The 144,179-nt window shown below is 39.7% G+C and overlaps 1 protein-coding gene across 4 annotated transcripts; it reads right to left on the minus strand.

Annotated features, from left to right (window-relative positions):
* Positions 1–51,488: 51,488 nt before the first annotated feature.
* Hgsnat (heparan-alpha-glucosaminide N-acetyltransferase) lies at positions 51,489–117,862 on the minus strand. 4 transcript variants are annotated; one of them, XM_074054571.1, is made up of 18 exons: positions 117,414–117,862; positions 105,898–106,013; positions 94,194–94,330; positions 93,860–93,981; positions 91,534–91,603; positions 87,774–87,843; positions 86,908–87,017; positions 85,490–85,566; positions 82,997–83,027; positions 62,095–62,255; positions 60,760–60,875; positions 60,206–60,327; positions 59,725–59,851; positions 58,209–58,295; positions 55,865–55,942; positions 55,058–55,128; positions 54,856–54,968; positions 51,489–53,987 (listed from the first exon to the last, which is right to left on the minus strand). In XM_074054571.1, exons 1-18 carry the CDS (start codon positions 117,646–117,648, stop codon positions 53,806–53,808), a joined length of 2,025 nt encoding a protein of 674 aa, XP_073910672.1. In that variant the 5' UTR covers positions 117,649–117,862; the 3' UTR covers positions 51,489–53,805. The 4 variants fall into 4 exon arrangements, with proteins under 4 accessions (XP_073910672.1, XP_073910671.1, XP_073910673.1 ...); XM_074054570.1 differs by lacking the exons at positions 105,898–106,013; positions 117,414–117,862 and adding an exon at positions 99,257–99,275; XM_074054572.1 differs by lacking the exons at positions 87,774–87,843; positions 91,534–91,603; positions 93,860–93,981; ... (1 more) ...; positions 105,898–106,013; positions 117,414–117,862 and having other exon boundaries at positions 86,883–87,017.
* Between the last annotated feature and the right edge of the window lie 26,317 nt (positions 117,863–144,179).

Consider the following 144,179-nt stretch of genomic DNA (forward strand, 5'->3'; position numbering starts at 1 on the left):
CAGCCTATTTGTTTGCAGTGTTTGCAAGACAGTGACTGGTGAACTCTATAGCTGGAATGGCCTCCAAATGTGACCCATTTGATCTCTGTCTTATGAGTAGCCATGTGTTATGAGGCTCCATTGCCCTGCTTCTTGTGTTTTTGAGACAGCACATTGCTATATAGTCCAGGCTGTCATTGAACACACCATGTGGTTCAGTCACCTGAAACTAGTGATCCTCCTACCTCAGCTTCTTGGGTGTTATGAGGACAGGCTTCTGCCTCCATACAAATTTTGGTAAATCTTCAATTCAATTTGTGTGAGACACTCAGTTCTACATAGCTTTTGATGTCTTTGGGTGGGACTTGGCATTGAACTTGAGTTCACACTTGCTAGGCAATACTGTACCATGTGAATCAGATCCCCATCCTTCCACACAGGTATCCACTGATTTTTCCAATTTGATCTCTTTCCATAACTCACTAGCATGATTCCATGGCATGCCTGCAAATGTTCCCAGACAGTCATGGAGCACATTGTTCTTCTGTTGCAGGATATTTGTCATTGTGGATATGTCCAGTAGTGGTGTACATTTATGGAAGGTATAGAATTTCTCTTAGTAATAAGAAATAGCCACTAACTTGCCCAGTCAAAACACTCCTATGGGTGAGATTCCTAGACCTAGCCTCAATGTTCACTAACTCTAGGATACCATGCATAAAGTTTAGAGATGCAAGGGTGACAGCAGAGGATAGCTTATACAATTCATTTGAAATTCCCATGATTCTGGTCTCCATTCCATTCATGCCTTGGTCATCAGGCTCTTTCTCTCTACATTCATGCATATCAGCATGGAGACATTTGAAAACCCAGTCTTCTTGACCAGTTGTGGGTGCAGAACCAAGGATCTGTGCCTCTGTGGGTGAGAGTGAATGCAGAAGGGTCTCCATAGGTCTCCATTAGCATCAAGTTGAGACCCAGATTCAAATATGGAGTGTACTCTTCCCTGCCCTTGGGCTTGACCACATGAATTACCCAAAGTCCAAGTTCCAACAAAATCTGCCTTCCTTTACAACTCGCTGGAACTTGCATGAATGAAAAATCAGAAATCTCACCTTTAGTTTCATTTTCCTCTAGTTCAAAAGAATCTACATGTTGCTACTGCTGTTATTGTTTTATTCACCTGTCCCTAGTACCCAAGGTTTAAGTCAGGTGCAAGAACCTATCCAAGACTTACAAGTCTACAATCTGAACAAAGGGATTTTTATCACAAGGAGGAGCCATGGTTACACAAAGAATGACATGAAACTATTTCACACATTTACTGACAGGGTGTCATCTCACAGAATACATCACTCTAGCCCCCTCAGCATATGTGGTCTCAGTCTTGTTCACAGTAAAAGAGAGAAGCAATATTAAAGTTGGAAATATCATTTCTTTTACCAGAGTAGGTTTCACTGCTAGAAAATTTTGATGTCATTCATCTATATTCTTGTACCTACCATGCTACAGAGAAAATCCTTTGTGACCTAGAGTGAGGTCATATTAGACTTCCACCTATATATTACAACCTGTAGCAGGTTCACAACAGACATCTTGGGGCAGTTCATGCAGCTGGGCAGCAAGAAGTGTGGTTTTTGCTCCTTTTGGAGTCACTTGTGTGAGTTCTGCACCATTAGTCGAACATTCAGTCTTTTACATGCAGCCAACAAAAGAAAAGGACAAATTCAAGGTGCATTAATCCAGTAATATTGCTCCTTTGACCCTTGTTTCTATTAGTCACTAACTCTGTGCTAAAAAATCAATGTGATTTTTTGGGGGGAATGCACAATTCACCTCATAACATACACTAGCCTCCCTGTATAATTAGTTCATCATCCAGTATCATTTTCATTGTTCTATGAAAGTTGTGTGTATTGAGATTCCTTGGTGTTCATTATATCAATATTATAACTCAGTAATGTACATTAGTGTCAGATGATAGGGACACTGCTCTTCTTACAATGAAGGAGTTTCTAGGGTGATTTCATACACACACACATACATTGAGATGAGTTTTTCAAGTTGATTATAGTTCCTTGATGAAAAATTAAATATGTTGACTTTTAGATTGATTTTGGGCAAAACATAAACTTATGATGAGTTTTACGTATACACAAGAGATATATAACCAGTTTTTTATGTGCCTGTGTCCATGTTTATTTTATCCTAAGTTGACAATGTTTACTTTTCAAAACATACCCACAAGTGAAACAACACAGGCATGTGACAATATGTGAAAATTAGGTGCTGCTAATTCTGTATCTTTTACTGTACATATAAGACATATTGTGAGGCTTGGCTTTATAACTTGCCCCACACTTACATGTTTACCTCTTACTTAATTCTCTTTTATTTTGGTGGTACTGGGTTTGAATTCACAGCCTCATTCTTGCTAGGCAGGTGGTCTAACTCTTAAGCCACACCTCCAGCCCTGTTATGAGTTAAGAATTTCCAAGGTGGGGTTTCATCAACTCTTTGCCCGGACATGTTTGGAGATTTTCTGACCCAGGGCTTCACAACTAACTGTCATCGGGTGCCCACAGCTATCCTGTGTCTGGAACTCTTGGTATATCTAATGAATAGCAGCCCCTAGAACCTCTCCTGTGGAGTTGTCTGAAGTGTAGGTTTGCAGCCTCTAAGAGCAGATGGAGGAATCTCAGGCTATCCACTCATGTCAAAAGAACTGTTGTTTCTGCTTCTTACCTGCCATGAGTACTGCTAAACTTAACATCAGAGTGCAGCCGTCTTCCTCATCCTGAAATTTTTTCTTTGGATGCATACCTATAATTGTGGTTTGGGGATCATCTTGAAGTTCAAAGTTTAGCTTTTTAAATGATCTTCCATTTGTTTTCCAAAATGGAGCTGTATTACAATTTATTTTCCCCAGTACTATACCGGGGCTCCATTATTGCTAAACCCATGTCTTCTCAAACACATTATCCTTGAATTTCTTATTTTGGATGAAAAGCAGAAGTTAGCAGGAACTCTGGTTTGAAAGCATGGCTTCATTCTTGCAAAGCAGTCACTCTACTCCTTGAGGCACATCACCAGATCACGATGCTGTGGTCATTTTGGAGGTGGGGTCTCCCAGACTCTCTGGTATTGCTGGTCTGGAAGCAAGATGGTGACAGGAAGGCCTCTGGATGCTTAACTTATGCCATAAAGTTGGTGATGGTAACAATTGTGACACATAGACTGGTAGCATAGAGATGGTGTCCTGTAGCAGGTCAGCACAGGGAAGGTTGGGCCAGTCAGTGCAGTCCGACAGCAGAGTGGTTGCATTGCTTCTGAGCTGCATCTGGAATTTTGGGCATGGCAATGACTGGGCATTAGCCCAAGAACAAGAAAAAAAATAGTAATTAGTGTCCCTTAATCCAGAAATATTGCCCTGGGAAGACACTTTCACTTAGCCACTAACATTATGTGTTAGAAAATCAACATGATTTTTATTCTGAGGGACACAATTCAGCTCATAGTAATTCATAACCTGCTATAATCAATACCAGGTCAGTACACCTGTTCTGTTATGAAGGCAGGTCCTCCCTCAGGAAAGCTGCAGCACAGAATTTGACATTCTGACATCTTTCAGCTAGTGGTTGGTGTGATCTAATGACACTCAGGACTTCAATGACTGTGCCATATACCTCTTAAGGGATGTATTAGTCCTAAATGTATATCAATTCTGCTTGGACAATATTAAGGTCCAGTGTGTTTTCTGCGATTGCAAGAAGAATTGATTGTTATTTTTCACATGGTTAAAAATAGGAAACATACATCCACATGGGTTCTTTCATGACTATTGTGTATATTGAGATTCCTTGGTGTTTATTATTTCAGTATTATATCTTAATAAAACACATTAGTGTCAGGCAATGATGGCGACTACTGCTCATACAAATTTGAAATTTCCAGGCTAATTTCACACACACACACACACACACACACACACACACATATGCTTTTAGGTTGTTGATTAAAAATTATATGTGTTGACATTTGGATTGATTTTGGTGTAAAAGTTAAACTTGTGCTGAGTTTTATCTACACACCTGTGGTATGTAACCCAGTTTTACATGTTCCTTTCTACACTTTCATCCTAAATTCACAATTTTTCCTTTTCAAAACATGTCCACATGTAAAACAACACATGCATGTGACAATATATGAAGTTTAGGTGGAGCTAATACTATTTGTTTTAGTGGATATTTAAACATAAGCATGAGGCTTGACTCCAGAACAAGCCAACAACTTTATTATTTACCTCTTCTTTATTTATTTATTTACTTCATTTGTTTTTTTATGGGTTTGACCTCATGGAATCATGCTGCCTAGGCAGATGCTGTACCTCTTGAGACATGCCTGCAGCCCTGCTTTCAGTTGGGAATTGTCAAGATGGAATTTTGTGAACTATTCACCTGGACTTCCCTCCAACCATGATCATCCTCCACTCTGCCTCCTGAGTAGCTAAAATATTATTCCTAACCCTCCATTGTCATACTACTTCAGTTTTAGTACGGGATCTTTCTATGTAGCCCATGGTATCCCAAAACACAACAGGTATATGAGGTACCTGAAACTACTGATCCCCCTTCCTCTAGTTCCTGAGAATGGTGATGACAGGTCTTTGGCTCTATATCAAATTTGATCAAAGTGTTGACTTGTTTGGTCACTCACAATCAGCTCTACATTTTTTATGCCAAAACCTTGAACTTGAGCTCCTACTTGCTAGGAAAGTTCTCTTCCACTTGATCAGGGCACTGTGCCCTCTACTCCAACTTGCAGTTATTTTTCAGTTGAGCTCTATTTGATATACTAATATTCCATGTGAAGCCAGGAAATGTTCACACGAAGCTATACATCACATTGTGCTTTCCATGGAGTTTATTTGTTATTGTAGATATGTCTCTTGGTTGCACATTTATATCTTCAGGTGTGTGTTGTCTGAGTTTTCCAGGACAAAAGGTTTCAAACAAATAATACAGCCTGAGGGACTACTAACTACTCCATTTCAAGGGCCAAGGATGGGGGGCATTTATGCAAAGTATTGAGTTTCTATTAGTATTTAAGAAATATCCAAAAGTCATCCTCTAAAGACACCAGTGGGTGAGGTTCAAAGTCATGTCATTAATGGTCACTGACTCCTAAAACTCCAGGCATAATGTATAGAGCAGGAATGGGGAGACAGCAGAGGATATCTTATTCAATTCATGAGAAGATCCCATGATTCTGGTCTCCAAACATGTATTCCCTGACTTGATCAGCAGGCTCTTTCTTTCTAAATTGAAGTCTTTCCCTACAGTCACTTAGATGAAGAAATGAATTACTGATAAGGGCAATAGGAGAATAGGAGCACCACTAAGGATTGTGGGTCATGCCAAGTCACCAGCAATATCTCTTTCTAATACTTGCTTTAAAACTGTACTCATAAAATAGTAAACATTAATGAGGCCCTGCTGGCTCACACCTGAAATCTTGCTACTCAGGATGCAGAGATCTGGAAGATAGTGGTTCAAAGCTATCCCAGATAAGTAGGTTGCAAGTCTCTATCTTGAAAAATCTGTCACAGTAATAAGAGCTACTGGAGTGGCAAAAATTTTAGAATCTGAGATCAAGCCAAGTTCTGGGGGAAAAAAACTACAGTAAACATTAAAGTACCGATACTGTTCTTTCTTTGAAATGCCTTCTTATAACCCTTGACCTTGCTCCTATCAGTTATTTGAAGGGGCAGGGCACTGGTGCCCACACCTATAATCCTAGATACTCAGGAAGTAGAGATCAGAAGAATCAGAGTTACAAGCCATCTGGGGCAAATAATTGGTAGGCCCCTATCGTGAAAATACCTAACCCCAAAAAGGACTGGTGATGGGGTCAAGTGGTAGAGCACTTGGTGAGCATGCAAGAAGCCCTGAGTCCAAGCCCCAAAATCCCATAAAAAATTTTCATAGGATCCCAGCACACAACAGGTGGCCAGTAATACCATATTCCAGTTTTAGAGTTTATACAAAAATATAATATGTATTAACTCCTGCTATTTTTCAAAGTTTTAATGTAACATCTTAGATAAAGGGTGCCCACATCATTCCCCAAAATCATAGGGAATTACCAATCGGTGAGTCTCTAATAAGCTAAATTGTGGAAAATATTTTATATGATTATACTGAGAAAACATGAAAATGGTGACTGGTTGCTGGAGAAATAGCCATGTCTTTTGGGCACAACCAGGCAGGGTACTGATGCCTCCTGACTCACTGATGAGCATTCTGTTGTAGAGCTCCATGCAGATCAGCATGGGACTGTTTGATTTCCCAGTCTGTCTGGACCAATAGCAGGTGCACCACATCACCAACCAGGGCCTGTGCCTCTGTTTGAGTGAGGGTGGATGCAGAACATCTCCACAGGTAGCAATTAAAGAGTACCAGGGTGGGACCAACAGCCACATGTACAAGAATGCATGCGTGTGATACTATCTGAAACTTAGGTTGTGGTAATACCATTTGATGTGCAGGATGTGTAAGAGCTTCATGATATTCCATAGTTTCTAGTGGTTCCTGAAAGCTGCTATTCACTGGTGAGATGGCAACAATTTCACTGACTAGAGAACACAAGCATTCCTTGACTACACCCTGTGTGTGCCAGTGTATTTCTCGGATCAAAGTGAATTAATTTCTTTGTAGACATGAAGTGAATTCAAGTGGTCACTTTGAGGCTCTTGCCAGGCAGAGTGTGCATTTGCATGTTTTGATTAAGTTAGGAACACAGAAGCCTAAAAACACAACCCCCTTTTTCCATGTGTGCTATATTTTGCATCACCTAAGGGAATATCCTCCCACATGATGGGAGATGTAGTTCTGGAAGGGAAATTGCCTCATCCAATGTACAGGGAGTTTTCCTGGGTGACAGAATGGCCAAGACCTTAAGGTGTTTTTGTTCTCACGACCAGAAACACTTCCTGTTCTCCAAAATGTGGGTTCCAGATGGGAGTTCTTTGGAACAGGACAGAAATGTCATCCCACTTGAACTTTAAACAAGCAGACAGGGAACATGGAGGAGAAAAGTGATCCTCAAATCAGATCTTGCCAGGAAACTGCCACACAAGTGGCTGGAATCTGGAGGGGGTGGCACCTTGAGGGAGTACTTATGCAGTCCAACCAATCAGGAAAGACTCTGTTGTGAAGTCACAGTGGGCTCACCACCCCTGGAACCTGGAGAGTCCTGAGGCAGCTCCTACCTGGCCTGTTGCTATGGTAGCCCAGGGAGCCAAGCAGGAAAAGCTGGAGGAAGGTGCCCCTGTCTTGTGTGGAAGACTTCTCAGTTAAGTGGAGCTTATGGAAACAGGGCAGACATTGCAGGAGCACATGGGTGACCTCAGCACATCAGGCTTAGGTGATTCCATTCTTCACCTGCTAGCCTAAGCTACCATGCCCCACTGTTTGGAGTGTCCACAGGCCTTTGTGCCCTTTGGGGCTGAATCTCATAGAGCAGAACAGGCCGCCCTGGATCTCACTGTGGTACACAGGTGGACTTGGTATCAGGGGCTTACCCAGAACACCAGATCTCACAGTGTGCTACTAGTGGACCTGCAAGAGAGGAAGGAGGTTACACGGAGGCCCAGGCACCTGTTGATCTGAAATCACTTCTTTTCTGGCCTGCAGGGTACATTACAACGTGGTGACAAATGTTTGAAGAAATTTCCCTGATTCACCAGTGTTTCCTGGTATTCATGAAGTTTGGGTGCTGGTGAAAGATATTTTAGTTAGATGAAAGCACAGAAATTCACTTACAGCAGAATAATTAATATGCATGGGACACAACCACTCTGTGCGTGTGTTTGTGTGTATGTGGGCATGTGGGTGGTTGTAAACTATTTCCTGTATCAGTGTCTGTTAAGTATTCTGCTCCAAATAATGCAATTCACCACCTTTTCCTGGAAGTCACTAATTTCAGGTTTGGCTCAACGTTGCTGTTCCAAAAATCAACAATAATCTATTGTTGGAGGAGGAACTATTCAGCATTCATTGAATATGCCCAATGTATGTCCGGGTATCATGATACATATGTCCATGTGCATCTTTGGCTTGCTAGAAATTATTTGAATTCCAGTGATCGCTTCAGGCATAGACTCTGGTGGATTAGGATTTTCTTCCTCATTGGCATAAAGGAGGTTGTATGTCTTCTTTCCAAGAACTTTGGTGGAAATGATGTCACTTTACGTATTTTTCTAAGTTTGATGCTTTTTGAAGTCATGAAAGTGTTCCCACAGTAGGATATCACTGGTATTTCAGCTATTTTGGTTAACTTTCCACATGCATTGAATATAGGCAGGTTTTGTGTTTGTGCGTGTGTGTAATACTCATAGTGCCATAGTGTATTAATTTCTTTGCTCTTTCTAATAAATTCTCATATTTTGAGGACTGTTTTTACTGTTGTTGCTGATTTCTGGTTTTAATGCATTGTGAGCAGATAGAATGCATGGGATCATTTCCATTTTGTTGTTTCTGCTGAAGCTTGCTTTTTGGGATCCATGGGCTGCTGAGAAGAATAAATATTGTGCAAAAGTTGGTTAAAATATTCTGTAGACATTAGCTAGGTCCATTTGATGTATGGTGTGAATTAGGTGTAGAATTTCTTTATTCATTTCTTGTTTGGATGACCTATCTAGTGGTGATGGGGGAGTGTTAAAGTCTCCCAGTACCACCGTATTGGAGTGTATATACGTTTTTAGGTCCCTCTGCGCATATTTGATGAAATTGGGTGCGTTCACGTTGGGTGCATATAGGTTGACAATTTTTGTTTTCTTTTGGTGTATTTCCCCTTTTATTGGTGTGGAGTGTCCTTCTTTATCTACTTTGATCAATGTAAGTTTGAGGTCTTTTGTTTGAGATGTATTGCTATCCCTGCCTGTTTTCAGGGGCCATTGCCTTGATAAATTTTCCAGTATTTAACCCTCAGCCAGTGCTTCTTTCCATCAATGCAATGGGTCTTCTGTAGGCAGCAGATCGTTGGATCTTCCTCTTTGATCCAGTTTGCAAACAGTGTCTTTTGATGGGGGAATTAATTCCATTAATATTCAGTGTTTGTTTTCATATGTATTTGGTGATTCCTGTCATTTAGTTGTCTTTCTTTTTTAATGATTTGATTGTATGCAGCTGATTCAATGTTACTCTACTTTCTTGCCATTTCCTCTCCTGTGGTTTGATATTGTGTGCCGTTTCATGATTTTGTTTGCTTTCATTTCTGTGTGCAGAATTCCTTGAAGAATCTTTTGTAGTTGTGACTTTTTGGTCATATATTGTGTTAGTTTCTGGTTATCATGGAAGATTTTATTATTCCATCTGTTTTGAATGATAGTGTTGCTGGGTAGAGTATCCTAGTGTTGCAGTTATTTTCATTCAGTGCCTGGAAGACCTCATTCCCTGCTCTTCTTGCTTTTAAGGTTTCCATTGAGAAATCTGCTGTGATTTTGATGGTTTTACCTTTGTTCATTATTTGTTTTTTCTCTCTTACAACCTTCAGTATTCTTTCTCTATTCTCTGTGCTTGTTGTTTGAATGATAATATGTTGTGGGGTAATTCTATTTTAGTCAAGTCTACTTGGTGTCCTGGAGGTTTCCTGTATCTGAATGGGCACAATTTTCTCTAGATTTGAGAAATTTTCTGTTATTATTTTGTTGAATATATTGCTAATTCCTTTGCTTGTACCTCTTCTCCTTCTTCAATGCCCATGATTCTCAGGTTTGGTCTTTTGATGGAGCCTGTGTTTTCTTGTATATCCCTTTCAAAGGAGTTGAGCTGTCTGACTAATAATTCTTGCTTTTTCTTTATTTACCATTTCATCTTCAAGTTCTGAGATGCTGTCTTCTGCTTATTCTGGTCTGCTGGAGTGGTCTTCCATTTTATTTTGTTTTTCTGTTTCATTCTTTTTTCTGAGGTTTTCCATATCATGTGTCACTTCCTCTTTATTGTCAAATTTCACTCTTAATTCATTTATCTTTCTATTTATGGTGTTCTCTGTTTCACTTTGATGTTTATTCAGGGATCCTACAATTGCATTTATTTGTTTTTGTGTTTTCTCATATTCATTATTTTTGTTCTCTTGGAATTTCTTGAGTGCCTCCTCCACGTTTTGGTTGACCATGTCTAGTAACATCTCTATGAAATTCTCATTAATTACTTGCAGAATTTCTTCTTTCAGGTTGCTCTTGTGGGCCTCATTGGGTTCCTTGGTATAGTTTTTCTTTGTTGGAGTCTGGATCTGGCTCTCTGCTTTCTTCATTTCCCTCTGAATCCTGTGCTTATTCATTTTGGGAGGAGAATAGTTTCCATCCCCTTTTCATATTCCCATCAGTCCACTTGGTACTGTTTCTCTCTCTGTTCTAAGTGTAATTCAGTATTAGCTAACTTACAACAGTAAAATTAACAAAATCAATAGGGAGAGATGGTGGATAATTAAACAGTGAGCAAGATAAACACTTAAAGAAAAGAAAAAAGAAAAAGAAGAAAAAAATCCCCAGTTCAGGAAATGTAGTATTTCAGTCTTAGTAGTTCTGGTGTTATTCCATTAGCATCCTGTCCTGTTTGTCTGCGTCTCCTAGGCAGGATTGGATCTGGAGTGTGGTGGTGCTAGAGCCCTCCAGCAGGGTGGTGGCCAAGTGGCTGGTGGGGCATCATTCTGGTGGGCTGGCAGGTGGTGGCCTGGCATGTGGTGGCCTGGATGGTCTGTGGGTGGGGCCCTGGTAGGCCAACAGGCACTGATTTGGCAGGACTGGGGAGGCCTGGAGAGCTGGCAGGTGGGTGGCAGCCCACCTGTTCTTTCAGTGTATTGTGATGTGGAGAAACCTTCCACAAGCTAGGGGTTCAGGGTGCCGAAGTTTCAGCTCTCCTTTGTGCTTTACCTCAGCCAAGTGTGTCTCCTGCATCTCGGCAAGGTCCCTGATTCCTGAAACTCATGCAGTCTGTGTCTGTGTCTCAGTTGCCCTTTTGGATCCTCCAAAGGGTACTTTCTGTCAGCATTTTCAAGTGGGAGATTCATTCACTTTAGAGCAAAATGGCCTCTACTTCATGTCCAGCTTTCTTTGCATTCTGGTGTCCACCAATGGCTCCTGCAGTCACAGTAAGTAACAATGTGTGGACACTGCACCACTCAGTTTCTTTAGCATTGGAGGTGGTGACCAAACATCATCATTTAATTTTTGAAATCCATTACCAATACTTTAGCCCATGCAGGCATAGAATTGTGATTTTCCTGACTGGCTCCTGAGCACCTGGAATTATAAGAGTGTGTCACCATGCTGAGTCAAACACAGTATTTTAACCAGTCTGTATGGTCCCATCATATGTGTGCCTTTAGTCACAGGATTTCTCAGAACAATATTGAGCCCTTTACCTCATGTAAGAGGAGTGATAGTGATGATCCAACAACCTCCCAAGGCACCTGTGACTCAATAACTTTAGAAGAACATAGAGACAAAAATGAGTTTTGATAGAATCAGATGGGGGATGAGAAGCAGAGCCTGAATAGACAGGGAAGTTGGGTTAGACAATAAGGGTGAAGGGGCTTTGAGGATAGCAGTTCTGTCCTAGAAAGGTGGTATCATCATGTTCCAGCTTCCATCATCACTCTAAAACCAGATACCCTCCTATCACAAATTTAAACACCACTTGACTTTGGGACAGAGACCCCCTTACTGGGAACAGCAGAACCAGATGCTGATTGACTTCAGTCTTGCTACATGTATAAGAAGAGGACTCCCCACATGCAAATTATTACTCAGTCTCTAGATTAAATCACACTTTCAGGCTGTGGGAGCTCACAGTACTCTTCTCACAAAGGGCTGAGGTTTCTGGGAAGAGCAGGGCTAGTCTAGAAGATGAGAATTTTGGGGGTCTTTTCCTGTGCCTGGTGACAGCTCCCCAATATGAGTGTCTGCAATATCAAATGTGGGGCTATGGGGAAGTTGAGATTACAGATGAATAACAGATGATTCCTCTTATCACCAGGTGTCATCTGTCAGATACAGCTGGTGAGCCAGGACCTGGCCTGCTGAAGCTCTCAGAGACCCTGTTCCTTACCTGTGCTCTCTGGATTGTCTATCACAACCAGTGTTTACTGCTGGGGGTGGATCTGGCAACCCCAAGGGAAAGGCCTAGTGTGGATGGGGAGATATGTTATGATGGAAGCACTTAGCACAGCCTGTCCCTCAAGAGCCACAGGTTGAACTCCAGAGACATATCCAAAAACCAGTACTTTCTGCTGCTGAACTCGGTGTCTACAGAGGACACAGCTGTGTATTACTGTGCAAAAAACACAGTGACAGGACTTCAGTTTATTTCCTGACACAAACCTCCATGCAGGGGCACTCAGCACCAGCATGGGGCACTTAACTCACAGCTAGCAAAGCATCAGTCCCAACGGCAGGTACAGACTTAGAGATGAACTTTTCTTCTTGAAGCACTGGCTCCTACTCAGTTATCTACCAGAGAATATCATGCAGATCTCTCCTGTCTCAGAAAACATTAATCTGTCTCTTCTTTTATTTTCTGGTGGTAGTGTTTTTTGAACTCAGAGCCATTTGTCCTGCTCCTTCATCCACACATCCAGATCCCCTTTCTTTAGGTATGTTTTTTCAGATACAGTCTCATCTTACTGCTATCTGTGAGTCTTTCACTGTGATCCTCCTTCTCACCCCTCTAGTGGAGGTTACAAAACTGGAGCATGCCACCATTCCTGCCTTGTTTGTTGAAATGTGATATCATCATTATAAGGGGTAACAGTTTACTTTTATGTTTATCCTCTTTGTCCTCCTACTAAATACCAACGTTTTGCCCCTTGTTTTATCTGCCTGGTTTTCAAATAATTATTAATAACTGTAGGTCCTGTAATACTTCATTATTGGTAAATAGTGATAAAACAAACAAACATTGAGGGTAATCTGTCTTTTTTGTGTGTTTCTGGTGCTTGATATCAGTGCGTACATCTTGAGCCAGTCCAACAGCTTTTATCGTGTGAAGGGATTTTTCAAGATATGGTCTCCTAAATTATTTGCCCAGGCTGGCATCCAACTGCAATCCTCCTGTGTAGCTAGGATTATAGGCATGAGCCACAGATGCCAGGTTGAAGGCTTTCTTTCTAGACTATTTTTTCCTTTGCCTAATTGAAAATCTTTTCAGAATTTGTGCCAGCAGATGTTACTCTCATTAATGATGATCAATGGTTGCCTGAATCACTTGTCATGAGTGTGACAGAATTCATTTGAAAATAGTTTTATTTTAATACTTGAGGAGTCTTCTTTGATTATAATAAACTTCTTTTCTTAATGAAATAAGACTTTTCAGGTTTGAACACTGAATACATTTTACATTGCCTGAATTAAGAGTACTCAGTTATATTTTAAACATAATTGTGATAACATTAACACATTACTTAAAACGTGGAATATCTAGTAGTTGCACAAGTCTGCAATTTAAGTAAATTCATTCATTTACATTATTTAAAAATTTATTAGTACTATGGTCTCACTTATGTAAGGCAAGCACTATGTCACAAGACTATTCATTTTTTTCATGGTCTGTGCCAGTGAGCTAAACCCTCAGCCTCATTATTTAAATTTTCAAATTGACAGAAAATATTTAACAGATAGTGTACATTATTTTATGCATGCACACAATGTGTAACATTAAAATTAGAGATGTAGCCATCCATGTCTTCAAACATTTATCAATTGTTTATTCTGGAAACCTACATACAGTTCTTCCCCTATTGTGAAATATGAAACCTATTGTAATCATAGTGAGCCCACCATGAATACTAGAATTATTTCCTCCTCGTGGTGTGTGGAAAGTATTTTTCTTCACTCCTCTCTTCTGGGGTTTGGGTTTTGAATTGTGATCCTCCTACCCACAACTCCAATGGAGCTGAGAACACTGGCACATAACACCATGCCCAGCTTTGAGATTGGGTCTCACTAATAATAAGTGATGTTATAATAATAAATGGTATCATCTTTCTTTTAACTTCAATTTCTGTCTGTACTCCTGCTATATATAACAACACTTTGTCCTTTCCTTTATGTATCTAAGTTTTAAAAACCTTATTAAAATTTTTAGATCTTATAATGAATTATTATTGGTAAAGAGTGACAATATTGATTATTGGGTGTTTCCTTGCAAGATCATTTTTTATTTCCCCTCTACCACTGAAAATTGCTTCAGAATTTCTGCTGGCAGACCTGTTATTCTCATTCCTGATCATCAATGGATGCTTTGAATTGTTTGCCATCATATGCATCATTACTCATTTGCAGATAGATTTATTTGCTTTCTTAAGGACTTTTAGTGATTATAATACAATCACATTCTCATATAAATTAGACTTTTAAAATTTGAATTTTGAATGTTTTACGTTATCTGAATAAGTAGCATTCTGTAGTATTAGGCCACATTTTAGAAGTAACTGGACTTAGATTACAAACATTCCTTAGAATGTGGGAATATCTCTAACAGAAACACAAGTTTGCAAATTAATTAATTAAAATGAATTTACTTTTATATTTTTTGTAGTGCTAAATGTGGAACACAAACCCTCATTTTACTAGACAAATGCTATTCCACAATGCTATTTATTTTATTTTTGTTGTAGATTTTGAACACAAATCCCATAAATGCTCATTACATCTTTGTATCTACATTTTCATTTGGTATTTTAAACATTAACACATAATATCCAAAACATAAAGTATAATATTTGACACACAGAAAGTATAAAGATAAAATGTGAAAAATAACATCAATCAATTAAGTATCTATCATTTATTTTCAATTGGAGGGCTTACACTCCTCTCCTGTTATTTTGAAGTATGCAAAATAATGTTTTTAACTATGTTTCCCCACTGTGCTATAGATCACTAGAACTGTTTCCTCCTAACTGTATTTAGTAAACATTCCTCCTCACTCCACCCCCTCCTCCAACTATTCCAGCCTCTAGTGACCACTGTCCCTCTCTCTCTTTCAATGAGGTCCAATAGTATCTTCTGTGCACCAGTGAAATCATGTGTTATTTTTCTTTGTCAACATGTCTTGTTTCAGCTGTGATCTGTTCGTTTAATTTTATAATCATTACAAAAGTGCCATTCTTTTTTGACTAAATAGCGTTTCATTGTCTACACATTACACAATTTTGGTCTATCTACCCACTGGTAGTACCTGGTGGATTATGAATAATACTTGAATAAGCAAGTGATTTTAGGTGTTTCTTTCACACACAGACTACACATCTTTTGTATTTTTACTTACAAATGGCAATGCTGGATCATATGATTGATCTGTTTTTAATTTTGAAGGAAACTTCAATACAGTTTTCGAAAACAGCTACACTAGATGTGGGGAAAGATAGCAGACTTGAAATTCTCTGTTTGACTGTGAGAAGATTCATGATAACAAAGAAGAAAGAGTGGAAGAACATTAGGAAACTTGAAAGGTGGACCGAACAGCAGGAAAAATGAGGAAACATAAATGCCACATCAATTAGGAAATTGACATAAGGTACAGGCACAGTTCAGTCCATAAGAAGGGGAGAGAAACAAAGCCACCTTCCCAAGGATCACTAAGTGACTTTGGTGAAATTATGGCAGATCTGGCTGTGGAAGAGCTCTCATTTCCCTCAACATTAAGTCAAGTGTTGGAATTTAGTGTGATAAAGACTTCTCCTTGATGACAGGCTAGTCTTTAAAATCTCTTAACTGACACACAGCTGAATGTTCTAGACTGAGCTACACTGGGAACTTGAGAACTAGAAAAACATATCCCTGCTCAGGGAATCTTAGAACCCCGTTTCAGTGACTGCATGTGAGATGGCCATGAGAGGTGCTAATAGAGAGTGAAAAATTCTGGCATTAGCCAAGTGAGATCTTTAAATAGCAAGGAGTTCCAGCAGTGAAGGGTGAGGTAGTTGGTGACCACACCAGCCTTGGCAAGTAGCAAGTACCATCATGTAGAGATCACTGTGAAATACAGCACTCAACTGTGTCCTGCAGTGAGAATGGCTTCCAGGAGCTGTCTGACAACTGCAGGTGTTTGCTGTCAGGTGCACCAACAGCACTGAAAACAGACCCTTAGAACTACAAGATATCCTCCACCCTGTCTCACACAATTATTGGAAAATTGTTGAGTGGGGTCTGAAGGCCCTGAGATGTCGGCAAGTGTGGGTGCTTACAGCTAGGCTGACCAAAGCTCCAAGTGTAAGTTCTCTGAACCACATGTTTCCATTCTTCCTCCCACCCAAATGCAATGGACTGCTCTATGGAATCTGAAAGCTCTTAGACCAGCAGGTCTAAGAGTCCTTCAGTTCCGTTGCAGATGTGCAGAACTCAGGCTGTTTTGCAACTCAACTACCCAAACCTTTCTGTGAACATCTCTAGGCTTGGAATCTATAGGGCCCATAGATCAATGAGATCTTGCCAGGTCCACAGGCTGCATACCTCCTTGCACATAGGGTTGGTCTGGGTTCAAAAAGAAAAGAAGCTTTTAGAGTGTCAGCAGCACAGAAGTGGACAACTGACCTTGACCTGCCCTGGCCTAACCAAACGTGCAACATCAACCTGAACACTAAAAACTACAGCTAATTTTCTTGCATTCTATGATGCTGGGCATATGCTCTTAGACACTGAGCAAGTGGGTATATATTTGCTACTGAGCTACAAATCCAGGCTAGTGTTGAGGAACATGACATCTACTCTCCATTACAAACTCCTGCCAGATCATGAAGAACACTTGACTTGAAAGACTAAATGGGACTAAAACTCTCAACCAAAACCTTGCTTTCAGATGTGCAAAATTCAACAGAGAGACACAAAATATGAAAAAAACAAGTCAACATACCTCCCCTCAAAAGTAACAAACCCTAAGTATATTCTCAAATGAAGATGAAGTGCATTAAATCCCAGAGAAAATTCAAAATATATATGAGAATGACCAATGAAATTAAAAATGACCTCAATGAATTCTAAGAGAAAACAAATAAAAAGGCTCAAGTTGAAAGCCCAGTCCTGACTGAGAAGCCCATGTCTTCTCCTCACAGGAGTCCTGAGGATTCTCCTCTCCATGGTGGCAGCTAAATACTGTGAGTGTCTCAGGGTTCCCAGGAGACAGACCTAGACATGGGGTTTCTGGTGTATGACTGATCATGATGCTTTTTTTGTCCAGGACTTCTGTCATAATTGCAGCTGCAGAAGTCAGCACCAAACCTGGTGAAGCATTCAGAGACCCTGTCCCTAACCTGTGTTGTCTATATGACAAGTGACTACTGTTGGACCCAGATCTGCCAGCACTTAGCAAAGGGGCTAGAGTGGATGGGCACATATGTTCTTCTGGAAGCACTGACTACAGCACATCCCTCAAGAGCTTCATCCCCATGTTCAGAGACATGTATAAGAACCAGTTCTCCCTGTAGTTGAGCTCTGTGACCATGGATGTAAAAGCCGTGCATTACTGTGTGAGATATACAATGAGGGAACTTTTGTGGAGCCCTGACACAAATCTCACTGCAGGGGACATAATGCATGTCCTGCAGAAGGCAATCAAGGCTCACCCAGCTCTGGATTTCAGTCCAGAAGGAGGTTCTGTCAGGAATAGCCAAGGAATCCCTGTTAGGCTAAGTGGTTTTCTGTCCTCTCCAACATCTCATATACCACCAGAGATATTTCTTTCCCCATTTTGCCATCTGTTCTCTCACATTATCACTAAAGGAGGAAGTAATTTTTTCTATTTAAGGATTCCTTGGGAACTCTCACTAGAAAATTTTCTTCACCTAATCCCAGATAACCTTGTTTTTTCTTTTTGATGTAAACAATAACACAAAAGGCCTCATCATTCCTCAATTAATAGATTAGACAGAAGTGTGTCCCTCAAAATTCCACAGAGAAGCCTGGGTGACAATGTAAACCAATTTGTACTTCAATCTCCTAGAAATGTAAATGAATAATTCTGCTAAGACAGCCAGGAAGTGTAGTCCAATTCTGTGGGTGACAGATGTGAAATATAATCAGGAAAGATTTCCCCTCAACACCAGAGCAGCTGAAAAAAATATTAATTCTACCTGTCCACTTTTTTCAGACAGGAGAACATCTGTCTCAGGTGGGTATCAACAGACCTACAAACTTCTGCCCCTCAGTTGCCTGGACTCCCTAGGTTGTTGAGCATCCTGGTCCACTTGCACACTGTGGTTCTTGATAGTCAGGGTTTCCCCATCTTTTTTTTTTTTTCCTGGATGGATAAGGAGGACACCAGGTAAGCAGAGAATACAACTCAGAGGTTGCCCATGACGGAGGTAGGAGGACAAGGTTGGAAATATAAATCATTGTCATCACTACTGGGCCATGTTCTGTGTGAAGCTCTGAAAGAAGTTCTGGGAACTGTGTCATTAGATGGGTCATTTAGCTTCCACAATGAGAATTGAGATTGATAGAGAGAAAATGAGAATGAGATTCCTGGAGTCCTTCATGCTTCCTACTCTCTCTGTCTTGGGTATATCAAAGAACTTTCCTCCATCATATGACTTACCTTTGAACAAGTGAATTCAAATGAAATCTGTCCTCAGACCATGAGAACCACAGACCAGTGCTCTGCTCCCTTCCTCCCCCTAATCTCTCATCTCCAGGTACAATAGGGGGTTCAATATAAATTAGGCCATCAATATTCTATGCCCACACATTTCCTAAGATCCATCTCATGTGTCCACCCTTCCATGGCCACTCTATGTAGGTGATTCACACACTGTTGGACTTGAATCTCAGGCACACACATGATTTCTGGCCTCCAATGCAGGAGACTGCATTTATGCCTCATCTTGAATTACAATCACAAGTAGGGGAAATCGGTCAGTACTGAATTTTCTCATCACAGCTTTGTCTAAGTTGATGAAATGCTTACTTGCTGAACAATATATATATTTATAAGGTAAGATAAAAATGTGTTTATATTGTCATACATTGTTTAATGATTTTTAGGCTAATTAACATGTTCTTCACATTAACTACCTTATATTGTTTATGAATAGAATACCAAATATATTTTGTGTTAGCTAATTTTAAATATACACTACATCATTTCCAAATTGTATTAGCACTTTGCAATAGGTTTTTGAAATGTGTGTCTATGTCAAAATGAAACAATGCCCTGTGATCCTAGTATCTCCCTTCCTGACCCACCACAGCCTCTGCAAATCAAGATTTCACTCTCTACTTTTATGAATTCCACCTTTTTATATTCACATACAAGTAAGACCATGCAGTCTTGTCTTTCTGTGCCCAGATTATTCCATGTAAGATTATTCCACGTTCATACACATTGTCAAAAGTGACAGTATTTCCTTCATTTTAGGCTGAAAAATATCCTGTTTTGCAAAAGCACCACATTATCATCATCCATTCCTTGTTTCAAGAACACTTATGTTAACTTCCTTACTTGGCTCCTACAAATAACTGTACCATTATTGTACATGTGTGTGCAGACATGACTTTGACAAGATTGCTTTCTATCCCTTGGACATGTGGTCATTAGTGGATGTGTGAGAGCTATAGTGATAGTATTTTTTTCTTCTATAAACATTTTATTAGCATATATGAGTTCTACATGGTAGTTTATTGTTGTACAATGATCACAGTTAGGTTCATCTACATCATCATTCTCTCCTCTCCTTCCTCTACTTCAAATGATTGCCATATATTCATTCCTCTCTTTTCATGCAACAATATAAACTGTCTCAATTATATTAGCCCTACTTTTACCTCTACCTTCACCCTTGCCTTTTCCTAGTACTCAGTCCCCTAAAGACCTGTTTTACATTCCTGTTCTACATTTCTACTTACATATTAATTTTTAAAAGGGGTATTTCACCTGTGAATATCTTGTATTTTAATGAGATTAACCCCTCTATTACTCTTTTTTACCCCATCCACCCTAACCAGCCTCAGTGAGTTTCATTCTATTTTCACAAACATGGACGTAATGTATTTTTAAATATCACTGTGATTTTAATTTGCAATTTCCTCATGGTTAGAGAATTTGAAGATTGTTCACATGTAGATTATTCATGCAATGTGAACTATCCATTTAAATCTGTTAAATAGATTTTTAATTTTTTAAATTTTGTTTCCTTGCTCTTAAATAGTTGGGAGTATGCGATATATTTGGTCAGAAAGTCCTAATGGGGAGAAAGTTTTTCAATAATTTCCTTGCAATCTGTGGGTGGTCTTCACTTTGTAATCCCTCCCCATTTGATGAAGAAAGTCAGTAACATGATACAATCCCATCTGTCTGTTTTCTGTTTGGCTCCTGTGCCAGGAAAACTCCATTAACATTGCATGAGACAACTTGCATCTCACAAAAAAATCTCCCATCATGTGGGAGGATATTCCCTTATTTGGATGCAAAATATACCACACTGGGTAAAAGGGGTTGTTATTCCAGGGTTCTGTGTTCCTAACTTCAGCAAACCATGCAAATGCACACACTAACTTGCAAGAGCCTCAAAGGGACCACATTAATTCACTTAATGTTCACAAAGAAATTAATTCACTTTGATCTGAGAAATACACCAGCACACACAGGTATAGCCAATGAATTCTTAGTATTCCCTGGTCAGTGAAATTTTTACCACCTCTCAGGTGAACGTCAGTTTTCAGGAACACCAGAAACTAAGGAACACCAAGAAACACTCAAGGGGGACATTCATATCTGCAAAGGTTCTCTGAGGGACAAAAGAGTACATGTTTCATTCATGGAACTGAAGACAAAAAGAGAGACACAAGGCTGTTCCTCAAGTGACTTCAGGAATTAACCTAATTTTTTCAAATCAGTGAAGGCAAATTGAACAACAAACATCACACACACACACACACATACACACAAGGTGGTGATATCCTAATTGTTATCTAGTAAATGAGTTAAATACCTTCTATCTGTGGAAGAGCAATGTTGAACAAGACCAGAAATCATTGAGCACTAGGACACCCTGGTGCATTCCATCTATTTCCACAGTGTTAATGACAGATTTTGATTCAAGGAGTCTTCTGCATGTCTAAGCAATGGATATTCTCAACAAGTGTGAAATAGATTGTAATATGAGAGTTTATTAGAAAAAGCAAAGAAATTAATGTATGATGAAAGTACAAATATTATGCAAGCCTGCACTCAAACACACATACACACACACACACACAGAGTATCCCTGCTTATATTCAATGCATGAGGAAGGTTACCCGCACTAACTGAAATCTGGGCATAAACATATTGAGGAGACACTTTCAGCACTTAAACAAGGATCAAACTTAGAAATACAAGTGAAGTGACATCATTTCCACCAAAGTTCTTGGAAGAAAGACATACTACCATCTTTATGCCAATGAACAAGTAAAGCCTAATCCACCAGAGTCTGTGCCTGAAGTGAACACTTGAATTGAAATCATATGTAGCAAGTCAATGATGAACATTGACACACATATCATGACACCGGGAAATACACTGGGACTATTCAATGAACGCTGGATATTTCCTCCTCAGACAATTTATTACACTTCACCTACGGAATAGCAACGTTGAGCAAAACCCAAACTTACTGACTTCCAGGAAGAATTCCTGACCTCCGTGATTTGGAACAGAATACCTAATAGACACTGATCCCAGAAATGTTTTACAACTACCCATGTGCCCCCACACATAAATGCACCTACAGAGTGGCTGTGTTCCATGAATATTAACTATTTGGGAGTAAGTGAATTTCTGGGCTTTCATCTAAGAAAGGTACCTTTCAGCAGTACTAATACTTAATGAATGGCAGGAAACACTGATGAATGAGGTTTATTTCTTCAAACCATCATTGCCCATGCTTTAATGTACCCTGCAGCCCAGAGGAGAAGTGATGTCAAATCAACTCCTGTGCCTCCTCATAATCTCATCCCTCCCTTGCCAGTCCACTAGTACCACACCTGAGATCAGGTAGTCAGGGTGAGAATCAGAAATCAAGGCAGCCTTTGTACCACAGTGAGGTCCAGGGCAGCCTGTTCTGTGCAGTGAGATCCAGGCCAAATGGCACAAAGACCTGTGGACACTAAAAACCGTGGGGCATGGTAGCTTAGGCAAGTCGCGAAGAATGGAATCCCCCAATCTTGATATGCTCAGGTCACCCATGTGCTCATGCTCAACCAGCCCCATTTCCCTAGACCCAATTAATTGAGAAGTCTTCCACAAAAGGCAGGGGCACCTTCCTGAAGCTTCTTTCTGTTTGGCTGGCTGGGCTGCCATAGCAACAGGTCAGACAGGAGCTGCCTCAAGACTCTCCAAGTTCCAGGGGCAGTGAGCCCACTGTGACATAACAACCAAATCTTTTCAGATTGGTCAGACCACATAAGCACTCCCTCTAAGGCCTCTCCCCCTCCAGTCTCCAGCCACTTGTGTGGCAGTGTTCAGACAAGATCTTCAGATCTGAGGATTGCTTTTCTCCTCCATGTTCCCTTGTCAGCTTATTCAAGGTTGAACTGGCATGACATTTCTGTCCTGTTCAAAAGAACTCCCAATCTGGAACCCATAGTGTGGAGGATAGGAAGAATTTCTCATGGTGAGTATAAAAACACCTCAAGACTTTGCAGTTCCATCAGCCAGGAAACTCCATTAACATTGGATGAGGCAATTTACCTCTCAGAACTACATCTCCCATCATGTGGGAGGGTCTTCCCTTATGTGGACCCAAAATATACCACACTGGGAAAAAGGGGTTGTTATTCCAGGCTTCTGTGTTCCTAACTTCAACACACCATGCAAACGCACACACTGGCTGGCAAGAGCCTCAAAGGGACCACATTAATTCACTTAATGTTCACACAGAAATTAGTTCACTTTGAACTGAGAAATATACAGGCACACCAAGGGTGTAGCAAATGAATTTTTACTATTCCATGGTCAGGGAAATTGTTACCACCTCTCCAGTGAATGTCACCTTTCAGGACCTCCAGAAAATGAGGAATACCATGAAACATTCAAGAGGGACATTCATTTCTGCAAAGGTTTCTGACAGACAAAAGAGTACACCTTTCATTCATGGAACTGAAGACAAAAAGTCTGAGTGATAAAAGGCTATTCCTCAAGTGACTCTGGAATTAACCAAATTTCTACAAATCAGTGAAGGCAAATTGAACAACAAACATCACATACACACACACACACACACACACACACACACACACACACACACACGTACACCCAAGGTGGTAATATTCTAATTGTTATCTATTAAATGAGGTAATTACCTTCTATCTACCTGAATAGCAACATTGAACACCGGGACACCCTGCTGCATTCAATCTGTTTCCACAGGATAATGACAAATTTTGATTCAAGGAGTTTTCTCCATGCCTAAGCAATGGATATACTCAATGAGTGTGAAATAGATTGCAGTATGAGAGTTTATTAGAAAGAGCAAAGGAATTAATACACAATGACACTATGAATATTATGCATGCATGCATGCACACATACATACAGACACACAAACACACATGCACACACACCCAGGGGAACCCTGCATGTATTCAATGCATGTGGAAGGTTACCCGCAGTAGCTGAAATCTGGGCATTAACCTACTGAGGGGACACTTTCAGCACTTAAACAAGGATCAAACTTAGAAAAACATGTGAAGTAACATCTTTTCCACCAAAGTTCTTGGAAGGAAGATATACTACCAACACTATCCCTTGAACAAGTAAAGCCTAATCCACCAGAGTCTGTGCCTGAGGTGATCACTTGAACTGAAATCATTTCTAGCAAGTCAATGATGCACATTGACACACATATCATGACACTGGGACATACACTGGGCCTATTCGATGAATGCTGAATATTTCCTCCTCAGACAATTTATCACACTTGACCTACAGAATAGCAACATTGAGCAACACCCAAAATTACTGACTTCCAGGAACACTTCCTAACCTGTGTGATTTGGAACAGAGTACCCAACAGATACTGATCCAGGAAATATTTTACAACCACCCTTGTGCCCAAACATACAAATGCACCCACAGAGTGACTGTGTTCCATGAATATTAACTATTTTGGAGTAAGTGAATTTCTGGGCTTTCATCTAAGAAAAATACCTTTCAGCAGTATGAATACTTAATGAATGGCAGGAAACACCGGTGAATGAGGTTTATTTCTTCAAACTTTTGTTGCCAGTGCTTTAATGTACTCTGCAGGCCAGAGGAGAAGTGATGTCAGATCAACAGGTATCTGTGCTTCCAGGTAAATTCATCCTTCCCTTGTCAGTCCACTAGTGCCACACCCTGAGATCAGGTTGTCACAGTGAGAAGCAGAAATCAAGGCAGACTGTGTACTGCAGTGTGGTCCAGGGTGGCCTGTTCTGCTCACTGAAATCCAGGCCTAAATGGCACATAGTCCTGTGGATACTAAATACCGTGGGGCTTGGTAGCTTAGGCTAGTCCTGAAGAATGGAATCCCCCTATACTGATGTGCTCAGGTCCCCCAATAGAAATACATACCAGGAGCTATAGAGCCAGTACTGCAAGGGAAAGACGAAAGATTAATTCAAAGCACTAAAAAGCAAAAAAAAAAAAAAAAAGCTAAAAAGCTCCCACTCAACCTGCCCCATTTCTCTAGGCCCCACTTAACTGAGAAGTCTTCCACACAAGACAGGGGCACCTTCCTCCAGCTTCTTTCTGCTTCCTTCTTCTTCACTGGCTGAGTTGCCATAGCAACAGATCAGGACCCTCCAAAATCTAGGCACAGTGAGCCCACTGTGACTTCACAACCAAGTCTTTCCTGATTGGTCAGACTGCATAAGCACTCCCTCTAAGGACCCTCCCCCTCCAGTATCCAGCCACTTGTGTCACTTGTTCCTGACAAGATCTTCAGATCTGAGCATTGTTTTTCTCCTCCATTGTTCCCTCTTCAACTCATTCAAGATTGAACTGGCATGTCATTTCTGTCCTCTTCCAAAGTACTCCTAATCTGGAACCCACAGTGTGGAGGACAGAAGGGTTTCTTCTGGTGAGTACAAAGACACCTCAAGCTCTTTGCAGTTTCATCAGCCAGGAACACTCCATTAACATCGGTTGAGGCAACTTCCCTTTAGGAACTACATCTCACATCATGTGGTAGGGTATTCCCTTATGTGAACACAAAATACTATACACTGGGAAAAAGCTTAGTTAGAGTTTGAAAGGAATACTTCCTGAAAATCATAGTTTTCAATGTGGAGATAGGCTCTGTTCTCTCCAAATAGGCCTGTTCAGCTGAGTTAAAGAAACACATGTATCTCTCCAGAGAAAACCATCTATGTTGGAAGCTGCAGAATCTAGCACATTGTTTCCCTGTGAAAATCAATTAAGGTTTTAAAAGGGACACTTCTTGCAACTTAGGTGTTTCAAGGTTGAGATAGGCTTTCTATGGTCCAAATAGGTCTACTCAAGTAAGTTGAAGAACACATGTACTTCTATAAAGAAAAGCACATATGTTAGAAGCAGGAGCATCTAGCATATTTTTCCCTGTGAAAACTGAGTTAGTTTTTGAAAAGAATACTTCCTGCAACCTAGTTGTTTCAAGGTGGAGATAGGCTGTTTGCTCCAAATAAGCCTTTTCAGGTAAGTTGAAGAAAAACATGAATCTCTCAAAAGAAAAACATCTAGGTTAGAAGCATGATCATCTAGCACATTGTTTCCCTGTGAGAATTGAATTAGTTTTTGAAAGGAATACTTCCGGCAAATTACAGTTTTTAAGGTGGAGAAAGGCTTATTTTATTCAAAATGGCATATTCAGCTGAGTTGAAGAAATGCATGTATCTCTCCAAAGGAAACCATCTATGTTAGAGGCTGCAGCATCTAGTCACTGTTTCTCTTTGAGATTTGAGTTAGTTTTTGAAAGGAACACTTCCTGCATCATGTGTTTTTCAAGGTGGTGATAACTCTAGTTGTTCCTAATAGGGTAATTCAGCTGAGTGTAAGAAACACATGTATCTCTCCAAAGATATTATCATCTAGAACATTATATCCCTATGAGAATTGACTTAGTTTTTGAAAGGAACACGTCCTGCAAATCATAGTTTTCAAGGTGGAGAAAAGTTCATTTTGTTCCAAATAGGCCTGTTCAGATGAGTTGATGAAACACATGTGTCTCTCCAAATCAACCATCTGTGTTACAAGCAGGAGGATCTAGAGCATTGTTGCCCTGTGAGAATTGAGTTACTTTTTCAAGGAATACTTCTTGCAATTTAAGTGTTTTAAGGTGGAGATAGGCTCTGTTTGCTCCAGCTAGGCCTATTCAGTTTAGTGAAGAAACACATGTATCTCTCCAAGACAACCTTCTGTGTTAGAAGCATGAGGATGTAGAATATTATTTCACTGTGAGTATTGAGTTAGTTTTTGAAAGGAATACTTCCTGCAAATCATAGTTTTCAAGGTGGAGGAAGACTCGTTTTGTTACAAATAGGCCTATTCATTTGAATTGAAGAAACACAAGTATCTCTCAAAAGAATTCCATTCATGTCACAAGCAGGGGCATCTAGTGCATTGTTACCCAGTGACAATTGAGTGAGTTTTGGAAAGGAATATTTCCTGAAAATCATAGTTTTGAAGGTGGATAAAGTCTCATTTTATTCCAAATAGACCTATTCAGCTGAGTTGAAGAAACACATTTATCTCTCCTAATTTAACCATCTCTGTTAGAAGAACATTGTTTCCAAGTGAGAATTGAGTTAGTTTTTTTAATGAATACTTCCTGCAAATCATAGTTTTCAAGGTGGATATAGGCTCTGTTTCCTCCGAATAGGCTTATTGTGCAGAGCTCAAGAAACACATCCATTTCTCCAAATAAAATCATCTATGTTAGAAGCTGCAACATCTAGCACATTGCTTCTCTGTGAGAATCAATTAAGGTTTTTAAAGTAATACCTCCAGCAACTTAGGTGTTTGATTAGGGAAATAGGCTCAGTTTGGTCCAGATAGGCCTATTCAGGTAATTTGAAGGAATACATGTATCTCTCGAAAGAAAACCATTGGAGTTAGAAGCAGGAGCCTATATGGCATTGTTGCCCAGTTAAAATTGATTTAGTTTTTGAAAGGATTACTTCCTGAAAATCATAGTTTTCAAGGTGGGGAAAGGATCATTTTGTTCCAAAAAGGACTATTCATGTGAGCTGAAGAAACACTTGTATCTGTTCAAAGACAACCATCTCTATTAGATGAACAAGCATGTAGAACATTGTTTCCAATGAGAATTGAATTAGTTTTTGAAAGGAATACTTCCTTTCTATCTTGGTGGAGATAGGCCTGTTAAGATAAGTTGAGGAAACACGTTTCTCTTGAAAGATATCCATCTGTGTTAGAAGCAGGAGCATCTAGAACATCATTTCCCTGTGAGAATTGAGTTAGTTTTTGATAGGAATACTTCCTGAAAATCATAATTTTCAAAGTGGAGAAAGGCTCATTTTGTTCCAAATAGGCCTATTCAGCTGATTTGAAGAAACACGTGTATCTCTTCAAAGACAACCATCTCTGGTGAAGCAGTAGCATCAAGAACAATGTTTCCAAGTGAGAACTGAGTTAGTTTTTGTAATGAATATTTCCTGCAAATCATAGTTTTCAAGATGGATATAGATTCATTGTTTCCCTGTGAGAAATGAGTTAGTTTTTGAAAGGAATATTTCCTGAAACGTGGGTTTTTCAAAGTTGTGATAGGCTCTCTATGTTCCAAATAGGCTTATTGAGCTGAGTTGAAGTAACACATGTACCTCTCCAAAGGCAACCATCTGTGTTAGAAGCAGGAACATGTAGAACTTTGTTTCCCTGTGAGAAATGAGTTAGTTTTTGAAGGAATTCCTCCTTGAAATAATAGTTTTCAAGGTAGAGAAAGGATCATTTTGTTCCAAATAGGCCTCTTCAACTGAGTGAAGAAACACATGTATCCCTCCAAAGACACCCATCTGGGTTAGAAACAGGAGGATCTTGAGCATTGTTTCCATGTGAGAATTGTGTTAGTTTTTCAAGGAATGCTTCCTGCAACTTAGGTGTTTCAAGGTGGAGATAGGCTCTGTTTGCTCCAACTAGGCCTATTCAGCTGAGGTGAAGAAACACTTGTTCCCTCCAATGACAACCACCTGTGTTAGAAGCAGGAGGATCTAGAACATTGTTTCCCTGTGATAATTGAGTTAGTTTTTCAAGGACTACTCCCTTTATACTAGGTGTTTCAAGGTGGAGATAGGCTCTGTTTGCTCCCAATACGCTCATTCATGTGAGTTGATGAAACACAAGTATCTTTAAAGAATTCCATCTGTGTTACAAGCAGGGGCATCTAGCACATTCTTGCCAATGGATAATTGGGTTTGTTTTTGAAAGGAATACTTCCTGAAAATCATAGTTTTCAAGGTGGAGAAAGGATCATTTAGTTCCAAGTAGGCCTATTGAGCTGAGTTGCAGAAACACATTTATCTCTCAAAAGACAAGCATCTCTGTTAAAAGCAGTAGCATCTAGAACATTGTTTCCAAGTAAGAATTGAGTTAGTTTTTGTAATGAATACTTCCTGCCAATCATAGTTCCCAAGGTGGACATAGGCTCTGTTTGCTCTAACTAAGCCAATTCAGCAGAGCTGAAAAAACACATGTATCTCTCCAAAGAAAACCACCTATGTTAGAAGCTCCAGCATCTATCCCATTGCCTCCCCGAGAGAATCAATTAAGGTTTTGAAAGGAATACTTCCTGCAACTTAGGTGTTTCAAGGTGCAGATAGGCTATGTTGTCTCCAACTAGGCCTATTCAGCTGAGTTGAAGAAACACATGAATCTCCCCAAAGGAAACCATCTATGTTAGAAGCTGCAGAATCCAGCATCTTGTTTCCCTGTGAAAATTGATTTAGGTTTTGAGATGAATACTGCCTGCTACTTAGGTGTTTGAAGATGGAGATATTGTCTGTTTCCTCCACAAAGTCCTATTCAGTCAAGTTGTAGAAACACATGAATCTCTCCAAATAAACCATCTATGTTAGAGACAGCAGCATCTAGCAAATTGTTTCCCTGTGACAATTCAGTTAGTTTGGAAAGGACTACTTTCTGCAACTTAGATGTTTCAAGGTGGAGATATGATCTGTTTCCTCATAATAGGCCTATTCAGCCAAGTTGAAAAAACACATAAATCTCTCCAAACAAACCAACTACTTTAGAATCTGCAGCTTTTAGCACATTGTTTCCCTGTGAAAATTGATTTATGTTTTGAAAGGAATACTTCCTGCAATTTATGTGTTTCAAGGTGGACATAACTCAGTTTGCTCCAAATAGGCCTATTCAGCTAAGTAGAAGAAAAACATGAATCTCTCAATAGAAAACCAACTGTGTTAGAAGCATGAGAGTTAACACATTGGTGATTTGTGAGAATTGAGTTAGTTTTGAGAGGAATAATACTTCCTGCAAATCATTGTTTTCATGGTGGAGAAAGGCTCATTTTAATCTAAAATGGCTTATTCAGCTGAGTTGAAGAAAAGCATGTATCTCTCCAAAGGAAACCATCTATGTTAGAGGCTGCAGCATCCTGCACATTGTTTCCCTGTGAGAGTTGAGTTAGTTTTTGAAAGGAATGCATCCTGCCACGTGGGTTTTTCAATGGGATGATAGGCTCTCTTTGTTCTAATAGGCCTATTTATCTGAGTTGAAGAAACACATGTATCTCTTCAAAGACAACCATCTGTGTTAGAAGCAGGATCATCAAGAACATTGTTTCCCTGTGAGAATTGAGTTAGTTTTTGAAAGGAATACTTCCTGAAACTAAGGTGTTTCAAGGTGGAGGTAGGCTCTTTTTCCTCCAAATAGGCCTATTCAGCTAAGTTGAAGAAATACATGTATCGCTCAAAAGAAAGCCATCTGTGTTAGAAGCATGAACATCAAAAACATAGATTCCCTGTTAGAACTGAGTTAGTTTTTGAAAGAAATACTTCCTGTAAATCGTAGTTTTAAGGGGGAGATAGGCTCTGTTTGATCCAGATAGGCCTATTCAGCTAAATTGAAGGAACACATTTATCCCTTGAAAGAAAACCGTCTGTGTAAGAAGCAGGAGCATATAGTGCATTGTTGCCCAGTGAGAACTGATTTAGTTTTTGAAAAGGATACCTCATGAAAATCATAGTTTTCAAGGTGGGGAAAGGATCATTTTGTTCCTAATAGGACTATTCAGCTGAGCTGAAGAAACACATGTACCTGTCCAAAGACAACAATGTGTGTTAGAAGAACTGGCATCTAGAACATTGTTTCCAAGTAGAACTGAGTTAGTTTTTGAAAGCAATGCTTCTAGCAATGTGGGTTTTTAAGGTGGTGATAGGCTCTCTTTGTTCCAAATAGGCCTGTTCAGGTGAGTTGAAGAAACACAGCTATCTCTCGAAAGAATTTCATCCACGTTACAAGCAGGGGCATCTACCGCATTGTTGCCCAGTGACAGTTGAGTTAGTTTTTGAAAGGAATATTTCCTGAACATCATGGTTTTCAAAGTGGAGAAAGGCTCATTGTGTTCCTTCATCTTAACTGAATAGGACTACTTGGAACAAAATGAGCCATTCTCCACCTTGAAAATTCTGATTTCTAAAGGAATACTTCCTTTAGAAAATTAACTCAATTCTCACAGTGAAAGAATGTGCTGGAAGCTCCTACTTCTAACACAGACAGTTTTTTGTTGAGAGATACATGTGTTTCATCAACTCAGCTGGATAGGCCTATTGCAAACAAAATGAGCTTTTCTCTTCCTTGAAACTTTGATTTGCAAGAAGTACATCTTTCAAACCTAACTGAATCATCATAGGCACACAATGTTCTAGATGCTGAGGCATCTGACATAGATGGTTTTCTTTGAAGAGATACATGTGTTTCTTCATCTCAGCTGAATTGGCCTCTTTGGACAAACAGAGACTATCTTCACCTTCAAGCTTCTAACTTGCAGGAATTATTGCCTTTTAAAACTAAGTCAATTCTCACAGGGAAACAATGTGCTCAATGCTCCTGCTTCTAGCATAGAAGGTTTCCTTATGGAGATACATGTGTTTCTTCAACTCCTCTAAATATGCCTATTTGGAAAAAAATGAGCCTTTCTCCACCTTGAGAACTATGATTTGCAGGAAGTATACCTTTCAAAAACTAATGCAATTCTCACAAGAAACAATGTGCTAGATGATCCTGATTCTAACATAGATGGTTTTCTTAATATTGATACATGTGTACCTTCAACTTACCTGAGTAGGCCTATTTGGAGCAAAAAAAGCCTATCTCCAACTTGTAACACGTAAGATGCAGGAAGTGTTCCTTTCAGAACCGAAATTGATTCTCACAGGGAAACAATGTGCTAGATGCTGCAGCTTCTAATGTAGATGGTTTTCTTTGGAGAAATACATGTGTTTCTTCAAGTTAGCTGAATAGGCCTTTTTGCTGCAGCAGGAAGTATTTCTTTCAAACACTAACTCAATTCCCACATGGAAACAATGTGCTAGATGTTCCCACTTCTAACACAGATGGTTTTCTTTAGAGAAGTTCATGTGTTTCTTCAACTACCTGAATAGGCCTATTTGGAATAAAATGACCCTATTTCTACCTTGAAATTTGTGATTTGCAAGCAGTATTCCTTTCAAATACTCAGTTTTCACAGGGAAACAATGTGCTAGATTCTCCTGTTTCTAAGACAGATGCTTTTCTTTTGAGAGCTATGTGTTTCTTCAACATAGGTGTATAGGCCTATTTGAAGCGAACAGAGCCTATCTCCATCTTCAAAACTATGATTTGCAGGAAGAATTCCTTTCAGTAAGTAAGTCAACAATCACGGGGAACAATGTGCTAGATGCTGATGCTTCTAACACAGATGCTTTTCTTTCGAGAGATACATGTGTTTCTTAAATGTAGCTGAGTAAGCCTACTTGGGGCAAACAGAGCCTATTTCCACCTTTAAACACCTAAGTTCCAGGAAGTCTTCCTCTCCAAAACTAACTCAATTCTCAAAGGAAAACAACTTGCTAGATGCTCCTGCGTCTATAATACAAGGTTTTCTTTATGGAGATACATGTGTTTCTTCCACTTGCTAAAAAGCCATATATGGAACAAAATGAGCCTTTCTCCACCTTGAAAACTATGATTTGCAAGAGGTATTCCTTTCAACAAGTAACTCAGTTCTCCTTGGGAAACAATGTGCTAGATGCTCCTGCTTCTAACTCAGATGGTTTTTTTCGAGAAAATCATTTGTTTCTTCAATTTAGCTGAAGAGCCCTCCTTGAAGCTAAATGAGCCTTTCTTCACCTTGAAAACTATGATTCGCAAGAAGTATTCCTTTCAACAAATAACTCAATATTCCCTGGGAAACAGTGTGCTAGAAGCTGCAGATTCTAACAGAGATGGTTTTCTTTGGAGAGATGCATGTGTTTCTTCAACTCAGATGAATAGGCGTATTTTGAGCAATAGGAGCCTATCATCACCTTGAAACACCTAAGTTGCAGGAAGTATTCCTTTCAAAAACTAACTCAAATCTCACAGGGAAACAATGTGCTAGATGCTACTGCTTCTAACATGAATGGGTTTCTTTCTGGAGATACATGTGTTTCATCAACTCAGCTGAATAAGCCTATGTGGAAAAATGAAAGCCTATCTCCACATTGAAAAACCCAAGTGGCAGGAAGCCTTCCTTTAACAACTCACTCAATTCTCATAAGGAATCAATGTGCTAGATAGTGCAGCTTATAACATTGATAGTTTTGGGGGGAGATACATGTGTTTCTTCAACTCAGCCTATTTGGAGCAAGGAGAGCCGATCTCCACCCTGAAACATCTAAGTTGCAGGAAGTATTCCTTTCAAAAACTAACTCAATTCTCACAGGGAAACAATGTTCCAGATGTTCCTGCTTGTAACACAGATGGTTTTCTTTTGAGAGATACATGTGTTTCTTCAACTCAGCTGGATAGGCCTATTTTTAGCAAACAAAGCCTATCTGCACTTGAAACACCTAAGTTGCAGGATGTATTCCTTTCAGACACTAACTCAATTTTTAAAGGGAAACAATGTGCGAGATGCTCTTGCTTCTAACACAGATGATTTTCTTTCAAGAGATACATGTGTTTCTTCACCTTAGCTTTATAGGCCTATTTGGAACAAAATGAACCTTTCCCTACTTGGAAAATATGATTTACAGGAGGTATTCCTTTCAAAACCTAACTCAATTGTCACAGGGAAACAACGTGCTAGATGCTACTTCTTCTAACACATATGGGTTTCTTTCGGGGGATATATGTGTTTCATCAACTCAGCTGTATAGGCCTATTTGGAACAAAGAGAGCCTATTGCCACCATGGAAAACCATGTAGCAGCAAGTATTCCTTTCAAAAATTAACGCAATTCACACAGGGAAACAATGTGCTAGATGCTGCAGCTTCTAACATAGATGGTTTTGAAGGAGAGATACGTGTGTTTCTTTAACTCACCCGAAAAGGCCTACTTGGCACAAACAGAGCCTTTCTCCTCCTTGATAATTCTGATTTGCTGGAAGTATTCCTTTCAAAAACTGACTCTATTCTCACAGGGATACAATGTCATAGATGCTACTGCTACTAACACACATGGGTTTCTTTCAATATATATATATGTATTTCTCCAACTTAGCTGAATAGACCTACTAGGAGCAAACAGACCTACCTCCATCTTGATACACCTACATTGCAAGAATTATACCTTTCAAAAACTAATTCAAGGAGATTCCAAGATGGTGGCTAGAGGGAGGAAGCAGAAAGCTTGCCTCCTATAGTGAAATCTTGGAGAGATGCTGGAGACACACCTTGCAGACAAAACCACTGAGAAGAGGCAAAACTTTGAACCCTCCACACCTCCAGCCGGCGCAGAGCATCTCCACTTCACATTAAATGGAGAAACCAGGAGGGCCCCCGGGCCGCCAGTCACCTGTGCCCAGATGGCTTGGGAAGACGTGGACAAGGTGAGCTTAGCGGTACCGCAGTACTCCCACAGACAACCCGGGCCAGAGCAGCATAGCCCCCTGGACAGACCCACCTCCACCCAGGGAAAAAAGAGAAACTGAGTAATAAGCAATGAGAACAATAAAGACACGCGGGAAAGAGAGTGGAGTGCACTGAGCGCTGAAGATTAGGGGAAGGGAATCCATCCCGGAACTGTAAATAAGCTGGGCCGGTGGGAGTGGGGGCATGCACCCAGCAACCAGGAGCAGGAAAGCTTGTGAGAGTGGCAGAGGGAGGAAAACTCCACAGGAGTGGGGGGAAGACCCACTTCCCACATGAGTTGTAAACAAACATGCAGGCCAGAGAAAGCGGGTGCAGTGTCACCTTCCCCAGTGTGCTTAGAAAAGGGAAAGCTTGTAGCAGAGGCTCATGCACAGGAGAACTCTGAGTAAACAAAGCCTGCAGGGACAGGTGAGTGTTAAGCTCACCTCTGAGATCTGCATAAATAACGCCTCCAGCAACAGGAGACTGACAGCAGCGGGCAGGCAAGCCACAGCCGCAGATACCATTCACAGAACGGTCTCCAGACTCTTTTTTTTTTTCCCCTCTCTCCCTACCTTTGATGAGAAAACAACCGAACTACACCTGCATGCTGAAAAACTTATTGAAACTGTATTGCATTTGAACTTGGGACACTCTGGGGGTTTTTTTATGCAGTTTTGTTCTACCTTATGTGTCCCCTTTGAGGAGACAACTACAGAACAACATCTGAGACATAATCTCCAGGAGTAGAGACTGAAACGGACACCAAAATTATTAAGACTGAAACTTCATTGCATTTGAACTTGGAGGATTTTTTTTTCTATTTTTCATTTTGTTTTATTTTATTTATATATATATATATATATATATATTTCTTTCATTTACTTATTTTTTATTTTTATTCTTATCTTTTTTTTTTACTTTTTATTTTCAATCCTCTCTCTGTCTCTCTAATGCCTGTTCAGCTTACTGTCAATTAGTACACTAACGCTCCCTGTTTATACCTTTGAAACTTTTTGTTTGATTCCTTGTTTTGTTTTTTCCTACTTGTCTGTTTATTTGTTTTTCCCTTTTCTTTAATTTCTTGCTTTCAATATCCTCTCTAAATATTACCATTGTTATTATTACAAGCTAGAAAATACTTAATTGCACACAGTACAGGGACAGTAATAACACCAAGGACAATGACGGGAAGACAGAAAAAACAGGGAAACCAGTTTCCCCACAGCAAAAAAATTAGTACAGGAACCAGAGGGGAATGAAGAAAACAGACACTCAGATCCAGACTCCAACAAAATGAAGATAAACTATGCCAAAGAACCCAATGAAGCCCACAAGAATAATTTAAAAGAAGACATAATACAGGTACTCAATGAAAATTGTATAGAGATGATACTGGATACGGTCAACCAAAATGTACAGGAAACACTCAAGAAATTCTAAGACAACAAAAATAGAGAATTTGAAAACGCAAAAGAAGAAATAAAGGAAACCATAGAAGCACTGTATAAACACCAAGGTGAAACAGAGAACACGATTAATAAAAATATAAATGAACTCAGGACAAAAATAGAACATTAAAGAGGAAACCATCCAGGAAATGGAAAACTTCAGAAAAAAGAATGAAACAGAACTGCAAACCAAAATGGAAGGCCAATCCAGAAGAATAGAACAAACAGAAGACAGAATCTCAGAACTAAAAGATGAAATGGTAATTAAAGGAAAAACTGAAGAACTATTACCTAAACAACTCAAGACCTGTGGAAAGAAAATGCAAGAACTCACCGACTCCATCATAAGACCAAACCTGAGAATCATGTGCATCGAAGAAGGAGAAGAGGTGCAAGCAAAGGGAATATGTAATATATTCAACAAAATAATAACAGAAAATTTCCCAAATATAGAGAAAGCTATTCCCATACAGATGCAAGAGGCCTCCAGGACACCAAACAGCCAGATCAAAATAGAACTACTCCACGACATATCATCATTAAAACAACAAGTTCAGAAACTAAGGAAAGAATATTGAAGGCTGTAAGAGAGAAAAAACAAGTAACATACAAAGGTAAACCCATCAAAATCACAGCAGACTTCTCAATAGAAACATTAAAAGCAAGAAGAGGGTGGGTGAGATCTTCCGGGCACTGAATGAAAATAACTTCAACCCCAGGATACTCTACCCACCAAAACGATCATTCAAAATAGATGGAGCAATAAAAGTCTTCTATGATAAGCAGAAACTAAAACAATATGTGATCACAAAGCCAACACTACAAAAGATTCTTCAAGGGATTCTGCACACAGAAAGTGAAACCCAACATAACCATGAAAGGACAGGCAGCACCAAACTACAGGAAAAGAAAAAGCAAGAAACTAGAGTAACCTCAACTTAGGTACACACAATCAAACCTTCAACTACAACAACTAAATGACAGGAATCACCACACACCTATCAGTACTAACACTTACTGTTAATGGACTTAATTCACCCATCAAAAGGCACCGTTTGATGAAATGGATTAAAAAGGAAGATTCAACAATTTCTTGATTACAGGAGACCCATCTCACTGACAGAAATAAGCATAGGCTTAGGATGAAAGGCTGGAAGAAGATTTACAAAATCAATGGCCCCCAAAAACAGGGAGGAGTAGCAATACTTATCTCTGACAAAGTAGACTTCAAACCTAGATTGATCAAACGAGATAAAGAAGGACATTCCATACTAATAAAAGGGGAAATAGACCAAAAGGAAATAATAATTATTAACCTATATGCACCCAATGTCAATGCACCCAATTTCATCAAACATACCCTGAAAAACCTAAAAGGATATATTAACTCCAACACAGTAGTTGTGGGAGACTTTAACAGCCCATTAATATCAATAGATACATCATACAAACAAAAATAAATAAAGAAATTCAATGTCTAAAATATACAATAGATCAAATGTACCTAACTTGATGTCTACAGTACATTTCATCCAACTTCTACACAATATACGTTCTTCTCAGCAGCCCATGGAGCCTTCTACAAAATAGATCATATCCTAGGGCACAAAGCAAGTTTCAGCAAATATAAGAAAATAGAAATTATACCATGCATACTATCTGATCACAATGCAATAAAACTAGAACTCAACAACAAAAGTAAAGAGAAAAAACATGGAAACAGCTGGAAACTGAATAACTCATTACTTAATGAACAATGGGTCATTGATGAAATAAAAGAGGAAATTAAAAAGTTCTTGGAAGTCAATGAAAATGAAAACACAACCTACCGGAACCTATGGGACACAGCAAAGGCAGTCCTCAGAGGCAACTTTATAGCCATGAGTGCATATATTAAAAAGACTGAAAGATCCCAAACCAATGACCTAATGATACATCTCAAACTCCTAGAAAAACAAGAACAAGCAAATCCCAAAACAAATAGAAGGAGAGAAATAATAAAAATAAGAGCTGAAATCAACAAAATAGAAACCAAAAAAACCATACAAAGAATTAATGAAACAAAAAATTGGTCTTTGAAAAAATAAACAAGATAGATAGACCCCTGGCAAACCTGACTAAAATGAGGAGAGAAAAAACCCAAATTAGTAGAATCAGGAATGCAAAAGGGGAGATAACAACAAACACCATGGAAGTCCAGGAAATCATCAGAGACTACTTCGAGAATCTATATTCAAATAAATTTGAAAATCTTAAAGAAATGGACAGATTTCTAGATACATATGATCATCCAAAACTGAACCAAGAGGAAATTAATCACCTGAATAGATCTATAACACAAAATGAAATTGAAGCAGCAATCAAGAGTCTCCCCAAAAAGAAAAGTCCAGGACCTGATGGATTCTCTGCTGAATTCTATCAGACCTTTAAAGAAGAACTGATACCAACTCTCTGTAAACTGTTCCACGAAATAGAAAGGGAAGGAAAACCTCCTAACACCTTTTATGAAGCCAGTACTACACTTATCCCAAAACCAGGCAAAGACACCTCCAAGAAAGAGAACTATAGGCCAATCTCCTTAATGAACACTGATGCAAAACCTCAACAAAATAATGGCAAACCAAATTCAACAACATACCAAAAAGATTATTCACCACAAACAACTAGGCTTCATCCCAGGAATTCAGGGGTGGTTCAACATACAAAAAAATCAATAAACGTAATAAACCACATTAACAGAAGCAAAGACAAAAACCACTTGATCATCTCAATACATGCAGAAAAAGCCTTTGATAAGATTCAACACCATTTCATGATAAAAGCTCAAAGAAAACTAGGAATAGAAGGAAAGTACCTCAACATTATAAAAGCTACATATGACAAACCTACACCCACCATTATACTTAATGGAGAAAAACTGAAACCATTCCCTCTAAAATCAGGAACTAGAAAAGGATGCCCACTATCTCCACTCCTATTCAACATAGCACTGGAATTCCTAGCCAAAGCAATTAGGCAAGAAGAAGGAATAAAAGGAATACAAATAGGTAAAGAAACTGTCAAAATATCCCTATTTGCAGCCGATATGATCCCAAAAAACTCTACTCAGAAGTTCCTAGACACCATCAATAGCTATACCAAGGTAGGAGGATATAAAATCAACATATAAAAATCATTAGCACTCCTATACACTAATAATGAACAAACTGAGAAAGAATATATGAAAACAATTCGATTTACAATAGCCTCAAAAAAAATCAAATGTCTAGGTTAAAGAGAGGATGTGAGCAACTTCTAAAAAGAAAACTATAAACTTCTGAAGAAAGAGATTGAAGAAGACTATGGAAAGTGGAGAGATCTCCCATGCTCATGGATTGGTAGAATCAACATAGTAAAAATGTCGATACTCCCCAAAGTAATCTACATGTTTAATGCAATTCCCATCAAAATTCCAATGACATTCATTAAAGAGATTGAAAAATCTACCATTAAATTTATATGGAAACACAAGAGCCCACGAATAGCCAAGGCAATACTCAAAAGAACAATGCTGGACGTATCACGGTACCCAACTTCAAACTGTATTACAAAGCAATAACAATAAAAACAGCATAGTACTGACACAAAAACAGACATGAAGACCAGTGGAACAGAATAGAGTATGCAGATATGAAGCCACACAACTATAAGTAACTTATCTTTGATAAAAGTGCTAAAAATATACGATGGAGAAAAGACAGACTCTTCAACAAAAACTGCTGGGAAAACTGGTTAGCAGTCTGCAAAAAACTGAAACTAGATCCATGTATATCACTCTATACCAATATTAACTCAAAATGGATCAAGGATCTTAATATCAGACCACAAACTCTAAAGTTGATACAGGAAAGAGTAGGAAATACTCTGGAGTTAGTAGGTATAGGTAAGAACTTTCTCAGTGGAATCCAGCAGCACACTAAGAGAGAGCATAGATAAATGGGACCTCATAAAACTAAAAAACTTCTGTTCATCAAAAGAAATGGTCGCTAAACTGAAGAGAACACTCACATAGTGGGAGAAAATATTTGCCAGCTACACATCAGACAAAGGACTGATAACCAGACTATATAGGGAACTTAAAAAACTAAATTCTCCAAAAATGAATGAACCAATAAAGAAATGGGCAAGTGAACTAAACAGAAATTTCTCAAAAGAAGAAATTCAAATGGCCAAAAAACATATGAAAAAATGCTCACCATCTCTAGCAATAAAGGAAATGCAAATTAAAACCATACTAAGATTCCAACTCACCCCTGTTAGAATAGCCATCATTAGCAACACCACCAACAACAGGTGTTGGCGAGGATGCAGGGAAAAAGGAACCCTCTGACACTGCTAGTGGGAATGTAAACTGTACAACCATTCTGGAAAAAAATTTGGAGGCTACTTAAAAAGTTAAACATTGATTACCATATGATCCAGCAATACCATTCTTGGGGATATACCCAAAAGACTGTGACACAGGTTACTCCAGAGGCACCTGCACACCCATGTTTACTATGTTTACTGCAGCACTATTCACAATAGCCAAGTTATGGAAACAGCCAAGATGCCCCCAATGACAAATGGATTAAGAAAATGTGGTATTTATACACAATGGAATTTTATGCAGCCATGAAGAAGAACGAAATGTTATCATTCGCAGGTAAATGAATGAAATTGGAGAACATCATTCTGAGTGATGTTAGCCTGGCCCAAAAGACCAAAAATCATATGTTCTCCTTCATATGCAGACATTAGATCAAGGGCAAACACAACAAGGGGACAGGACTCTGATCACATGATAAAGCAAGAGCACACAAGGGAGGTATGAGGATAGGTAAAAAACTAGATAGCATTTGTTGCCCTTAATGCAGAGAAACTAAAGCAGATACTTTAAAGCAACTGAGGCCAATAGGAAAAGGGGACCAGGAACTAGAGAAAAGGTTAATTCAAGAAGAATTAACTTAGAAGGTAACACACGTGCACAGGAAATCAATGCTAGTCAACTCCCTGTACAGCTATCCTTATCTCAACTAGCAAAAACCCTTGTTCCTTCCTATTATTGCTTATACTCTCTCTTCAACAAACTGGAGATAAGGGCAAAATAGTTTCTGCCAGGTAGTGAGGGGTAAGGTGGGGTAAGGGAGGGAGCAGGGTGGGGGTAAGGGACAGGGTGGTGGGAAGGGGGGAGAAATGACCCAAACATTGTATGCACATATGAATAAAATAAAATTTTTTTAAAAAGAGCAAGAATAAGTTGTTTTCAAAATGGAGTTTCCAGCAATATGGACAGATGAGCAATTGTATCAATTACACCCATATGATGTAGATCTTGATGAATACTTAATGAATCTTCCCTAAAGAAAAGTTGGAAAATTAATGATTCATCTTTCAATAAACCAAAATCCTAAGAGTCTATGTACTTTTCTAAAAGTTTGTTCACTCTGTCATTTAGATATGCCACTTTCAGAACATGCGCAATACTGGTGGCTCCACTAGCGGTATACTTTGATTCTCCCAGGAACGCTATGATGCCTTTGTCTTTCAGTTGATGGAAATATTTTGTATGGCCCCACCCGCCATGACAAGGAGCAATGTGAGTCATTTGTGGGTTACTGAAAGAACTGAGAGCTCTAATCCGGAGGGTGATAGATACAATGGTTTCTGGTGTTTCATTCCTGTTGCATATGGCTTATTCTTGGGTAGATCTGAGAGCTTTAAGCCCAAGTTTGATGGATCACTGGGTTATCACAGTTTCCTCCCTAAAGTAGGGTGGTTTGCTGCAGGGCAGGATCTGAAAGCAATGACACCAACAGGCACAGTGATGATTACCTCCAGTGCAGAACTCAGGGCTGTTTGCTTTCCCCACTCTTAGCATATTGAGGGATACCCCTCAGCTCAAATATTTGCCATGACTCTTGGTACATAGACTGGAAGGCCTCTGGGGTGAGTGAGAACTTGCCTGGCCCACAGGCCATAATGCTCATTGGCACTACCAGTGGTTCTCATCGCACAAGAGAGGGAAGCCTCTAGAGTAGATGCAGCTCTGAAGCTGACAAAATACCCTTTTTTTTCTTATTATTCATATGTGCATACAAGGCTTGGGTCATTTCTCCCCCCTGCCCCCAACCCCTCCCTTACCACCCCCTCTGCCCCCTCCCTCCCCCCATCCCCTCAATACCCAGCAGAAACTATTTTGCCCTTATTTCTAATTTTGTTGTAGAGAGAGTATAAGCAATAATAGGAAGGAACAAGGGTTTTTGCTGGTTGAGATAAGGATAGCTATACAGGGAGTTGACTCACATTAATTTCCTCTGTGTGTGTGTGTGTTACCTTCTAGGTTAATGCTTTTTGATCTCACCTTTTCTCTAGTTCCTGGTCCCCTTTTCCTATTGGCCTCAGTTGCTTTTAAGGTATCTGCTTTAGTTTCTCTGCATTAAGGGCAACAAATGCTAGCTAATTTTTTAGGTGTCTTACCTATCCTCACCCCTCCCTTGTGTGCTCTCGCTTTTATCATGTGCTCAAAGTCCAACCCCATTGTTGTGTCTGCCCTTGATCTAATGTCCACATATGAGGGAGAACATAAGATTTTTGATCTTTTGGGCCAGGCTAACATCACTCAGAATGATGTTCTCCAATTCCATCCATTTACCAGCGAATGATAACATTTCGTTCTTCTTCATGGCTGCATAAAATTCCATTGTGTATAAATACCACATTTTCTTAATCCATTCGTCAGTGGTGGGGCATCTTGGCTGTTTCCGTAACTTGGCAATTGTGAATAGTGCCGCAACAAACATGGGTGTGCAGGTGCCTCTGGAGTAACTTGTGTCGCAGTCTTTTGGGTATATCCCCAAGAATGGTATTGCTGGATCATATGGTAGATCAATGTTTAGCTTTTTATAGCCTCCAAATTTTTTTCCAGAGTGGTTGTACTAGTTTACATCCCCACCAACAGTGTAAGAGGGTTCCTTTTTCCCTGCATCCTCGCCAACACCTGTTGTTGGTGGTGTTGCTAATGCTGGCTATTCTAACAGGGGTGAGGTGGAATCTTAGTGTGGATTTAATTTGCATTTCTTTTATTGCTAGAGATGGTGAGCATTTTTTCATGTGTTTTTTGGCCATTTGAATTACTTCTTTTGAGAAATTTCTGTTTAGTTCACTTGCCCATTTCTTTATTGGTTCATTCATTTTGGGAGAATTTAGTTTTTTAAGTTCCCTATATAGTCTGGTTATCAGTCCTTTGTCTGATGTGTAGCTGGCAAATATTTTCTCCCACTATGTGAGTGTTCTCTTCAGTTTAGAGACCATTTCTTTTGATGAACAGAAGTTTTTTAGTTTTATGAGGTCCCATTTATCTATGCTATCTCTTAGTTGCTGTGCTGCTGGGGTTTCTTTGAGAAAGTTCTTACCTATACCTACTAAATCCAGAGTATTTCCTACTCTTTCCTGTATCAACTTTAGAGTTTGTGGTCTGATATTAAGATCCTTGATCCATTTCTGACAAAATATCCTGAACTTGTACAGACCTAAGACAGCAAGCAACAATTTATATGATGGGAACAAAAAGAAACTATAATAGACCTTAGCTGTGGCCCACTATCCACTACCAGATCTGGCAGATTATAATGTCTGAGTCTAAGAAAAAAATTTTTCTCTAATTCTTTTTCTTCCTTTTTTCTATTTTTGTTAATTTTTACAATTTATGCTTATTTTTATTTTTTATCTTTTTGTTATTCTCCTTTTACCTAACTTTACTTATTTTTCTTGTTTGTAATTGGATTTTTAAACTTCTGAATTTTTCCTTTTCCACACATTTTCTCTTTTTTATTGTTTATCCTCATTTTTCCCTTTCCCTGTCCCATTTTTATTTCATCATATTATTATTACTTTTATCTTTACTAATTTCTAATTTCATAGTTTATTCTACATTATTTTTGTACCTTTTCTCCTAAGGTTATGACAGTGTAGTAGTTGTCTTTAATTGGTTTTTATTATAATTCTATTATCTGGCCTGTTTTGATACTCTTGCTTTTACAGTGGTTTGTTTTCTCCTCTCTGACAGGTACTGGGAATTGAGCTCTCAAGGGAACACTTGTGTAGACTGGAGGTGTGGCTCAACATAAAAATGGAAGTGATCTATTCCACAGAAATATAAGAAATATGAAAAACAAGGAAACATGACTCACACAAAAGTTCACTCTTTAGTAACAGAATGCAAAGATATCAAAGTGAATGAAATGATGAATTCAAATTTATAAATGATTGATGACTTCAAGGCAAATTTAAATAAATGGATGAATAATGTAACAAAATACAGAACATGAATGAGAAATTCAGGAAAGAGTTAGAGATTCTGGAAAATAACAGAAATCTTGGAAATGAAATGATCAATAAAATCAAATTAAAAAAACTCAGTGGACATCATCACCAATAGACTAGATCAAGTAGAAGAAAGAATATCTGGGCTTGAAGACAAGGTAGATGAACTATTACATTCAGATATAAAGAAGAAAGTAAATTATGACCACCACTTTTTAAATCACTAGGATATATTAAGAGACCAAACATCTACATTTGTGGTATAGACTAGGGTACTGAGATACAGTCTAAAGCATAGAAAACCTACTCAGCAAAATAACAGCAGAATATTTTCCAAGTATAGGGAAAGATATGGACATTCAAGCACAGTATTTAGGACCCCAATTAGTCATGACCAGAAAAGAACCTCCTATGTTATATTATAATTAAAATACCAAGAGTTACAGAGCAACAATACTGAAACACAAGACGGAAGTATCAAGTTACTTACAAAGGCAAACCCATCAGAATTAACAGCAGACTTCTCAAATGAAACCCTAAAGACCAGGAGAGGATAGAATTATGTACTTCAAGCTCTTGAAGAAAATAACTTCCAACAAAGACTACAATATGCAGCAAAGTTATCCTTTAAAATCAAAGGAGAAATAAAAACCTTACAAGGGAAGCACAAACTAAAGCAACTCATGATCATCAGGCCAGTACTGCAGAAGATACTTAAGGAAATACTACACCCAAAGAGGAAAAGATAAAAACAATCATGAGAGTTCCTCAGAGAACAAATTTTGCAAGAATTGATAAACAACTGAGAATTGGGAAAGAATAAAGCATTATTAACTCAGTAAACCAGCATGAATGAGATAAATAACAGAGAAAAAAAAGAACACATGGTATTCAAAACATTCAGAGGGGAAAAACAACAAAATAAAAGGAACTAGTACCTATCTTTCAATAATAAACTTAAATATAAATGATCTTAATTTTAGACCAATTTTCTTGATGAAAACAGGTGCAAAAACTTCTAATAAAATACTAGTAAAGTGAGTTCAATTACACATATAAAAGATCATACACCATGATCAAGTTGGCGTCATTCCAGAGAAGCAAAGATGGTTCAACTTATACATATCAATAAATAGCACAAAAATAGAATTAAGGATAAAAATCACATGATTATCTCAATAGACACAAAAAAAATCCTCTGACAAAATTCAACACACTTTCATGAAAAGAAATCTGTAAAGTAGGTAGTAATAGAAGGAACATAACTGAAAATTAGAAGGGGTCTATATGACAAAGCTATCATCAAATTACACAAAATGGGGAAATCTGAAAGCACCTCCTCTAAAAGCAGGTATCAGACAAGGGTGTCCATCCTCACCCATCTTATTTAATATGGTGCTCAAATTCTTAGCCAGAGAAATAAGGCAAGGGAAAGAAATAAAAAGGATACAAATGGGAAAGACAGAAGTCAAATTATCCCTATTTTCAGAGACTATGAAAAGATTCTAAAAGTCCACCCGGAGACTCAAACATCCAGTAAACACTTTTAGCAAAGAGCAGAATACAAAATCAACATACAAAATTAGCATCTTTCCCAATAATGAGCACATTAAGAAAGAAATCAGAAAAACAATCCCATTCACAATAGCCTCAAAAAATACCTAGGAGTAAATCTAACTAGAGGGCTCTAGTAGACTCCTCTACTTAAAACTTTATGAATATTGGTCACATCTCATACATACAATTCAAAACCTAAGAATTGGCATAAGCATATGAGCAGACTGTTATATAACAAGATGTTATATAACAAGATTTTGTAAATCAAATCTGTTGATTACCCTAGCCCTCCTACAAAAACCACCCAGATATTTCCCACTATTTACACTTACAGCTCAGCTTAAAAATTACCCATTGAACAAAGATCAGCACTCTTGAGCCATCTGGCCAGAGCCCACTGCACTCTTATGGTCTATCCTTCTGCCTATCCTTTCTCTTTCAATAAAACTTTGCTCCTGCTTGGCAATCTGTGTCTGTGTCCAATTCTTTGTTCAAGAGATGTTCTTGACAGGGCTCTTCTGAAAACACCCACCGGGAGCACCAGCACTAAACAGCAGGAGAGCAAGCAATGCAAAAACCCAGGTAAGGGGTGAAATAAAGTGTACTCTTTTCACCATGTGGTAATAACAAGTGATTTAGACAGACATTTAACCTAACTTAAGCATTACATAATGTATATATGCATCAAAACATCACATGGTACCAAACTGTTATGTACAATTTTTGTTTATATATCAAATTTTTTAAAGTAAAATAAACTTTAAAAGCCAGGCTTTTTCCTTTCCAGCTAAGTGCTCGGCAATTACCAATACCAGGTGACCCAGTTACTTGGGCCTCATCAGTCTTCTAAGTGCTGTTCTTTTGCACACTTCATACTTCAAAATGTCTTTCGCCTTTTGTTTCAGAAAAGTTCAGTTCTATTCAGTGAATGCTTCTTCTTGTTATGATGGTGGTAGTTCCTGTCTTTGCTTACTTCAACACAGGAGAAACATCACTTGTGATTTGTTCCACTAACAGAACTACCTCTGTTCAGCAAGCTGCTCCCTAGGTATGTCACAGGATTTGGAGAGATTGAAGCACCAGCTCACAGGATGAGAGGTATTTGGACACAACACCACAAAAAAAATTGATTATGAAGTAGAAGGGATAACCATAGTAGCCTGAAGGAGAATAATGTTTTGGAACTAATGCCCAACAAACATTAATTGCCATGAAAAAAACTGGTGGTTCACTACACTGAACGGAAAACTTATATGACACAAATACATAACTAATGGCAAACATTGGCAATGTGTTTTCTAGTTAGTTTCAAAGTTTAATGAAATATTAAAGATCTCAAAGTGGAAGCATGCCAGAAGCTTCATTATTATTAATAAAATGTCATGACTTACAGGGTGTATTGCTTAGCATTGTAAAAAAAAATTCAGTTTTTTTTTTACAACTGATACAAAAGTCTCTTCTGCAAAGTCTATTTGTCTCTCCACTTATTTGAAAAACAGTTACATTAAAAGGGGATAAAACAGTATACTGAATTTTGTTTAGCTGATAACCTTTTATACCTGGATTATTATATGTTTATAAAAGATGCACTTGAGTGACCAGAACGAAAATATACACCTTATAAAAGCTGCAGATATACCTTATAAAAGGCGCTGGTGACTCACACCTATAATCCTAGCTACTTGGGAGGCTGAGATTGGGAGGATAATGGTTCCAGGCCAACTGAGGCAATAGTTCTTGAGACCCAATCTCCAAAATAACCAGAGCAAAATGAACTGGAGGTGAGGTGTGGCTCAAGCAGTAGAGTGCCTGCTTTCCAAGCACAAATCCCTGAATTCAAACCTCAGTGCCACCAAATCAAAACTGCAGTTTATTCACATAATTATAAATAGGAATTAGGAATGCAAATGAGGAAAAAATTAAAAAGTCAAACTTTATATCTCTACTGTGTAGAATATTATTTTTTCCTTATTACTTAAGAACTCCATACTTACCTGCTTCCCTGAAAGATGTAATGTGCTATGCATTTGTTATAGCTCTTAGTTGTCTTCCCCACAGCCACTTCCCTGCTCTTTCACTCAGCTCCAAAACAACTTTTCTTCCCTTTCTGAAGGAACCCAGTACACTCAAGTAATCAATCACCTTCATCAGCACATCCATGGCCTTGGTTAATCCAAATTCCCCACTGCTCCTTTTGGAAGAGCCAAGTGAGGGATTTTTAGCAGATGAAATATGAGGGCGAAGCTACCAACAGGCTTCTGGAAAGGGTTTTCTGGCTAATAACATGACAATACATGAAGAAGATGTTCTCTGTCATCTTTCCCTGAGCAGCAACCACCTCTGCTGACCGAGAACAAGTTACTATGGAGGAGGGGCCTCACTTAAGACTTCTCAGGTGAGATGAGTTTTCATTATAACCCAACTGACTCAGGATTTCCTGTTCATCATGGGCTCAAGACATCCTAACATTGTTGCAACACCTAGTTTGAAAAGTGTTTCTAGATAATTCATCTGAAGCAGCCCAACTCACCTTTAATTGATGAAATTTGGGACAACACATCTGTGACCATCCATAATGGTGCACTGCAAAATTTTTTTTAACTGCATTTTATTTTTTATTTTTTTTTCATTTTTCTTTTATTATTCATATGTGCATACAAGGCTTGGTTCATTTCTCCCCCCTGACCCCATCCCCTCCCTTACCACCCACTCCGCCCCCTCCCTCTCCCCCCCCCAATACCCAGCAGAAACTATTTTGCCCTTATTTCTAATTTTGTTGTAGAGAGAGTATAAGCAATAATAGGAAGGAACAAGGGTTTTTGCTGGTTGAGATAAGGATAGCTATACAGGGCATTGACTCACATTGATTTCCTGTGCGTGGGTGTTACCTTCTAGGTTAATTCTTTTTGATCTAACCTTTTCTCTAGTACCTGTTCCCCTTTTCCTATTGGCCTCAGTTGCTTTAAGGTATCTGCTTTAGTTTCTCTGCGTTAAGGGCAACAAATGCTAGCTAGTTTTTTAGGTGTCTTACCTATCCTCACCCCTCCCTTGTGTGCTCTCGCTTTTATCATGTGCTCATAGTCCAATCCCCTTGTTGTGCTTGCCCTTGATCTAATGTCCACATATGAGGGAGAACATACAATTTTTGGCTTTTTGAGCCAGGCTAACCTCACTCAGAATGATGTTCTCCAATTCCATCCATTTACCAGCGAATGATAACATTTCGTTCTTCTTCATGGCTGCATAAAATTCCATTGTGTATAGATACCACATTTTCTTAATCCATTCGTCAGTGCTGGGGCATCTTGGCTGTTTCCATAACTTGGCTATTGTGAATAGTGCCGCAATAAACATGGATGTGCAGGTGCCTCTGGAGTAACAGTCTTTTGGGTATATCCCCAAGAGTGGTATTGCTGGATCAAATGGTAGATCGATGTCCAGCTTTTTAAGTAGCCTCCAAATTTTTTTCCAGAGTGGTTGTACTAGTCTACATTCCCACCAACAGTGTAAGAGGGTTCCTTTTACCCCGCATCCTCGCCAACACCTGTTGGTGGTGGTGTTGCTGATGATGGCTATTCTAACAGGGGTGAGGTGAAATCTTAGCGTGGTTTTAATTTGCATTTCCTTTATTACTAGAGATGGTGAGCATTTTTTCATGCGTTTTCTGGCCATTTGAATTTCTTCTTTTGAGAAAGTTCTGTTTAGTTCACGTGCCCATTTCTTTATTGGTTCATTAGTTTTGGGAGAATTTAGTTTTTTAAGTTCCCTGTATATTCTGGTTATCAGTCCTTTGTCTGATGTATAGTTGGCAAGTATTTTCTCCCACTCTGTGGGTGTTCTCTTCAGTTTAGAGACCATTTCTTTTGATGAACAGAAGCTTTTTAGTTTTATGAGGTCCCATTTATCTATGCTATCTCTTAGTTGCTGTGCTGCTGGGGTTTCATTGAGAAAGTTCTTACCTATACCTACTAACTCCAGAGTATTTCCTACTCTTTCTTGTATCAACTTAAGAGTTTGGGGTCTGATATTAAGATCCTTGGTCCATTTTGAGTTAATCTTGGTATAGGGTGATATACATGGATCTAGTTTCAGTTTTTTGCAGACTGCTAACCAATTTTCCCAGCAGTTTTTGTTGAAGAGGCTGCTATTTCTCCATCGTATATTTTTAGCTCCTTTGTCAAAGATAAGTTGCTTATAGTTGTGTGGCTTCATATCTGGATCCTCTATTCTGTTCCACTGGTCTTCATGTCTGTTTTTGTGCCAGTACCATGCTGTTTTTATTGTTATTGCTTTGTAATATAGTTTGAAGTCAGGTATTGTGATACCTCCTGCATTGTTCTTTTGACTGAGTATTGCCTTGGCTATTCATGGCCTCTTGTGTTTCCATATAAATTTAACAGTAGATTTTTCAATCTCTTTAATGAATGTCATTGGAATTTTGATGGGAATTGCATTAAACATGTAGATTACTTTGGGGAGTATTGACATTTTTACTATGTTGATTCTACCAATCCATGAGCATGGGAGATCTCTCCACTTTCTATAGTCTTCCTCAATCTCTTTCTTCAGAAGTGTATAGTTTTCCTTGTAGAGGTCTTTCACATCTTTTGTTAGGTTTACACTTAGGTATTTGATTTTGTTTGAGGCTATTGTAAATGGAATTGTTTTCATACATTCTTTTTCCGTTTGCTCATTGTTAGTGTATAGAAATGCTAATGATTTTTCTATGTTGATTTTATATCCTGCTACCTTGCTATAGCTATTGATGATGTCTAGAAGATTCTGAGTAGAGTTTTTTGGGTCTTTAAGGTATAGGATCATGTCGTCTGCAAATAGGGATATTTTGACAGTTTCTTTACCTATTTGTATTCCTTTTATTCCTTCTTCTTGCCTAATTGCTCTGGCTAGGAATTCCAGTACTATGTTGAATAGGAGTGGAGATAGTGGGCACCCTTGTCTGGTTCCTGATTTTAGAGGGAATGGTTTTAATTTTTCTCCATTAAGTATAATGCTGGCTGTAGGTTTGTCATTCACAGCTTTTATAATGTTGAGGAACTTTCCTTCTATTCCTAGTTTTCTGAGAGCTTTTATCATGAAATGATGTTGGATCTTATCAAAGGCTTTTTCTGCATCTATTGAGATGATCAAGTGGTTTTTGTCTTTGCTTCTGTTAATGTGGTTTATTACATTTATTGATTTTCGTATGTTGAACCACCCCTGCATCCCTGGGATGAAGCCTACTTGGTCGTGGTGAATAATCTTTTTGATGTGTTGCTGAATTCGGTTTGCCATTATTTTGTTGAGGATTTTTGCATCAATGTTCATTAAGGAGATTGGCCTATAGTTCTCCTTTTTGGAGGTGTCTTTGCCGGGTTTTGGGATAAGTGTAATACTGGCTTCATAAAATGTGTTTGGCAGTTTTCCTTCCCTTTCTATTTCGTGGAACAGTTTAAGGAGGGTTGGTATCAGTTCTTCTTTAAAGGTCTGATAGAATTCAGGAGAGAATCCATCAGGTCCTGGACTTTTCTTTTTGGGGAGACTCTTGATTGCTGCTTCAATTTCATTTTGTGTTATAGGTCTATTCAGGTGATTAATTTCCTCTTGGTTCAGTTTTGGATGATCATATGTATCTAGAAATCTGTCCATTTCTTTTAGATTTTCAAATTTATTTGAATATAGGTTCTCAAAGTAGTCTCTGATGATTTCCTGGACTTCCATGGTGTTTATTGTTATCTCCCCTTTTGCATTCCTAATTCTACTAATTTGGGGTTTTTTTCTCCTCATTTTAGTCAGGTTTGCCAGGGGTCTATCGATCTTGTTTATTTTTTCAAAGAACCAACTTTTTGTTTCATTAATTCTTTGTATGGTTTTTTTGGTTTCTATTTCGTTGATTTCAGCTCTTATTTTTATTATTTCTCTCCTTCTATTTGTTTTGGGATTTGCTTGTTCTTGTTTTTCTAGGAGTTTGAGATGTATCATTAGGTCATTGATTTGGGATTTTTAATTCTTAAAACCTGACTATCCCCTTAACTGATTCATGACATGGAGCTCTCCAGATACATACAAATCTTACCTGCACTGAATTTTACAAAACCCACCATTTCTTTGCCTCAATAAATGTTTATTTAGCACCTGCTACGTATAAGGCAGTGTGCTTGGCAGCATGAAGAAGATGCAAATGAACAATGTACAATTTTTTGCCTTTAACAAGCCTATAATACAGCACACGAAATTAGACATGTAAAGAAATAACCACCACACAAACAAGAAAGCAATAAATGCCAAAAGCAATAAATACCAATATATGGGATGAGAAGAAGAGAGGAACTCAGCAAAAGTAAGATTTGAATGGCAGATCAAACATAGATAGGAAGCAATTAAGAGGAAAAGGCAATCTGGGAAGACTAGAAACAGTAGGAGGAAGTGGCAAGGAGTCTAGCTGGGCTGGAATAAGTATAGCAGATAAAACAACACAGAGAAAAAACACTGGAAAGGCATGCTGGGATTGATTGAAAGTGGTTGTGTGCCAGGCAAAAATATTTCTATTATAATGGAAATAATGATCTGACGAGTTTTGTAAAGCTTAACCTGGTGACAATGGAAGGCGACTACAGGAGAGACTGAGGGAATGAGGCCAGTTTGGAAAAGATGACAAGAGAATGAAAAAGTGACAATGAGAATGAAGCAGTTACAGGTGTAGATGGAGACAGAATTGAGAATAATTAGAAATGACAAACTATGAAAAAAGAAGTGAAGATAAGATAGATGAAAAGATGATGGCAGTTTTATATATAGGGACAGAATGATCCAGTCACAGAGCCAGAAAAATTTGAAGAGGCAAAGTTTGCATTTGTATAGAGAGAGGAAGGAAAAGGTAAGCTTAAGATGCTCAAAGACACCTGGGGCTAGGGGCATGAGGACCCAGAAGGCAGGTACAAGTTGGTGTTCACCAGGGCAGTGGCCAGAGCAGGAAACAGACTGGAAAACCATCCAGAAAATGGCAATAGTTGAAGCAATGGAATAGTGGAGATGGCTCCACCACAGAAGAGAGGTCTAAAGTATATCATGATTTTTCTTAAACATGCAATTCTCATAGAAAATTCCTAGGTATGATACATCATACGAAAAGTGCTATATCTCTACCTTCATTCCTAAGAAACTGCCTCTTCAGTTTTATGATTATGAGCATAAAAGGTGCCTCTATTGTGGAAGGCCATTATGAAAAAATTTGTGGAAGGCCATTATGAAAAATTTGCTTCAATAAGATTTTTTAAAGTTTTTATCATTCCTTTTGAGGAGTTTTTTTTGTAATAAAATTGTTTTGCTGAGATTCAGAACAGATACTGACATACCTTTCCTCAGTACACCTAAGAGTCAGAAGGGACCTAGGAAGAGATCTAGGAGGCCATCAACATCTCTCTTCTTTCTCAGATGAGGAAAACAAAGCCCTAATAGGTCACGGGATTTGCCCAGCATCGTACACAAGAGGGATGGCACAAATGGACCCATGGCAAGAACAGAGTACTCTTCTTTCTTTCGTAGCTATTTCCCAGCTTACCTAGCTACTGGCTAGATACATGGACAGGAAGAGAAATATAAAGACAAATGATTGATGATAGATAGATACCTAGATAGACAGACAGATAAGTAGGTAGATAACTATAAGTAAGAGTGGTTGGCAATAATATGTCTATACTTTAACTTTTTAAGTTGGGGAAAAAGGAGAAAATAGATATTTTTTGGACTCATCCAGAGCCTTACAAACCTTAAGAGAAAATGACTTTGGCTTTCTTAAAACACTAAATTTCACTTAGTCAAAAAAATTAATAATATTATGATACATTCTAGTCAATAAGCTTTATATTCTGCCACAACAGAAATTATGGCACTTTTTGTTGGCATGGAAAGGTAGTTTGCAGGAAATAGTATCAGTAAGAATCAGGCCTTATTTTTATTGTTATTGTTGTTGTTGCCAGGGTGGGAATGTTTATATGGTTTTGTGGTGCTAGGGATTAAACCCAAGGCATTATGCATGCTAAGCAAGTGCTCTACTACTGAGCCACATCCCAACCCACAGACTTCAGACTGTTTTATCCATCACAGAAGCAAAGTACCCATGGTACATCCCTTTTGGAAAATTAAAGATTTCCATACAATGAAGTTCTAAATACATCCATTTCATACAAGATGCAGAAAAAAAAAAAGAAGACTGTAACATTTCAAATTTTTAAGTCAGAAATATACAGGCGGATTTCTGAGCCTGTGCCACAATAAACCAGCTTGAGGACCTCAATATTTCCCCCAAATCTGGAAATATGTATCCTACCAACTTTATAATTGATGATTCCCTTAAAGATTGTTTCAATAACTTCCCCCAGACCCACTAGCCTTCCAGCAATACATTTCAGCAGGCACTATCAGATTTTCCAAAAGATCTTCTTTCTGTAAAGAATGTAGGCAATGAGCACCCAGAGAGCAGTGGCAACAATGTTCTGAGTCAGATGCTCTTTGTGTGACTGGTTATCCTCCAGCTTCCACTGAAAGGGAAAGTAGTTCTCAAACACCTCGTGGCCAACATACACCAGAATAGAATTCATTCCTTAAGGAGAGACAAAGAACATATTTTTTCCTGAGAAACACTGGATCATCCATTTAATTTTTAAAATCAGTTCAGTGAAAAAACAAAAAGCATGTACTTATATTATTAGATACTGCCAAAAGATAAGTGATATATATCTTAGATATTTAAGTATAAACTGTATTTTTAAATTATTAGGAAATATTCGTTTTATAATGATTTTTTTCACAGTGCTGGGGATCAAATCCAGAGCTTTGTGTGTACTAAGTACAAGCTCTACCCCAGCCCAAAAATAACCCCTTAAATACAAAATCAGAAAGAAAATTACAACTTTAACTTGTACTTCTTAGACAGAAAACTGGAGGTCAAAAGAATGCAACCATTACTAGAATAAAAGACCTAAAATAAGACACTAAAAGGACCTAGTCTAGCTTTAGGTCCTTTATAACTGCATCTAAATTATTCTATTTATCCCTTGATATGATCTTTTTATATTTCTTATAATGCCTAAACTTTAAGGTAGTACATTTGTATAAAGGAAGCAGAGTACAATTTCTTAACTTACGAACATTAAAAATTGGATAATATACCCTACCTCTTCTCTGATATTCTACAAGTTGGTACTACCTGAAGAGGTAAGTGGAGCTGACTGTCATACAATGAATGACTCTAGAACCTAAATGGATAAAAATGGGTGGACTGCTTCAGAAGAGGCCAGTGACATCCTATGTGACCTGAGACAACACGGTCCCTGCTAATTTTTTCCTCAGTTTGTTTCCTGGAAAGAACACCAGCACAGTGGTGCAAAGCTGCAGTGCTGAGGAAGTTTAATAGGTCTCTGGGCATTTGACCTCCTTAACCAACTTTGTATGAGTTAGAGATGACTTACCTGGGTAAAAAAACGGAGCTCCTGTCCACAGTCTCTTCACATCGACAACTGGGTAGAGAACCAGCAGTATGAGGAAGGCAAATGAGCTCAGCGTGGTGACATAGGAAATGGACCTGTGAGGAGTGGAGTGAAGAGGGGTGGCAGGATCGTGAAGAACACAGCCAGCTTCAACATTAACATGACACTGTTTTTGTATGCTTACCAGAGATTTTTATTTATTGGAATAAAGCCTTCATTTGTAGAAACTTTCGTCAAAGCAATAGAAATGAGACCCTATAATGGGGAAGGGAGGGTGTTAAAGATTTTTATTATAATCTCAAAATACTATTGTGTTTCAAAACTAAGTTAATTTAATTTCTTAATGAAGCTTGAAAATTGTGCCTTATAGTCTACTCTTTTAACTGGAAACAGATTTTAAGATGGATAACCAAAACATGCTCTCCAAAAATATATTTTCAGTATTTCTGTGAGTTGAAGAAGATAAATTAATTCACAAATTACAGTGACTTCTAAAAGAAAACATGATTGCAAGGTTAGGGATAAAATGAATAGTCAGTCAAGCTCACACTCATTTTTTTATGGAAATCTGAAGTTGATGATTAAAAACTGTTGTTATTTGTCTAGTCTTTCTAATTAAAAAATCTCCATGCAGAATCCATATGTCATACATTTCTTCAGACATTCTTCATTCCAGTGTTTGATTGCAAACATCCCAGTGTTTAATTGCAAATGCTGTCTTATTTATAAACACATTTTTCTAAGAGGAAGATAAAGCTAAGAATTTAGGTGTAAAGGTTTTTTCTTTCTTGGGTCAACAGTACAATGAGTGCTTGGCATGCATGAGGCCCTGGGTGAAAAGACTTGTTCCTCTCTGTTATTCAAGTGAAGAATGCTCCCTGTCACAAGGTGGTAACAGCTGCTATATCAGTGTTGGTAAGCACTTTGTTTCTTCTTATATATACATGAGTGTGAAGAAAAGCAGTGCTACTGAGGAGTATCTGTTACTTACTAGAATACAACACCAGGCAGCAAATCTAATGAGGATGACTTTGGTTTGATCCTTGTAATACAGTAGTATTTTTCCTGCCTGGAGAAGAAAAATTATGATCAAGAGAATTGCCTAAGATACTTTCTTATTTCAAATTCATCCATCATCTTAATCACTCCACAAATAGATTCATTTGCTAGTTACACTTTCAAGATATTGGGAGTATGAGAAGAAATGAAACCTTGATTAGTAGAGACTGAGAGGAACATGGGACCAACAAGATAGAGCCTTCACTCAGAGAAGAAGGGACATGTCAGAGAGTAGTGCTGCTGTACTGAGACTACAAGCGTGAAATGGCCAAAGCAGGAAGGGCATTCTGAACAGAATGGAACATCATGCACAAAAGCATGTCAAAGACTGGAAAGCACCACAGCATCTCTGAGGGGCTACAGAAGCCAGAGCGCTGGAAGGTGACAAAAAGGTGGTAGGCAGGTAGGTTCAGAAGGCATCACATCATAGGGGGCTTTCTTCCAGAAGTGATGGAGAGCCAAGGGAAGTTTACCCCGTGGAAACTGGATCGTGCCTGCTAGATCTCAGTCTAGCAGCATTACAGAAGAGATATGGAGACAGAATGGAACTGTAGGCAGGGAAACACCTTAAAACACTAGAACAGGATATCTCATGAAATCCCTCTGGAATTAGGGATTAATGTTTGAAAACTTAAAAGGAGAAAATGTTAATAATAATTTATAATAATGGCTAAAATTTACAAATGTTTTCTGTGTGCCAGTACTAAAAACTTTACAGGAATTAATTTACTTAATCCTCATAATACCTCTATGAAGTAGGTGCTAATGAGGCACAGAGAAGTCAAGTAACATGCCTGAAGTCACCCAGCTAGTAAGTGGCATAGCTACATTCAAACTTAGGTGGTACAGGTCCAGGACTTACTCTTAACATCTACTCTCAACTGACTGCTCCAGTAGGAAGAGGTTTACCTCAACATGTAGAGAATAGATGAATATATGTAAAAGCAGAATATAAGATATCAAGTGCTATAAAGGCAAGATTTTTAATTATAAGATTATTTAATCACCAAAATGTATACGATTTAGATCCGCACTACCCATTGGGAGACACTAGGCACATGTGACTATTTAAAATTTAAATCAAGTAAAGTTAAAAATTCAATTTCTCAATCATAGTATAGCCACATTCATGTACTCAATCACTATCCTGCCTAGTGCCTTCCCTAATGGACAGAACAAATAAAGAATAATCTCATCATTTGAAAGTTCTATTAGTACTACATACAAAGTCTTACCCCCTCTCAGTTTGCTCCCCTTAAACAATAGTTTCAAATACCAATAAAGAGAACTTTAGGAAGAAAAGTCTAGACTACTTCAAAAATTTAACATAATTTCCTTTAAGATCAACCAGGATTGTTACTGACTTTGGTTTAAAACATGCAAACTCTGAAGCCACAGTGTTGGTGAGTCCCTCCAAAATTCTATGTTGAAACCAAGTCATTAAAGTGATGATATCAGAAGGAACAGCCTCTAGGACATGACTAAATCTAAGGGCTCTGCCCTCATGAGTGTATTTTAAGCCCTTTTAAAGGGCTTGAGACAGCAAGTCCAACATCTTTGCCCTTACACTTTCTACCATGTGAAGACACAGTATTCATCCCTGCCATTCAAGGCACCATCTTGGAAGCAAAGACAAGAACCTCACCAGACAACAAAATTGCCACCATCTTATCTGGGACTTCCCAGCCTCCAGACTGTGAGAAATAAGTTTCTGCTTTTATAAATAACCCAGTCTCAGGTATTTTGTTATAGCAGCACAAATATACTAAGACAAGTGTACATGAAAGAAATGGGACAAGTGACATGGCAATTTCTCAAAGTTACCAATACAGAAACACTCTGAAAACTCCAGCAGGAAAAACTTTTTTGTCTTTGTTGGTTTATTCGTTTGTCTGTTGTTTGAGACAGTGTCTCTAGAAACAAGCTAGCCTTAAACTCAAGAATCTCCAACCTCAGCCTCCCAAATGCATGGAATACAGGCATGTACCACCACACCCAACTGATAAAAATATTTATTTACACACTGCTGGGTTATGGTAAGTCACATTACTGATAGAATTTTTGTAGAACATAAGAATTGCACTTAATTATTTGAATGTGCTAAATTTTAACAATTTATAGTTTTGCACAATTTGTCTAACCTAAACAGAATTTATTAGACCTGTAGCACAGTAAGGGATATATTTCTGATGATTTTGATGAAACAGTTTTTTAATTTGTGATGAAGCAATACTCATAAACTGTCAAAAATGTATTCAGATAAAATGAACAAATACCTGAACTCCTAAAAATGCCATCACAATGGAGTTGATTGTCCCTAAGATTCCTTCTGGATCGTATGCCACCTCAGTGTGATATAGCACCTTAAAACAAAACAAGAAGGCAGCAGTCACTCACTGACCACAAAAATGAACACAAACAACTCTCAGACTGAATACAAACTTTTATACATTCTAGTAACCAATGTTTTTGGATTTCTGTATTTGTTGTTATTTTGTTTTATATTTTGCTTTTGCTGCAGAAATTCATTGCCAACTTAAGAGGATTATGGGCAAAATACTTCTGGTCATGGAAGGATGCAGTATGTGCAGGGAATGCAAAGCCTCAGGGATATGCCATGGTCTAGCAGCAGCCACTTCAACTTCAGCTAGCTTATTAGCAAACAAGCCTAACTAATTTCAAATACAATGCATACCTTTGTAATTTTTCAGACTTGTTCTGCTTTGGTCAACCCTATTGTGAAGCTTCTTATTTTCTTTTCAAGCAAATAACATTTAATAATACACTTGGAATGGGGTAAAGCACAGTGGAACAGCACATGCTTAGCACGCACAAGGTCCATGGTTCAGGACTGAAGGTGTGGCTCAAGCAGTAGAGTGCCTGCTTTATAAGCACAAAGTCGAGTCCCACAAAAAAAAAAAAAAGAAAAAAACACATGGTTCAATACTCAACATCTAAAAAAATTAAATAAAATAGATTTTAAAAATACATTTGAATTTTTTATTACAAAATAAATGCTAAAATTGCAGAAGTTTGGAAATGTACCGTACCATAGATACTGTAATGCACCATGCAAATTCCCCTATCCTTTCAGGACTGAAGCATCAGTTCCCACAAATGCAAGAAATATTAATTACCAAAAGCTCACAGCAACATACCTCTTCTGAACTATCCAGAACTAAAGAGAATTGCCAGGCTGGGGTGAGTGGCTTAGCAATCCTTCACCCCAATGTAAAGCAGCCTTGAAGTACCACTCCAACTCCCCATGAGATTAGCAGGGGCCTCTGATGGGACTACAATGCAGTTCAATTTCTGCCTCTTCCCAGTTCTGCTTCCCTCATTCCCCAACAAAGACTGATCAGCAAGGACTCCCTTCTATGTGTATTGCTTGTGAATCTCTGTCTCAAGAGTCCATGGATGGCTGGTGGAGTGGCTCAAGGGGTAGAGTACCTGCCTAGCAAGTGTGAAGCCCTGAGTTCAAACCCCGGTACTACCAAAACAAAACAAAAGAAAGAGCCCACTACCTGGACACTCACCTGACACATACAGAAAAGCTCTATAGAAAAGTATTAAAATGCTGCCCATTTTATATATGCATTCTCACTTTATAATCCAAAGTAATTTTCACCTACATGATACACACTAAAATCATTAAGTTAGACTTTTCAAAGAAAATTATTTCTCATCACATTTTACTAAATGGACATAGTTTAAAGATGGCCAGTTTTTCCTATTTTCCCCATGTCAGAGACCCGAAGTTTTCAGTTAAAAGTAAAAACCAATCTCACACACAGTGGAAGATGGATGTTGGTAAAGGTGGTCATCTCCCAGAAGCAAGCGGTCAATGTAGCCAGCAGCTCCTCCAGTACAATTTGGATATTTCCCCAAGTCTCCAATGCCACCAGGACCAAGATACCCACTAAAAAAGTGGAAAACATATTTAAATGACAAAGTGATAGAGTTTTACGAGGGCTATTCATATAGCCCACTTCAAAGAGCCTCAAATATATACAACCTAAAACTTCCCTCTGACTCCATGTGCTCTCATCAGTGCTCTTTTGACTTGAATACTCCCTTGACTGGTAAGCCAATTTCTACTTAGACTGACCCTAGACAACACCAAACTTCTCTTCCAATGCAAAGTATACCTCAAAGGAGATGAATTATACAGAATTCTTCTTGACTTGAGAAATTTGTAAAATGTAAGCTCAGAACCTCTGACTTGGCAGAAATGGACATGCAAAAAGGGATTATCTGTCAAGGGTTCACTTACGTAGGGCACCCAGGAATGGGTAATAAGAAGGTTAAGACCAGCCAAACACTTTCCAGCATCAGAATGAAGAGCCACTGGGGCCAGCTGGAAGTGATGTCTTGAAAAGAAGGGCAGCTTCTCTCCTGAGTGAGGGGCAGGAAAAGAATATATATGAACTAAATACAAAGAGAATGGGACTTAAACATAGTATATGTATTTGGGGAATGCCCAATGATTATTTTTCTTGGTCTTTATAGTAGTAATACAAAAAAATTATGCATATATGATGTTGCCTGAGCTCTCTTTTTACAGACTATTGCAGCAAAATATTACTTAAAAAGAAATCAGCGGCTAGAGGTATAACTCAGTGACAGAGCATATGTCTATCATATGTATGTCCCTGGGTTCAATCCCCAGTACCACAACCAAAAAAAAAAATAAAATAAAAATCACTCAATGAATGGGGCAAAAAACAATGTATTTGATTAAAATACATTACATTCAGAACTAAAAAAAAAAATCTGTTAACTATATAGTAAAGTTTTTCTGTCTTTTTTACAAACATGATTTCTTACCAATGTGCAATTTTCAGGCACAGGGTTAGAAAAGAGAAGCTCCAATGCAGCAACAACAAAGTAAGTCACCCCCAACCGCTGCAAAACACCAGGAATTCGCACCTTATCCCAAGACACTGCAGAAAATACAAGTTAGGTAAGGCATTAGCCAACACCTTGCATCTCATCAAAAGGCAATCATTTTTTTTCTGAAGGGGAAAACATATCTATATTATATGCAAGTTTTTCCAAGAAATGGAAATACAAATGGACTCAAACTCAAATTCCAAAAATGGGCCAATCCTACTCAATAAAAGGATGGTCAGGGACATGGTTTAAACTCAAAAAAGGACATTTTAAGAGACTAAAAGTGAAAAGTGTGTAGGAATAAAGCAAGGACTACCTTGACCCTGAATTCCATTCCCTGGCCCTTTCCCATTAGAAATGTAGATTCAACTATGTCCACCATGAAAATGTAAACCCCACACAAGTCACACTGCATCACTGGGAGACTATAATCCTATAAAAAACTCTATCATGAATCCTACTAGGATAATGGCTTACTTTTTGGAACTCCACCAAACCCAGTTTTATGTGACACCAAGTAACTTCTCTCCTCTCAGTGCCTATAGTCTTTCAGATAATATGTTTTGCCTAAGGGGTTGGTATGGCTACCATCTGGACTTGGTTGTGCTACAATTTGTGCCCTCTTTTGCCAATGATAGAGTAAACCCCTTGAACAAAGTAACTACCACCTTCCTTTATTCTGATGCTGGCACAATGTATGGAGCTTACATCCTTCCCTTGGCTGTCCTGTCTCACTGCACACCACTAAAGTAATGATAAAGACACCATCCTTCCCAGCAACCCAGCTGGCATATAGGTGATGACAAAAGTGGATTCTTAAACAGCCAACACTGAAACTCAATGAAACCAAAATTGGAGAATAGCAAGATGACCTGGTCTGGTCTCTACTCTGTCCCTCAATACATGACCAAAAGAAAACTCCTCAGTCTCTCTTGGTCTCAAACTTTTCTTACATATAACCCAAGAGTCTGCATAGCTACAGAAGCTCCTCCTAGGTCTAAAATTCCAAGCTAATAATAATAGTCTTAAACAAGCACTGCAAACACTTTTCTAATAATTATTCTTTTGGCAGGTACCTAAGATTGAGGAATTACATTTCTTTCAAATTATAATATGTGGGGCTGAGGATGTAGGTCAGAGTTAGAGAGTTTGCCCAGCATGTGCAAGGTCCTAGGTTTCTTTCCTAACAACTCAAAAATATTTTTTATACATACGCACAATATTTTTGAGATTTCAGCCTATGTATTAACAGAAGAGAAAAATACTTACATGGACCAAGGCAATAATTGGGGTTCACAATAACAACTCCTATACAGATTAACAGGAAACTCCTCCATGCAATTTTCCCCAGCAATTTGAATTTTGAACATCCCTGCTGCAGTATAGAAGTCATTGATAGAAAAATCGAAGTTCCCATAATAAATACAAACCTAAAAAAAAAAAGCTATTAATAGGGGCCACTACCAATACATTGTCTATCTTTAATATTTTATAATATACTACATAAGAAAGGCCATACATTATCAGTTCAAAGTAGCCAATTATTAAAATAACATCAGGTAATAATAGAGGAAGGGACTGGCTCATAACCTTATAGGGCCATGACAGTTTTCAAGTCCTGTCTTAGGAGAAAAATTGTTAGTATTAAATGGAATTTCCAAGGACAGCCCTCCAAAGTAGCTGTCAGAGATATTACAATGAAAATGTTACAATTCAAATAACTAGTTTCTCACTAGCTTGCCTGCAAAGTTATTGAGAAATGAAACACTTCAATCATTTCTAAACTCACTCCTACTTCCAAAAAGAAAACTAAAGGTTCATTTTTTCTATCCATTTAGTCTGAGTCACATGTTTTTCCTTTCTTTTGCCATACAAAATTCTCTCCTTAAAAGAAAAAAAAATGCAGGGCATGGTGGTACACACCAGTAAGTCCCAACTACTTGGGAGGTGAAAATCAGAAGGATCACAGTTTGAGGACAGCCCAGAACCCCCAAAAAAGTTAGCAAGACCCCATCTTAAGCAACAAGTTGGATGTGGTGGCACATAGCTGTGATCCCTGCTACAGAAAGGCAAAGTAGGAGGATCACAGTCTGAGGCTGGACCTGAACAAAAAACATGAGACCCTATGCAAAAAAAATAAGAAAGCAAAAAAGGTCAGGGCTCATCTGATTTTTGGCAAAATTGCCCAAAATATGTGTTGGAGAAGGCAGCCTCTTCAACAAATAGTGCTGGGAAAACTGGATTTCCACCAGGAGAAGACTGAAACTAGATCCCAGTCTCTCACCTTGTACTGGCATCAATTCAAAACAAATTAAAGACATTTTTAAGATCTGAAACAGTGAAGTTAATCCAGAAAAAAATAGGTAATATGTATGTGGTATTACCACATGCGAATAGGTAATAACTTTATGAATGAAACTCCAATAGCTCAGCAAATAAAGGAATGTGTTGACAAACAGACTGCATGAAACTAAAAAGCCTCTGCACAGCAAAGGAAATGGTCACCAGACTGAAAAGGCAGTCTACAGAATGGGAGAAAATCTTTGCCAGCTACACATCTGACAAGGAATTAATAACCAGAATATACAGGGAGCTCACATAGCTAACCTCTCAAAAAATCGACAACTCACTGAATAAATGAGCAAATGACCCAAACGTAATTCTCAAAAGAAGCAAAAATGGCCAATAAACATATGAAGAAATGCTGACCATTCCTGGCCATAAAGGAAATGCAAATCAAAACTATACTGAGATTCCACCTCACCCCACTCAAAGTAGTTATCAGCAATAACACAAACAACAACAAATGTTGGAGAGGATGTAGGGGAAAAGGAACACTTCCACACTGTTGGTGGGAATGTAAATTAGTGCAACAACTATGGAAAGCAATCTGGAGAGCACTCAAAAAACTACAAATAGAACTACCATATGACTGTAGGCATGTATCAGACAGAATGTACATAAGGATATGATAGAGCAACTCACACACCCATGTTTATTGCAGCACTATTTATAATAACCAAGCTTTAGAAGCAGCCCAGATTCCCTTCCACTGATGAATGAATTAAGAAAATGTGGTATATGTATACTATGGAGTTTATTCAGCCATGAAGAAGATTGCAATTATGTTGTCTGCAGGTAAATGGATGGAACTGGAGAACTTCTTGTTAAGTGAGGTAAGCCAGGCTTAAAAAATCAAAGGCCACATGGTTTCTCTCATATGTGGAAGCTAGACTTATAAGTTAAATGTATATATAGAAACACATATGACCATACATAGACATACATGTGAGAGAAAGAACAAAATTGAGACCAAGAACAAAATTGTATTAGTGAGTTTGTCTGAGGGGGTTATGGGAGGTGGGAGAGATAAAGAAAATGTTAGAGAATGAAAAATATTGGAACAGCCCATCATATATGAAAATAATATAATGCACTGTGCAGTAAACTATTGAATATTAGGGAGTATGGTGAGTAAGTAATGGGGGATGAAGAAGGAAGTTAATTTGATTAAAGCATGATATATACAGACCTGAACTGCCAAGATGCAACACCCTTGGACTATCAATATACACTTAATTTTAAAAACTGAAGGGTCAGGCACTGGTGACACATACCTGCAATCCTAGCTACTCAAGAGGCAGAGATCAGGATGATCACAGTTTGAAGCCAGCCCAGGCAAAATAGTTCATGAGACCCTATTTTGAAAAAAAATCACAAATAAAGGGCTGGTGGAATGGCTGTAGGTGTAGGCCCTGAGTTCAAACCCCAAAACCACCAAAAAAGGACCGGGAGGAAAAATAAATCTTCTGTGGGGGTGGATACCAGTGGGGAATCAGTGAGCACAAAGAATGAGAGCATATATTGTAGATGTATGTTTTGTAACCAGCTATGAAAATAGAAGAATGAAACTTGTTGAAATTGTTCTAAATAATCCAACTAAGATATATTTTAAACACATATGTAAATATCACAATGTATCCCCCTGTACAACTATTATATGCTAATAAAATCTTTTTTTAAGTCATTGCTTAAGTGGTAGAGCACCTGCCTAGGAAGCATGAGGCACTGAGTTACTGATTCAGACCACAGTAAAACACACACACCCCAAAATTACAAATCATATGTATAGAAGAAGGAAGAGGAGGAGGAGGAAAAGAGGTCTAAATTAAAGATATAGATAACATATTCAATAAAATAATAGCAGAAAACTCCCTCAATCTTCAGGAGGGTGATCCAATACAGGAGGTTTTCAGAACACCAAACAGGCAAGATGAGAAAAGAAACCCCTAGACATATTATAGCTAGACACTAAATATTCAGAAGAAGTAGTACTGAAAGCTGCAACAGATAAGCAGCAAGTCATATATAAAACCAAACCTATCACAATATCAGCAGATTTTTCAACAGGAAAATATGAGGGCATGCAATGGTGTATTCCAAGCCCTGAAAGAAAATAGTTGTTAACCTAGATTAAAGTATCTAGGAAAGCTATCCTTCATAATTGAAGTAGAAATAAAGACCTTTCATGATTAAAAAAAATTAAAGGAATTTATGACTACTAAACCAGCACTGCAGGAGATACTTAAAGGAATCCTAAGCACAGAAGAGGAGGACAAACATAACCAGAAAACACAGGAAAGAATAAATCCCACCAGACAAGTAGATTAGCAAATGAGAATTAGAGAAGAAGCAAACATCAAAAAACAACAAAATGATAGGAACTACTGCACACTATGGTCTCAGTTCTACAATCAAAAGACAGAATAGAGCTGGGCACCAGTGACTCACATCTGTAATCCTAGCTACTTGGGAGGCTGAAATTAGGAGAATTATAGTTTGAAGCCAGCCTGGGCAAACAGACCCCATCTCCAAAGTAACCAGAACAAAATGTACCAGATGATGGCTCAAGCAGTCAAGAAGTGCCAGTTTTGCAAGTTCAAAGCCCTGAGTTCAAACCCCAGTCCCACACCGGCCCCCCAAAAAAGACAGAAAAAAAAGAAATAGAAGGGCAGGTTAGATTTAAAAAACAAAACCTGACCTGTTGTTGCATACAAGAAATGCATCTCACTAACAAACACAAACAATGGTTAGAGTGAAAGAAAGGAAAAACATTTTCCAAGCAAATAAATCCCAAAAGCAAGCAAAAATAACTATATTCATATTTTACAAAACAGACTTCAAACAAAAATTAGTTCAAACACACAAAGAAGGTCACTTCATATTTAAAAAGGGAACAATCCACTAAAAGGAAATAACAAATGTTGACAGATATGCTCCGAATGCCAGTGCACCCAATTTCATAAACACTACTGAACAGAGAAGCACAGATAGACCCAACAAAATAATAATGTGATATTTCAATACCCTACTCTCACCAGTTGATAAGTCATCCAGACAAAAGAATCAAAAAAGAAATTTTCAGAATTAAATGACACTATACAGCAAATGGACTTAACAGACATTTACATAATATTCCATCCAGCATTTTCATGATACACGTTTTTCTTCTGGAATTTTCTCCAAATAGATCACATTTTAGGACATAAAGCAAGTCTTAACAAACACAAGAACATTTAAATAATTCTTTGTGTTCTATGAGACATCAAAGGAATAAAATTAGGAATTCAAAGAAAAGAGACAAACAAAATATTCAAACACATGGAGACTAAACAATTCACTGTTGAATGACCAGGTATCATCAAAGAAATAAGGGAGAGAAAAGAAAAACATTCCTAGAAGCTAATGAAAATAAAACACAACATACCAGAAACTTTAGGATATAGGAAAGGCAGAGGTAAGAGGAAAGTTATTGTTATGAGCACCTGTATCCAAAAACAGAGGAATCTCAAATAAATTACCTAAAGATGCAACCCATGCTCCTAAAGGTGGGGGGCGGGGGACACAAGAAGAAACCAAACCCAAAATTAGTAGATGAAAAAACAATAATAAATATTAGGTTCTGCCTTAGTCTCCATTAATGAAATAGACACTTTAAAAGAAAAACAAAAAATTATGAAACAAAAAGTTGGTTCTTTGAAAAGATAAACAAGACTGATAAATCCTTAGTCAAATAACCAAATGAAGGAAGACCCAAATTAATAAAATTAGAGTGAAAAGGGGGATGTCACAACAAATAGCAATGAAATCCAGAATATCACGAGGAAATACTTCAAAACTTATATTCTAATTAGCTGGAAAATCTACAAGAAATGGACACAGTCAGTTCTAGATTTATTTTAACTACAAAAATTGAACCAAGAGGATAAAAATCACTTAAACAGATCTATAACATACTTATTCTATCTTATTGCTATAAGAGTCAATTAATACTAAAAAATCAACTGAGAAAGAAGAACATAGGACTGGATGGATTCACTGCCAAATTCAGCCAGACCTTTAAGAAGAACTAACACCAATATTCCCCAAATTATTCCATGAAATAGAAAGAGAAGAAATGCTACCAAACTCATTCTATACAGCACTAATGCCAAAATTGGAAGATACCAAAAAAAAGAAAATTACAGACCAACTGTCTTAATGAACATAGATGTAAAAGTTCTCAATAAAACACTTGCAAAGCAAGGCACAATGGCTCATGCCTATAATCCTAGCTACTCAGGATTAAATCAAACCCTGAGAACCAGAGAATCACAGCTTGATGCCAGTCCAGGCAAAAGTTCATGCAACTCCCTCTCAACCAATAAAAAGCTGGGCGTGGTGGCACATACCTGTCATCCCAGCTATGCAGGAAGTATAAATAGAAGGATCATGGTCCAGACCAGCCAGAGCATAAATGTGATACCATATTGGAAGTGTGGCTCAAACAGTAGAGTGCCTGCTTTATAAGCCCAAAGCCCTCAGTGCAAACCCCAGTCCTACCAACAACAACAAAAAAAAACACTTTGAGCTGGCAGAATGGCTCAAGTGGTAGAATCTGAGTTCAAGTCCCAATACTGTAGGAAAAAAAAAAAACACTTAAAGCAAAAAGGGCTAGAGGCATGGCTGAAGTGGTATAGCACCTGCCTGGCCAAGAGCAAAGTCCAGTTTAAACCCAAGTACTGAAAAAATAAAAAGAAAAAAGAAAAGAAAAAGGAAAAAAAAAACCTACAAACCAAATTTAAGAACGTATTTAAAAAATCATAACCATGATCAATTTGGTTTCTTTCCAGGGCTCTATGATGGTTGAACATACACAAATCAAACAAAACATGGCATATAGGCAGAATCAATGATGAAAACCACATGACCTGAAAAATACAGAAAATGCCTTTGACAAAATTCAACATTCTTTCATGACAAAGGCTGATATAACAAAACTAGAACCAACACCATACCAATGGGGAAAACTGAAATAATTTCCTTTAAAATCAGGAATGAGATAAGGGTGTCCTCTCTCCCCATACTTATTCAATATAGTGCTGGAATTCCTAGCCAAAGGAATAAGAAACAAAAGGAATTCAAATAGAAAAGAAAAAAGTCAAATTATCCCTATTTTAGATGATATTATGATCGAATACTTAAAACATCCTAAAGACTCCAAAAAAAAAAAAAAAAAAAAAAAAACCTCTTAGATCTGATAATGTAGCAGGATACAAAGTACCTTTTCTATATGCCAAAAATGAACAGACTGAGAAAAGGAAAAAGAAAACAATTCTATTCACAATACTCCCTCCCCACCCCCCCAAAAAAGATACCTAATACTAAATTTAACTAAGGAGGTAAAAGCACTCTACAAAAAACCCTACAAAACACTGAAGAAAGAAATCAAAGATGAAAAAGATGGAAAGACCTCCCATGTTCATGATTTGGCCAATTTAATAGTATGAAAATTGCTATACTATAAAAGCAATCCACAGATTCAACACAATTTCCATCAAATCCCAATGTCATTCTTCATAGAAATAGAAGAATCAATTCTAAAAAAATTCATATGGAAATCCAAGAGTAATCCTGAGCAAAACAAGCAACACTAGAGGTATTGCGAATGGTGCTAAGAAAACTGGTCATCAACTGAAACTAGAACCCTATCTCTCACCCTATGAAAACATCAATTCAAATTTGATCAAAGATCTCAATGTAAGGCCTAAAACCTTGACACTACTACAGGAAAACATTGAAAGTTATAGGCATAGGCAACTATTTTCTGAATAGGATATCAACTGCATCAGGAAAATAAGAGCAAGAATTGACAAATGGGATTTCAAAAAATTAAAAAGCTTCTGTACAGCCAAAAGAAACAATTGCCAGAATCAGTAGAAAGCCTACAGAGTGAGAGAGAATCTTTGCCAGCTATTCATCAGGTAAAGGATTAATATCCACAGTATATAAAGCATTCAAAAATATTAAACAAAAGATCAAAAGAATAAATAATCCAATTAACAAATGGGCAAATAAACTGAACAGTTCTCAGAAGTACAAATGGTTAATGAATACCTAAAGAAATGTTCAACATCTTTTAACCATAAAGGAAATGCAAATCAAAACAACACTGAGATTCTATCTTACCCCTGTCAAAATGGTACTCATCAAAAATAAATAAATAGGAGGAGATTCAAGATGGCAACCGAAACACAGCTACAGAGCTTCTGACCTCTGTGATCCAGGGACTTTGATAAGAAGCTGGAGACACACTTGACTGAGGTAAAGCACTAGGGAGAGCTGAAATATCAGCACTCTGAACCCCTAGCTCATGGAAGGCCTCTCTACGCCACCATATACTAAAAGAATACCCAGGGCTGCACGCCAAGCCACACCCCATAGGCCCACGGAGCTGCTGCTCTGCACACCATGGTATCTCCAATCCTCCAGCCCTGCTCCTTTGCCCCACCAGGGCTGCACTACCCCAAACTCCCACCCTTCAGACCTACAGGATCTCCCTTGGACAAGCCCTGAAGGCCAGGGATCCACAGACATTCACAATCTCCGCCAGGCCATGCCCCCCAGGCCTGCACAGCCCTGCACAATCTCTGCTCTGCCAAGCCACGCCCTCATGGCCTGCCATGCCTGAGATACATACACGCACAATCTCCATTCCGCTGGGCCATGACCCCAAGGCCTGCACAGGCCTGCATGATCTCTGCTTTGCCGGGACATGCCCACAAGAACTGCCACACCTGAAATACACACATGCACAATCTCGGTTCCACTGGGCTGTGCCCTCCAGGCCTGCACAGGCCTGCACAATGTCCACTCCGCAAGCCTGTGCTACTAAAGCCTGCCAAGCCGGGAACCCACACACGCACGATCTCCATTCTGCTAGATCACGCCCCCCCTCCCCCTCCCCCACCCCCACCCCCACCCCGCCGGGCCTGTCAAGCTGGGGATTCACAGACACACAGGATCTCCACTCTGCCAGCCTGTGCCCTTCAGGCACACCATGCCAACGCTTCAAATTCTGCTATTTCACCTCAGCTAAAGGCTTCCACCCATAGGCCCATGGGACCCCACCCACCAGCCACTCGCCACAGGAAGGCTCCAAACCTACCTAAGAGACACACACAGACTGGTCTGGATGCTAAAGAACTAACATCAGAACAACTAAGATTGCAATTCCACTATTCCAGAACTGGTGATTTTTTTTTTCCCTTCTTTGAGGGATTTGCTGCCTGGTTTGCTGTTTGATCATTCACCATCTCTCACATTTTTTTTCTCTATTCCTCTCTATTCCTTTTATCTTTCCATCTCTCTCTCTCTTTTTTATCCTTCTTTCTTGGTTTTGTTAATATTAATATTGTTACCCAGCTAATACTAAATTATACATAGTCCAGGGATAGAAACGTTACCTACTGGAAATATGGGAAGAAGAAAAAGGGAAGGAAACCATTCTCCCCCAAAAAATAAAGTAGTACAGGATGTAGAGCGAAATGAAGAAAATGGATACCCAGATCCAGACTCCAAAAAACAAAGACAACTATACCAAGGAACCCAACGAAGCCCACAAGAACATCCTGAAAGAAGAAATCCTATAGGTAATTAATGAGAATTTCATAGAGATGTTACTACACATGGTCAAACAAAATGTACAGGAGGCACTCAAGAAATTCCAAGACAACAAAAATAAAGAATATTAGAAAACCCAGAAACAAATAAATGAAATCATAGAGGCCATAAATAAATGCCAAACTGAAACTGAGACCACCATAAACAGAGAGATAAACAAATTAAGGGCAAAAATTGACAATATTAAAGTAGAAGTAACCCATGATATAGAAAACCTCAGAAAAAAGAATAAAACAGAAATACAAAACAAAATGGAAGACCATTCCAGCAGAATAGAACAAACAGAAGACAGAATCTCAGAACTTGAAGATGAAATGGCAATTAACGGAAAAACTGAAGAACTGTTAGTTAAACAACTCAAGACCTGTGAAAAGAAAAAAAAATGCAAGAACTCACTGACTCCATCAAAAGACCAAACCTGAAAATCATGAGCATTGAAGAAGGAGAAGAGATGCAAGCAAAAGGAATTTGTAGCATAGTCAACAAAATAATAACAGAAAATTTCCCAAATCTAGAGAAAACTATGCCCATTCAGGTACAGGAAGCCTCCAGGACACCGAACAGACCTGACCAAAATAGAACTACCTATGACATATTATCATTAAAACAACAAGTACAGACACTAGAGAAAGAATATTGAAAGCTGTAAGAGACAAAAAACAAATAACATACAAAGGTAAACCCATCAAAATCACAGCACACTTCTCAATGGAAACATGAAAAACAAGAAGAGCATGGAGTGAGGTCTTCCAAGCACTGAATGAAAATAACTTCAACCCTAGGATACTCTACCCAGCAAAACTATCATACAAAATAGACGGAACAATAAAAGTATTCCATGATAAGCAGAAACTAAAACAATATATGACCACCAAACAACCACTACAGAAGAAGTTCCAAGGAATTCTGCACACAGAATACGAAATGAAACAAAACCATGAAAGGGCAGGCAATACCAAACCACAGGAGAAGAAAAGGCATGAAAGTAGAGTAACACTGATTCAGCTGCATACAATCAAACCCTAGTCAACAAAGACAACTACATGACAGGGAACATCACATATATATCAATACTAACACTGAATGTTAATGGACTAAATTCCCCCATCAAAAGAAACCAATCGGCAAACTGGATTAAAAAGGAAGATCCAACAATCTGCTGCCTACAGGAGACCCACCTCATCGACAGAAATAAGCACTGGCTGAGAGTGAAAGGTTGGAAGAAGATTTACCAAGCCAGTAGTCCCCAAAAACAGGCAAGGATAGCAATTCTTATCTCAGACAAAGTAGACTTCAAACCTACTTTGATCAAAAGAGATAAAGAAGGACACTCCATAATAACAAAAGGGGAAATACACCAAAAGGAAATAACAATTATCAACCTATATGTACCCAATGTCAAAGCACCCAATTTCATCACACATATTCTGAAGGACCTAAAAGCAAATATAGAGTCCACCCAGTAGTAGTGGGAGACCTTAATACCCCCTATCACCAATAGATAGGTCATCCAAACAAAAAATCAATAAAGAAATCCTAGAACTAAATCACACCATAGATGAAATGCACCTAGCTGATGTCTACAGAATATTTCATCCAAATTCTGCACAATATACATTCTTCTCAGCAGCCCATGGAACCTTTTCCAGACTTGATCATATCTTAGGGCAGAAAGCAAGCCTCAGCAAATATAAGAAAGTAGAAATAATCCCATACATTCTGTCCGACCACAATGCATTAAAACTAGAAATCACACAAACAATTGGAAGCTGAACAACACATTACTCAACAATGAATGGGTCACTGATGAAATAAAAGAGGAAATTAAAACGTTCCTGGAAGTTAATGAAAATGAAAACACAATGCACCAGAACCTATGGGACAAAGCAAAGGAAGTCCTAAGAGGAAAGTTTATAGCCATGAGTGCATATATTAAAAAGACAGAAAGATCTCAAATCAATGACCTAATATACAGCTGAAACTCCTAGAAAAACAAGACAAGAAAAATCCCAAAACAAGCAGAAGGAAAGAAATAATTAAGATAAGGGCTGCAATCAATGAAATAGAAACAAAAAAAAACCATACAAAGAATCAATGAAACAAAAAGCTGGTTCTTTGAAAAAATAAATAAGATTGACAGACTCCTGGCAAACCTTACTAAAATGAGGAGAGAAGAACACCAAAATCAGTAAAATCAGAAATTCAAAAGGAGAGATAAAAACAAACACCACAGAAATAAAGGTAATCATCAGAGACTATATTGAGAGCCTATACTCTAATAAATTTGAAAATCTTGAAGAAATGGACAGATTCCTAGAAACTTACAATCACCCAAAACTGAACCAAGAGGATATTAATCACCTGAATAGATCTATAAAACAAAAAGAGATTGAAGCTGTCATCAAGAGCCTCCAAAAAAAAGAAAAGTCCAGGACCTGATGGATTCACTGCTGAATTCTATCATACATTTAAAGAAGAACTAATACCAACTCTCCTTAAACTGTTCTACGTAATAGAAAGAGAAGGAACACTGCATAACTCATTTTATGAAGCCAGTATTACTCTCATCCCAAAACCCGATAAAGACACCTCCAAAAAGGAGAACTACAGGCCAATTTCCCTAATGAATATCAATCCAAAAATCCTCAATAAAATAATGGCAAACCAAATCCAACAACACATCAGAAAGATCATTCACCACTACCAAGTTGGCTTCATCCCAGGAATGCAGGGGTGGTTCAACATACACAAATCTATAAATGTAATACACCACATCAATAGAAGCAAAGACAAAAACCACTTGATCATCTCAATAGATGCAGAAAAAGCCTTCGACAAGATCCAGCACCACTTCATGATAAAAGCTCTAAGAAAACTAGGACCAGAAGGCATGTACCTCAACATTGTAAAGTCTATATATGACAAACCTACAGCCAACATCATACTTAACGGTGAAAAACTGAAACCATTCCCCCTAAAATCAAGAACAAGACAAGGGTGCCCACTATCCCCACTCCTATTCAACATAGTCCTGGAATTTCTAGCCAGAGCAATTAGGCAAGAAGAAGAAATAAAAGGAATACAAATAGGTAAAGAAACTATCAAAATATCCTTATTTTCAGACAATATGATTCTATACCTTAAAGACCCAAAAAACTCTACCCAAAAACTCTTAGACACCATAAACAGCTACAGTAAGGTGGCAGGATACAAATTAACCTACAAGACTGCACCATCTTTTCCCCAGCCAGCCTGGCAGTTTGGGCCTGCCATTAAACTTTGCTCTATGGACGTGAGACTTTTCTTGTGAGCTTTCTTTGTGAGCGGCGTTTTTCCTAACATTTGGTGTCAAAACCTGGGATCAGTCTGAGTTCCTGGCACTGACTTTGCTCTCCCGGCCTCCCCCACCCCATCCTGCACTCATTCGTGCGCTCTCTCTCTCTCTCTCTCTCTCTCTCTGTCTCTCAATTCCCACTTCCTTCCTCCGGGATCTGAGCTGCTTTACCAGGATCCCTTATCCTAAAAAATGCCACCTTCTCACTAGCTCACAGGGAAGTTCCTCCACCCCAGCGCTCCTCCAACTGCCATCCACCACTGGCCAATCTTCTCTCAAGGTCCTCTCTCCCTTGGTGAGTCCTCCTCGCATGCTGAGCTGTGGTCTCTCTCTCTCATTTCCTCAAAAACCCTAGCGCTAGGTCACAGCTCACTCTGTCTCTGGGAACTGGGTTCCCCACTAGGGACTGTGAACACCCCTGTGGTGAAGACGTTCCCTCTGGGCATTGTGTTCCACATTTCTCTCTCCTGAGGACCTGATATTTTCGGGATACCTGCCATATCTCTCTTCAGGTCAGGCCTTCACCATGGGAGTTGGACCGTCCCAAATTCCTTCAGACTCCGCACTGGGATGTCTCCTGACCAACCTTGGGCCCTTCCACCTAACGCCTGATCTTAAGCCACGAAAGCTCATTTTTCTCTGTAATCTGGCCTGGCCCCAATATCCATTGCACAATGCCTCCAAATGGCCACTTAATGGCACTTTCAATCCCAATATTTTAAGGTATTTACACAATCCCTGTGAGTGTGCGGGTAAATGGAAGGAACTTTCCTATGTCCAATCCTTTCCCTATCTCTGCATCAAACCCTCCCTCTGTACTTTCTGTTCCCCTGCGCAGATTCTATTAGCCTGTAAACCAGTTTCTAAATGAACCAATTCCTCTCCCAAATCTCCTCCTTCCCCATTTAAACAGACTTCTTGCACTGCTTACCATACCTATCTCCTCCCATCTTCCTGAAAAACTTGCCCCATCAAGGAGTTAAGCAAGCCATTCCTTGCCAACTCTGGCCTCAAGGCAATTACAGCTCTGGGAGAGCTCATGCTCCCTTCCTGTGGGCTGAGACCAAGCCCCAGATTTATTTGGGTTATGCCTCATACTACACTGGCAGAGTCCTGTTTGATTATGTCATCTGATGACTGCTTCTCTTCCCCCCGCCCATCTAATGTCCCTTTTTTCTGAGACAGCAACCAGAGAGTGGAGGTTTTGTTTTGCTGAAAGCATGCCAGTACCAGTCAATGGGAGTGACCTAGAGACACAGGTGATGGCTAATCCCATAGGCATGTGTCATGCCTCCAGGCTCTGCCTTTCCCTCCCTTACCTAAGATGTCAGCACACCTTTTCTGCTTCCTCCATGGTCTCACCACATGTCCTTTGCCTCTGTCTGCTTTCCCCTCCCTGGGCTTACTAGGACCCTGCCTCCCATGAAAAACCCATAGCATGGTACCTTATGACTTAAGTTATTCCAACTAGTTTGCCAAGCTTCTCAGTCTAAAGTAATTTTAAGTCAGCTGCTTTACAAAAAGCACTTACAAAAACCTGCGGCTGCCACGCTCATGCCGTAACTCCGCCCCCACAAGGGGAGGAGGGAAAGCAAACAGGCACACTTGTGCACAGGATGCTGGCTCTTGGACACAGCAAAAATGCCTGCCATAGCTAAGAAAATCCAGAGAGGACCCAACACATCATGGGCTGTCAGCCACTCGTGGAGATGGCTGCAGCCTGCCGCCACTTCCCCTAGAATAAACGTGCACAGAATACACAGGAAGGAGGGAGGGATAACAGGCTGCAGGATCAGGCCTAGGCAGTCAGGGCCATTTGTCCCAGGTATGTGTGGAGGGAGTGGCGCCTTGCACAAGTCCTGCTCCTAGCCCCACCTCACACCTCAGGGCATCAGACCCAGCCCTTGTAAGCCAATTGTTAACTCAAGGTTATAGTTCCGGAAATAACAAAATAGACATTACTGTGGTCTCTAAACTTCTCATTTAGAATTTTCTATGCCTTTGGCCTCAACATAAATTGTTCCCTCCAAATATTAACACTAGTTGTTCTGTATATACTGTTATTGGCCTGAAATTCCCTCTAAATGCCCTTCTCTAACTTTACAGATGATTTATCCTTTGTTAAAAGTAGTCTTTATTAAAAAGGCTGCCTGCTGTTAGCTAAAAGATGGGATCCTAGTGTTTTGTTCTTTCTAGATGGGACCTGCACCTTCCAGTCTTCTGGCTGGTCAATGTTAGAAGCTTTGTACTGAGGCCTGGCCTCAACATGCCTTGAGTAACCAGGAGAAGTGGCCTTCACAGGGTTCCTTAAATTACAATACCATACTCCAATTAGAGCTTTCCTATAAAAGGAAAATATATATATATATGGATAAAGACATAGCTCAATGAAAAAATGATTGCCCAGCAAGTACAAAGCCCTGGGTTCAATTCCCCAGCATTACTAAATCAAAAAAAATGGTAAGGAAGATAAGTGGCATTAATGTCACTTCAGCCATCTCATAGTGGAAAAACATAGTTTAACCTAGACCAGATCCCTCATTCTTCAAGTGAGGAAACTGAGGCCCAGAACAGTTCAGAGACCTGCTCTCCAGAGTGTCAGGTGTCAATGTAAAATAACAACTTTACTTTACAGCAACAACCTAAAAAAAAAAATACTCTTACCTTTCTACAGCATCTTAAGGAAGCTATCAAAAAGCATACCACAGTGGACCCAGAGTCACAGGTGAGAAAGTTTCTCCTCAAAGATAAATTTCTAACAGTCATCCCCAGATATTCGTAAAAACTCAGACTGTGGCTGAAGGGAAAAAGTCATTGAACCAAGTAATACAGCTAGCCATGTCTGGATTTATAGCTATGTCTGTATGTCCAGGACCTTACTAACAGGAGCGAAAAAGGTAAGAGACACCATGGCCTCATTGCTGCTCTCAGAGAGGGTCCCACCCAACTGAGGCCTGCATCCTGAACTTGCTACCATGGTGGACGGGAGGGGCACTTCTGTAGAGAATGCTTAAGGGGGGACAGCCCAGGAGACAGCCCCACCCCCAAATGGGACCCTGCCCTCTCTGCAAGGGTAACCACTGGAGGTCTAAGTGCCCCTGTCACCAGATGGAAGGCAAGGTGCCACCTCCTATGGATTGATGGGTCCCAGCCTCCTGGCCACACTCCACTTCTTGGCATCAATGTTGAGGAGCCATAATTGCAGAAAAAAGGTCATTTTCCTCCTAGACAGTGGAGCCCGTTTCTCTGTTTTATCTTTTTCTCCTGGTCCCTGGTCCAATGACAAAAGTTATCATTTGGGGCAAATCTGGCAAGCCCCTAGAGTGCTAGTTTACCTGGCCTCTGGCCTGCTCTTGGGGAGACCTCTTCTTCTGTCACTCTTTCTTCATAGTACCTAAAACTCCAGTGTCCCTGCTAGGATGGGATTTACTATCTCAATTAAAAGCTCAAGCTCTCCTCCCACCAGGCAGCTATCTCTGCTGCCCCCTCCTTCAAGAACAAAGAGATTCCACAGTGTGGACTGATGAGATGAGTATAGAGTGGGCCAGGACGGTCCTCCCTATTCAAATAAAACTCAAAAATCCCTCACAGTTTCCACACCCAAAACAATATGCCCTCAAGCTTGAGGGAAAATGAGGCCTTATTCATATCATAAATTCCTTAAAACAACAAGGACTACTAATTAGTTGCTTCAGTCCCTGTAATAAATTTAAAATTCTTATAAAAGTTAATTTTAAAATACAAGTTACAAAGTAAACAACTGGAAAGGATATAGATAGGTAATAAATGTATTTTTTGAGAAGTTAAAGGAAAAAGAAATGGTTTTGGATGAAAAAGGATTTTGTAAAAAAGGGTTTATCCTAAAAAAAAAAAAAAAAAAAAAAAGGGTTTATCCTAAAGATTGTTTCAAATAGGATAAAGACAAACCATCAAAGGGTTTAGTATATTATATAAAGGTCTAAGTAAGTTTTAAAAGTGTATAATAAAAAGTTCGGTATGTGATAAAGTTAAAGTTGAGTATAATCTAAGAGTTGCCTAAAAGATTTTTAGGGTCATGTCAAACTAAAATCAAATCCTATATGTCTATAAAATAACAAGGTTATCTTAGTATTGTTCTGCTCTGAGTAACATCTACAAAAAACCATTACAGAGAAAGATTTTATCAAAGAAATTATTTGTGTTTTCTGCTGATCTTGCCAAGCTTTAAGTACTACTAAATCAGAGTTCATTTACATATTTGCATATGTGTCTTAAATGACCACCTTGTAACAGTGTTATGTTATACTTTATCTAAATATGGTACAAACATTTACAAAGTAAAAAGTGTCAATTTATATAAAATAATGAGCTAAAGCTCTCTTTTATCCAAGAGTGCTACATTTAAATCCTGACAGCCCCTGCCTCCAACAGGTCACCTACCTAGGTGTGGCCTTAAAGGAATAGACTCACTCCCTGAGTCATAAATGCATCAACCCAATCTTCCATTTCCCAACCCCCATACCATAAGACAGCTTACAGCTTTCCTGGCAGTTACAGGATTTTGCAGAATTTAGATCCCTAGGTATGCAGTCTCTGAGCAGAAACCTTTTTATGCTCCTCCTAATATTCCTATTTGGGTCTTAAATAATGTATGGCCACCCATTTCTCATAGAAAACTTGCCTCCAACAGACTCTGTTCCTCTGGCTGACTACCTGCCTTCTCAGGGAACTTCTCAGAGAGCATGCAAACCAGATCCTGTCCCACCCTATAACAATTTCTGTTAAACCAGGAAATCTTGTTTTCCAAAAAGGATCTTCTATCCTCTCCATTGGGACTTCAATGGACCAGCCCTCATCTTGTCATTCTCACAATATCCACTGCTGTCAAGCTCAATGGGTTCCCCCAATGGCAGCACCTCTCAAGAAACAATTAGAAAAATGGAGAAGGGACTGGAGGACTCTTGAAATTGTCCAGGGAACAACATTTCACAGTGGTTCTCCTGGCCAATGTCCATCCTAATGTCTATGTTTCTTGCTCTCCTATTCTTAAGCTTCCTCCTTTGTATCATACTACATGTCTGCTATTGCTAATCAAAAGTTTAACCAGTTGTACGTCCAGGGATACCAACCTCTCCAAAACCGTCCAGAGGACTGCTATGAGGGCCCCCAACAGGACACAGGAGCCTGAGGATCCTGCCCCATACAAATGCCCCCTGCCACAGGAAGCAGCTAAAGAGACCGATGCTTCACCCCAATTCCTGATCCTCAGCCCCTACCCTCATTATTATTAAACAAAAAATGGGGGAATGATAGAACAATAATGTCACCATTTTATGAATCAGCCAAAATGGCAGCCCCGCCCTTAAACAAATTCCCATGCTCTAAGACAGCCCCACCCCTACCAGAGACTACTGCGCATGCGCTAACTTCCTTACCCTCCCCCTTCTATAAAAGCCACTGCTTGCCCAGGCTCAGGGCTGTGCCATCTTTTCCCCGGCCAGTCTGGCAGTTTGGGCCTGCCATTAAACTTTGCTCTATGGACATGAGAAAAAAAAATTAACCTACAAAAATCATTACCTTTTCTATATACCAACAATGAACAAACTAGAAAGGAATACATGGAAACAATTCCATTCACAATAGCCTCAAAAAAAATCAAATACCTAGGAGTAAATTTAACAAAGGATGTGAATGACCTCTACCAGGAGAATTACAAACTCCTGAAGAAAGAGACTGAGGAAGACTACAGAAGATGGAAAGATCTCCTGTGCTCATGGATCAGTAGAATCAACATATTAAAAATGGCTACACTACCGATAGCAATCTACATGTTTAATGCAATTCCCATCAAAATCCCAATGACTTTCATCACAGAGATTGAAAAATCTACCCTAAAATTCATTTGGAAACACAAGAGATCGTGAATAGCCAAGGCAATACTCAGCAAAAAGAGCAATGCTGGAGGTATCACAATACCTGACTTCAAACTATATTACAAAGCAATAGCAATAAAAACAGCATGGTACCGGCACAAAAACAGACATGAAGACCAGTGGAACAGAACAGAGGACCCAGATGTGAATACACACAACTATACCCACCTCATTTTTGACAAAGGTGCCAAAAATATACGATGGAGAAAAGACAGCCTCTTCAACAAATGTTGCTGGGAAAGTGGTTACCTGTCTGCCAGAAACTGAAACTAGATCCATGTCTATCACCCTGTACTAGTATCAACTCAAAGTGGATCAAGGACCTAAATATCAGACCTGAAACTCTGAAGTTACTGCAAGAAGAAGCAAGAAACACTCTGGAAAAAATAGGTATAGGCAAAGACTTCCTCAATAGAACCCCAGCAGCCCAGCAACTAAGAGAAAGGATGAATAAATGGGACTTCATAAAATTAAAAAGTTTCTGCACAACAAAAGAAATGGTCTCTAAACTGAAAAGACCACCCACAGAGTGGGAGAAAATATTTGCCTATTATACTTCAGACAAGGGACTAACAACCAGAACATACAGGGAACTTAAGAAACTAAACTCCCAAAATCAATGAACAAATAAAGAAATGGGCAACTGAACTAAACAGAACTTTTTCAAAAGAAGAAATTCAAATGGCCAAAAAACACATGAAAAAATGCTCACCATCTCTGGCCATAAAGGAAAGGCAAATCAAAACCACACTAAGATTCCACCTCACCGCTGTTAGAATAGCCATCATCAAAAACACCACCAACCACATGTGTTGGTGAGGATGTGGGAAAAAAGGAACTCTCATATATTGCTGGTGGGAATGCAAGCTGGTGCAACCACTCTGGAAAAAAAATTGGAGACTTCTTAAAACTCTAAACATAAACCTGCCATATGATTCAGCAATCCCACTCCTGGGGATATACGCAAAGGAATGTGACACAGGTTACTCCAGAGGCACCGTCACACGCATGTTTATTGCAGTGCTATTCACAATAGCCAAGTTATGGAAATAACCAAGATGCCCCACTACTGATGAATGGATCAAGAAAATGTGGTATTGTACACAATGGAATTTTACTCATCCATGAAGAAAAATGAAATCTTATCATTTGCAGGTAAATGGATGGAACTGGAGAGCATCATTCTGAGTGAGGTCAACCAGGCTCAGAAAACCAAAAATTGTATGTTCTCCCTCATATGCAGACTTTAGATCTAGGGCAAATGCAGCAATTTGGTTGGACTTGGATCACTAGACAAGGGGAGAGCACATACAGGAGATATAGGAATAGGTAGAAAATCCAAAACATGAAAGTGTTTGATGTCCCCACTCCAGAAGGAACTAATACAGAAACCTTAAAATGACAAGTTATCATGAGCAGGGGATCAGGAACCAACGTAAAGATCAGTTAGAGTTGAAAACATGGGTCATAACATGGGTACACAAAAACAATAGTAGGAATCTCTCTGTATAGCTATCCTTAACTCAGCTAGCAAAAACGCTTTGTCTTCCTTATTATGCTTATGTCTTTTCTTCAACAAAATCAGTAATAAGGGCAGAACGGGACCTGCCTGGAACTGAGGGGGGGTGGGGGACAAGTGGGGGAGGGGGCAGGGTGGAGAAATGACCCAAACAATGTATGTATATGTTAATAAATGAACAACAAATAAATAAATAAATAAATAAATAAAATCAGTAAGAAAAATTTTTAAAAATTAAATAAATAAATAAAAAGAACAATGACAAATGCTGGTGAGGATGAGGGAGAAACTGAAACCTCACACACTGTTGGTGGTAATGTAAATTAGTATAACCCCTACAGAAATCAGTGTGGAGAGCCATCAAAAAAGTAAAAATAGAACTGCCATTGACTCTGTTGTACCTCTCAGGAATGTAAATCAACATATAAAAGATACATAGGGTAGAAGCATGGCTCAAGTGGTAAAGCACCTACCTGCCTAGCATTCGCAAAGCCCTGAGTTCAAATCCCTCACCACCAAAAAGAGAAAGAGTGATACCTGCATATCCACATTTAGCACAGTACTCTTCACAATAGCAAAGCTATGGAATCAGCCTAAGTACACAACAACCATTGAATGGATAAAGAAAATGTAGTATATGTACACAAAGAAATGTTTTTCAGCCATAAAGGAGAGTGAAATTATGTCATTTGCAGGAAAATGGGTGGAACTGGAGCTCATCATTTTGAATGGGACAAACAAAGCTCAAAAAGCCAAATATCACAGTTTTTGCTCATATGTGGAATCTAAACCTAACATAATAATAATAAAATAATAATAATGGGAGATGAGTGCAAAAGAGATACTGTTTGTGGAAAATCAGCAAGAGGAGGAGAAAGAAAGAAAAGGTACTGGGTACTGAACAGGTTTGAAATATACACACACACACACACGCACACACACACACACATATAGTATGAAGATAGCATAATGGAACACACTATTGTTTGAAAAAAGGGGGTAGAGGGGAGGGAAGTTAAGGGAGCTTGATAGAGGGTATGAACTTGCTTAAAGTATATTATACACACCTATGGGTAACATAATGAGACCCCCTTGTACAATTAATGTGTCCTAATAATAAATAAATAAATAAATTTTTAAAAATCATATGCATAAACATGATGCATATATAAGTACAATTAATGTGTCCTAATAATAAATAAATAAATAAATTTTTAAAAATCATATGCATAAACATGCATATATAAGAACTATCAGCAATATAACTTTTTGGAAGAACATCATAACAGCAACAGTCTGTGGTTCAAGCTCAAGGCTGGTTTTAGAGAGGGGCTCCAGCATCATTTCAAAGACAAAGAACTGCAGATGACCTGTGGAAGAATTTATGATAGGTTGCCAACTCACCACGGAAATACAAGGTCAGCCACTGTTAGTCCTGCAGAATAAACATGTACAAACAATAAGAAAGAGGATTCTAGAATATAAGTACTTCCCAAATCCAAAATGGAACATTATATATTCATATAGAAAATACAACTCCCTTTAGACTATAACCAGTCACTGGCCTGGGGCAGTTTCTGACCATAACTACATTTGGGAAAGCCAAAATAAAAATATATGGACAGACAGGTTTTTCTTAGCACTGCTATTTAAAAATCTATTCTCCCCTATCCAGGCACTCCACATCCTCATTATTTTTGCAGCAGAATGTCTACCATAGAACATATTTGCCTGTGCAAAAGAGAAGCTAGTGTTTTCATACAAATAGCATACATCACTTTTGTTTTATTTTTTTTTCATTTTTCTTTTATTATTCATATGTGCATACAAGGCTTGGTTCATTTCTCCCCCCTGCTCCCACCCCCTCCCTTACCACCCACTCCACCCCCTCCCACTCCCACCCCTCAATACCCAGCAGAAACTATTTTGCCCTTATCTCTAATTTTGTTGCAGAGAGAGTATAAGCAATAATAGGAAGGAACAAGGGGTTTTGCTGGTTGAGATAAGGATAGCTATACAGGGCATTGACTCACATTGATTTCCTGTGCGTGGGTGTTACCTTCTAGGTTAATTCTTTTTGATCTAACCTTTTCTCTAGTACCTGTTCCCCTTTTCCTATTGGCCTCAGTTGCTTTAAGGTATCTGCTTTAGTTTCTCTGCATTAAGGGCAACAAATGCTAGCTAGTTTTTTAGGTGTCTTACCTATCCTCACCCCTCCCTTGTGTGCTCTCGCTTTTATCATGTGCTCATAGTCCAATCCCCTTGTTGTGTTTGCCCTTGATCTAATGTCCACATATGAGGGAGAACATACGATTTTTGGTCTTTTGGGCCAGGCTAACCTCACTCAGAATGATGTTCTCCAATTCCATCCATTTACCAGCGAATGATAACATTTCGTTCTTCTTCATGGCTGCATAAAATTCCATTGTGTATAGATACCACATTTTCTTAATCCATTCGTCAGTGGTGGGGCATCTTGGCTGTTTCCATAACTTGGCTATTGTGAATAGTGCCGCAATAAACATGGATGTGCAGGTGCCTCTGGAGTAACAGTCTTTTGGGTATATCCCCAAGAGTGGTATTGCTGGATCAAATGGTAGATCGATGTCCAGCTTTTTAAGTAGCCTCCAAATTTTTTTCCAGAGTGGTTGTACTAGTCTACATTCCCACCAACAGTGTAAGAGGGTTCCTTTTTCCCCGCATCCTCGCCAACACCTGTTGTTGGTGGTGTTGCTGATGATGGCTATTCTAACAGGGGTGAGGTGGAATCTCAGTGTGGTTTTAATTTGCATTTCCTTTATTGCTAGAGATGGTGAGCATTTTTTCATGTGTTTTCTGGCCATTTGAATTTCTTCTTTTGAGAAAGTTCTGTTTAGTTCACGTGCCCATTTCTTTATTGGTTCATTAGTTTTGGGAGAATTTAGTTTTTTAAGTTCCCTGTATATTCTGGTTATCAGTCCTTTGTCTGATGTATAATTGGCAAATATTTTCTCCCACTCTGTGGGTGTTCTCTTCAGTTTAGAGACCATTTCTTTTGATGAACAGAAGCTTTTTAGTTTTATGAGGTCCCATTTATCTATGCTATCTCTTAGTTGCTGTGCTGCTGGGGTTTCATTGAGAAAGTTCTTACCTATACCTACTATCACTTTTGTTTTAAATAAACACTTAAACATAGTGGTCAGGTGTAAACATCTGGACTCAAGGTCTGAATAGTGAAGCTTCCTTATCTGCAAACCCACAACATAACTCCTCACCAGTAATCAATACATAGAGCTGGACACCAGTGGTGAAACACAATCACAGACAGCCCCTTTTCTGAAGCCTTCCCCAGTCCTCTACAGATATGATCTGACCAGAGCAAAATACTACTAGAATTTCTAATGGTCTGTTAACATTTAAGTATTCAACATGATTCTTCTGAATCCTACAAAATCTACTCTTAAACCAACTACCAAGCAAGATTTATAGCTATTATTCAGCACTATTCAGCCCAATCCCAGTTCTATGGCATCCCAAGAATGTCTGTAAGTTTCAGAACACAGAATCTGCAAGAAATATGGTGACGTTCATATGCACACAATAACAAGGATCATTTAAAACCAAATTCTTTACATCTTCTGTTGAATCCCACAATCTCATAGAACTCCTCAGAGTCTCATGTTATTATAGTGAAGCACTCTACATGTACACATTATAGATCCACAGCATACAAGAGGAAGAACTAAACTAAAGGGCTCACAAAATGGGCTAAAGGTCATTCCATGGGGGCAGGGACTCAGTGGCTAGAAGAGGATGACCAAAGCCATGGAGCTTCTAGAGGGAGTGTTGAGTGAGCCTCTTGATATGCAGTTCTCTAAATGGAACTATGAGCAATGCTAGCTTTAGGAAATAGCTTACCATTCCAACTTGAATGTTTGAAGTACCAATATTTTCCTCCTCCATAATTAACAAAGACCATGAGGATGAGAGCTATCCTGGAAGGCCAATAAAGAGAATTCTTTGAGTTTGCAATGTGATAAGGAACGGCTGTATTGCAAGTCATACATTACACTCACAAGGTAAATCACACTATAACGTGATTCTGCAGCACAGTTTATGACACAAGAAAAGATTTAAGAACAAGGTATTATTATCTACTAATCACTGCAATTGTGACCATATGCTAAAGTTCTGTGCCAACATTTCCAACATGATATCGTAAGAAAACTTTGCACAGCATTACTAAACTACATACCTTGTAAACAGTATTTCCAAGTAACTCCATTTTGTGCTAATTATTTAGATGTCTCAAGTTAAAGAACTGTTGTAAAAGGTTCAACCTCCAGCAAAAAAAAATGCCAAATGAACAAATAACAACAACAAAAGCATGCTAAAAATATTGTTTAAAATTACCTTCAGACTATTCATGCAAGATGTACATAAAAACCAAAATGAATTTGTGTTAAATCTTGTGTCCCATCCCCAAGATGTTTTACTATGTGTATGCAAATATTCTCAAATCTGAAAAAAAATCCAAACTTTGAAACACTTCTGGTTCCAAGAATTTTGGATAAAGAGCAACTCTACCAGTATAACCTAGCTTCAAATATACTTACCAGGAGCACTCAGGGCTCTGAGGAGGACAGAAAGGAATTATAAGGTCATCACTGGAGTTTTGAAGCCCTTAGTGGGTGGAAATGGTAGACCTGACACCTATATATTTCCTTTTAGCTATATAGTCTTACACTGTATTTTCAGAGTTTGGTCCTGATTTTCATTCTTCCATCAGACCCAAAGACAGTAACAACTAACTTATGACATGACTGTGGATCTGCTATCAAGTGTCTGATATTCATGCTGTTCTTTTAGTCATGATGGATATGCATTTTCTTTTCCACAAGCTGGTATTTCCTGTGTAGACTGCTGCATCTTCTAAGTTGTCCAGCTACTGAGTGGATGTTGTGGCACAGTTTGTGGCCCCAAGTCTAGCCACTTGCCAAATGCAAATAGCCTTAGCTCAGTAGACCATACACACTAGTGGAAACTGGTTCTGTCCCACCACTCCTCTCCCTAAACATATTATACTGGATATCATGACAATTTTCTTATGTTTTTTGTTTGCTTTTTTCTTCTCAGGGGCTAGTGCATGCTAGTTAAGCACACTACCATGGAGCTATACCCCATCCCCTTACCATGACAATTTTCAAGTAAAGAGAGGCTGCTGACTTTATTTTCATATCCAAGAAATCCTTCCTAATTTACAAAGTGGAAGATATGTAAAATACATAATGCAACAAGAATCTATGCCTACCATGTTACAAAGAAGCACCACATACCCCCTGAATGTGTCCACGGAGCGAAGGCGGTGCAGTGAGGCAGACAGGTGTTGTGTTTCTGGTTGGTAATCAGCACTGAGAGGGTCTGCTCTGCTTAGGGATCCCAGTTCCTTTCAAAAAGAAAAAGAAGAAAGAGATGCCACTTAATAATGCTAAAGAATAAATTTCATTATTTGACATTTTAGGAAAGAAATCAGAGTGGGAAGCTAAAAATAGTTTTTCTGGACAATAATTTGCTTTTGTAAAGATCCCATCTAGAGGCTTGGTTTTCTACTTTATTTGCTTTTTGTGCCTTTTGCTGAGCTTGCTGGTGGCCATGGTGATAACAGCACAAAGAACTTATTCCTAAATACATCTAGTACAAGCAAAGAAGTAAACATGCTGATAGTTTATTAGCACAAATTTAAGTGAGCCATCAGCATTTACAGATGTAATATTGATGTCCCTGATTCATGTTTTCATCTTGATATTTTACTGTTAACTAGATTGATTGAACAGCATAAAAAACGTCTCAAATTGTACATTCTAATGCAGCCCAGACTTCCAACCTCACTGAAGAAAGAAAGGGAGATGGAGCCTTCCCAGGACTTGAGGACAAGGCTGTTCTTTATTAAAAATATAAACCAGGCCTGGTGGGTACAAAGATCCCAGCACTCAGGATACTAAGAAGGATTGCTAGCTTGAGGCCAGCCTGAGGTACATAGCAAAACTCTGTCTTAAAAAAAAAAATCAGGACCCACAATCTGGCCTTCTACAATATAACTATGATTTATTAAAAAGGACAACAATGATTACTAAGTAGGAAATTGTAAATTCCAAATTTAGAAAACTACCCAGAAAATATATGATGCATTCTAATAACTCACAGAATTGATGAGGCGATCAGTTTCTTGAGAATTTATTGCCTTAGAAATCCAACTATTAAAGCCATACAAACTATAAATAAAGAAAAGCCCCAGTTAATTAATTTTCTTTGTTTGAATTTCAAAATGATTGTATATCAGATGTAAATAAACTTAATTTAAGGCTCATATTCTTTATTAAAGAATTGAATATTCTGTATGTTTTTTAACATCATAAAAATAGAAATCAAAGTTTAGAACAGCTACACTTATAAGTTCTTGACCCTCACAACATAATTTCCTCATCAATTAATCAGAAATTATGATAAAGCCTTTAATGAAGAGTTGTAAAGATTACATGAGATAACTGTTCTGTGTCAGGATTCCTATTGATCATATAATTAAAATTAAAATTACAAAACATTGCCAACAACCAAATTTACTCAATAAAAAATGATTCCTTCAGGATATGACAGCTGTGTGAGCTCTGTCCACACAAAGAAATCTGAAGATAGGCTACTATATACAAAAAAACAAAATCCCAAAACTACGTTCGATTGCAATCAAATAAAAGTACATATATGCACACTGAGAAAGCTGAAAATATTCTGTAATAGTGGTTAATGTATTGAGTCTATTTTTAGTACAGTTGATCTAATTCAAAAAGATATTCATGGCTGGAGGCTAAAGTGGCAGAGTGCCTGCCTAGCAAGTGCAAAGCCCTGAGTTCAAAACTCCAGTACACACATGAAGTTATCCAGTGACATTACATTGATTTACATGAATATAGGGCTGGCAGAGTGGCTCAAGGGGTAGCACAGCTGCCTACAAAGCATGAGGCCATGAGTTCAAACTCCAGTGCCAAAAAAAAAAAAGGAAAATATATTAACTGGTTCTTCTTTAAAATGAGATTTCTACTTGGGAAAAATGTTTCAAAAAATGTAACTCAAATGCTGGGCATCAGTGGCTCATGCCTGTAATCTTAGCCACTTGGGAGGCTGAGATCAGGAGATCACAGTTAGAGGCCAGCCTGGGCAAATACTTTGTGAGACCCCATCTCCAAAATAACCACAGCTAATGTACTAAAGGTGTGGATCAGTGGTAGAGTGCCTGTTTTTTGCAAGAATGAAGTTGTTAAGTTCAAGCCCCAGTTCCACCAAATACATATATATATATATATGTATATATATGTATACATATATGGTGTATATATATATATATATACATATATATATATATATACATATATATATACATGTATATGGTATATATATATATACCGAAGTGAGTTTAATACCCAGTACCAAAAGGCAAAAAAAAAGAATACTGCTACAGCCTGGTTAAAAACAAAATCACCCATATATTTTGCATTAACTTTGTCACATTTGAATTCTCTAATGTACAGAATTTTTCTTTTTGTCATGAAAAATCTCAAGCATGTACAGAAGAAAAACTAGTATAATGAACCATCATTAAGCTTCAACAAATATCCACATGCAGCTTATCTTACTTTATCTGTATTCCCAACCCCTGCCTCTCATTCCTGCCCTGTATTTATAGAAAATCTTTATAAAAATTTATAAAAACTTTATAGAAAATCTCAGGCATTGTGTCATTTCATTTCATCCATAAATACATCAGTATATAGCTTTAAAAGGATAAGGAATATTTTCACTTCTAAACATAATCATACCACCATCACATTTTAAATAATAGTAGTAATTCCTTAATGTCACCACATAGCCAGTCCAGTTGCCGTCTCATAAATTTTTATAATTCAATTGTTCAAATTAGTGTTTAGATGTAGCCCATATAGCCATTGTTTCCATTTGTGATTCCTCCTTTCCCTCGCAGCACAACTTTCACTTCTAGTTTGTTTAGCGTTTCTAATGTAATATCACACAACAAATATTAAAAATAGACACATTTAAGGAAGGGCAAAAAGGAGAAGTTGAGATATTAAAATTTTTAAAACAATTCTCTTGTACATGTTTGTAATATTACTTCTGGTTCAGACTAACACAAACTTCCCTGGACTTCCGTAGGTATGTGGGAAAGCAATGAGGCAAGAAATAAGAACTGTGGCTTTGCCAACAATAGCATTCTGCCCACAAGCAGGAGAGACAGAATCACATGCAAAGACTTTCAATTCTATAGAGGGGTGAGATGGAATTTTTCCTCTTTGTAAGTGCTTGATCTCAGCTATCAATTACTGCAAAAAAAGATGGAACAGATTCATTCACATGAAAAGCACTGACTTAAAGTACATTAATACAATGGAATAGTATTTTTATTTTATCAAAAGGTTGAAATACCTTAATCCAAAGAAATAAGACTATTAGAATTCTACTCTGCTCCTAAAAAGCAATTGAGTTAAACACCTCTTTCTAAACAGCAAGTGGTATTTTTATATAGTCAGGCTTCTCACACATGTAATAAACTGTTTCTAAGATCCACAAAGTTAGAAAGGCAAAATGTATAATACCCACCAATGTTTCAAGGTATCCCCAAGTTAGTTTTTTCAGATGTTAGGTTTTCATTCTCCCAATCTGGATATAGTTGTTCTCCTTGTTTTGTTTTGTGGTTACTGGGGTTTATACTCAGGGCCTTGTGCTTGTCGGGCAGATGCTCTACCATGTAAGCCATGCCTATATCTCTTTTTACTGTAGGTATTTTTCAAATGGGGTCTCACATTTGTGCCCAGATCAGCCCGGACCATGATCCTCCTATTAATGCTTCTCATGTAGCTGGGATGACTGGCATATACCATACCCAAGTTTTTATTAGCTGAAATGGGGTCTCATGAAGTTTTTGCTAGGGCTGGCCTGCAATCCTCTGATGGATGTCCACTTCCCAACTGGCTAGGATTAGATGTGAGCCTCCATGCCCAGCTTTACCAATAAAATTTTGTGATACTTCCTGGAAACCTAACAGGATAAACACATGAATATTCAATCAATCTTATTCCTTTTTTTTTTGAGACACGGTCTCACCATGTGTCCCCGGCTGGCTTGAATTTATGATCCTCCTGCCTCAGCCTTTGGAGTGTTAGGATCATATACATGCACCACCACTGCCAGCACTTATTCCTTTTAAAAAAAAAAAAAGGATAGAACTTTTCCTGCAAAAGTTGATTAAAACAGGCCTGGATCTATTTTACTTTCCTTTTTCTTTTCTACTTCACTAATATACTCCCCAAAATCACTCTCAACAAGGGAGAAGAGGGCAAACTCCGTAAGTCAGCTACCTCTGTCCAAAGGAAAGGGAGTCCATACTGAGGTCCTGGGCTATGGCTCCTCATCTTCTGCTTTGGCCCCCAGACTCCTGAGGTTGCAGGACACAAGGCAAGCTAAACTAGAAAAGCAGCCTCAGACCTCAGAGGCAGAAGTCTAGTGTGGCAACTAGACTCCTAAAATTACTATAAGTCACTTCTACTCACTAAAACACAGGATAGAAGACTCTTTAGGAAGTAATTATATGTCAAGCATTTTCTTCATTTTCAGCCATGGGAAGGGGAAAGGCAAATATCCATCAGAACTTTCATTATTATTTCTCTAAAGTCAGAGACCATGTCTTATAGTCTACATTGATTCTCTAACACCTAGGTCTAGAACAGACATGGTACATACATAGATTTTCATTTAATCAAAGAAAAATGGTCATCTTTGTTTTGGGCTACTACACGAGGATGGAATAATGGTCACATGGTGGGTCAAACTACCCTCTCTAAATATATTATTTCTGTGTTATATGTTCCCCAATCATGTCCTCCCAAACAACTTACCTCAGCAAAAGCCTTAAGAAGGATATAGCAATGATGAGTGCTAGACCAACAAGAAATGCAATACTTATAGCTAGAAAGAGAAAAGAAAAACACTGTCATCAAAAATGTCATCATAAGCATCAAAGTTGTCATGTCATTACATTAAACCTATCATGTAATCATTAAAATGAAAACAAATGTAGGAAGCCTACATTCTTGTGTCAAATTTCCTGTAAACAATTAAGAGCATACTTCATGAAGGGAGTATGAATTTTTATTATGAAAAATATCAAACATACAAAAGTGCAGAGAATTATATAATAAGCCCACATATACCCATCATACAGATTCTAGAATTATCAAGTTACTGTTACTCTAGGGGATAATGATGTAGCTCGATGATAGAGTGCTTGCCTAGTATCTGCAAGGTCCTTGATTTGATCCCCAGCATGGCAAAAACAAAAAAAAATTATCACTCACTCTTATTTCATCAATTACTAACTCCCCTTCCCCTTTTGGTTAACTTATTTTAAAACAAATCCCAGACATGATATCACCTCACGTCTATATACTTCAGTAAGTATTTCTTATATATATGGACCTCTCATAAAAGACTTACCAACATCATGCCTCTCCTGACATACTACACTGAGAACACACCATCACTCTGGTAGCAATCTACCACAATATGCAAAACCTCTATATAGTCATGAGAAAACATCAAGTAAATCCAAATCTAGGGATAGTTTGTAAAATAACTATCCAGTACCCTTCAAAACTACCAAGGTCATGAAAGACATAGGTTGAGGCAAAAGCTATCCTAGGTTGGAGGAGACAAAGTTCTGACAACTAAATACAATGTGGGATCCTGGACTGGATCCTGGGCCATTAAAAGAAACAATTCAAGAAATTTTAATAAGTCTAAAGATCAGTATTGTATGAATGCTAAGTTCCTGGTTTCAATAATTGCACATAGGGTAAGTATAACATGATTCCACAGTTTAAAGGAATGATGGATGGTAAGTGAAGGGTATTTGAGAACACTTTTTATGACATTTTTGTAAGCCTAACACTATTTCATAACTACAATGTCATACAAAATTAATAATAATTCCTTCCATAATACTGAGGAGGTACCTTCTGCAATTGACCAGTGAATGTCCTGAGCTTATAAAAGCCTGACCCTTCAGTGTGAAGTTCCCCTTCCATCTGATGATTTTTGCCTGAGTCAATTATTTCATTAGGACTTGCAAAATATCCTGCCATTCTGCCACATTAGCTGGAATTCTCTAAAGAATTCACCCACAGCAACTAGGACTATTTGGTTACCCTGAATTATAGTTAAAACAGTAAAAGCAGGATAAATGTTTTGTTTTGTTTTGTTGACACAGGGTCTTACTTTGCAGCCCAGGATGTCCTAAAACTCACTATGTAGCCCAGCCTGGCCTTGAACTCAAGATCCTTCTGACTCAGCCTTCCCAAGTGCTAGAATTACAGGTATACACAACCACATCCAGCTAAATCATTCCTTCCAACTGGCAATTTTACATCAACTTAGTCAACATCAAGTACCTTTGTTACCTCCAAAGCCAAACAAACTATTGTTTTTGTTTTTGTTTTTATTCAGGGAAAGAGATCTCATTCTTTTAATTTCATAATTACCCTATGGTTTTTAATATATTCATATATTTTCATCAGTGATACGCATTCTTTTTAATGCTTAAACTGCCCTACATTGGCCTTTTCTTTGATAGCTCCCTGTGAACAGTACTTATTAATGCCCCAGGATCCATAATTGACCACTCCCTGAAAGGCAGCACCATATGGTATTATCTGATGGAGGGCTCAAGATGACAGATTTTCTTCAATGGGGTTACTAGGGAATGAAGTATCCCTTAACATAAGGGAATCTCTGGGCTGGCTGTTGGTGTAAGACACATAGGAAACACTATACCTTAAGTCCCAAAACAAGAAAAATCAATTGCCCTATTTCTAGTTTCTTTCTACTATATTAACTTTTTATTTATTTATAATTAAACTTAATATTAGAATACATTGATATGTAATATAATTTTAATACATCACATAATTTTCTTAGTATATATCTGTCACACAATAAAAACATAACTGGGGCTAGGGATATGGCTCAGTGGTAGAGTATGTGCTTAGCATGTGCGAGGCCTTGAGTCTGATCCTCAGCACCAAAAAAAGAGAATTATAACATAACTAAATGGTATAATCTATAATCTACATTTTATTATGGACTGTTTCACTTTTCAACAGCACTCAGAAACTGAGATCTTTGAAAATGCAAATTTAAAAAAATCAACAAAGAACATATACATACGAAGATTACTGTTGACTGGATTCTTATTAACAACAAGGTCACAGGCACTTTCATTGACTCCATTATAGGTGTGCTTAACCAAAAGAGAATAGTTTCCAAACTCTCCAAATTTGTATTCAAGCCTACAAAGAAGAGGTAAAATTAAGACAAATGGTTAGAACAGAAAATAAGGAGTTGAACTTTGCCAATGTAAATACAAAATGATTTGCATTCCTGGGTGCAAATCAGAAAAGATAAAGAAAATATTTTCAAGACAGGAAAAACAAAACCATGGAGAAAAAAAAGTAGACGGAAAATGCAGACTTTAGTTAGATCGCATCAAATAGGCACGAACCTACAAACTTCTTTCTTTTCTAAGGTATCATTAACTTGCAGGATAGATCCATGCTGGGTGCTGACAGAGACCACTGCGATGCTTGGCTTCCCAGGCTTTCCACTTTGAGAAACATTTACCAGAAACTGAAACAAGCACTGTAAGATAAAAGCATAACATGTAAACTGTTGGGGATTTTTACTTCCTAGGGTTTGTTTGTTTGGTTGGTTGGTTGTGTTTGTTTGTTTTGTAATGATGGGGATCAAACCCAGGGTCTTACACATTTTAAGAAAGTATGCCACTGCTGAGTCTCTCAGTGGTTGAAGGGCATGAACACCCAACTGAAGACTGTAATGTATCTTTTCCTTCACACATATAAACTTTTAAATTTCAATAACTTAGATAAAACTTATCTATTTACCTACTATTTTGTATTAAAATAATGACTGTCACTAAGAATTGAACAATTTTATTCACAGTTACACTTTTCACAAACTAATAAATATAGTCTACATTAAATCTTTCATTCTCTTGTTTTACTTAAAATTATTCAACAAGCAAATTTCCAAGAGTCTACCTAATTTGCATATATGTAATATTTCATGGATGCATTTTATTTCAACTACTAAAAATATGAGTATTTAGCATGACTTCAAATCTTTTCTGGGTTTTTCTGCTGCTATTATGAAAATATATTATTTCTAAAGATCTACACATGAAATTCTTATTCCTTTAAATTCTTCCCCTCAGGTAAACATCCAAAATTGAGATTACTGGATACAAAATAGTCACTTTAATGATTCCTGGTATAAGTGGCCAAAATACTCCTCAAGTTAATTATATTAATTTCTCATTGGCCTTGCAATGATTTTAAAATCAATTTTATTTTTGCTCATTTGATATTTACATCATAGCATTAAGATTATACTTTATTAAAGAAACCAATGCTTTGCTAGGGTTTCCTGAATTTCTTTTCATGTCTTTGCCTCTACTTATACTGCAGAACAAATCAGACAGCAAGCCAACATTTTCTTGGAAGAGGGGTTGTTTCATGGGATATGAGTCACTTTTTGAAAGTAGAAAAATTAGGTGGCAAAAATCATAATTTTTCAGGTTTGTTAATCTTTGCATTGATGTTCTCAATTTCTTGAGTCAGTTTTCATATTTTTGAATAAAATAAAAAAATTACAACCCAGCATGGTGGTAATGCCAGTAATCCTAACTGTTCAAGAGGCAGAGGCAGGAGGATCACAAGTTCAAGGCCAGCCTAGGATAAGTTAGCAAAACCCTATCTCAAAAACAAAACAACAAAAGCTGGAGACATAGGTCAAGTGGTACAACACTTGCCTTCATATGATCTTATACAAATATATATATATACATACAAAAACACACCAATACACACATAGAGAGAGAGAACAAACATTATTATATTAGTGGTCTGTCTGTAGAGACTATAGGGAGGTGGGAGAGGAAAAAGAGAATGATAAAAAATGAATAATATTGAAATACATTGCATCTGTGTAAGAAGATAAGCTGTAAACTGTTGAATAATAGGGGAGCAGGTTGACAAAGAGAAAGTAATAGGGGGGTTAATCTGATTAAAGCATGATATAGACATATGCCTGAAATACCAAGGTGAAACCCCCTGAATAATCAATATACACTTAAGAAATGAAGTACAGAAAGATAAAATGGGTCCTGTAAAACAGGTCCTGTTGAGGGTGGGTACCAGTCAGGGGAGGATAAACACAGAGGGTGAAGGAAGGCAAATATGGTAGATGTATTTTGTAATCATGTATAAAAATACACGACTTTTATCCAGGGATGGAGGGGGTATGAGGGAGAATAGTGGAGGGGTGAATCTAAGATATATTGTGGAGACATATGTTAATGTCACAATGCATCCCCCCATACAACTATAATATGGTATTTTTTTTTTTTTGGTGGGACTAGGGTTTGAACTCCAGGCTTTGTGCTTGCTAGGCAGGTGCTCTACCACTTGAGCCATGCATCCAGCCCCTAGCTATCCTTTTTATAGGTTGTAATCAATACTTTTTTGTAATTGCATGAGTGTTGGTTTCACTCCAGAATAGCTCCTTGTAGAGAGGACTGAATTTGCTCTGCAGTAACAAAATGAATTAGTTCTTGGAGATGGGAAGTCATGGGCTCAGCGGGCATCTGTGAGACCCTGTGCCTTAGGTACATATTTTCCAGTTTTGTAACATATTCCCATTTCCATTTTACACAGGGTTTTCTGGACAGACTTTCCACAAATCGAAGGCTCATTTTGTTTTATTACTGTAAGATTCAAGAGATATTTAAAAAAATATGCTTTCTACAGAATTCTTGGGAGGTTTTTGCCTACTGATGAGGAAGACTTAGAAGCCATCCTTGGAGGGATGGGTCCAGTCGGTGCTAAGTTCTGGACTTTATCTGGTTGTGAGAATTTATCTATTGAGCTAATTTGCTTGGCTGCTTAATCCAGTGGGTTTTTTTTTTTTTTTTTTTTTTGCCTTACTTCTTGCTTAGTACACTCAGCATTTAGATAACTTTTTTCTTGGATATTCTTTAGCCATTTGTATGAGGCAAATTCCTCAACTGGGTCTCAAGTTATGACATCAGTTTGTTCCATCTCCCTTCTCCCTCCACAACCACAGTATTGGTTTCCATTTTAACTCAGTAGCATCTCCATTGTCAGCCAGTTACAGAAGGTTCTTTTGCCACAGTTGGTCTGCACAGTGGGGCTGTGCAGCACTCTTGGGATATCAGAAGATATCAGCATTCCATCCTGGGGAGAGTTGAGTTTGGAGCACACTTCAGACAATACTGTGCAAAATAAGCATACTTTTGGAAGTTCAGACACCAGTTGGCTGATGAGGAAAGCAAAATAATAGTCTATTTCAAAGTGAGATGTAACTGACAGAAAAAAGAAAGTGAAAATTGCTTTTGAGAGTACTAAAAACTATTCCTTCCTTAGTGTATCTGCAGGTAGAGAAAAAAATGGGAAATGGGGAATGGAAGAGAAATATAGAAATCTGTGCTTTTGTTACATTCAGGGAATCAAAAGTGGTTATCTTTTACTTTTGATTACTTTCAAATTTAAGTTAAAATAAATGAGAACATTTAGTTTTTGTGAGTAGACATATTCTAAGTATGATAAGTATAATAATTAATGTTATTAATTCCCTAATAGAAGTCTATTAATTCTCTAATGTTATTAATTCTCTAAATTCTCTGTATGAGAATTGAAATTACTCTGGTTGTATTATTTAGACATTATAGTGTGCTCTCATAGGGGTCAATATTTGACATAACCAATAAATAAACAAAACGGAAAAGAAAACAAAATACCCCAACAGCCTTTCCCCAATTCATGTTCTCGGTCCAAAAGAACTTGATAACACATTACAAGTATTTTTAGCTGTCTTAAAGTTGCTTGTCAAGCTACAAAATATGGCCTACATATTTTTTCTATGTTTGTGGATCTATGGAAGAATAGCCTTGTCAGGGGTAAAACAGTCAAATAATATAATTTTAAGGAATGGAAGTGTAGCTCAGTGACAGACTACTTGACTTACATGCACAAAGCCTTGGATTCAATACCCAACACCACAAAATTAGTTAATTAACTAATTAATTCATTAAGGGAAATAAACTAAAAATAATATCTATTCAAAAAGGTGGATTTCTGGAGTAATGTACTTTCCCTCAGCTTGCACCTCCCTAGAGTTCTCACCATGCTTGTCCTCAGAGATTATCCAACTATCTCCCTCTTTCCTTCTTTGGTCCAGCAAGGTTATCCATTAAATAGGATAGTATAAAAAAATTTGATCTACCAATTTTGTTCATTGCCAAGAACTGGTTTTTAAAATGACAACTAGGGAAAGAGTAATAGAAGGAGTAAATCCTTCTATTATATGAATGTATGGAAATATAACAATAAAACCCCTTTGTATAATTAACATACACTAATAAGAGAGAAGCCAAGCATTGTGGCTCATGCTGGAGATACATATAGGGAGGATCACAGTTCAAGGCCAGCCCAGACAAAAAAGTCCTCGATACCTTATCTCAGCCAATAAAAAGCTGGGCACAGTGGCCCACACTTGTTATTTCAGTTAGGCAAAAAGCATAAATAGGATTCCGGTTCAGGCTGGCGCAGGTATATTCAAAAAATAAGGAAAGCAAAAAGGTTGAGGGCATGGCTCAATTGGTAGGGTACCTCATGGCAAGCATAAGTCCCTGAGTTCAACCCCAGTACACCAAAAAATAAAAAATAAAAAGACAAGTAGGGAAAAGGAGAAGATACAGGTAGTGCTCACTGCTAACCATTCTCCCTAATTATATTTGGTCTAACTCTCCTATGTTTCCCTACCTGTAAAACCAGTTAACAGGAAAAGGGATTTGCATTTAAGAACACAAAGGACCATATCAAACAAAACTGTGGGTGGATCCAAGATAGCAACTAGAGTGCAAAAGCAGATATGAGCTCTGTAAATCAAAAATCTTGCTGAGACGCTGGAGCCACACTTGCCACAAATAAAGCACCAAGAAGAATCAAAACTTCAACACCCTGAACCCCCAACCCATACAAAGCTTCTCCATGCCACGTTACACTGAGAAAACAGGAGGGCTCCCATGCCACCAGACACCAGCTCCAAACCTACTTGGGAGACATCCAGCAGACCAACAGGTGAGCATATAAGTATTCCCACAGCCACCCCTGGGATAAACCAGCATAACCCCCTGGGCAGACTGACCCCCCACCTGGCAAAAAAAATCTGAATAATAAGCAAGGAACTGAAAAGGAACACACAACAAAGGGGGCACGGTGCTGTAAGTAAACTGGAGAAAGGTGTAGGGGCAAGGAACTTTCAGTAAACAAAGACTGGAAAGGCAGAAGGTTCAACAGCAGGCAGGTGATAAGCCACTGCCTGAAATAGGATGGACAGTGGTCCACAAAGCTCATTTGCGGACAGTAAGCAACATCCAAAATCAAACGCTGCAAAATTGAGAAACAATCAGCAAACCAGCATAACACAATGACAGTAGGGAGCTGGCTGAGAGATCTCTGACCTTACCCCAGAGAAAGGTGGTGAGGCAAAGACACAAGCTCCCAATAAACCAACACAGCAAAAACCCAACTCCATAGCAGGACAGCTGATGGGCTACAGAGCTGATCTCTGGAACCTGAGGACAAGCCACACCTCACTGAGGGAGGAGCTGTCCAAGCAGCTGCCACTGAAAGACAGGAAAAAAAAACTGGTGAGTCTCCCCAACCACCTGGCAAGACTAAGACAGAGTTTCTGCTTAAATACCAACACCAGAACTGGATGCTGAAGTAATAACACCAACACTACTAAGACTGAAATTCTATTGTTCCTGAAACTGGAATTTATTATGTGTTTATTTGTTTCTTTGTTTGTTTTATCCCCTGTTTGTTTGCCTGTGTGTGTTTGTCCACCTCTCACTGTTGATTTTTTTGGGTATTTTTTTTTTCTTTCTTTGTTTCACTATTGTGAGTTACTTAATACTAAGTTAAATACAGACAAGGGACAGAAACAGCATATACACACTAACCTAAAACCCAACACACCCACAAAACAAAATTAAACCAAGGGAAAGAAAACAGGTGATCAATAGCCTATCAAGAACATTGTTACACGGTACCAAGTGGAACAGTGGGAAGATGAAAAAGGGATGGAAAAAATTCTCCCCCAAAAAATAAATTAATACATGATTCAGAAGAAAATGAAGAAAACAGATACCCACTTCCAGACTCCAACAAAACAAAGATAAACTATGCCAAGGAACCCAAGGAAGCCCACAAGAACATCCTGAAAAAAGAAATCCTGCAAGTAATCACTGAGAATTCGTGAAGATGTTACTACACATGATCAACCAAAATGTCCAAGAGGTACTCAAGAAATTGCAAGACAACAAAAATAAAGAACATGAGAAGACACAAAAACAAATAAATGAACTCATATGAATCCTAAATAAACACCAAAGTGAAACAGAGAAAACTATAAATAGAGAGATAAATGAATTAAAGATGAAAATGCCAATATTAAAAGGGAAGTGACCCATTCTTTTTTCTGAGAAAAAAGAATGAAACAGAAATATAAAACAAAATGGAAGGCCACTCCAGCAGACTAGAACAAGCAGAAGACAGAATCTGAGAACTTGAAGATAAAATGGAAATTAAAGGAAAAATTGAAGAGCTATTAATCAAACAACTCAAGACCTGTGAAAGGAATTGCAAGAACTCACCAACTCCATCAAAACACCAAACCTGAGAATCACAGGCATTGAAGAAGGAGAAGAGGTGCAAGCAAAAGGAATTTGTAGTATAGTCAACAAAATAATAACAGAAAATTTCCTAAATCTAGAGAAAACTATGCCCATTCAGGTCAGGAAGCCTCCAGGATACCAAACAGACTTGACCAAAATAGAACTACCCCACCACATATTATCATTAAAACAACAAGCACAGAGAACAGAGAAAGAATATTGAAGGCTGTAAGAGAGAAAAAACAAATAACATACAAAGGTAAACCCATCAAAATCACAGCAGATTTCTCAATGGAAACCTTAAAAGCAAAAAGAGCATGGAGTGAGGTATTCCAGAAACTGAATGAAAATAACTTCAACCCTAGGAAACACTAACCAGCAAAACTATCATTCAAAAAGATGAAGCAATAAGTCCTCCACAATAAGCAAAAATTAAAACAATATGTGATCACCAAGCCACCACTACAAAAGATTCTTCAAGGAATTCTGCACACAGAAAATGAAAGCAAAAAAACCATGGGAGGACAGGCAGTACCAAACCACAGGAGAATAAAAGACAAGGAAGTAGAGAGTAACATTGACTCAGCTGCACATAATCAAACCCTTAAACAACAAAAACAACTAAATGACAGGAATCACCACATACCAATCAATGCTAACACTGAATGTTAATGGACTTAATTCCTCCATCAAAAGACACCATTTGGCAAACTGGATTAAAAAGGAAGATCCAACAATCTGTTGCTTACAGGAGACCCATCTCATTGACAGAAACAAGCACTGGCTTAGGGTGAAAGACTGGAAGAAGATTTACCAAGCCAATGGTCCCCCAAAACAGGCAAGAGTATCAATATTTATCTCAGACAAAGACTTCAAACTACATTGATCAAATGAGATAAAGAAAGACACTCCATACTAATAAAAGGTGAAACACACAACAAGGAAATAACAATTATCAACCTACATGCACCCAAAGTCAGTGCACCCAATTTCATCAAACATACTCTGAAGGACCTAAAAACATATATAGACTCCAACACAGTGGTAGTGAGAGACTTTAATACCCCCCTATCACCAATAGATAGGTCATCCAAACAAAAAATCAATAAAGAAATTCTAGAACTAAAACATACCATAGATCAAATGGACATAGGTGATGTCAACAGAATATTTCATCCAACTTCTGCATAATATACATTCTTTTCAGCAGCCCATGGACCTTTCTCCAAAATTGATCATATCATAGGGCACAAAGCAAGCCTCAGCAAGTATAAGAAAATAGAAATAATCCCATGCATTCTATCTGATCACAACACATTAAAACTAGAAATCAACAACCAAAACAACAGTAGAAAACATACAAACTATTGGAAGCTGAACAACACAATGCTCAATCATCAATGGGTCATTGATAAAAGAGGAAATTAAAAGGTTCCTGGAAGTTAATGAAAATGAAAAAACAACCTACCAGAGCCTATGGGACACAGCAAAAGTAGTCTTAAGATGAAAGTTTCTAGCCATGAGTGTGTATATTAAAAGGACAGAAAGATCTCAAATCAATGACCTAATGCTACATCTCAAACTCCTAGAAAAACAGAGCAAGCAAATCCCAAAACAAGCAGAAGGAGAGAAATAATAAAAATAAGGGCTAAAATTAATGAAATAGAAACAAAAAGCAAACAAACAAAAAAAAACCACATACAAAGAACCAATGAAACAAAAAGCTGGTTCTTTGAAAAAATAAATAAGATTGACAGACCCCTGGCAAATCTGACTAAAATGAGGAGAAAAAAAACCCAAATCAGTAAAATCAGAAATGCAAAAGGAGAGATAACAAACACCACAGAAACCCAGGAAATCATCAGAGATTACTTTGAGAACGTATATTTTAATAAATTTGAAAATCTTGAAGAAATAGACAAATTTCTAGATACTTATTTCCATCCAAAATTAAACCAAGAAGATATTAATCACCTGAATAGATCTATAACACAAAATGAAATGGAAGCAGAAATAAAGTCTCCCAAAAAACGAAAAGTCCAGGACCTGCTGGACTCTCTGCTGAATTCTATCAGACTTTCAAAGAAGAACTAACACCAACTCTCCTTAACCTTTTCCATGAAATAGAAAGGGAAGGAACACTACCTAACTCATTTTATGAAGCCAGTATTATACTCATCCCTAAACCAGACAAAGACACCTCCAAAAAGGAGAATTATAAGCCAATCTCCTTAATCAACATCAATGTAAAAATCCTCAATAAAATAATGGCAAACCAAATCCAACAACACATCAGAAAGATCATTCACCATGACCAAGTAGGCTTCATCCCAGGGATGCAGGGGTGGTTCAACATATGCAAATCTATAAATATAATACAGCACATTAATAGAAGAAAAGACTAAAACCACTTGATCATCTCAATAGATGAATAAAAAGCCTTCATCAAGATCCAACACACTTCATGATAAAGGCTCTAAGAAAACTGAGTAGAAGGAAAGTACCTCAACATTGTAAAGCCTATAAATGACAAACCTATAGCCAACATCATACTTAATGGAAAAAAACTGAAACCATTTCCCCTAAAATCAGGAACAAGACAAGGGTGCCCACTGTCCCCACTCCTATTCAACATAGTACTGTAATTCCTAGCTAGAGCAATTAGGCAAGAAGAAGAAATAAAAGGAATACAAATAGGTAAAGAAACTGTCAAAATATCCCTATTTGCAGACAACATGATTCTATATCTTAAAGACCAAAAAAACTGTACCCAAAAACTACTACACACCATAAACAGCTACAGCAAGGTTGCAGGAGACTAAGTCAGCTTACAAAAATCATTAGCTTTTCCATACACCAGTAACAAACAAACTGAGAAAGAATATATGGAAACAATTGCATTTACAGTAGCCTCAAAAAAAATCAAACACATAGGAGTAAACTTAACAAAGGATGTGTGTCAGAGCCAGCAACGAGACTGTGCCTGTGTGAGTTGGTATCTGGCCTTGTGAGAAAGCTCCAAGGAACTGAGGCAAAAGTCTCAGACCAGACCAGTTGGTATCTGGCCTTGTGAGAAAGCCAGACATCCAGAAAAACAGTATTCAAGGTCCCCACATGGCTTCATGTCCTTCAGATGTAAATAAGAAAGTTATGCTGACCATGTGCTTCTTCTGCTTCTCTGTTCCCATTTTAAAAGAGACATAACAAAGAGTTAATTTTAACTGTGCTTCCCTGTGCTAATGTAACCTTGACATGTAATACTTGGCATGCTTTTTCTGACCAAATGCTTTCTGTGTAAAAGGAGTTTATAAAAATGGTAGTATGCTTCATTAAAGTGGCTATTGAGCAGGACTCAGTAGTCCTCTCATCTTTTAAGGTTCCAGTCACCCATGTCCCACCTGTAAACAGCAACAGATGTCAATGACCTCAACAAGGAGAACTACAAAACCCAGAAGAAAGAGACTGAGGAAGACTACAGAAGTTGGTAAGATCTCCCATGATCATGGACTGGTAGAATCAACATAGTAAAAATGGCTATACTACCAAAAGACATCTACATGTTTAATGAAATTCCCATCAAAATCCCAGTGACTTTCATCACAGAGATTGAATAATCTACCCTATAGTTTATTTGGAAACACAAAAGACCACAAATAGCCAAGGCAATACCCAGCAAAAAGAGCAATGCTGGAGGTATCACAATACCCGACTTCAAACTATATTCCAAAGCAAGCAATAAAAACAGCATGGTACTGGCAAAAAACAGACAAGAAGACCAGTGGAACAGGATAGAGGACCCAGATATGCACACACAAAGCTATGCCCACCTTATTTTTGACAAAGCCGCCAAAAACATACGATGGAGAAAAGACAGCCTCTTCAACAATGTTGCTGGGAAAAGTGGTTACCCATCTGCAAGAAACTGAAACTAGATCCATGTTTATCACCCTGTACTAGTATCAACTCAAAATGGATCAAGGACCTTAATATCAGACCTGAAACTCTGAAGTTAGTACAGAAAACAGCAGGGAATACTCTGGAAGTAATAGGCAAGGATTTCCTCAATAAAACATCAGCAGCTCAGCAACTAAGAGAAAGGATGGACAAATGGGACTTCATAAAATTAAAAACCTTCTGCACGACAAAAGAAATGGTTTCTAAACTAAAGAGACCACCCACAGAGTGGGAGAAAATATTTGCCAACTATACATCAGAGAAAGGACTGATAAACAGAATATACATGGAACTTAAAAAACTAAACTCTCCTAATATCAATGAGCCAATAAAGAAATGGGCAACTGAGCTAAACAGAATTTTTGCAGAAGAAGAAATTCAAATGGCCAAAAATCACATGAAAAAATGTTCACCATCTCTAGCCATAAAGAAAATGCAAATCAAAACCACACTAAGATTCCACCTCACCCCTGTTAGAATAGCTATCATAAAAACACCAACAACAACAGGTGTTGGCAATGATGTAGGGGAAAAAGGAACCCTCATACACTGCTGGTGGGAATGCAAGCTAGTTCAACCACTCTGGAAAAAAATATGGAGGCTTCTTAAAAATCTAAACATAGATCTGCAATATGATCCAGCAATCCCACTCCTGGCGATATACCCAAAGGAATGCAACACAGGTTACTCCAAAGGCACCTGCACACCCATATTTATTGCAGCACTATTCACAATAGCCAAGTTATGGAAACAGCCAAGATGCCCCACTACTGAGGAATGGATTAAGAAAATGTGGCATATATACACAGTAGAGTTTTACTCCGCCACGAAAAAGAATGAAATCTTATCATTCTCAAGTAAATGGATGGAACTGGAGAACATCATTCTGAGTGAGGTCAGCCAAGCTCAGAAGATCAAAAATTGTATGTTCTCCCTCATATGTGGACTTTAGATCTAGGGCAAATACAGCAATGTTGTTAGACTTGGGTCACATGCTAAGGGGAGAGCACATACAGGAGGTATGGGGATACGTAGGAAACCCAAAACATGAAAGTGTTTGATGTCCCCACAGCAGAGGAGCTAATACAGAAACCTTAAAGCAACACAGGTCAATATGGGAATGTGTCTGGAACTAGTGAAGAGGTCAGGTAGAGATGAATCAATTTTGGTTGTAACACACTTGTGCATGGAAGCAATACTAGGAATCTCTCTGTACAGCTATCCTTATCTCAACCAGCAAAAACACTTTATCTTTCTTATTACTGCTTATGTCTTCTCTTCATCAAAATTGGAGAAAACGGCAGAACAGGTTCTACCTGGAAGCAAGGGGGGGGGGGTGGGGAGAGGAAGGGGGCAGAGGCAGGGGGGGAGAAATGGCCCAAACAATGTATGCACATACAAATAAATGAATTTTAAAAAGAAAGAAAATACAGCAAATTATAAAAAAAACTGTGAGTGCACATAAAATATATACCTGATAACAGCATCCAGACTTCCAGTAAACAGCCAAGTTTGCCCCCAGTAGCTCATTATGGATAAGAAGCAAAGCTTGATCCATCTTCAGTTCCACGTGCCTTTTCTTATCTAAATCTAATGAGAATTGGAAAGAACAGTTATCAGAAGAAAAAAAAAGTACCTAAGAGATGTGCAACAAAGTATATCAGTAGTGCTCAAATACCTGCCGTCTGGGGCTTATAGGGTCTCTAATATATTACCTTCTGCATACACAGACCTACATATGTGCAAGCACGTGTATGTGCATACATACATGCCCTTTTCCCCAAATGCCTCTATTACAAATAAAGGTTCAGTCAACACCACTCATATACAGTGTGTAAAAGGACCATGCAAGGAATTTACATTCATCACATGCAAAGATGTGACATGCACTGAATATAATAGTTTCAATATTATGATGACACCTCATGAACTAAGTGTTTTCTTCATTTTACAGATGAATAAATTAAGGCTCAAAAATAGTTTTTATACATTCCCATGGCCACAGTGATTTTTCAATGAAATCACTGGTCTGAAATTTGTACAATTCCTAATACCATACATTCCTCTACCATATTACCAGTTTGTGGGCTCAACCTGGACATCTTGTTAGCAATGCAGAATTCCAGCCCTCCAAAGTCACAATGTGCAGGTTAGCAGGATTCCTGGGTGACCTGCACCCAGTTTGAGAAGTCCTGCTTTCTACCACATTGGTTTAGGGTTCTGAATCTCCTTTTAGATTCCATGGCAGATTTGAGAGGGGTAAGGAGAAAGTTTTAAGTCTGAAGGACAGAAAGACACACTGCACTCATAATCAAGAGTACAGTCTACCAGTTTACTAGGTGACATTCTTAGGGTGACACAAAAATGATGCACATTCAAGGGCTGAGAATATAGCTCAGTGGGTACACCACTGGGCTTAGCATGTGCAAAGCACTTTCAAATCCCAGCTGCAAAAAAAAAAAGGCAGGGGGGTTGATGCATACTCTAAAATTATGACTTGGTCAATTTGGTTGGAAGACAAAGTGAACTGCTATTGTATGACATTAAAGCAAAGTGGCCAACCACTGGATCACTTAAACCAACTGGATCACTTTATAATGATATACAAGAGAGATTAATTTACCCTCTAGCTTCCAAGCAAAAAGGGAAAACATTTAATAGCACAACTATACATCTGAAATTAATGTTCTTTTGACAAAGTTCCTTAAAAATGACTACTAGCAGTGAAATTTTCAAATAAAACTAACTTTTTAAATAGCTTCTGATATGCATTGTAAAATTTCTCTCCAATTTAGTGGTGCTAATTCAGAATGGCAACTGCACTGATTACAGACTCCCAGGTAATACAGATAATATGCTCTTATTGTGTGCCAGGCCCCAACAGCACTATGAAATAGCTCTTGGTGTCTTTTTTTCTTTCTTTGTTTCTTTCTTTTTTTAGTCAAGGCCCCACTACATTGTTTAGGTTAGCCTCAAATCCATGAATTCAAGTGATCCTCCTGCCTCAGTCTCTCAAGTAGCTGGGACTCGAGACAGCAACCAGTTTGCCTAAGGTCAGCACCTGCTAGCAACCAGGATTTAAACTGAGGTCAGCTGGCCACTGCACTTAATTTCTAGGATGCAGGGGCTCCTGAGAGGAAGCATATCTGCTCCCTAGCAGATGGCCCATGAGTAGCCTTTCAAGTTTTTTCCAGACTTTTTAGTCTAATGAATAGAAAACAGTACTTTTAATTAATGAGCAGGTATGAACATGTTTTCCAAATGTTTAACATCAGCATTTTCCTTTCATGGGAATTGTTGGAATATTTATTCAATCACTTACTATGCTAAAATCTTCTTAAATATTTCTATAATTTCTTTACTTTGCAACAATATTAAATTCTTTTTCATCTTTCTCATAATTGTCTTTAAATGTTACTTTTATATTTCTCTCATTCAGTTTTAATAGTTTTCCTTTTCAAATTTAGAGTAACTACCTATTGCCTTTCCCCTGTAATTTTTCTATGTATCATCATCCCTTCATTTCTATAAGTCTTTAGTGGTGCGTAGGTTTAGGTTCTTGTTTTAGGCTTAGATTTTCCTTGTGAATTTATACTTTAAAAGATTGTATTTGCTATTATTGCTAATTATATTATTCAGGAATATGCAGAGAGGCTAAGTCCTATCTAAACATCAGAATTGCCTGCAAAGCTTTAAAAGAGGGGGGTAAATGCTCTTGCCCACTCAAGACCAATTAAATCACAGTCTCTGCTCAATCAGCATGATTTTTTTAAATTCCTGACAAACAACAAACCTAATATGCAGCCAAGGTTGAAAGACCACCACTAGAGGCTGTGACTGTAACCAAAGGATTTTGATACCTTTCTTTGTACGTTTTTGCATTATTTGAATGTATTTTTTAAAATAAGTCTGCATCACAGACACAAAGGATGCATCACTTATGACCTCTAGTTGTCTAGCTGAGGGGTGAAGAACATTTGCCTGGTGGTAAAGCATTTGCCTAGCATGTATGAGGCCCTGGGTTACATCCAAAAAAAAAAATCCTCTAAATTGAACCTGATGTGGGCTTCAGGTTCAAGAAACAACTATCAACTTCCCATACAACAGAGTTAAGAAACACCAGGGCAACATTCATGGAGCATTATAGACAAAAGAACAATTTCCTTTTTCTTCCAGCCTAAATTGTCTTGGTGAGACAATAAACCAAGTAAAGTCACTCGTCTTTTTTTTTGGTTTTGTTTTCAAAATTTTTGAGACAGGGTCTCTCCCTGTAGCCCAGGCTGGTCCAGAACTCACTAAGCAGCCCCATAATTTAAGGCTGGGCTCAAATGCAAGATCCTCCTGCCTGAGCCTCCTCAGTGCTGGGTTACAACCCTGTGCCTCAATGCCCCGCTATAAAGTCACTTATATTGCAAGCTTAAATGTGCTATTTGTGTATTAGGTCTTTATTTCATTTCTAAATATTTAATTGCTGGTTCTAGCTCTTTGATCATGAATATCTTTGCTGAGCATATTTTTAGACCTATTTCATTTAATGTTTTCAAGTAAACATTAAGACCTAAAGTTATATTAAGTTTTTAACAGGAAGATTTCCAGCCCAAACATTGGTTCCTGGTGGCACAAAAAGCCTGGCTGCCCTCTTCACGTGAAGTTTCTGATATACTTAAGAATGAAGGCTGAGGTGTAGCTCAGTGGTGAAATGCTTGCCTAGCATGTATGTGTGAGGCCCACATACAAAAAACAGCACCATAAAAGAAAAAAACAAAAAGTCTAGTATGTTCTCTCAACTACATAGATTCACTATTTACAAGTCACCTAGTTCCTAAAATAATTAGTGTTACTAATTACAAAGAAAGCACTGGAACGTCCCTGACAATTGTGATTGGGCAGATTATGGAACTACTTGGAGTGGTCTCAAGTCTAAAAGGAGGTGAGTAGATGAGATTGGAGACTGTGGTTCAGGCTAGGGGAGGCAGTATTCAAAATAAAATCATCTGAGATGCTTTTTAAAAATTCCTTATGTAATCAAGGAAGAATGATACCATGTGGTTTGAAAGTAAATGGATGCAATTGGAGGACATGATATTAAGTGAAGTAAGCAGGCTCAGAAAGACAAAGGCCACATGTTTTCTCTCATATGTGGAAGATAGATCCAAAAGATAAACATATAAACAAAAACAAGCATTATCATATACAACCTCATATGTAGAACATGTTTGCAATCGTGGAACTACTGTATGGAACTCAGTGAAAGGAAAAGAGAATGATAGAGTATCAACAATATCATAATGCATAACATCTGCGAAGGTAGAGGATATAAGGCTATGTATTGAAAGCTGTTGAAAAATGGGGGATGGGAGGTAAAAGGTAAGGGAGAGCAATGAATGGGGTTGAATAGACCAAAATAAAGTAGACTTATGTGGGGACACGTTGAGAAACCCCTTGGAACATTGACTTAAATATGAATAATGAAATACAGGACTGTTAAATAGGTACAGTGGGGAGGGGGGATACTTGTGGGAGGAAGGGGTGAACAAAGGAGATTAAGGTGAGGGAATATGGTTGATGGATTTCATATATTTACACAAATAGAACAAAGAAACCTCTTGGCAATAGTTTTAAGTGGGGTAGTGTAAGAAAAATTATCTTTTCTATCAAAGTATTTGTTACCCTCTTAGATTACTTAAAAATGCCTCAAGACGCCATCTCAGGTGACTTGCATGTTTAAAGGGTCCTTGCTTCTTCTTTCCGATTCCTGTACAACTCCATTGCCCACCAAATTGCATGCCCTTACCCATCCCCCAAGACTTTTGGCCAATGGAGGGAGATTGTGAACCTGTGACCTGCACAAATCCCAGGTGAGGGGTGGGTACAACTGCATCAGGGATATAAGGAGGAGCCACTGTCAGCCATTTTGTGCTTGCGTGTTTAGTTACCTGGAGTGAGCACATTCTTGCCCCTCTTGATCAAGAGAAAATTGCCTTGTCAAGATTTTCTGTCACTTGTTTGCCTGTTTTTGGCACCAGAGGGTTATCAATTCCAACAATTTGGGGGCTCACCTGGGATTTTACATTCCGTCCAGGAAGGGGGTCCCACCCCTTCCCTGGGGAGACGTATCCTGCTGCCTGATTTTGGCGGCCTTGAGGTTCGGCTGAGGACAACTTTCCTGATCTGCAAATGAACTCAGACTGCACAATTTCTTGACAACACAGGTAAAAGAGCTCTGAAGAAGGGACCATGGTGACCATGTAAGTTTTGTGCACAAACCAAGACAAGAAACGTCACAGGGGTGACCAAGTAATGTCTTGGTAGTCGGGATACTGGAGGCTGTGTGATGTGTGAATGAGACATGTCAGGTGACATGCAGGAGATGTGTAGAGTGACACACAGGAGACATGTCAGGTGACACACAGGGAAAGCAAAGTCCTGATTTGCAGTTCTGAGGCGACATCAGACTGTTTAAGATGGAATTAGATTCTTAAATCTAATCCAGGTCAGCAGCTTACACTGACCCCCAGGCTACCAAGAGGTGCCTCAAACTCCCACAAAGGATGTGGGCAGAGACAGACAAAGCAAAAAAGAATCAGAGTGCAAGAAACCTCCAAGACAAAGGGAGGGGTTGAGCTCCTGATAGAGCACAGTTGACCAGAAGACAGAAATGGGAAATACAGCAAAGGGGGGGGGGCCCCCCGACAAAGACTCAGAGGATAAAATACCCTCTGGGAGGCCCCTAGGGAAGATATTAAAATATTGGAATGATAGCCCCCATACTAAAGGAAAGAGAAACAAAGAATGGTTAAATACTGTTGCTTCATCTGGACCCAAGAACTGATGTTAAACTCTTTGGTTTTTATTTTGGTCAAAATTTGGGTCTGACGAGGACTGGGTCTGTTAACTATTAATTGAGCATGTTAACAACAAAAGCTCAGTCACTCAAGAGGAGATGAAATATGCCCTCTGTTGGAGAAAGAGTCCTGTAGTCCTGTTTCCACTATAAATAAATAAATAAATAAAAACCAAAACCTCTTTCTAAGTGGGATTTACTCTCCTCCTTTCCCTTCCCCTTTTGCCTGCTCCTCCTCTGGCTCAGGTGCCAGAGCTGGCCCCAGCCAGGCCCTCCAGGTTTCCACACCTCCACCTCCACCCCCTTCAACTCCCAGCCACTCAGGCTTCTGCTTAAAAGTACAAAAACTAGAAAACTGGAAAAATAGATCCATAGAGGAATTATTAGGAGAAACACAAAAGGTATATGGTAAGGAGAGAGGAAGAAAAACAAAAACAAAAAGCAAATGTTATGTTTTATGTTATCCGCAATTGAGCAGGTTAATAGGGAAAAACCAAACCAATATCCTATTGGACCTCAACCAGCCCGACCTCCCTCATGGGGTATAAGAGACCAAAAAGTCAAAAGATGAAACAAAGAAGAGGGGAAAATAAGTGCTTTAACTGTGGGGAGACTGGAGACTTTAAAAGAGAATGTCCAGAAGGAAAAAGAGTGAAGGAAACTGATCCCCTAATGACCTTTGATGAAGAATAGGGGGTCAGGGGCTCTTTTACTTTGAAGGGTCCCACTCAGGGCCCTTGATAAATTTAGAAGTGGGACCACAATGTGAAGTTGTCACCTTCCTGATTGACTCAGGCACTTCCAGATCCTCCCTCTGTCTTCTGCCCAGGGGCTTAATCTATTCCCTGGAGAGGATACTAATTTCTGGGGGAAAGGGAGAAAGCTTTTCAGTTAAAATATTACAAGAAACAAATGTCTACTTCCAAGGCAGGATTACTAAGATACAATTTCTCCTAGTCCCTGAGGCAGGTACCAACCTATTTGGAAGACAGCTAATGACCTGATTAGGAATCAGTTTACATGTAAATAAGGGAGTTGTCCTCGGGGTGCTAACCCAAAAACATGAGGGTCAACATCAACCTGTGGCCTTCTTATCTAAATTTCTAGATCCTGTCACCTGAGGTTGGCCTGAGCACATTCAGGCAGTAGCAGCTACAGCCCTTCTAACCAAAGAAAGTAGAAAAACCACCTTTCAGGGAGACCTAATTATTAACACTCCCCATCAAGTTAGAACAATCTTAAACCAGAAGGTGGGTAGATGGCTGACAGATTCCAGGATCCTAAAGTATGAGGATAGCTTGCTAGAAAAGGATGACCTAACTTTAACTGCTGATGAGGCCCTAAATCCAGTCACCTTCTTGTCAGGAAGGCAGGAGGGAGGAGCCCCCAAACATAGATGTTTAGATATTATTGAATATCAAACTCCTATCCAGACCGGGTTCCACTTCTTTGTGGATGGATTCTCTCGGGTAATGGAGGAGAAAAAGGCATAATGGATATTCTATAATAGACAGGAAAGCCATGTCTATAATAGAATCAGGCCAACTCCCTAACAATTGGTCAGCACAGACTTGCAAATGGCTTGCTCTAAATCAGGCCTTAAAACACTTAAAGGACAAAGAAGGGACCATATATACTGATTCAAAATATGCATTTGGTGTGATCCACACCTTTGGAAAAATCTGGATGAAACAGGGCTTAATCAAGAGCAAGGGCCAAGACTTGGTACATGGAGAATTAACTCAACAAATATTAGCCTAAAACTACATGAAGAAATAGCCATAGTCCATGTGCCAGGTCACCACAAGAGGGTAAACTCTGAGACTCATGGAAATTATTTTACAGATGAGACAACAAAACAGGCTGCTCTCACCACTGAGGCCCCAGTCTTTTGTCTCATTCCATATCTCCCTGCTCCTCACATCACCTCTATCTTTACCCCCTCTGAGGAAGAACAACTAAAAAAACTTGGGCCAGTCAGGACTGAGCAGGGAAAATGGGTTCTCCCTGATGGGAGGGAAATGATCTGAAAGCCCCTAATGAGAGGACTCCTTAGTCTCCATCATGGGAGCCACTGGGAACCCCAAGCCATGTGTGATGCAGTTTTGCAAGCCTATGGGTGTATAGGGATCTATACACTAGCCAAACAAGTATCAGAAAGATGTCTCAGGTTATTACTAGAAAACATAATCCCAAGGTTTGGGGTTATAGAAAATATAGACTCAGACAATGGAAGTCATTTCACTGCCAATGTCCTTAAGGGATTTATGATGGCTCTAGAGATCAAACGGGAATATCATGCTCCCTGGCATCCACCTAGAGCTGAAAGAATGAGTCAGACTCTTAAAAACCAACTCACTAAATTAGTTTTAGAGACCAGATTATCTTAGACTAAATGTCTTCCCGTAGTGCTACTCAGAATTAGGACAGCCCCTCGGAAGGACATTGGCCTCTCCCCCTATGAAATGCCTTATGGGCTTTCTTACCTTAGCTCTGTTACTGATGTAACTTACTTTGAAACCAAAGACTATTTCCTCAAAAATTATATACTTGTATTGCCCTCTACTTTACTTTGTCTTAGGAAAAAAGGATTGTTAGCACGGGCTCCTCCACTTGACTTTCCTGTTCACCCACACCAGCCTGGCGATTATGTGCTAATCAAGACCTGGAAAAAAATAAGCTTGAGCCAGCTTAGAACGGACCCTTCCTGGTCCTGCTGACCATGGAGACAGCAGTCCAGACCACAGAGCGGGGATACACTCATTACACACAGGTAAAGACGGTGCCCTCACCTGACCAGAAGGAACAATGGACCATGCTCTCACATCCAGGCAACACCAAAGTGACTTTAAAAAGACTATAGTTAAAATATTCTTTCTCATTCATTTGGGAAATGGCATGCTTATTATTAATGTAACTCAGAGTACTTTTCCCTTAACTGTTGAATTTTATGCATACCAGATCCTTCCTTATGGAGGCCTTATGTCCCAACTCCAGATCCAAGGATACTCCTTTTATATTTGCCCCATCCGGGGAACCACAAGGAAGCCTGGTATCTGTCCAGAGTGGATGGATGTGGGGTGAAACACTGGTATAAAGGATACACTTCTCCCTTTTATGACAATCCTAAGGGCTGGACCAGACCCCAGGGCACTGGAAAGACTCCAATTTTTACCATCTAGAACAATCAACAGTCTTTTAACAGACTACAGTCAAAATTACAGCTGTTTCAGACATATTCCTCTTCTACTAAAGATAAACAATGTAATCCACTTAGATTAGTCACAGAAAACCCTTGAAGTATGACACAGAACCATCTATATTTTGTAGATATGGATTGAGACAGATGTCTCAGGGACAGACCTGTTAGGTACCTTTAAGCTCCATCTAGCTCCCAACCCCTCTTAGGTGACACCCAGTTCTACCTCCACTCCAATGTTACCTACATTTTTGTACAACAATCGAACTCAGGTAGCTGTAGTAGAAGTCAAGGACCTAAGACAAACTATGGCTATTGAAATTGGGTACAGGAATACAAATGCTTGGATAAATGGATAAAATGCTGTCCACACATTAAATGAGAGAAATTGCTAAGTTTGTACTACTGGGAGGCCAAAGTCTCAGGTGGTCCCGTTTCCATTAGGATGGTCCCCAGATCCAGGTGGATTGTATTGCATGTTGGCTCTGTTTTAGGATGCCAAAGCTTGGGGCAATGAATCCTGCTGGATGCTATCACTACTGTTCCCAGAGGTCAGAGGTCCTGCAGGTCAGCCCCCAAGGACTATTAGACCACCCACCCTAGACATCAACTATACCTCCTGTCTCACCAGACAGGGGGAATGACTGACAAATGTGGGAAACCTGATGGGATGCAGTGAAAACCAGTCCTTCAACAGCCTCACAAACCAGTCCACACTCTTGGTGGGCAGAGCCGATGTCTGTGGTACTGTGGGGGACCTTTACTTGAGATTCTCCCAGGTAACTGGAAAGACACCTGTGCTTTGGTGCAGTTGGCAATCACTTTCACCCTAGCATTTAGATCCCCAGCCCATGCCCAACACCTAGGAAAAGGAGAGACATAGGCATAGACACTGCAGCCAACCTCAGAGGCTCCTTTGGTCCCCATGCTTACATTGATGCCATTGGGATTCCTAGAGGGTGCCAAACGAATTTAAAGCCAGAAACCAAACTGAAGCAGGATTTGCATCAGTATTCTTCTGGTGGCCCACCATAAATAAAAATGTCAATTGGATTAATTATAGTTATTATAACCAACAAAAGTTTGCTAACTGTACCAGAGATGCCATCAAAGGAATAGCAGAGCAACTAGAACCAACTAGCCAGATGGCTTGGGAGAACAGGCTAGCATTAGACATGATGTTGCCCAAAAAGGGAGGGGTTTGCATACCAAATAATACAGAACTTGATGGAACTATTACTAAGGCCCTACAGGGATTAACGTCCCTATCTAACAAGCTAGCTGAAAACTCAGATATAAATGATACCTTCACTGACTTAATGGAAATTGGGTTGGGAGATGGAAGGGCTGGATGACCTCAATCTCAACCTCCTTGATCATAGTGGCTAGAGTTTTAATTTTAGCAGGATGCTGTATAATTCCTTGTGTCTGAGGACTAATACAGCGGTTAATTGAGACAACATTCACTAACAATCACCCCGCCCTACCAAAATAACTTGTTTCCATTAGAAACGCAGGGACATGAGAACCATCAGCTCCTAAATGAGTTTGAAGGAAAGAATTTAAATTAAAAGAGGGGAAATTGTAAGAAAAATGACCTTTGCTATCAAAGTATTTGCTACCCTCTTAGATTACTTAAAAATTCCTCAGGTCACCTTCTTAGGTAACTTGCATGTTTAAAGGGTCCTTGCTTCTTCCAGGTTCCTGTACAACTCCATTGCCCACCAAACTGCATGCCCTAACCCATCCCCCAAGCCTTTTAGCCAATCAGGAAAGACTGTGAACCTTTGACCTGCACAAATACCAGATGAGTGGCAGGTACAACTGCATCAGGGATGTAAGGAGGAGCCACTGTCAGTCATTTTGTGCTTGCCTGTTTGGTGAGGTGGAGTGAGCACATGCTTGCCCCTCTTGATCAAGAGAAAATGGCCTTGGCAAGATTTTCTGTCTCTTCTGTGTCTATTTTCAGCACCAGAGGGTTATCAATTCCAACAGTGGGGAGGTGGAGAGATGGTAGGGGTGAGCTAACCAATGTACAATATAAGCCTATTTGAAATTGTCACAATGAATCCCCCCTGGACAACAAATATGTCCTAATCAAAAACAAAACAAAACAAAACTGAGGGAATGAACTAAGACAACAAACAAAAAATATTTTTTAAAAAAATGAATTCTTTATGTAATCCCTGCTCTCAGGAGGCTGGGAGGGAGGAGCTGAACTACATAGTGAGATGCTGTCTAAAAAAACTTAAAAAAAAAAATCATTGTCTTCTTCTTCTTAGATTGGGGAGAACAGGCAGTTTGAACTTCACACACACACACCCGAACACCCCCCCACCCCCCCCACCCCTTCCCCCCCACCCCTGCTACAAAAAGGGGAGGCGGAAGGAGAAAGAGGCGGGCACTCTCCTAGGCCATGGGGACCTAGGAGACACCTTGCTAGGTGATAGTCATACCCTCCCCACACACTGGCCAAGGGCCTAGCGCGCACTTGATCCATCCCACTTCAACTGCCAAACAGCCTGCGGGGAGGCGCTGGTGAGGGGCCCTGACCCCGTAAGCCGCTTCCCGGTGCCTCCCCAGATGCACACCCGGGCCACGTGGGGGCTCGCGGGCAAAGCAGGACCTGGGCCTCTGGTCTGCAGGAGGCCGAGGCAGGTCCCCAGCGGGCCGGCCAGGGGAAGCCAACGCCCATCCCCCTCCCCCACCCCACAGGACCGCAGCCCTCTGGGGAGCGCTCGCCTCCGCGGAGGCCCTCCTCTACACGGACTAGATTCTTCTCACTTAGCAACTGTGAATAACAAGGGTCCCAAAGCCATTCGATTCCTCAGCAAAAACCCAAACAAGGCCAGGCCGCAGCCAGCCTGGGACTTCCTGGGCCTTCCGGGTCCTCGTGGACGCGTCTGGGTGCCACCCCTTCCGCGGGCCCGCGCCCCAGCGCACTCACCGGGCTCCTGAGAGCCGCCAGGGGCCAGCAACACGGCGCTCAGCGCGGACGCCGCCAGCAGCAGCGCGGCCAGCGCCCGGCCTGCGCCCCGCGATGCACTCATGCCTCCCGCCGCCGGCCGCGGACGCCCGGGCAAAGCCTGCTCAGCCGCCGCTCGCCGGCCGCAGCGCTCCTCCGCCCCGCGCCGTGAGGTTTTGGCTGACGGCCCCGCGCTCGTGGTAGCCTCCCCCTCCATAAAGTCACGGCCTCCCCATGAGTCACCCGCGGGGGGCGGGAAAGCCAGGTGGAGGGCGCTGCGGCCGGCGGCCACCCGTCCCGCCGGGAAAAAGCGCCGCCAGCCGAGAGGGGCGGGGATTGGCAGGGCGCAGCAGGCGCTCGGCCCTAACGCCAAAGTTCTATGTGTTTTGTAGGGCGAGAGGCACCCAGAAGAGAAACCTTTGCTCCTCAGTCCATCACCACCTCCCAGTCATTCATCAAATAGGTGTTAGAGTCCTCTGTTGTAGAAAATGTCTTAGTAAAAAAGACTGTGCAGTCCCCCACCCCAGAGGCGCTACTTGCCAAAATGCCTTAAAAGCATTCTTTGAAAACCTGTTGCCATCTCTGATAAAGTTTAAAAAGCCAGAGTAGGAGGGAAGGAGACTCTTGGCTGTATAACTGGAGAAACTTTACACTTAAAAGCAGACAAGTACAATAGTGCTGGTAGCACAGTTGTTTGTAATTGCAAAACCTTGTAAACAAGCTCAATGAATCAGTGGGAAAACAAACAGATTGCAATACACCATACAGCAGTGGAAATGATCTAGACTACCACATGAATGAATCTTAGAAATAAGGGGAAAATTCAGGTTGCAGAATAGCTGTGTAAGATAAAAGAGGCAAAACAATACTATGATTTGTGTGTCTGAATTATATGGTAATTTTTAAAGTTACAACAGAGTGATCGTGCTCTGTTAGGAGAAGGACAAGATGCTAAGGCAGCATTTGACAGAAGCACCTAAACTAGCCTGAAAAGGCTTCTAGGAGGCCTGACATTCCGGAGGGATGTTAGCCAGGGCAGGAGAAAGAGAGTTCTAAAATGGAAGTTTGTAGCTATCCATACACTGGAATTTTGCGGTGGTGAGGATCCTTGTTCCGCTTGGAAATCAAAGGCGGACTAGAGCAGCAAAGATCAGAAAAGTTTTATTTTCAGAGGAGAGAAAGGAAAGGCCACATGGGGTCATGCAGCGGGACCGGAAACCGGTGGTCCCCTGAGTCAGGTTGGAAGTCGGGTTTTATAGCTTTTTTATTGCCTGAAGGTGGAGATTTTGGCATGGATGGATGTCAAAGGATAGGTGTCGTTCTGGCGGGAATAGATGTTTCTTGGGAAGAAGGGGCGTTTTTCCCCCTGGCTAATTGACACCTTTGGGAATAAATACATGGGCCTCACGCAGCCCGCCCTTCACTATAGAAGCCTACATTAAAAAATCAGAGAAGGTCAGGTGCAGAGGTCCACAACTATATTCCCAGATAGTCAGGAGGTGATCAGTAAAAGGTTAGCAAGACCCCATCTGAGGCAACAAGCTGAGCATGATGGTGTGGCACCTATCATTCCAGCTATGCAGGAGGTATAAATAGGAAGGCTCATGGTCCAGGGAAAACTGGAAACTGTATCTGAAAAAAATAAATAACGCAAAAGGGCTGAGGCCTTAGTTCAGGTGGTAGAGTGAGTGCCTAGCAAATACAAATTTGAGTTCAAACACCAGCACCACCAAGAAAAACAAATGAAGAAATGAAGAAAGAAATTGAAGACACCAGCAGTTGGAAAGACCTCCAATGTCCATGGATCCACAGAATTCATGTTGTGAAAATTGCTATATTACTAAAAGTAATCTACAGTTCAACACATCCCCATCAAACTCTCAATTACATTCTTAGCAGAAAAAAACAAAAATCCTAACGTTCATATGGAAGCACAAAAGAACCCTAAAAAGCCAAAGCAATCCTAAGCAAAAAGAACAACGCCAGAGGTATCACAATACCTGGCTTCAAATTATACTACAGAGCTATAGTAACAAAAACAGCATGGTATTGGCACAAAAATAGATACATACACCAATGTAATTGAACAGTAGAAACTGCAATAAGCTCAGGCAGCTAGAGTCATCTGATTCTTAACAAAGGTGGCAAAAACAACATTGGGGGAAAGACAGCCTCTTCAACAAATGGTGGAAGGAAACTGGATATTCACATGTAAAAAATGAAACTAGATCCCTATCTGTTATTTTGTATAAAACTCAATTCCACATGGTTCAAATGATGTAATAATAGACCTGAAACTTTGATTCTACTAGAAGAAATCATAGGGAAAACACTTATATTGGTATAAGCAATGACTTTCTGAATAGGACTCCAATAGTTCAGGAAATAAAAGCAAGAATTGGCAAATGGGATTGCATCAAAGTAAAAAGCTTCTATACAACAAAGGAAACAATTATCAGAATAAAAGGACAGCCTACAGAATGGCAGAAAATCTGTGTTATCTATTCATTGGAGAATATCCAGAATATATAAAGAGATTTAAAAATTAAACAGCAAAAGACCAAATAATCCAATCAATAAATGGGCAAATGAATGTAATAGTTTTCAAAGAAGTGCAAATGGCCAATTAGCACATGAAAAGTGACAAGTCCTTAGCCATCATTTAAATGCAAATCAATGTGTCCTGAGACTCCGGTCTCACTCCAGTTCAGTGTGGTTATCACCTAGGAAACAAGCATCAACAAATTCTGGGGAGGATGCAGGGAAAAGGTAATCATTATTCACATTGGCAATCAGCTTCAGTGTCCATCAACAGATGAATGGATAAAGAAAATGTGGTATATATGCACTGTCGAGTATCATTCAACCAAAAATAATAATGCAATCATATCATTTGCAGGAAAGTGGATGGAACTGGAGATCATCATGTTAAGCATATTCACCAGTCTTTGAAAAATAAATACTGCTTGTTTTCTCTCAGGTGCAGAATCTAGATTTAAAAAAAAAAATGACATGAGTTTAAAAGGGAGATTTTTTTTTGTGGAGGAACCCTCAAGCAGTGGGGGGCGGAGAATGAAGGGGAGGGGAAGAATTTGATGAAAGTTCATTGTATGCCTGTATGAAAATTTCATAATGAAACACATTTTTTAAAAATTAAAAGCAGAAAAAAAATGGCAAAGTATCTAAAGAAACTTTTCTCCCAGGAAGATACACAGAGTCAACAAACACATGAAAAGATGCTCAACACTATTAGTCACAAGAAAATGCAAATCAAAAGCACAGTGAGTCCTGGGGCAGATGTAGACCAATGGAATAAAATACAGAGCACAGAAATAAACCTCATCTAAATAGTAAAATAACCCACATAGATAGGATTTCCCTTTTCCATCTAACAATTACAAAAGGATAATATTTAAAAAAAAAAAAAAGGTGGTATTGGAAAAACTGAGTATCCACTTTTAAAAATGAAGCTGGGGCTGGCAGAATAGCTCAAGTGATAAAGTGCCTATCTAGCAAGCAAAAGGCCCTGAGTTCAAATTACTGCAAATTAATTAATTAATTAAAAATGAAGCTGTACCCCATTTTACACAGCATATAAAAATTCACTCAAATGTATCCAAGACTCACCTACACAACTAAAACTGTAAAAATCTTAGAATAAATAAATAAGAAAACTTCAGGGCTAATGCCTGGCATTATATGATTTCTTATATGATACCCAAAGCTCAGACAACAAACCATAAATTAGACTTCATCAACATTAAAACTTTAGGGTTGGGGTTGTATCTCAAGTAGTAGAGCACTTGCCAAATATGTGAGGCACTGGCCTTCAATCCCTAGTACCGCAAAAATGTTAAAATCATTTGTGCATCAAAATGCATTGTCAACAGTGGAAAGCTAACCCTTGAAGGAAATATTTGCAAATCACATCGGCAAGAAATTGATACACAGTGTATCTAAAAACTCCTATAATTCAACAACAATCAATTTTTAAGTAGGCAAAAAACTTCAACAGACATTTCTGCTGAGAAGATATATAACTACACATGAAAAGATGCTCAACATCACTGTTGACCAAGGAAGTATAAAGCAAAACCACAATGAGCTATCACCTCACACCCATTAGGATAGCTATTATCAAAGATAAAACATCACAAGTTTTGCTGGGGATGTGGAGAAATTGGAACTGTTGGGCCTGGGGGTTCAGAAGACAAAATGAGCCAGTGTCTCATCTCCATGAGAGCACTGTGAGCCCTACATCCTGTAAAGGGACATGTGGCTTCACAAGTCACCGCCCATGGAGATGCCTCAAAAATGCCACAAGGCCTTTTGCAGGACGGTGTATATGCTCCTGCAGAGATATGTTAAAAGACCACTCCACCCCTGACTCCTGACTCCCCTCCCCACACAAAGGACCAAATTTTTAAAACCCTCTATGTAAACAACAGGGAGCTACTGATTTTCCAGGCTCCCTGTCCATCACTAGGGGCAGCTTTTCCTTTTTCTCTAATAAATCCTACTTTTTGTGCTGACTTAGTTGTCTCATGAGTTAATTCTCTGCCTCACAAGACAATTCATTGGCCCATGAAGACAAGAACTCTCAGCACCAGTCCAAAACATTTTGGGCGACCACAAAGGGACACCTCTCCTGGATCAAAGTCAGTACAATTGAATGCCAAACAAGCAGGAGTTTGCCTAAGGTGTGACTGTGAGCCTCTGGCACCCTGTTGGATACTCCTGCTGGGGAAAACCCCCTGCTGAGGACTAGCCAAAAGCAGACTTCCCTGTGCCACTCCCCCAGTCTCTCTCTCTCTCTGTGTTCCTGTCTTCCTGAGGGATTTTCCTGTCACAGTATTGGACCAACAGCTCCTAGCCAACTTTAGCCTCACAGAAATTCTGGCTCTGGGGGTGATTTCTGCTCCCTCCCTATGAGTTGAGACTGAGCCCAGCGTTGATCCAGGTATGCCTTATTCTACGTTGGAGAAGGCCTATTTGGTTCTGGCACCTAGCATTCTTCTTCTTCCCCACCTGTTGGTATCCCCATTCTGCTGGAGGCAGCAACCCAAAAGTGGGGATTTTGTGTGGCTGACAGTGTTCCAGTACCACTTAATGGGAGTGACCTGAAACCACACCTAATTGTTAATCCCTCAAGCATGTGCCACATCTCTAGGCTCTGTTGCCCTCCCTCACCTAGGATGTCAGGTCGTGTCTTCTATCCTCACCAGATGTGGCAAACATTCTTCCTGGACCTTTGGGAAAAGACACTCCCTCAGTCCTCTCACCGCTTCCTAAGTCGTCCGTATCCACTCCCTCCCCAAGCCTGCCTCCCAAGTCCACCTTCCCATGTGGACTATGCTCTCTGTCTTTCTATGACCTCTTTTATTTCCTTCAGCATTTACTCTACCACCCTCCCTGTCCCAAGGGTCACAACTGTGATGATTAGGGAAGAGCCTAGGGAATTTGGCATTGCCATGGTGGCCCAGCCTTTGCTCTGGGCTTGTCTAAGAGAATGCTTATACTTTTAAGTATAACGTTCCCTTTTGGGGCCCTCCTGGACTATACCTCCCCAGAGAAAAGAAGACGTGTTATCAGTCCTCTCCCCTCATGTACAGAGCCTTTATGGCGGCTATCAGTCCATTTATTCATAGGGTCCTATTTGAATTGGCTTGCTTCTTTTGGTGGAAGGTTCTCAAATGCTTAGGATATAGGATAAGGAGACAAGGCACCTCATCAGTTAGTGGCTTTGGTAGGGTGGCTGGAATCCAAGTCACAGTTTTATTTCCTTCAGTCCTAGCCACAGGCAGCAGAAAGGAGTCATGATGTTGTGGAGACACTGCCATTGTTCAGTCAGCCCCCATCAGTATGCTGATAAAGGGGGGACTCTGACTGTGAGATTTTGGCCTTGTAGATGGGACTTGGTCCTTCCAGTCTTCCAGCCTTGGTGCCTGAATTTCCCCACTGGCTTGCCTATTGAAACACTGGAAGGACCTAGACCCCAACAACCTTAAGAAGAAGACCCTCACCTTTCTCTGTACTGAGACGTGGCTCAAATATCCTTTGGGGGATCAAGAGAGGTGGCCCCTGAGGGCTCCATACATTATAATACCATCCTACTATTAGATCTTTTCTGTAAAATGGAGGGAAAATTGACCGAAATTCCCTATGCCCAGCTTTTCTTTTCCCTCTGAGACCATCCAGAATGGCTCAACAAGTGCCATTTGGACACCCAGTTCATGACTATGATCTGCAGCCCCCAGCCCCCTAAGGAAACTCAGGGTGAAAAACCCTTAAACCCTTGCAAACAGGCCAGAGCCAAAATGAGGGATCAAAAGATCCTACCCAATTAACAGCCACAGCCCTTCCCTTGCCACCTAGCTATCCTGACCCTCAACAATAGGGAGTGGCAGGGAGAAGTAGGATCTATGTTTCATTCCACCTGTCACACATAGAAGAGATGAAAAGGGATCTGGGTAACTATACAGACAATCCTGATCAATACATCCAGGACTTTATAGCATAATCCAAACCTATAACTTAGCCTGGAAGGAGGTCATGCTCTTACTGAACCAAACACTTACCTTCCTTGAAAAGCAGCAAGTTTTGGCCCAGGCCACCTAAATGGGAGATGATTTCCACCTTATATGGGCCCCTGTGCTCCCAACCCCAGGGAATGAGGGAATAGAGATGCCCCAATTGCCAACAGGGACACAAGCAGTTCCCCAAGTAGACTCCCACTGAGACCCAAATGATCTGAGGAATGAATGGAGGAGGTGTCACTTTATCTACCTAGTGGCAGAGGAACTAAAAAGGGCCAAGGTCAAGGCACTAAACTATTTCCAGGTGACTACTGTACAACAGGGCCCTGATGAATCCCCTCAAGGATATTTTTTTTTACTCAATTGGCACCTGACAGCCACAGAAAACTTCAAAAGGTGGTAGCTGAAGGAGAAAGATCTTTGGACCAACTGGTGCAGCTTGCCACCAGGAACCTAACTAAAAAGAGAGATAAGGTTAAAAAAAAACACCAGGACCATATCACTGCACTCAGGGAGTTCCTTACCCAGTGGAGCCCCACTCCCAGGACATGTACCAATATGGACAGGAAGGACACTTCTGTAGAGAGTGTCAAAAAGGGGAGCAGCCTGGGAGACAGCCCCGGCCCCCTCCAGGACCATGCCCAGTATGTAAGGACAACCATTGGAGGTCTAAGTGCCTCCATCACTTAGGGGGACCATGGCTATCAGGTAACAGACCCCTCAAATACCAGGCTCAGCTCTTAGAATGTCCAGATATAAGCCTCTGAGTGTGTTCAGCTTTAAATCCAGCATCCATTCTCCCCACAGAAGAGGGTCAATCACACACTCATGTGAGGAAGTACTAGCCGAATGCTGTTCAGCTAGGCCTGACCTCCTTGATCAACCACTTCCAAGAGTGGCTCACCCTCTTCACAGATCAGAGCTCATCAGTCCAAGAGGGAATTAAATGGGTGGGGGCAGCTGTGGTGTCTTTCACTCAGACCCTATGGGCTAAGCCCCTGCCTCCTTCCACTAGTGCCCAATTGGCTGAGTTGATAGCTCTCACCAAGGCATTACAACTATCTCAGGGAAAAAGTGCCAATATCTATACAAACTCTAAGTATACCTTCCTGGTCTCCATGCCCATGTGGACTCCAACAGGCCTCTGAGCAGAGTTATCACCTTGACCATAGGGGATGGTGGATAACTCCTAAGGACAATCTATTTCTCCCACAAAGTAGCCAATGGAAGGTCACTTAGACATACATAAGACTCTCTCTATGGCTAGTCAATTATTTGAGGGGATAAAACTCAAAGTAACCCTCCAAAATATTATCAAGGGATGTGAAATTTGCCAGTGCAACAATCCCCACAACTCTGCACTGCCTGTCTCTGGGACCCAAAGACAAGGCACATATCCTGGGAAGACTGGCAATATGACTTCACTCACCTGCCAGGAGGCCCACCTCTAGATTACACCTGGTCTTGGTAGATACATTTACTAGATGGGTAGAACTGTTCCCCTGTTGCTCTGAAAAGGCCAGGGAGGTAATTAAGGTCCTAATTAATGAGATTATCCCTAGATTTAGACTTCACCAGACTCTCCAGAGCAACAATGGGCTGGCCTTCGAAGATGAAGTTACCCAGGGGATCTCTAAGGCTTTGGGAATCAAATACCATCTCCACTATGCCTGGAGACCCCAATCCTCTGGTAAAGTGGAACAGGCCAATGGACTGCTTAAGAGACATTTGTCTAAGTTGGCTCAAGAAACTCACCTCCCCTGACCCAACTCAGAAATACCCCAAACTCATTGGGTCTGACACCATTTGAGGCACTGTATGGGAGGCCATTTCTTTGAAATGTTCTCCTCCTGGACATCGAGACCGAGAGTTTGGTGTCTCACACCACCCAGATAGACAAATTCCAATAGATTCTTTCTGAACTGGGACAAGATAAGTCAAGGTGAGACTCTTCCCCACCAGTTTGCCCAGGAAATGTAATCTTAGTTAAACTTACTCATGCCTCTTGTGCCCTCCCTGAAGCTCCTTGAAAGGAGCCATACCCAGTGCTGTTACCTACCCCCACAGGAATTAAGATTGCTGGACTGGATTCCTGGATTCACATCTCCAGAGCCAAACGTTGGACACTGGAGCCTGATGAGCCCATCCCAAAATCATGCTCAGCTCTGCTAGCCTACTCCTATGAACCAGTGGAAGACCTCGAATACCTCTTCAAAAGAACCACATCGGACACATAACTTATGTTCTCTCTCTCTCTCTTTGTAGGTTGTTTATATTCTTGTTCCCTCTATCTTGATTGTTGGTTTGTGGGCGATCTCTCCCCCTGAGTGGACATAGCTCCAGTAATTGGCCTTAACTGGCAGGTACTTTATCCTGTGTGCCCTATTCCTCGTGCTCCACTTACTCTCATAATCTGTGCCTTACTCTGCCCTGTAACAATGCATTCCTACCCCCCTTGTAGATGCAAAGTATATCGCCCCGCCTCTTGGGATAATCGACTTGATTTATGTATCAAACAAGGACCCACTTTCTGCCTCCACAGAGAATAAACCTATATAATGGGGCCACACTGGGACTCTTTTATATGTTATCCAGCCATGCCTCCTGGAGGTCCAGTTCTGGCCCCTGTCCCTCTTCCTCCACATATAATGACCCTCCCTTCTCTAGTTACAGCCATACCTCTTGATAACTGGACTCCAGCCCCTGTAGACCCACCACTTAGTGTCCCTGCACCTCTGCCTATCCCCATATGCCACGGGATGTTATGGAACAGACAGAGTCCTTTCCTGTTATACAAATGGGGGAAAATATTCAATTGGAAATTTAACAACTAATAGCTATTGGGGTTATGCAGGTCCTGTTTTCCCTGTGGTGACAGGCCCTTTCTGCTGGGTGTCTAACCCAAATGACTGGCTTGAAAGCCTTCCTCAACCCAATAGGACTTATGATTTAGACCCCCAGATATACAGACTATTTGATTCCACCCATCGTTTCCTCTTTACAAATCCCTCTTTAACCAAGAACTGTTGGCTGTGCCTCTTCCCAAGTCTCTCACAAGTCTTGGCTACCCTCATGGACTCACTTGGGACTTTGCCAGGTAAAATATTGGGCCTTGCCCTAACAAGACCTGATATTGTCAAGGTAAAACTGACCCATCCAGCCCCCCAGTGCCTCCAAAGCCTACATGGATCAAGGCCACTGAGGGAAATCCCTAAAGAGCATTGTGTTAAAAATAAAACTGTCAACTGATCTAACATTTCATCCTCAGTGTTCACCCTTTCCTGGAACTTATTTTGTTTGTGGAACCACAGCCTATGCTTGCCTGCATCCCGATTGGAAGGGAATCTGCACTCTAGCCCTTCTAACCCCACAAATCAATATTATCCCTAACAACCAATCTCTCCCTATTCCTCTAGCAGCCTACACTCAATCAAAGAGAGTCATTCAAATCTTTCCCCTGCTAGTGGCCATGGGGATCACCACTGGAATAGGTGCTGGCATTGGGGGCATTGCCTCATCAGTCCATACTTATCAAAAATTATCAAAAGAATTTTCTGATGACATAGAACAAGTTACACAGTCCTTAGAGGCTTTACAAGAGCAAGTAGATTCACTTGCATCAATAGTGCTCCAAAATAGGCCTGCACTTGACCTATTAACTGCTGAAAAGGGTGTAACATGCCTCTTTCTAGACAAAGAGTGTTACTCTTCTACTAACAAATCTGGGGTGGTCAGAGACATGGCCTGACAATTAAGAGAACACATTACAAAAAGGAGACAGAAGTTATCCAATTCATGGTCCTTCTGGGACAGCATGTGGAGCTGTGTTCCCTGGGTGTTACCTCTAGATAGTCCTTCTTTATGCTTCTTCTGGCACTCCTATTTGGGCCTTGTATACTAAATGCTCTCACCAGATTCATATCTCAACAGGTCCAATGGATCAAATTCCAGCTCTTAGTCAAGGAATACTCACTCTGCCTGTGCATGAGCCCTCCTTCCAGTTTAATTGGAGTCCCTGGAGACCACATAGGTCAACCCCTGAGATGAATGCCCCTGCACTTCCCCTTCCCCTTTCCGCCCTACTGCCAGCAGAAATCAGAGGATGAGATGCCACCCCTTTTCCCCAACAGAAATTGGGTGCTCATTTCAGAGGGGGGTACGTGTTGTGTCTGAGGGATCAGAAGACAAAATGAGCCAGGGCCCCATCTTCCATGAGAGCACTGTGAGCCCTACATCCTGTAAAGGGACATGTGGCTTCACAAGTCACCACCCATGGAGATGCCTCAAAATGCCACAAGGCCTTTTGCAGGATGGTGTATATGCTCCTGCAGAGATATGTCAAAAGACCACTCCACCCTTGACTCCTGATTCCCCTCCCCAACACAAGGACCAAATTTTAAAAACCCTCTATGCAAACAACAGGGAGCTACTGATTTTCCAGACTCCCTGACCATCTCTAGGGGCAGCTTTTCCTTTCTCTCTAACAAATACTACTTTGTGTTCTGACCTTGTCTCATGAGTCAATCTGCTGTCTCATGAGCCAATTCTTTGTCCATGAAGGCAAGAACTCTTGACACCAGCCCACAACAGAATCCTGTGTACAGCTGGTGGACATGTAAAACAGAGACAGAGCAGTTATTGAGGAAAATGATATGGCATTTTCAAAACAAGTTTAGATGGAATTACTATACAACCCAAAAATCCCACTTACAGGTATACAGCTAAAACAACTGAAAGTAGGAACTCAAAACTAGCAATACTACAGCCATGTTCACAGGAGCGTTATAACTGTTTCCAGGTACTGACAGGGGGGATGAGGTAAATGGTGAGCTGTGTTTAATTGATACAGGCTTCAGTTGGAGAAGATAAGAAAGTTCTAGAAATAGATGTTGGTGATGGCTACACCAACATCTATTGGTGTGAATACATTTAAGCCACTGAACTATACAAATTAAATTGTATGTTGAAATATGCATACAATGCCCTGGGTTTGCTCCCCAGCACCACAGAAAAGAAAATAAAAAAGTTTAGAATGGTGAATTTTGTTACTGATATTTTAACAAAATAAAAGGGGGAGATACTTGGAAGAAAACTATTATCATGCCTATTTTGCATATAAAGTGTAGAAGAGACAAATTTCAACTATTACACTCATATTACAAGTATCAGAAGACCCAACCAAAAATATGTAAAACTAAGTAGCCCTCCTCCCTCAAATAAAAAAAAAGGAAGGAAGGAAAGAAGGAAGGAAACCACAGTGATATACCACTTGACAACCACTAGGATGGTTATGGTCGAAAAATTACATAACATAGTGCATTAGTTTTCAGTTGCTATGACAAAATACCTGAGAAAAACTGTTGGGGTGCTTTAACTTGCAGCCCACCTAATCTAAAAATCAGCTATAACTGGCATGACCCTTGGGTAACCTCATGAAGAGGAAAATAGCCTTGAAACAGGGTTGTAAAACATGGTAAACTGTCAATTAAAAGCTGTAACCTCAGACAGAGCTGTGAGGAATTGCCCATTAGAGCCATGCAAAAGTTCAGGACCGAGATGAAAGGCACCATGCAGAGATAAGCACCCATTCCTGCCTTTCTTTGTCTCCACTTGTAAATAAACTTTCCAAAACAGGACTCCCCTGCTGTTCTTATCTCAACCTTAGGTTTCTATTCCACTACTAGCCCCTAATTTATGGGAGAATGCATTCCTTGTAACCTGATAAGTAAACTTCTGGTGTTTCTCCAGTTCCCAATAAATAATCTTACCCCACCACCAGGATGTGGGCAATGTCAGGAAAATGTGACCCCAGGGGTATGAGGAATTCCTATGTGATGATGATTGATGCTTTAAAGAGTATAAGACCTGCTTAAACTTTGCATTCAGGGTCCTTGTTGAAACCTGCTGTGTCAGGCGGATGCTCGGACCCTAGCTAGCTAAAAAATAAACCTCGCCTTGTGACTTCCTTTGTCTCGAGTGTCCTTTGTCCTCTCAGAAGGTGGCCAGCCTCATACCCTAACAAAACAACTTAAAGAAGAAAAGATTTGGTTTGACTCATGTATAGAGGTTTCAGTCTATACTTATTTCATTGAAGTCGCTGATGATTCTAATCAGAAGATCATAGTCCCTGTGCTCTGAGGAGGAAGAATCCAAGCAGACATGTGGATGTAGTGAGGGAAATAATGGAGTTTTTATTATAGGAAAGCAGGAAAAGATCTCTGCCACGTGGAATGAAGAGCCCCCCCCACCCCATTCAGGGGATAAAAAGGAGAAGGATTTTATTTTAGGTGGGTTTTATATCATCCTTAACTTGGAGGTGGGGAGAAAATCCTTGTCACTCCCCATCTCCAGTGGCCTTCAGGCCAGGGGGAGGATCTGGGTGGACTCATGCATATACCTATGTTAATTCTCAGGTACTCTAAGTCCATGCAGGAGGAAATTTCCACTCTAATTTAACAAAGGATTTGCAATTTTAATGGAGCTCTCTGGATTCAGAGGGGATGGGTCAGGAAGGCACCAACAAGATGCTCTAAATCAACTGTATATTTTTTTAAAGTTCTGAAGTTTCCTTAACATCTACCTGACTCAATTTAGCTCCATTGTTTCTGGACTATGACAAGGCAAATGTTGGGTCCTAGTTCGGCAGCTAAGGATGGCAGAGTGCAGGGTACAGGTAATTGAAAGCAGACACGAGGCAAAGAAGGCATGTATGACATAGTGTTTATCTGCCCACATTGCACCCTACACCCACATGCCCATAAATGACCTGGGTGGGGGTAATAGGTCAACCAGTTTAGTATCTGTATTTTTCTGGGGCTTAGTTACTCTGATGATATTTTTACATAATTCCACCAGGGTCCATCTGGCTGTCCTATTGCCTGTGAGCCTTGCTCTATGCATGTGGGTACTTGCTGTCACAACTCTACTTGTTCCCCTAGCAGCCACCCCCATCCATTTTAGATGGCATAGCCAACAAGCAGGTGCCAGCTGTTATGGTCCCAGTGGATAAGATTTTTCATGGCTATCTGTATAGAGTCCCATTCTGGTCTGGAGGTGTTTTATCGAGCCAACCAGGTCCAGTTTTCATGGGTCACTGGGTGTATCCACCATGGGAATCCACCTGCATCTTCACAGGGAAAACACCTGTAGGGAGTTCTGTACATACCCAGCACTGGGACACATTGTGTACTTGTGTATAGGTGTATGCCCAGGAAACTATACTATTGCCCTGGATCAAACTAGGCAGAGAGACAAAAGTGTAGAGAGAACATTCTACAAGGATGCGGGAGATCTGGTCATCCTTGGACAAGACCATTGCGGCCAAGGGGATCAAGCCTGGATGGTGGCATCCAGAGTGTTGGCCCTCTGTAAATTGCCCAACTGTCAGTATCTATGTGCAAAGATCCTGGTTCATGCATGATTACCATCCATACTTCTCTTAGTTCAGCCCATTGACTGCTCTATCTTGAGAGGTCTTAAACCATATCTCATCTCAATCCATGTGGACTACCACAGCAATCCATGTAGGTGGGTTAACTCTGCTGGACCCATCCAAATACCATACCTAGGCTGGCAGAAGTAGTTTACTTTCTTTGTACAGGCTTGAAATATCTGATTCCAGGGCCTGGCTTTCTTCCATGGTGGCAGTGTATGTCACCAAACCCAATAGAGCACGTTAGCTCTTGTAATAAGGGGCTAGGACTTATGGTTGCCCTTTGTTCAAGGTACTTCTTCCACTTAGAGTAAGTGTTTAGGCCATTCCTGAGTAGAGAGTGGTTACCCATGACCTCAGCTAATCAGTTAGAGAATAAGTTATCCTCACGAGGACCTTGCTTTGAGCAGCGATAGCTTCACAGGCCTACAATGCTGCATAGGTGACTGCCAGCTGCTTTTCTATAAGAGAGCACAGTATATTGGCTGCTTTCCATAATTGGGATAAAAACCCAATTGGTACCCATCTTTTCCCAGCCTGTTGCCACAGTCTCCATCCAAATCCCTCAGTGGTAACCATGACATCCAACTGGAAAAGCCACGTTTGGTCTACTACTTGCAAGACTTGTATTTAGGCAACAGCACATTTGGCCAATCCAACAACCTCTGTCCAATTCCAGGTAACTCCCTTTTAGCATAACAAATACAAGGGCCTTAAGATATGAGCCAGGTGTGGGATAAACACCCCCCAATACCCCAGAAGACCCACAAATCCCTGTGTTTTCATAGTGGGTTGAGGGAATGCTTGGACTTTATCTATCACTGCATCAGGAATAACCTTGATCTTACCAGACCAAACAACTACCAAGAATTTGACCAATAAGCCAGGCCCTTCAATTTTGGTGCTGTTGACTGCCCATTCCCATGAGGCCAAACCTGCTTTAGGCTTTCAGTGGCTGTTTCCCAAATATGGAAGAGAATCAGAAGTTAGCATAATATCATCTATATAATGAAACCAGGACACCGAGGGGGGTTTGCCCATGTGGCCAAATCATGAGCCATTAGGCCATGGCAAATGGTAGGGCTATGCAAGTAACCCTGAGGAAGCATAACAAATGTACATTGTCAGCCTTCCCATGTAAAGGCAAATTGTTCTTGGCCCTTGGGAGCAATGTTAATGGAGAAAAAAGTATTAGCAAAGTCAATCACATAACAGAATCTTCCCAAAGGTGACATCAGCTTGTTCATCAAGTCTGACATTGATGGTACTGCAGCATGCACTGGCAGTGTCACTTTGTTTAATTCTCTATAATCCAAACATTCCCATGTATCATCATGTTTCCTTACTGCCACACGGGGGGAGTTGTACGGGCTATGCATAGGATGCACTATCTGTGCCTTCTCTAATTGTAGGATAGTTTGTCCAATTTCCTCTTGCCCCTCCCACAAACATACCGCTTCACTTTTATCATCCACAGCACAACAGCCTTGTGGTGTGGTTGTCCTCACACAATGGGCTTCACTGCCCATATTCGTAGGCAGAATTCTCCCTGGGTGGTTGCAACAGTCAAACCTCACAGAATATCCATACTGAGAATATACTCAGGTATGGGAGATAGACAGTATAAGTTCATGGGAGCAAGTGCCCTACCCCTAGGGTCAAGGTAACATACCATACCCTAACCAACTGGCCCTCGTTCCCTTCAATGTGAGCCACAGGTCTGATTAAACGTTCCAGGTTTTCATACAGCAGGCTACAATTGGCCCCCATATGGACAAGAGCCAGCCCCTACTGCACATTCTGAGAGGACCAATATATGATTAGTGAGGTCCCCCCCAACTGGGTCCCTCCAACAGGCCATCATTCCAATAAATCAAAGTTCTCCTCCACTGTTCCCATAAAATCTTCCAACCATAGGGGCAAGCCACATTTGCTGCTCGCTTCCTGGAGAATTTTTGGAAATATTTGTCTTTAGGGAATTGCTTCCATAGGGTCAGGAGTATTTCATTGGGCTGCAGGTCTGTTTTACCTTTATGTACACCAGCAGCAACTAAATCAAACCACATCTGCATCCAAGACACCTATTGGGGCCCATCAGTGGCCCCTGAGCTTACCTGAACAGCCCCTTTTTTGTCACTGGACACATTACTTGAATTAATCTTTTTCTGGACAGGCCATGCCACCCCTCAGTCTTATTGTTTCCATTGTTTCACCTAAATATCCTCTAGGTTGGGCATCTCCATATCATGGATATGATGATGCACATAGGGCGACAAGATGGCTATAAGAGAACCAAAGGCTACAGGGGAGTGAGAGGGATGGGTGATGCTAAGATCAAATCTTTTATTGTGGTTGTAAGCACTCATCATCTGGCCCCCACCTGGTACATTTCCATCTCACACATTACTTGTACTGTGTCAGTATAAGTAATCCATTTACTTAGAGAGTCTGGGAGTTCACCCAAATCCTGCCATACCGAGAGGGCTACAGCATTCAGCCATTCCATAAGGTGTGGTCTTCTTGCCCAGAACCCAAATGCTTACTGACCTGCACTTTTTCGTACTCAGAGGGATGTACCATAGCTGAGGCCAATTTCTCCATCTCGGACAGGGACAACTGTAGCCTGTCCATCCCTTCCTCCCAAAGACGCTATAACCAGGCAGGAATGTGTTTCTCTAGTCTCTGTCGGCTCTGCTTGCCTAGTTCCCCCTTCAAAGAAGGGGTGTACGTGGTGTGCTGGTGAACTCAGCCACCGAAGGGGGCTCATGATAGCCTCCTCTCAGGGCCATAGGCTGGTCATGATGCAATTGGCATTTCACCACTGGCCAGGCATGCAGGGGCACAAGAGCATCATCTTCCTGGTTGGTGGTACTCATTGCATTACTCCCTTCCACTGCAGATGCAAACTCCTGCTCCAGCCTATGTTCCCGTGTTTCCAGTAGCTCCTCTATTTGTTGGAGCTCCCATATCTGTGCCTACTGGGCTAAAGTATCCTCGTGTTGCTTTCCTAGTGCTTTAGGAAGATCCAGCCCACCCGGCCAATATCAGCCTGGTGGTCTTCCAGCATTCATTCATGTGGCTTGCAGTACCTTCTCCACGGACTGAAGGCTCCCTCTACCTGCTCCCATTCCTCAGGGGCCACCCATGACATCAACACCACAGTCATGGGGTACCAGAGTCCAGTCGGAGGCTCCATGTCCTTTGGCTGGGTACTGGGGACACTTGATATCCTGCTGACTACTCCAAATGTTGGATCCGAGCTCCACGACTAAAGACAACGGGGTGCAGGGCTCAGGTAATTGAAAGAACACAAAGGCACAGAGGGCAGGTATGATATAGCATTTATCTGTCCACACTGCATCCTGTGTAACAAGAGATAATCCTCTTTTTATGAAAATATACACAATAGTGACCTATTGCCAAGCATAGTTATATAACATACTGTAAGGTGCATGCATAGAAAATGTTTTCATAGTCAGTACTTTTTGCTGTCTCATACTGCTCTGGAAGATGGGGTGCAGCCATCTTGTTGTCTACATAATCACCATCTTGTCAACCTGTTTACTTATGAAGGAGCCCATCCTACACATCAGACCATCATGGTGAAAGGTGTGCTGTGAAACAAACATGCTTACCTCATGGAGGGCAGGAAGCAGAGACAGACAGAAAGTAAGGGGCCAGGGACAAGATATAGCCTTCAAAGTCACTCCCTCCCAGTGACCTACTTCTTCCAACCAAGCCCCATCTCCTAAAAGGACATCCAGTTACATTAGTGCTCTCAGGATCCAGTCACTGGAGACCAAGCCTTCCACATGAGTCTTTTAGGGGACATTTCAAATTCACATCACAACACATGGCAAAATCAGAGCCCTTATGCATTGCTTATGGAAAAGTAAAATGGTATAGCTGCTTTGAAAAACAGTTTTGCCATTGTCAAACACCTAACTCTGTGTTACCACATGACACAGTAATTCTACTTCTAGATGTATAAGAAGACACATAAAAACACACAGAAAAGAAAATTGTACACAGATGCTTATAGCAGCATTGCTCACAACAGGCAAAGGTGGGAATGGCCTACATGTCCATCAGTGTACTAATGGATTAGTAAGATGTGGTAAACCCATACAATGGGGTATTATGTATCTCTAAAAAGGAATGAAGTACTGCTGTAACTTGGACAAACGTTGAAAATGGCATGCTAAGTGAAAGAAGTGAGTCACAAAACTACTGTATAATTCCATTTAAATATTTAGAGGTAGGATGAATGTAGAGGTATAGTATTGGAAGACGAGGCTAACAGCTAAAAGTTTCTTTCTGAGATGATGGAAATATTCTAAAATTGACTGTAAGGGAAGGTTGTACATACACATGACAATGTTAAAAAACATTAAGATGTACACTTTAAATTGAAGAGTTGTATGATATGTCAAAGCTTTTTTTTTGGTGATACTGGGGTTTGAACTCAGGGCCTCACACTTGCTAGGCAAGTGCTCTACCTCTTGAGACACTACACCAGCCATTTCTTGTGTTGGGTATTTTCCAAATGAGGTCTTATAAACCATTTTCCCATGCTGGCCTTGAACCACAATCCTCCTGATCTTTGCCTCCCTAGTGATGAGGATTGCAGGCATGAGCCACCGGTGCCCAGCTAATAAAGCTATTTTTAAAGGGGTAGATGAAGCTGGGCATGGTGGCACACAACTGTAATCCCAGCTACTCTGGAAGATGAGGCAGGAGGATCATGAGTTTGCTCCATCCTGGGCACCAGAGTAGTTTCAAGAAAAAAAAGTGTAGATAGCTAGTATATACAATCCCTTCAAAAAATTATGGGCCCACCATAGTCTTCCCTGGTGTTATAAGATCACACAGGGTCTGTTTTAGGGACTGCCTGATCTCCAGTGGGGTAGGGAAGAGTGTCTCCCTCTCCTGAGATACTCTCTTTTTCCTCAATTACCTCTGAGTAATTTTTCCTCAAATACCTCTGTTTGACTTTGAGATTTAGTTTCCTCCCAGGTGGCCCCAGGAGTTAGAGCTCAAGTAACCCATTTTCATAAGTGATAGCTACTTCCAATGTAGCCTCTCTTAAGGGGGTGTGCTAAAATTAGCATCATATCACACCAGGATAGACAAGGGCCCCTAAAGTTTGTGTGAATTTTTCATTTAGGGCATAAGCATTTATCTTTTTGTGACAACTGTCCTTGATTATTTAAATTCCCATAGGGCAGGACCTGACAGGCATAAAATCTTATGACTTATGTGTTGTGACTTGGTAATATTTATGATCAGGTTTACAGAAAAAAAAATTTATCTGGGGTCTGTCCCTGGCTCCTCCCACAACAGAGTAAGAACTTAATATGAGCAAGTAAATTATTGTAGTCTGTTACAGTTAGTCTTGAAGGGTAAGGTTATCGGACTGCCATCCATCATTCCTCCCTGCAGTGACCAAGACCGGGGCGCTCTTGACTCTGCTGTGATGGGTCAAACCTCTTTCCATGGTCTGGAGTGCTGTCTCAGTGATGAGTAGCACTTGGAAAGGTCCTTTCCAGGTGCACTCTAGTTTATCTTCCTTCCAGGCCTTTATCAGGATATAAGGATGTGCTGAAAATTCAAGGGGTGGAGTTTAAGCCAAAAGATGTTGTCTTTGGTTTCCATAGTAAGAATGTCAGAAGCCCTCCCTAGGTAAGGCATTCTATATAACAGTTCATAGGGGGAAAGCCCAGTAGCCTTCCTAGGTACTGTTCTGATTTGGAGAAATGCAATAGGAAGGCATTTAGTCCAAGGGAGTTTTGTAAAAACAAAACATTAGTTTGGTTATCTGTCTTTATATTTTTCTGGGGTTTCTTTAAATAGAGAGACATTAAATCTGTCTCCTTTTACTTTAGAAACTAATAGTTTATCAGATAGCTGTAGGCCAGGAGGGTGAAATGCTAATGAGGAGCAGCCTGCTCTGGAGTCAATTAAAAATGTTACCTTGTTTAATTTGGATCCTACCTCTAGATTTGTTAAGGGTACTTGGTAGGATCCCTTAAAAGAGACTGGACCTCCCTGAGTCCTCCTCAAAGGACATAAGAGGCATCACCTATTTTTCCTTTTAATTTTGCCTTTAGAGTAAATGAATTTTAAACAAGTTAAAATATGTTTTTTTAATCATAGATATACCTTATGAGTGATTAGTATTTTAATCACTTAAATGGCACTAATCCTTAATTAAATGGCACTATTTTTGATTATAGGAACATGTACTTAGAGAACTTATGTAAATTTAACATTTAAAGACAGTAATAATTAGCATCACAGTATTACAGGTGTCACACATATGTTAATTTAAATTTTTATCTTTGGAGTAGCATTTAGACTCTTTAGCAAGGTAAGATAACAGGTGTGTATCACTCACAAAAATTGAAGTTTTTAGACCTTTTACAAGTTTAGGGAGACAGTGCCAGTGTCCGTAAATCAACTTTTTCTTTAATTTTAATTGAAAAAGTGATGGTCACTTTGTATTAATCTTATATAGCATTTAAATGAAGTTTAGACATACAGCCTACACATTTTTAGGGTGTTAAATGTATTAAAGTCACTGAAAGGACAAATACTTAAATGAACTGATCTAGTTAAGGTTTAGTTTACTAAATAGTCAAAAGCCCAATAAAATTAGCAAAACACAAGTAATTACCTCAGAAAAGACAAATAAACAAAACCTTTCCTATAAGCCAGTTTTTAGCAGTCACTAAGAGCAGAATATAATTGTAAGATAAGAGAATTAAGTGTTACCTTTATAACAACTTACATTTGACTTTAGGAATTCTTTAGATGACACATTGCAGTCAATTTAATCACACACATAACTCCATCCATCATACACTTTTAAAACTTCGTGCAATGTTCTGAACTTTCTGATAGTTTGTCCTTATCCCTCTTTTTATTTTTGAAACATTTCTTGAAGACAAACAGTTTTTTCACAAAATCATCTTTAATCCGAAAGCACTTTCTTTTTCCCTTTGACTTATTTTCCTGTTAGAAACTTTGAGCAGAAACAAAGTCATAGGTCCCCTCTGCCAGCAGAGGGCCTCCCTGGGTTTTTTGTTTGTTTTTTGGTTTTTGGTTTTTGTTTTTGTTTTTGTTTTGACTGTCTGGACTATTCTTTTGGGACTCTCCCTCTTTGGAACTGAATGTTTGTTACCCATCCCTTAACTTCACCTATGTATTTCCCTGGGAAAAAGGCTCAACTCCCTGCGTTGGAAGTTTCTTTCATTTTACCCATACCTCTGGGAGAATATTATGCCCCCTGTTTTGGAAGTTTCTTATATTCTACCCAAAGCACTTTCTCCATCTCAGGAGTCAGCACTTACTTTGTGCCTAAGACAAGTCCCAGCCACATCCATACAGCCCCAGGATGTCTCAAGGTAATACTCAACTTCCCTGCCTTGGCCAATGTAAGGAGATGACACTCTCAGTCATGCAGGCACAGCCTTGGGAGCTCAGCCTTGGGAGTGCAGCCTTGAGCCATCAAACCCCAACAAGATGCTAAGTACACTTGTGTAACAATGTATGATGAGTCCAAGCTGCTTTGTAACTGGCATTGGGCCACTTTTGTTCTCCCCCTATAAAAGGCAGGGATGGCTTGTTCTACCTTTCCTTCCACACTTCCCTCTAGTGTTACTCTCCATAAAGCCGCCTATATGCAATTACCCCCAGCTCTGTGTGCCGTCTTTCAATTTTCCACCAGACCCACTCTGGAACCACTGGCCAACACAGTAGGCTTGACAAGCTGGGACAGTCACCAAGATCTGTCAGTAAGTACAGCAGCAGAGCTGTAAATTCCCCTGGCAGAGTCAGATGAAGTGCATGAGACGCAGCCCCCAACTAACTTGTAGTATCCAGTGGTAGCTTTGTTATTGCAATGGGCCCACGGAGGCTTGGGAGGACCCAGTGGCAACACCAGCTACCTTAGAAATGGCTGTCTCACGTTTGCTAGACTCACTCCCTGAGGAGAATCGTAGGTTGGCCCGCCAGATGGCATAGCTATTCCTATAAGCTGTGGGGCTGCAACATGTGGAGATACTAGCCTTGCAAGCTCAGTTATGCTGTATGAGGACATGGCAGACTGCACTGGAAGCCAAGGTAACCAAGCTAGAGGAACAAATCCGTAAGTCAATGGCCTCTAGCTTGGATGGCTCGCCCCCTCCTACTCCAGTAATGCTGACAGCCTGGCCTATTGTTAAACACCAATTAGAGCATGATCAGCAATTGGATGAACATGGTCCGCAAGTGGAAGCTCCAGAAGCTAAGGAGCACACTACTTATGTGCAGTATACTACGAAAGGTTTAGAGAGTTGGCTAAGCAGTCTTGGCAAAAGTCTGGGGAATATACTGTGGATTGGATTTTGCACTTATGGGATAATGGGGCTGATACTTTGATATTATCTCCTGAGGAGATGGAACAGCTGAGTTCTATTACCAGCAATCCTGCCCTCTGACAGCATATACAAAGTGCAGTACAGTGGACCCTGGATGATGTGGAAACCTTTCTATGTTGAGCTGTTTAATGGCCATTGCCCAGAATGTATAGACAAATGAAGGGGAGATGCCAGTTACTCCTATAAAGTGGACATTTTATGCTGAACTGGTGCAGGTGTTGCAGAAAATGGGGATATGGCATATGATATTCCAGACAGAATACACCAGCCCTGATGGCCAAAGTTTCACTACAAAAATGAAAGACACACTGATAGCCTTGGCCCTAGCAGGCTCTTTTGGCACGTTGGCTGCTCTCATGCCATATGTGGACCACAGTATTTATGATGTCACTCTGGCTATGGCTAGCTTGGGTAACATGGAGATAAAATGAAATGACAAGGGAGTACATAGTGTTCAGTTTGCTGGAGCAAAGGTGGGAAAAAGAGGTGAGGAAAAACTGGGATCTAACAAAAAAACAGACCATGACAGGTCCAGTAGAAGTGTCCCTTCACATTATGTAGACTGACTTAATTGCAGCAGGGGCAGATCCTGCAGATACAGATGAGCAATCTACAGCTTTGCTGTTTTCCCTATGAAAAGACCTTTCCACTGAACAGAAGTACACCAAACGCAAAGAGAGCGGGTCAAGCAAGCATGAAGGTGAAGACCTGGGTGTTGACTTTGCAAGACATGTTAAACAAGGACTGACAGGATGGCCAGGATATATGGGTAGCGGGGGACCCCATGACCTATGGCCTCATGTGAAACTGCATATATATTGGTCCCCCCACAATACACAAAATGTAATTCCAAGGGCCCACAGCAGTGATGGATGATTATGGCAGGCATTCCATCCATGATGTGGAGACACAGTGACATTGACAAATGGACAATTGGCACCTTGGCCATATAGGGTTTATATATCTCCAATGCCAGAATACATCATGGGGGTGGATATCCTCCAAGGATTGTAGCTAAACACTACTGCAGGAGGATTTTGGCTACACTTACAAGTTATGAAAATGGTGGTGCAGGGTCATCCACACCACCCTCTGGTATGTGTACCACCACCTACATGGACAGTGCATGTAAAAACACTATAAGTTGCCAAAAGGCCATAAAAAGATAACAGGCACTATTACAGTACTGAAAAAAGCAAAAATTACATATCTGGTGCATAGCCCTTATAATTTTCCTGTATGACCCATGCGGAAACCAGATGGAACATGGTGTATGACTTCGAACTATCAGGAGCTTAATAAAGTTTTACGTGCTGCCATACCCTCAGCTAAGGACATTTTGGACCAATTGGCTGCACCTAGGACAATGGATTTGGCTAACACTTTTATCTCTATAGACTTGACACCAGAAAGTCAAGATCGATTTCCCTTTACCTATCAGGGTCACCAATGGACGTTTTTGGTGTTACCTCAAGAATATTTACATAGTCCAACACTATGCCATAATTTAGTTGCCAGGGATTTGGCTACTTGAACACATCCTGGTGTATTCTTGGCTCATTATATTAGTGACATTTTACTAACCTCTCATTCTCTTGCAGAACTAAAAGTGGCGGTGGTATCCCTTCAATCGCCCCTGTCATGATGGGGTTGACAGTCAATGATGCCAAAGTGAAAGGATGTGTCTGTTCTGTCAAATTCTTGGTTGTTGTATGGTTGGATGAGATTCAGGTGATTCCCAATGCCATTATTGACAATATGCAGATGTTCCCGATACCTCAGGATAAATTACAGTTACAGGCCTTCTTAGGTCTTTTGGGATATTGGCAAGAATTTATTCCACACATGGCTTTAACTGTAGCTCTCCTGTATGCCCCAACTAGAAAGTGAAAGACACGGTATTGGACTGACATGGAACAAACCGCCTTCCTTAAGACGAAACAGTTAGTAGCTCAAGTACAAGCCCTTACTGTTATTAGAAAAGGTAAACTGTTTAAATTGGATGTAACTGTTGAGCCAAAAGGATATGGTTACAGTCTATGGCAAAGACAGATGGTGCACAGTGCCTATTGGTTTCTGGTTTCAATTATGGAAAGGAGGTAGAATCTGCTACACTTTAATTAAAAAACAGCTAGCAGCAGTGTATGCTGCTCTAACTACAAAAACCCAAAAAGGGAAACAAAAGGTTAAGGTCTAGACTACACATCCCACAATAGGTTGGGTGCAATCTTGATCTAATACTCCTAGGATGGGAGTAGCTCGAATTCCCACATTGGCCAAGTGGGGAGACTACTTGCAACAACATGCCAATCTACAGTCTAATCTGTTAGGTGAACATCTAGCAGCTGTCTTGAGGCCTTTGGAATGTACTTCTGATAAAGTTGATGTCCCAAATATAGGAATAGACCCCAATCCATATCAAGTAGGGATGATTTCCCCACCCCTTACTTCTTGGTATACTGATGGCAGTTACCAGGGAGTGCCCACTCTATGGGTAGCTATGGGATACCAGGTAGATCCCTAGGAACTACAGTATAAACAAGGCTATGGACAATGTACTCAGTGAGCTAAATTACGAGCTGTATGGCATATTGGAAAAGAGGAAGACTCCCCCATGTATATTTCTATGGACAGTTGGGCTGTATATAAGGGGTTAACTGTATAGTTGCCACAATAAAAAAGCCAAGACTGGCAAATAAAATGAGGCACCCTGTGGGGTATAAAGTTGTGGCAAAATTTATGGGCCTGGGGACATCATAAGCAAGTGTTTGTTATACATGTGTCTGCACATTGGCCCACCAGTATTCCTGGACATATAGAAGCAGATGCATTATCGAAGGCCAGGCCTGGGAGAGTTCATCCTCCGGGAGTCACCTGGCTCCATGAAACACTTAGTCATGTGGGAGCACAGGCTATGGCAGCTATAGGACCACAATTGGGAGTAACTACTACCATTGCAGAAGAGCAGGAAGCATGCAATGCTTGCTCCAAATGTGCTGCAGAGTGTCACCGTGACATTGTTCCCTTAAGGAACATCAGTCAGGGGCAAAAACCACTGCAAGATTGCTAGGTAGACTATGTTGTACCTCTTCCAAGATCACTAGGTGAGTATTATATTTTGACTGTGGTAGATACAGCCACTGGCTTTTTGTTTGCATCTGCTGCTACACATGCCTCCCAGGAAATGACCATACGAGGCCTAGAACAATTTATGTCAGCCTATGGCACTCCCCTTACAGTACATAGTGACCAGGCACACATTTTGCTGGACACAAGGTACAAACATAGGCCCAGGAAAAGGATATTCCATGGAAATTACACATGCCATATCAACTGCAGGATACTGAAATGATTGATACAACGGGGTGCTAAGGCACTGTTTGTGCATAACAGCACCTAACCCCCACTCTTGGAATAGATGGGCTGAGTGACTCACTACTATTGTACACTCCTTAAATGAGCAGCCCCAGAGAGATGGTCATTTACCCGTAGGCTGCTAGCAAAAGGCCAGGTACATTTAAAGGGGGTCGGGAAAGATGCTTCTCTACCAGCCCCACAGGGAGATCAAGGATTACTAATGCTACCTGCTCCAACTACAAATTCAAAAAGGCAAACACAGAGTAGTCTTGGCCATAAAAGATATGTGGTCCTTCCTCACCATGGATGATGGTGATATGGCCTACTGCTTTGGAACAGGAGCATAAATTGATAATTAAGACCCTTGTGGGTCCATGGCCCTGACCCGTTGTTCTATTTCTCAGACTTGTTCTGCTTTTTAAAAGGTTCTTATGCTGTATATTAGAACCTTCTTTCAGTATTACCCACAGCTGTGTGGTCTAGACTCCTCCTGAGAATATCCGGAGCACAGGTATGGTACTAGCAGCTGGGTCATCAGCCGCTATTGACTACAGTATTGATGCAGACACCCCATACAGCATGTATTTTGCCTGCTGGATGGGACTTACCAGTAGTAATATCTTCTGCTTTGTTATCATCTTTCCAGGATGACTAGTAATTCTCTGCTGACCTGGGCACACATCTATGTTCATGTATACAATGTCTCCTACTGCTGGGAATGCCTGGACTTCCCAGTGGACACAGCAGGAGGATTACCATGAACTATATACAACCAGCTACCCAAGAAGACTAAAATGATTTGCACCAATGCAACCGAAAAGGACAGGAATGAAATCGGCAACAACAACAGATTGAGACTTTATTAAAACAGGATCATGGCAATGTACCACCCCTATTGGCTATGCTATACAAAAATGGTGGAGTAAACTAGGGTCCACCTGGCGATGGGTAGTTTTAGAATATGCCAGTGTAGCAGTATTCTTAGTAGTTACTTGTTGTTCCT

The sequence above is a fragment of the Castor canadensis genome, chromosome 14 (genome assembly GCF_047511655.1).
Source record: "Castor canadensis chromosome 14, mCasCan1.hap1v2, whole genome shotgun sequence".
Lineage (NCBI taxonomy): Eukaryota > Metazoa > Chordata > Mammalia > Rodentia > Castoridae > Castor > Castor canadensis.

What these genes read in the sequence shown, in the direction of transcription:
- Hgsnat (XM_074054571.1), bottom strand. Translation starts at nt 117,648, where the DNA reads ATGGAGGGGGAGGCTACCACGAGCGCGGGGCCGTCAGCCAAAACCTCA. An exon ending in CAAACATTCAAGTTGGAATG is followed by an intron (nt 83,028 to 85,489) that starts GTAAGCTATTTC and finishes TTTATTCTGCAG; the next exon opens with GACTAACAGTGGCTGACCTT. An exon ending in CAATTATTGCCTTGGTCCAT is followed by an intron (nt 60,876 to 62,094) that starts GTAAGTATTTTT and finishes TATTTTCTGCAG; the next exon opens with TGTCTTGGGATAAGGTGCGA.